Source organism: Rhopalosiphum padi, chromosome 2, assembly GCF_020882245.1.
Source record: "Rhopalosiphum padi isolate XX-2018 chromosome 2, ASM2088224v1, whole genome shotgun sequence".
NCBI lineage: Eukaryota > Metazoa > Arthropoda > Insecta > Hemiptera > Aphididae > Rhopalosiphum > Rhopalosiphum padi.
Genome location: NC_083598.1, coordinates 55,381,549 through 55,508,930, shown reverse-complemented (window position 1 = coordinate 55,508,930; position 127,382 = coordinate 55,381,549). Strand labels below are relative to the sequence as shown.

The 127,382-nt window shown below is 30.9% G+C and overlaps 1 protein-coding gene and 1 long non-coding RNA gene across 2 annotated transcripts; one reads left to right on the top strand and one right to left on the bottom strand.

The window, feature by feature from the left end:
• Nucleotides 1–7,030: 7,030 nt before the first annotated feature.
• On the bottom strand, nt 7,031–42,049 carry LOC132919061 (Krueppel homolog 1). Its single transcript, XM_060980412.1, is given in 11 exon segments — nt 7,031–8,805; nt 8,978–9,353; nt 9,441–9,822; nt 9,824–9,921; nt 10,593–10,790; nt 10,892–11,084; nt 18,283–18,467; nt 30,423–30,690; nt 37,182–37,259; nt 40,295–41,278; nt 41,495–42,049. Coding segments are annotated over 10 exon segments (3,021 nt in total). The 5' UTR covers nt 40,979–41,278; nt 41,495–42,049; the 3' UTR covers nt 7,031–8,246.
• Nucleotides 42,050–53,371: 11,322 nt separating this feature from the next.
• On the top strand, nt 53,372–72,030 carry LOC132919062 (uncharacterized). The gene is made up of 2 exons (XR_009660589.1): nt 53,372–53,556; nt 71,869–72,030. It is a non-coding gene; the product is annotated as an uncharacterized LOC132919062 (long non-coding RNA).
• Nucleotides 72,031–127,382: the final 55,352 nt, after the last annotated feature.

The window sequence follows — 127,382 nt, the reverse complement described above, 5'->3', positions numbered from 1 at the left end:
CGGTGGAAATCTTTCACCGCGGCGACCAAGTGATTTCGGCAGCCTCAATGTTATGTTATGTGTGTTTTCAATTCTCGTCGGACCGCGACCAATCGTTCTATTTTATCTGATCGTCCGACGATAACAACATACATATTATATATATATATTATATTTATACACATTTAAGCGTGTGTGTGTGTGTGTGTGTGTATATATACATATACATATCTGACGCAGTATCACGTGTATAAAATATAATAATAATAATATATACTATATATATAATATGCCGAACTGCCGACGAGACGAATAACTTCTGTATAGTCTGTCACCACGACAATACAACTCTCGATGACACGTAGGCGAACATCCTTCAAATCTATCGGATTTTATTTGTTTGTTAATTTTGTATCAAGGTTTATTATGTAACATTTAGTCTAGTATACAGCATAATATAATACGAGTATACTCGGGAAACGCATTATAAGATTTACGGATTTCTCTACACGTTAAATAATAATAAAATGTATACATTTGATTGTGTGACGTACATGCAGTACATATAGACTACAAATGATAATACAGGATAACTATATAACTATTATGAGTTATAATGCTCAGTTATAAATATCACTGTTTTGTGTATCACATGGATATTTATACTCGCAAGTTTTAATCAAAGAAGTAAAAAATATTTAGTTTTTCTACCGTACTTAATATCGTAACTCGTAAGTATACATTGGACCACTAGAATGTTGGAACTATATAGTTTTAAATGATTGATTTATAAAAAAAATAAAGAAATAAACTGTATAAATGCATTTTTTCCCATAAAGTACAGTTATCTGTACCGCATTTCGAATGATCGATTGTTTGAATTTCTGTTAATTCTATTGTCTGATTGGCCTACCTAGCTGTATCACTGATATTGCTATTTGTGTCTATATTCAAAGAAGTTTGAACCAAATTAAGACCGACTTATAATAAACACGTGTCGTTTTTTAAGAGTTAAATATTTATTGCAATGAGAAAATACAAATCAAAATAACTACAATACTTCTAAAAGTATGCAAATAATTAGGTATTTAGGTTTAAGGTATAATAATAAACTTTAAATAATATTTTATAACAGCGTAGTAGTCTGACGTGAAGGTTTTTATATTTCATCAATATATTTCCAATAATTATATTAGATGTTATAGCAATAGTTTTGCTGGTATTTTACGTATATTTAATAAATATTCTCCCTCATAAGATTGGCCAATTATACTTATATTATATCCTAATATCTTACAAGTTACAATGTAATTTAATAGTTTAATTAAGTGCTTTTAAAAAAACATATTACATCTATCAAAAATCATACTATATTTCAGTGATTATAGAATAACCATGTTTTGATCCAGCTGAAATCATTATATAATTGTTATATTTTTAATGCACCGAAGCGTGACTTAGCACGGAGACAAAAATACTGCCGTACGGCGTACGACGATTTTTTAAATGGGAATTTTTCATTATGATAGACAATTGATTTCGGAAGCTTCGTATTTTTGTTTAGTTAAACATTTTTTTTTATTCAATTTTGTTTGTTTTAATGTCTCTATTAATTATATTTTTATATAGATCAAATATAAAATAATTTTTAAAATATATTTTTAATCAGTTATCACTATAATATGGTGTGATATTTTGAAATAAAAACATTGTGTAATATCAATTTTTTATCTAATTAATATAGATAGAAGCTTCATTTATTCTTAAGAAGCTTAAAATCATTCTTAACATTACCATGGTGTAAAAATATTTTAATTGCCAATAGGGTTTCCCACTTAGGCCTGTAGCTCACTATAATAATTGTGTATAATAATAATGATTTTATGTAACATGTAAACGTAAAATGTAGTAGGTTATTTCATTATTTGTTATGGAATATCAATTCTACGTTTTATGATATTTTTTTATTATTATTTTTGTTTTGTTATTGATAACGAAACTCATATAATATACATATATATATATACACACCAAACACTTTTTTTTATTACCTCAATACCTCAGTTTTATTTGTCATATTTCACATGTAATTTATCGCTGTATGTAAGAATTTCGTTTTATTTTTTTTTCTCTTTTAATACTATTTATTATTATCTATTTATATACCAGAGAGCTTATACATATACTGTTTACTCTTATTATAATTATGTTCTATAACTTGTTTATATTACGTAGTTTTGTAATTGCTGTCTGCCGTTAATTAATTAAATAAATAGATATAGTGCTATAGACTATAATAGTAAGTAAATTCGTAATATTGTTAACGTTAAGTATCTACTATAATTGCCACCATAGCTGATGTCATAAACAGATTTACAGTCTTCGGAATGTCATTTTATGTCGTAGTAACAACTCAGCAATGAATATTACACGAGGTGTTTAAGTATGTATCTATATATATTATTATAATAACTAAATATAAATTCATATTAAACTTAAAATAATGAAACTGCTCTATTCATGCTGTTGCTGTAGAACTATAGGAAATCGACTAGTTTTTCAGGTAATAATACGTTTTCCGCCTTCGATTTTATTAAAAAAAAAAACTAAACAACAACATAAACACGTTGTGAGTACAATAATATTCAAACATTTACAAATTATGTACAGAGTCACCTATTTATATACCATTTTTATAATATATATTGTATTATATAGTTGGTGCGCAAGTAGTCGTATCGGTCTAGTTTTGCTCGTTTTTTGATATATATTACATGTACGCCATATATACGAGGTAAAACTCACTTGCGGATACAAATAATAATCGATGAATCTATACACTATAATGACGAATTGACCTGATTTAGTTCGGCGATTTCCTGAAACGGTCAAGGCCGTGACCGACTAGTGTGAGTGTGTTTACGTTTTTTCCGATTTAACCAAGATAATCGAATAGGTTTTCACGGTCCATCTAAGTCCGTGAAATATGCGAAAAATCGTGTAAAACTGCACTGTATACGTAGCCTGAACAAAAAAACAATCAGGAATAAGTGTGTTGGAGCCGATAAATATAAGTGCAGGTTCAGAATACGTCGGAGATCATCAATTAATATTTTTGGAGGGCCACATTAGGGGCTTGGATCATTTTCGCGAACCATAAAGACGCAATGTAACGTATAAAGAATATTAAGGGAAGATCTAAAAATATAATGAAACATAAAAATAAACATTAAATAAAAGTATTACATTTTTGTAATAATAAATTGAATAAATATTATTAAAAAAAAAAAAAAATTTATAGACAATTCTTCAATAAGAAAAATGACAGGTTTTTGTCTCAACCAGCAGCGTTAAAATTAGGATTTAATTAGTGCACCCTAATTTCATAAGCAAATTAAGATGATCCAGGATCTTGATTTTTTCTTGATATAATAAATTCATCTTTGAAAAATCAGATTCACAGACTATCAATAATTTTAGTGTCAGCTTTTTTTTTCAAATATATTATATTATCTTAGCTAAAATTCTTTGTAGGTACAATCACTCTTAGATTTTAAATAATTTTCATTACCAATATTTTTTAAGATATAATTTGATATAAATTTCTATTTGAAAATGTACTTTCCTTCAATTTGAAAATCTTACTTCTTTTCTTGTTCACTTACCACCAGACTGAAAAGTATTCTGTTCAAAAGTTGTACAACGCTTTTTTTTCAAATCTACAAAGTGCCTTTAAATTTAGTATTCAAACTAACCATATGATTGTTAAAATCGCTAATAAAAATTAATAAGTAGATACGTCTTTTCATAAAAAAAAACTTTTTCTAAGTTAAAAAAATATGTACATACTATGTATTAATGTATTATAATAATATTATAATATCATAGGCTAAATATAACTATATATAACCTGCAGCTAGTATCAATTATAAATGTGGAAAAAGAATAACACAAAAGGTTCAAGACTTTAATGACTTTAACGTATATTTTATATTAACTAAATTTTTAATACAATATATAATATAAATATCGTTTTACTACACAAACATCATTTTTTTATTTTCACTTATATTTTTATTTTTGTTCAATATATCGAACCGAAACGTATAATATATAATATAGTCGTGTTTCAAAACTTCAGGACAATAATTTTCATGACAAAATATAATAATATTAAGGAACCGAAAATAATAATATAGTAATAAAAATAATAATAATAATAATAATAATAAAAAAAATCATAATGTAATAATATAATATTAACATCGAATATCTAGACAATTTTTTCCCAAAATTTTTTACAATGGTTATAATAATATATAATATATTTTTTAAATACATTTTTGTTCCAATTTATTAAAAAATTTTTTTTTTTTTTTTTGAGCAACTTAATACAAATAATAAAAATAAGTTTTTGGGGGAGGACCGTATAATTTAGCATTACAATTGTAGCTTATATTATATTAAAAAAAAAATCATACCACACGAAAAAAACTGAACAGATATATGCGTATAACATAAACTTAACACCAAAAGGAACACAATAGAAAAAAAAAATCAATTGTTTAATTTTAAAACTATAATTGATTTTTGTAACAATAGAAACATTTAAACATTCTGTCTGTATGAGTGTGTGTGTGTAAAACTGAAAACCGTACTATTATATGTATGTTGACTATTATTATTCTTATTTAAATACTGTAAGACTAAATATTCCAAACTACGTTTATAGTGTATATTTCATTCATTCATAAAAAAAAAACACTGTCTAAATCCAGTAACTATTATGTAATGTAATTAATGTAATATTATTGAAACTGTAATAATGTATTATTGTTATAGTAATAATAATAATAATGAAAAAACTCGTAGTGTACTGTAACTATTGTAACATAAACATAGTCAGCAAAAAACGGAAAACTAAATTATAACGATAAAACTACTTTTATAAATTGTTAATTGCAATATTATTAAAAAGCTGATAAAATAAAACGGCAAAATGAAAACTCAACTAGGCATGAAAAAAAAAAAAATGTTAACGTATAATAAGGTAGGTACGTGTATAAATAGTGGGTGAAAAATAAACAATAATAATGATAAAACTAGGTACTCATTGGAAATTAGGTCGAAATAGTTTTACAAATTTAAAGTATTATTTTGTAAAAAAAAAAACCAACAGACAAAATAATATAATAATAAAGGTAATCACTTAGCAAGTGAACAAGTTACATTCGTCATAAATCAAACAAAAATATAAATAGGTATAACATAGTGAATTCGACTATCAATATTAAAATATTGAAAAACATATTCAAGATGAAAGAAAACTTAATAAAAAAAAAAACTAAAAAATAACCATTGAACCGTTTTATTTATCTCAAACTGTATTTATTATCATTATTGTTATCGTTATGTGATTATTTATATGGTATTATTTATTTGTATTTAAAACGGCACTAAAAGTATCCTACGAACTATGTATTTGTATTACACCTATTAGCTAAATAATATCCAACGGATTATAACTGATTATCAGTTTTAAAATAAATAAACAATTAAAAGAAAAAAATACAGATTCGACGAATCTGCGTCTGGGTATATATTATGATGTTGGTCCATTGCACATTCGGGTCCCGCGCCGGACGTCCCCGAAAACGATAAGTGTTTGCAGTACTTATACGGTATTAATAAATTGTAGTATGAAAGTACAAGTAATTGGTATTTAATTGGAGTTGCGACCTGCGATAACGTTCGGATACGCGTACATAAAAATTACCGTAGCGGCGAATAACGGTTGTTGTGGACGGTCGGGGGACGGATATAATATAATATCATGGAGAAAGTGAAACCAAAAATTCGATAACGTTTCAGTATCATTCGACCCGAAATTTTGAACTACTAGCAATGGCTTGATGTGTGTGTGTGTGTGTGTGTGTGGCCGGAAACTTTCCGGTTTGGGCTATTGTATAATAATACGCACAACAAATAATATAATATAATATTATATATTAAATTAAGTGCGTACATTATTATTGTATTCGGAACTATCCGCTAAATGAATATATTATTATATATTGAAATCTGCGAGAAAATCTTGCATAATGTGTGTGTTTGTGTCTGTTGATACACAGCGATAGCGTGTATTTGGGCTATTGTATATTTATTTTATATTGTATGTGTGTGTGTGTGAAATACGCGATTTACACGGACTCTAGTACGCCGGAAAATCTCGGTTGCTGAGGTTCTCCGCCGTACGCCGATAGATATTATACGAGACGTGATCGCGTATTTTTTGTCTATTGATCGGTTTGATTATTGTTTGAATTTCGTATCTGTGTCATCCGTCAAATGGTACTGAGATTATAATATAGTAACATGTGTGGTTTGCATAATCACAATATATCATGTACGCTCGATCATATGTTATAAAGTGGTATGATAGTTGTGTGTGGTGTATGATGTGTTTATGTGTACATATCATTATATACCGCAGCTCGTTCGTCTCAGAGGATTAAACGAAAACGAATTTGTATTTTTCCTTTATTTTATTGCACGAGATTGTTTTGATTGGCATGTTGACGGGTAAAAAAAAACAAACAATAATATTAATAATAAATATAAACAAATAAAAATCACATATAATATTATTGTCCTCCTGCTCCCTACTCTCGAGGTAAGAATTAAGCGCACGTATTATACTTGGACGAGGAAAAATAATAAAATCAAAGGAATTACAAACGAATGGTCGGCAAAACGATATATTCCGGAAAAATGACTAAGAGAACACGACAGCCGCTTTTTTCATTGGTTTCGAGCGGACTACATAAACACGGTGAGCTTATCGTTTTTATGTATAACACGATATTCGTCTTGTTACGCACGTGATATGAACGAATGGCGGAGGTATAACCCGGACGGGTTGTTGACACCGCACGCGGGGGGGGGAGAACAAGAGTTAGACATTTTGTAAAACATCGTTACCATTTTATCATTTAATTATTATATTATTATGTACAGGGTTGGTTATCCAGAAAATATTTTGTTTTTTCAATTGCTTTCATTGTATTTACAAGTAAACAAATAAAATAAAACGTCTGTTTTATACTGTTATCACTATCATATTATTATGTACAAGATTGCGCGCTCTGTCGTGTTGTCATAAGAAATTCAATGTCAAGGGAGGAAAATGCAGTGTATTTGTGAGAGTATGTTTTTCATTTTATTTACATGCTAATTATTATTATTACACGGTGTTTATTTCTTAAGCTTAAGTCTCCGAAAATATTCTTTCGTACAAGATGCTTTTGATGGGGTAATTTGCATATACGTGATCTACCTACGACACATCTGGGAGTCATGTGTTATTTCGTGAGAAGTTCCTCATCGAAGAAATTATAGTACATGATAATAATCGTATAAAATGAAGTAAACTAAGTGAGTAATGAGTTAATTTTAACTAAAAAAAAAAAAAACTATTTAAACCGAATAAAATTGCAAAATCCCCTTGGATGAAAATTAAAACTAAAATAAATATAAATTAACAGTAAAAATTATTTGAATGTTTACAAGTAAATAATAATATTTTCGGAACCTAAATGTTGCTTTATATTATACGTTATTCGGATCTCTCGTAGAGCGATCCGTATAAATTGGATTTATCGATTTAAATGTATTTTGTTTTTACACAACTCACGTAAAAAACCACAAATATTATACATGACTGTACAATAAAAATTTGCTAAACGACGTTTTTTAAAAATCAGTTAATCTTTAAAATCGCAATTACATAGTTTTAATTAGTATGTACAATTATTTACAAAGTTCACACAAGTCGTCGTCGAAGTAGGCACACGTGACACAGTCGACGACGACGACGTGTCTTTCAGTGGGACAGTTATTATTGTTTTGGTAAAAATAAAATTATTATTCTTATGATAATAATTATAATAATAATAATAATAATATTGAGTAAAGTAATACGCCTAGTAATTAATATAATAATAGTATGGTTATAATAATAAATAAATATCGTAAATACAATAATAATAAATAATCATGTGCGCGCGCTGCAGCAGGTCCGCCGTTGAGCTTTGGGAGATGGATGTGGTAGTGGTGACGGTGTTTGTGGATGAGACAACAGTATAATAGCATAATAATAACGTAATATAGTGGCCAGTGGCCAGTGGCGATGGCGGAGGGTGGGTTTGGTGGACTAGGCGAGGGAGGTGGGTTTTTAGGTCCTCTCGTCGTCAATAGTAACTGAACTCTCATGGGTTAATGTGACCTTGTTGGGTGTTACCGAAAGTGAAGCCCAGAGCCCGTGGGTCACCGCCGTGTAGCCTGAGCGCCTGTTCGAGCCGCTGTTCCTGGAGCCTGAGCGCCTCCGACAGGTCGGGCGAGACTTGCCCCTGGTGGTGGTAAGGGTTCTGTCCGTTCATTAGCTGCCCCTGCGCCATGGCGTTGTAGTTGATCGCCACGTTTTGTTGCGGCTGATGCGCGTTCTGCTGTTGCACCGACGACTGCCGGTTCTGCAGTTCGGGCGCCTGCTGTTGGCCGGACGACGCGGCCACGGCTTGCGAGACGGCCAACCTGAGCGCCGCCTCCGCCTGAGACCTGAGTATGGCTTCCTGCATGCGCAACGTTGGCGAACTCTGTTCGTGGTTGGACTGTTGGTGGTGGTGGAGCATGGACTGATGTCCGGACTGTTGGTGGTGTCCGCCGCCGAGGCCGTCCACCATGGACGACATGGAAGCCCGGACGGCCGCGTTCATGGCCATCTGGACGGCCGATTGCATCGAGTTTACTGACGAGTTCGAGCCCGAACCACTGCGGAACAAAAAAAGAGCACATCCGTATTAATATACTGTACATATCATGGTATTCGTCACGTCAAGTCTTTCTATCACTTCAGCTGGACAAAATATTATGTCTACACTACTACCCCCCCTAACGGGGCCGCAGAACTTAGAATTTTAAATATATTGGCGCATATATATACCTGGAAGTCGTGACCAACGGGTTTTGGTGCATAGCATTCGACTGGGTGATGCGCATGGCCGCCGCGGCGAGATTGGCCGCGGCCGCTTGCACTACAGACGCCGGGGTTGGAGGTGCGGATCGCGGCGAGTGTGACGGTGACGGTGGGTTCTGCTGAAGCTGCTGCTGTTGCTGTTGCTGCTGCTGTTGTTGCTGCTGTTGTTGCTGTTGCTGCTGTTGTTGTTGCTGCTGTTGCTGCTGCTGCTGTTGCTGTTGAACCTGCGAAACGGCTGCGTGGGCCTGCTGTTGGCTCATGAACAGTGCAGCAGCCCGCTGTAGGTCGTTGGCGTTGTATTGGGGTTGCTGGTTCATGTATTGGTGACCACCGTTACCACTAACTGTACGTTAAACAAAAACGGTAAAATATAGTTTTAATCGAAGACGATAAACGTTAACGCGTTTGGCCCAACGGGCGATATACTTACTCATGCCTCCAGTCCTTGCTGCCATCAACTCGGCCAACTTGATCGCCGTAGGATTGTTGTTGTTGTTATTGTTGTTATTTGTCGTCGTGTTGTTGTTGTTGTGATGCAACACCAACGGGATTTGATTGTCGGCTGGTGAGACAGATAGCCGGCCACCCGTAGGAACGACGACGTTACCGCCTGCCGCAGCCGCCGCTGCGGCCGCGGCCACCGCGGCGACCACGGAGTTATTGGTGCCAGTGCCCACCGAACCCGTGGAACCAGCTCCACTGGGACCATCCATTTCGCCGTTGTTCGACGAAGACGAATCCGAGTGAACAGAATGAGGCGAGGCGGGGCCACCCATGCTGTTGGTGGCCGTCACGGCGGCCAGGAAGTTCTCCCCGTTCTCTGCGCTCAGCAGCAGCTCTGCTCAGCACGTACTGCGCAGCGAACTGATGTTTGGGATCCATGCGCATGTGTTCCATGTGTGTCAACAGGCCTGTATAAAACGAAAACGCGAGTTAATATTACTTCGACCGGCGGTGATGCTGCGCATAAATCTATGTGGTTAATAATAAATTGCAGTACATAAAAAAAATTGATTTGTTTCGTATATTATACGCATGTGATTATTTTTTTTTCTCGGTCGGCAACATATGACGGGATTTATGCGACGTGCGCGCCGTAAATCAGTTATCATCGCGATGTTGGAGCGCTAACACGGCGCTGCAATATGTTTTAGTGATGGTCATTATTTTCTTCGGACAAACCGGAATTCGAATTAAAGATTTATAATCCTAAACTCGGATTCGATCCATTGAGATCCAGGTGTACATATTATGTGTTGATTATAAGTATACGCGCATTATAAAATGTGTATGACTATATCGTGTACAGATCTGGATATTATGATATAGTGCATACGTTTAATGTAATGTATATATATGAAGTATGAATTTGAAAAAATATTTTAATTTAACAATAAATAACTATGATATATATTTGTAATTCGGCAAACTTTACGTTTCAACAACTCCATGGAATATAACATAAGAGGTATGCGCATATTATCACGTAAATCCTGAAAAACTGAACATCACCGACATGAATCGGTCAGGGTTTGCAGATGGCTATCATTAGCGGTGTTATCGCTACAACGCATTGACTCACCTGATTCGTGGGTGAATACGGCTTGGCAAACAGAACACGGCCACATCCTGAGTTGGGCGTACTGTGCTGTTTCCGGGTGGCAAGCTAAATGTTTACGCAGACTTCCCTCGTTCACGTAGTGTTTACCACACACCGGGCATGGATGATTGGCCGTTCGGCGTTTGGCCATGTACGGACCAGTACCGATATCAGAGTAACCTGCAAAAGAAGACCAATGTGAAAAATGTTCACAAATTTTTCGAATATTTTGAGGATTTTTTTCTTCGAGTCTATTACAATAATAATATTATGTCACTCACTTTGTACGACGGCTTGCGACACAGTGGTCGGATCATTGTGGTGGACTTTCATGTGTTCGACCAGTGACTCGCTACCTAGGAACAATTTATGGCAGAGCGGACAAGACGTAGTGCTCGCACCGCCCATCAAGGCGGCGTGTTGTTGGAGCACATCCATGCGAAGTTCAGCTTCCTGAAAATAAAAAAAATGTTCCTGAAAATAACAATAAAACATACGTCAGGTAACCAGTAATCAGCGAGCCCGGAAGTACGCGCGTGTTCGGGACTTGTTGGCGGGAGAGACACTTTATATAATAATATATACACAGCCGCCGCCATTGCACAGCGTGTTTCCTTTCCGCTTCGCGTGAAGAAACACAATACCGACCGTAGTCCCTTTGGACACACGTATTAATCTACCATCTAGATATACAAAATACATGTATTACACACACTCTTTCTCTCTCACACACACACGCGCGCGCATATTTATATTTGTAAATAAATATATTGTCTGCTGCGAATTCAAATGGCCATTTTGAAAATAAAAAAATAACTGTTTCCGTTTCGTTTTACGTGCCATTTTGCCCATACTATACGTTCGTCGTACACGCATAAACCTGACCACCGCCGCCGACGCCGCAAAATATACGCTCGGAAAGATCAAATTTATGGCTCGCTGCTGTTTAGGCGACGGTGTGCTCAAATTTATCGTTATATGCGTTCATGTATATTGTATGCTCTAAAATTTACCGACCGGAGTTTATTGTCGCACAACAATAATATTTTAATCGTTATTATTTTTTTCCACCCCGTTCCGATATTATGCGCGACTAAAAATCATGCGACAACGATACTGGTTATATAATACGTGTATCATGTCGTATATCATATTCGTATAATATAAATACACAGTTTCTACATTTATACACCACGATATTTATATTATGTATTTGTGTATGAGTGTTGGCAATGGTGCGCCACCGGCTATGGAGAATGTAACGATATCGGCGCCTTGGGAGATGTGTCCGAGCAAAAAGTACTCTGCCGGGGAGGAGAAGTAGACGACGAGTAAAGGGGGATGGCAATAAAACAAACGTAATTTTAATTTTTAAAAGCCCTTCCAACTACTTGCAGCCCGGTGACTTTTATTAAAAGTCCGTCTGCGGCGTCGTCCAAGGAGCGGAGATTTACATTTTTATTAAATATTTTATAAACAAAGTATAATTTATCGGTCTGAGTGTTCTCGAAAGTCGAAAGAATAGGCGCCCGCCTGGACTCGGGACACCGTTAATAATTACTAGCGGTTTTTGCACGTGATTTGTATACGGCTTTCGTCAAATTATACATATAGTTGCTATCCAGTCATTGTATGCAGAATGTACGGCCTGGTAATCTAATAGCGTTTTCTTAAATTAGCATTTTTTTTTCTTTTCGCAAATGCGTATTATACAATATTAAACCCGGTAAGTGTTACGGAATTAAAAAAATAAAAATAAATTGAAACATCGTAATTGACCAATAATGGGTTTTCAATAGTTCGATTCAGTTCTGTGCCAAATACTTAAACATATTAACAGAGATAAATAAATAACGTAATTTTTTTTTACCCGTATTCATTATATTTTTCGTTAATACCTAGTTTAAAAGTTTACTAACCCAACCGCTGACGAGTCATTTGAATATTTAATGTTGTGTATTTTTTTATACGAGAAACTATAATCGCGTAAGTACACATTTACCAAAAGCGAACGAAAAATGTCATTATTAAACATTAAATTCACCGTGACCATTACCATTTCCAATATAAACTTTATATTAATGCCAAATACTTTTACTTTGCGTACCTAAATGATTTATGCACCTTTATTGCATAAAACTAATATTTTCTTCATGAATTTTATCGTTTTGAACAACGACAAACTGAATTAAATTATTTATAATAAATGTCATACGGAATGCTTCGCTGAAATATGATTTACCTACGCATTTTCTTATCACGCAACTTAAAGATGACCAGTTTTTAAATTATCTAGGTTTTGCGATTTTGACTGAATTGAAAATAGATTTAATTATATGTTTCCAAAAAAAAAAAAACAAGCGAAAAACAAAAATACAGTGAGAAAGAGTGAGCGAGATGGAGAAAAATATGCGATTATCAACCCTTGTTCCGCGAAAAAGTACTTAAAAAATGATTATGTACGAAAATAACGTTTGCAAAAGAAAGGATTATTATATAATAATAATATGACGGGGGAGACGACTGGCGATGAAATTGGAAAAATTAATGGAATTCCAGTGCGCAGATCCACTCGGTATACATAATCATAAGCGTTATCGGCTGCTCGAAATGAAAAACGGGTTGGCATATTATTATAATAAAAATCGTAATAATTAGACGTAGTGTAGTCGTGCGGCGCGTTATGATATTATATTATTGAAGCGAGTCCACGTACGTTATACAAATAATATTAATAACTATTATAACTGACGTCAATATTATATTTTGTTTTATTGGCATGCGGCTAAAAAACAGTACGCGAGTCGGCGAACGCCTCAATATACACGTAGAAATAATAGTATTATACCTATCGCGTTATAAAATGTACCTATACGACATTTTTTTTTTTTTTTATTGTAATTTTATCCCGTGCCACGGCCATCTTCTATTATACGATATTATATTATATTATTATACCATAATAATATTGTGTTCAGCTGTTGTACAGTTGTACGACTCTAGCGAAACGTACACGGCGCACGCACGCACGCGCGTACGCGAATACGCGAATACGCGAACTGTAGAGAAAAATGCGGTTAAACTTTCCACGGTTTTTCGTGTACACGCCGCCGTTTCCCCGTCATCGTTGTCGTCGTCGTTCCATTTACGGAAAGTGGTCTACGGCGACACGAGCGTCCGCGCGGTGTATTGCTCGCCGCAAAATTTATGGCCTCTTATTAGAATATCATGTGCGCGCGGCTTTGCTATAATATACAATATAATAATATATAGGTAGGTACACACACACACACACAAACACATAAACGTATATAAATAAGTGTATATAAGCACATGCACACACATATACACATATTGTATGCCGCGCGCGGTCGGTCGCGTCACCTATCTATACTACACGCTCCGCTCTCCACCACCACCATTCCACCACCACCGCTGCCGCCGACGTTCACGGTCCGAAGATCGGTCCCGCTTTTTACGTCCGGATGAGAAAATAATGAGCTGCTGCCATTAAAAATATAAGAAAGAAATAAATAAATAAAATATTATAACGTGCGCGCTTGCACGGGTATATGTATATATATATATATATATCGTATGGGTACGAGTGAGTAAAAAGCGAAAACGCGCTTGCTGGATATCGATCTTTAATATATATCATATTATATTTTATGTTATACACTGCTCCGCGGAGAGACTATTAAACGGTTATTATTATTATTATGTATGAATGGATTACTCGTATACAATATTATACTATTATATAATATATTATGTGCGTGCAGCGATAAACGCGCGTTATAATATTTTAAAAATTAAATACGTTGTTTGTCGATGAAATTTTGTACGGTAATGTAGTAAAACACATTCGGAACGCGAAAAATATATACAAGTAAATTTATTATTCCGTTAACGTTTAGGTACGTAATAGGTACATCATGTTAAAAAGTCGATATGAAACTTAAAAAAGATCATAAGAAAAATTAAATGTTGATTAAATACGATGGCGTTAGTTTTATTGTAGTGGTATCTATACTTGAAATGATAAAATTTGAGATATTAAAAACAAATAATAGAAAAAAAGGACCGAAACGCCGAACATTCATGTTATTTATTTAGAGCGACATGCATGTATGCACAATGCGTTGGTATTTTATTTTTTTTGGTATTGTTAATAACGATTATTATAATATGTACATTGTACAGCAATTTGAATGCGAGTGCATTCAATCAAACGACAAGACAACGTGCAATTACTGCCGACACTTGCATTATTATTCAATATCGTGTGCATGTATATACGAACTACAAACTGTTTCAACACCTGCTACGCGGGATGCATCGCGCGAGCATATCGCATATAATTGTATATGCACCAGGATAAAACTTGAACGTCGGGTAGGATGCATAAGAAATTAAAATAATTGTTTGGTGGCCGAAAAAAAAATGTAACTGTACATAAAGAATTGTTTTTTTTTTTTTTAAATGTGCCTGGAAAAATAAATAACACGCCCACGCCGGATAAAAGAAAGAAACCGAACAAACCACCTGTATGCTCAGAAATCAACGGTCCCTAATTTATTTTTTTAGTTTCGATAGAAATCAACAGAAACATTCTTTCGTTTTGTTTTCGACAAGTGTTAATTTATTCTATTTCTGAAAAATTAATCGTTTTATGCGTAGTATGTAAATCGGTTCACCTGCTCGCGCACTATACCTACATAAATAAGTGCCTCAGGATCCGTCGCGTGGCCTATAAGATTTACGAAAAGTCCATGCGTATAATATATACGTTACGTCGTAAAAAATTGTAATTTATATATATATCTGTGTTATCTAGTTCCCATGTTATTTTGTATTTTTTTTTTATACACAAGGGTCATAATGCGCATAGAAGTATGTTAATAAAAGGCTGAACACAAGAAGGGTCAATAACGAATACTCTTAATACCCTTTTCACATTTTTAATGAATATCGTCGAATAGTGGTGTTTTTTTTTATTACGTCATATTTTGCACAACCCTTTTCATTCTAATTTACATTCGTGTTACACTTCACCGGATTTTCGCCCTATTAAACATTTGAAAATACGACGATAAAAGAACATACAAATATATATAAATTTGAAATGAAAAAAAAAATTCTGTAAATCAAGTGCGGTCTGGCCGAACCACACAAATTTTGAGGAACGGCATAATCGCAGTTATACGTTTTATTAGTTAGAATTGTTTGCATAGATATATTGAAGTATCTTTTGTGGTAAATCAAAATAATTGCACAAAAACACATTGGAATGGCAACGCCAAGTTTAACGACCCGAGAATGTGTTTATGGTTGTTTCTATTTTTATGGATCGGTCACTTGGCGAATATTATGCAGAAATTCAATTTATATATATACTCTCAAAAAGCATTTCACATCACTGACACAATATTATTGAATAGACACAATCAAGGACACGTATTCATACAAAAGTAATTATTTATATATTAAAATAATAATATAATATTGGTATGACTTTTTATAGTATCAAAAAAAGCATAAGGCAATAAACACTTTGGTTAATTCAACAAAATAAAAAAATAAAACGGAAAAAAAGAAGTGAAACGTTGTTTTGAAACAAGAAAAACTTTTACCCTACTACTTTAAATGTTTCACCCTTTCGTTAGACTATACAAACTTTGAGGCATAAATTAACAATAAATAATAATCAACGATCGTAAATGAAAGGTGTCCCATCTAAAGTAGAAAAAAAAACATTAAATGTCATTTTAATCGTATAAGTACCTACTAAAAATTATGGCCAGATCATTTTTCAAAACTTATTTTATTTTATAAATAATAACATTTTCATTTGTTTTATGATTTTCGGGAGTTTGGGTTACGGAATTGTTATAACAAAACGTGTTCTTATTAAAACAAAGTCATAATGTCTAATGTTTTCAAACGACTTTTAGTAGTAGTAATAACCACACTATTGAAATAATTATTATTGCAACTTGGCACACGTACGAGTGTACGACAAATAATACCGCATAAACTTTTTTTCTTTTACACTACATATTATAATTTTGGATTTCCTACAAAAGTATATATACGAATTTATAAAAATAACGTCGAAAAAAATATGATTACTGCACGCATTTACACGTTGGCTCATATATTATAAGTTTCGTTTTAGTAATAATAAAAATACCTACCTATGTGTATTTTTATCGATATGAAAAATGTATATTTAACAGAAATTAGAATTAAGAAAATGTTTGATTATATTTATAGTTTCACGTATTTGGTGGTCTTACTGCTTTTGACGAGAGCGAAAGGAAAAAAGAACGGTTTTGTTGCTTAGCTTGTTCACCGAGCGTTGTTACTCGTGACGACGTTCGGCGGCAACGGCAGTGTCGGTGGAATAGTGAGGCCGAAAGGGGAAATAAAGTCCATTTTTCGCAGTTTTAATTACAGCAGTGAAAATCGTAACGTGGCAGATTTGAAGAAATAACAAAATTAACTAAAAATATAAGATGTCCGTAAGAATTAAAAACCCTTTTCGCCAGCTTTTTCCCATTAACTTTTCAAATAAGCCACCGAGTTGTCACTATATTTCATTGGCCGTGGCGCTATCCGCTACTCCACACACCCTCATCACCCGTTCAACTACATATTATAATATAATAATAATGATAATAATACGGTGTACGCTTGCGTGTAATGCAATCTCGGCGACCACGACGAAGACAGCATAATATATACATATTACACGTAAATAATAATATAATATAATTCCATAACGAGGAAAATATTATTGCGGTCGTTATCGTGACAAAACGATTAAAAATCTGTACGTCTAGTCAGCAACTGCGTATATTTTATGTACATTATACGTGCATAATATATATATATATATGTGCAGGAGAAAGAGTTATTACGAGTATATGAATTGCAAAATTATATGTGCGGTAAAAAAAGAAAACTTTCCTCTAACCTATTTTAATCTATCGAATTTATAAGACATCTGTGTAATAAATATTTAGTTATTTAATTTGTATACAATATCATAATTTAATTTTCTATCATTCGCTGTTTTTTCTCAAGAACGCAAACACACAAAGCTATTATTATGCTGCACACCGTCGTTGGCGATGACGTCGTAACTCATAGGTTATGACGACAACGACGACTATACATAATATGTACCGTCGTCATCGCAGACACATGAGGACCGAGGGATAAAACCTACCCATCGCCCTGGAGAAAATCCTCATTACCTCAAAAACTGGGTCAAAGTCGTCTACCTTTACACCACTGCCAATTTATACCACCGTGACTTCGTCGTTCTGTTATTCGACTACCGCAGCATTTGGTAAGCGGAAATTCGATTAAAACTAACAAAATATTTTGTCCGTAAATAATAACGTCATTTCTTAACGACGCGAGAAACACGCGTATGTGTTCTCGTATGTACACATTATACACACACACACACACAGAGCACACAATCGATGTATATAATATTATTTTTTTATTAATAAGCGTTGGACACCTGCTATACAATATATGTAAGCAACGTATAATGTATATATTAATATATTATTACACACTGGCCAGGCACCGTGCACGTGCCTTACTATCGAACGGAATAATAAATAATGATATCGAAACAACGTCTCCTCACCTTAGCCGTGTGGGTGCGCAGACTGGACTCGGTGGCGAAACCTTTGCCACAGATGGTGCAGTGGAACGGCCGGTTTTTGGCCCTCTCCACTTGGGCGTCGTGGTTGCGGAGATGTTGCTGCAGGTTGGACAGCTGTATGAAAGCTCGTCCGCACTCGGCCAAATGGCATCTGTAAGGTCGTTCTCCTGTAAAACGAAAACAAAATAATGTACATGAACAACGAAAATATATATAATACGCGTTTTAACCGTCTCTGTACAACAGTAATCACAATAATAATAATAGCGTGTCGGAAGAAAACAAAAACTTAAAAGTATAGTAAAAAAAAAAAAAAAAATGCCATCATAACCGGTTATACTGCAGTCGCATACGCGCAGCCGTTTCATATGCAAATACTGACAAACATTATACAGCGCTGTACTCGATGTACTATGTAGCGTGTGTATAGGTACGTGAGCACTGCAACGATATATAATAATATTATATAAATGTGGTCCTTTGCGGAAGGAAGAGCCGCTATTGTTTTAACACGTTAGTACGATGCCATCTGATTTTTTTTTCGTAGTCGTCGTTATAAGTATTATATTATTCTATTTTATTTTTTTCATATTTTTTTACCCTTTTTGTTTTTAACAGTGCGTATTATATTATATTATTATATAATATGCGTGGACCTATACCTATATTATAGTACGCACTGCACTGCCGTCTCCCGTGTATGTCCCGCCGCGAGTGATACACACTGCAGCGGCACCTTGAGAACCGCGCGTATCCAATTAGATATTCTTTTGTTACATTTTTACCGACACGTTATGGTAATTTTACCCGGATATGTGCGTTTTTTGCACCAACAAATATAATAATTCCCCTTTCGTCTTAACCCCTTTTCGCAGCCTGCAACGCGATCCCCGCGGACGCCTTTGTTTTAGCGCGAGTATTTCATTTGATTCACTAATTTATTTATTTTATTTTTTTTTTATTATTATTATTTTATTTGTTCACTACGCTTCTTAGCGCGTCTTCCGTGAGAGAGTATTCATGGAAATTCTAACGTGCGGACCACGTATAACTATAGTACTAGCTGAATAGTGAACCCATGCGCGCACACAAAGGCGGGTTGCAAAGGCCCGTGGTAGACTTAAAACGAACGCTATTAATACTCTTCTGCTATAGCAGTGAGTGTACTTAATAAAATATTGTAGTGTGTACAAACAACCGACGATTATCCTTGTATCTATAATATTATAAATGTGCGTGAAAGCAGAATGCGCCTAGTGCCTACATACCTAAATGTAATACATTTTTATTTATCGTACAGTTTTATATTCCGAACTGTTTTTTGTTTGTTTGTTTGATTGGGGGAGGCTACGTATGCGATATGGTATATAATATATATACCGACATACCGTTATTACCTATATATATTATACATAAACTTGATGTGTATTATATAATCACGTTAAAATGACGTATACGGCTGCCAAAACAAACGTGATTGAGGGCAGTGTAATAAAAAACACGCGGGTGGCAGACCGGGTGGATTTTTCCCTGAATGATTTTCGGAAAAACGGCACAAAAAACTCTGTATATATATGCACATGTATGCGTATAATACATCTATACAATGTCACGAGATTTATGTACCGAAACGGGTGGACACATAAATCGCATCGTTCATATTTTTCGCTGCGGCGGTGTTATTTTTTGTCCAATTCCCATCGGTTTTTTGCGTGTTTTCATTATTATAATATTATTTACAGTCCCTGGCACCGCGTTGTTTTTTGGTCAAAAAAACAATTCGGCTCTGCTAGAATGATTTAAAACACTGGGGTCCACAAAAATATAAAATAATAAAATATATTATGCGTACAATATCGAAATTCATATACGTCATCCTGTCGATTGCCCGCACGCACAACAGCGGCTAATGACAATAGTATTTTTCGTTTATTGTCCGGTCCTGTCTCTCTCTACACACACACACGCGCGCGCGCTTGTATATAATATTTTACATTATTATATGTATAAGTTTACACACAGCAATAGTATTGTTACGATTATTACATTTACGCGTATCGCGTGTATGTGTGGAGTTTAAAAATTACGTTTTACATAAAACATCTCGTATATAGGTAATTGTATAGTCCGTGTGTGTCTAATCGAACAAAGTGAAATAATAATAATATTCAATGATAATAATAACACGGTAAAACGGTTTGGCGATAGGTATAAGTGGCAATATAACTGGGGCGATGGCTATTTTGTTTTTCCAATAAAAAGTTCTGCGAAGAGGAAAAAAAAAAGTCCAGTAATTGTTTGCAGAAAGCGACTACAATATAAATAATTGAATTTAGTCCCTTTTCAACCCTTTGACGGGATTAAAACGGAGAAAAAAGACCTTTTATTATTATTGTTGGTGGTCGCGTGGTAGATAGTGTTTTGGCTTTTGCCGACCTTTTTTTTCGTGTGGTTTTCAATCGTTTAAATCACACGGTATTTATACGAATAATGATGTAAAATCTCAGTGGTCAGACCTTAATAATATCGGTTTATATATTATTATTACACAAGTTACCACAATATTATATTAGCGCATTACAGCTCTTAACGTATACATTTACAATAGTTATTTTTCTTATAAACTACTGCAGAGTATTAACGAATGTGATATTTTTCAATAACAGTTAAAATATTATATTAAAAAATACGTTATGAATATTAATTATGTAAATGTATAATAATTAATAACGATTACGATTAATATTTATAGGTGTATTACACTTTGATAATATAATGATTTGATTGAAATCGAAAAATGCTGAGTTGTGGCTGGGAATTAATAACTGATTATAGAATATTGTTAGTGCATTAGTCCGTATATACTAGCTTGACCTTTCAACTACAGCATTATAACATTATATAGTTGCGATCACCTTGAAAACCACACTAACAGCATCATATAACTTTATAATATCCGAACTTATCCCGTGTTTTTTATATTATATTATTACCTATATTTACCTTTGTCAATAATATATATTATAATGACGTGTTTCTACATGTCTACATAATAATATAATAATGTAACATATACCTTTTCCCTAGACCCGTCGTTATATAATATTATGATAAATTGTATTATACGGTCGTATTTGTGTACACATAAATTGGACGGATAAAAAGAGGAAAAATCTGTTAAGATAAGCGGTATACGTTTGTGAGCGGGTTGGGTGGATTATTATAATCTTTTTTCTTTTTACCGATGCGTGCCTACGTCCAATAAATGTCGTTCGTGCCCATAAACGGCTTGTTTTCCGTTAACATTCTCTACGTGTACGCGTCCTATAACCGCTACAGTGCGCGTACACAAGTCTCTCTCTCTCTCTTTCTCTCTCTATATATATATATATATATATAAATATATACATATATATACACACGCACACTATATATACATATAACGAACGCTAGATTGGAAAAATAAGAAAAAAATAAGAAAAAAAATATATCGAGTAAGCAAAGAAGTAATCCCGTCAATATGTAAAAAAAAAAGAAATATAGGTATAATAAGTCGATTTAATCCATTCGGAACGTGACCGATAATTTATTGCCTCGAAGTGTTCAACTGAATCTACATACTTAATGAACTTTGTCCACTTTTTCATTAACCCAACGTGTATAATGTCGATAAATTCTGCCGTAAATCATCGTACACCGCGAGCTAGACCTAAAGTGACCCTGTTCGGAGACACTTTCTACACACACACTCAATATTCGCATACTCACTTGCACCTTATAAACACAAACATACACACAATGTACGCCGTGCAACGAGCGGGACATCGGCCGTCGTCGGACTTGGAACATTGCCCGATCACACTCTTGTAGTCTTGTATATTAGATATTATAATATATATTTCACACAACACGTACATATTATATATATATATACAATATACATGCATGTACCTTTATATAGTGATAAAATATGAGGGTCGAGTGCATATATATTATAGATGCAATACAACGCGCGTACCTACATATATACGTATATAGGCACATATTTTATATATTATATACACACAAACGTAAGTTTCTTCAACGACGTTTAGATGGTATCTGTATATACCTGATGACGTGTGTACGGATATTTATCGGATAAATTGTTTTGGAGCGACAAAGAAAAAAATGGAAAGATGTGCGTGCGCATGCACGCTAAATGTTATATACATATATAGATTAAATATTATTGTAATTTTATTATAGGTAGTTGTTTCACATTTGGGTGTAACTAACAATTATTTTCCGATACTGTCATCGTTACATCTAGGTATACACAAAATAAAAATATTTGAAACGATCGATTTGTACAGAGGCAACTTAAGTAGCATAATTTTTAACAACCACTTTTTCTCACCTCGCAAAATACGTGACCGGAATACGATTACAAAGTACTTGTCGTTTGCCCAAAGAAATATTGTTATTATTATACGGAAAAAAGGCTCTGCCGTTTTTCCGGACACTTAATAATAATAATATTGTATCGCCTTTGCTTCGTTTATATGCTAATGACCGTGCGGTTGATGACAACGATGGGCGTGGACAAGGGCTACACAATTAACTGTGTTATGCGAAACGTAAAAAAAAACAAAAAAAAACAAAAAAAAAATGTAAGAAACTTAAACACTCACTACCACCTTATATTATTATCGTGACCCTTTTACGGAAATTAAGTGCGTACGTTTTGCGTGAGTTTTAACTTATACATTTTTTCAACCCTTTTTCCGTGAACACAGCAGGTATCGTCCACTAATGTCTTCGGGTTTCCTGGATTAAATTGGTCTTACCAAAATATATGATATGAAAAAATAATAATAATACCGTTCTATTTCTCGGTTATACTTATTTAATTTCTGCCTATGCACCTACTAATGAACGTTGTATTTCGGTGTGGTAAAGACAAAAACGAGTTCAAGAGTTCAGACAATAATGTAAACCGAAAATCGCAATTTGATGACGTCATCGTAGTGATGTACTATTATAATAATAGTACACGCAGAATACACGACCGCCACTGCCGCCACGTGACACAGTGTGTGAATGCGAAGCGCATAGACAAACGTGTTGACCAATAGTGAAATCGCTAGCCACGGCTAGACCAAACCCATTTTCGCGCGGCCATCGATGCAGCAATTTAACCCCCACCGCAACCAACGCCGACGCCGCCACCGCATCCGACGTTGACGACCATCAAAAAGGGTGTCCGCCGCCACTTCCATTTCATTTCCCGCTGCCCTTTCCTTCGTCTAAAAAGCGTCCCGGTTAGGGTCCAGAGAGCGAGAGAAACCGTACGAGAAAGATAGAACTGTGTACACACATACACATGATGGAAATCAATAATTCCTATTTATTTTAGACGAAATAATACCGACGATGTATGTAACATGCGAAATACATACCTACTCGTCGTTTAAAAGTTTACAAGTATACCAATGACGTTGAATTTTAAAATTTAAATTAAAAAAATGATGGGTGGGGGTAATATATAGGTTTATTGTTATTATATAATATATCACTATAAAATATGTAATGAGTATAATAACTAATTTAATGTATAGGTAAATCAACTCGTTAATAGTTAATACGTGTTATCATTAACCATTGAGCGTGCGTAAGGAATACATATTATATTATATTATTATAATGATATATCAATATATCATCGTAATATGTGATCCCCACCACATTTTATGTGTACAAAGTTGAAGGTACAACGTTTTAGACACACTTTTAATACACTATATTACTATAATATGTAATACATTATATTTTTATAATAATACAATATAGTGTATTTGTATTTGTAAATCGGTGATATTGAAGTATGTATATATATACTAAACTTATCAAACACAAACGTTATAATATAAAAAAAAATCTTTAAAAATTAAATTTTGAAAAAAATAATAACAATTGAAAGTTATATGTACTTCATTAGTTATGAACAACCGAGAAGTATTATTTCGTTTACGTGAAAAAATAAAACGTTGTAATCGTTTGAACAAACGAGTTGTGTCAGTAGGTATAACGTTTAAAGATAAATCATTATGCACGACCCCGAGGGGGCGTATAATTATATACATTTTTAGCCCATGAGTTTTTATCGAAAAATCTCGTTTTGTTTATTCTAGATTTAATTTTTATAAATAATATGGGTACCTATCTTCCTATCTATCTAATGTTTTTCTTTATTTTGTTATTATATACCAGGACGTTTCACCAACTAAATAATGGCATTAAATTAGACCTTCCGTAGTTCTCTCAAGTCGTAACTATCATTATGAATAGCGTATTTAGATTTTAAAATAACTTAGCTTATACATGTATAAGAAAATGTATTAAATTTGTTGAAACCAAGAATATTTTTCTATGTATACACTAGTAATTTATTTTTATTAAAATAGTTATTACTCGATCTATAATATTATAATTATAAAAAAAATTATGTTTAAAATTATTATTCAAGACGTCAGTAATTTAAGTAAGAAGATTAAAGGTTCAGATTAATGTTGGTACACTGAACTGCTGAACTGACTTTTGTGGCTGCATTTGATTTGGATCGGAAATAATTACAGTAAATTTTAGTTCAATTTAATATCAAATAATAATACTTTTGAAAAAAAAGCACGCAAAGATGATAAAATAAAACATTTTCCTAACCTAATAATATTTGAAACTATACTAGATAATAAATATCACACAGTCCAAAGTCTGTTGAAATGAAAAGGAAAATTAATTGTTTTCCTGAGACTCAGCTATAGTACTGTATGATTTACAACTCGGACCCGGATTACTATGCGCCGGATTTTCTACGACCGTCTTTCATGGGGTACAGCGATAAAGACATATAGATAGACCTAGTATAGATTTTGGACCTATGTTCTAAAAAAAGATATGTCAAAAAAAAATGATCAATTATTGTAAGCATTTAAGTATTAGGTATTAATAAATGTTAACTCCGTAATAATAACAAAAATATATTTTATAATATGCAAATTTTCAGTTAAACTCCCGCCGTGCGCCAGTTATTGCCGATTTGCCGCCAATCAGTCGGCCGCCGCCGCACGGGACGTGTCCGGCGGACGTCTTTATATTAATATATTATACAAATAGGTATAGGTAGTGTATTACTGTGTTCTATAATAATATTTTATTTCTCGGCCGTCCGCGCGTGCCGTTTCAACGTTTGTTCCGTACCTTTACGAAGACAGTTGTTCTTCCCACCGCCGCTGGTCATTACGCGGTCGTACATAATATACACAGCGCATCGCTACAGAACTGGTGCCGGTACTTCCGGTGAATATATTATTATTTCTATTATTTGGAAATTATTGCGAATAATTCGAATTAATTCCTATAGGTACGTTCAGGGTGTTTCTTTTTATATACGCGTGTAACGTATACACGAACGCCTACGTCGTCGATGTCGCTGACCGGTGCTACTGTTGTCCATATCGTAATATATAATAATTCCATATAGGTATAATATTATAATATTTTATAATATGACCTCTACTGTGTGTATGCCTACGAAGTTGTAATTCGCTGATAATAACGTTCGCGCACATATCCTAATAGACAATCATAATATATTATATTATGTTGTAGTGTACATCACACATAGTACTTGTGTTATAGTAGCGTTTTACCTACATAATATGGTACCGCTTTTGTTTATATTAGAAAATACACCAAATACCTTTTACACGGTTTGATCGCCTCTGTGGTTTACAGTTTATACATGTCATATCTATTAAAGTTCTCTACTGCTCATACTTCTCTCTCGGCTGGCGACGAAGCACAACTGCACAAACCCCCATAGTGATTGGTGATTTTAAAAATGTCCGCGTGTAGTGACTGCATTCGTTTACACGCGTAGTAGGTACAAATATCACACTTGAGTATTAAACGCATTATAATATTGTATTAAAATAAAATATAAGTATGATAATAATAATGTGACAACCACGGATAATGAGTTTTACTGCCACGTGTCAATAATAATAATTATTTTTTACGGTGATATTTTTTTTTGTCGGCGACAATATTTTTCACCGGAGATTGGCGTACACGCGGAAATTGGTTTCGGTAATTCGATTCGTTCCCGCCGGAGCCCAACCAAAATCATATTTTCGCACCGCCGCCGTTGCTAAAATTTTATTTATTTTTAAATTTTTGGATGTGCATATTTTTTCTCTCATTCGATGCCGATTTTATTTAGTTTCACATAATTAATTGACCATTCGCGGGAATTTAAAAGCTCAGAAATTCTGAGGGATATTAATAGAAATGAATTTATACACGTGGACAAGGTAGGCTTTTCTAAAAAAAGAGAACGGACATATTTTATGATTTTATATGTAATTTAATTTATAATTAAATATTTGTAGATTCTGTGAATTGCAATTGAAAAATAATCATGTTATAGATATTTAAATACATGTATAAAAACAATTAAAAGTTCGCTGTAATGTTTGATCTGTAATTTGATTTATTCCGAACAACAATATCGGGGAATTTTTGGAAAAACAAACAATATTATATTTACTATGTAAAAAAATAAATAATATTTTCTGTTGATAATTCAATTAATGTGGGGCGTTCGCTTATAATTTTCATCGTATAGTTAACGGTTTACTCTTATACTCCGAAACTAAGCTATAACCTCACCATAAATGTACTCCGATGAAAATTAATAGGTTATTATCATAACATTATTATCATTTTTAACATATTCACCGATTCGTAGTATAATAATTAATAATACATATTTTAATAATAATCGTCGTAACTGTGATAAGACACAATTCAGCCGTATAGTTTAGTCTAATTCGGTGGCGTTAGCGCTCTATGTACAGTGCACTAAATAATATATAATATTTATATATTAATATATTATACTATTATACATATACGGAGTATAATAACAATGTCATAATATTGACCGCAACGCAAGAATGACATTTCATCTACATTTGTTTTATACCACAACATGTTATGTTATCATCGAAGTATTAAAACATATAATAGGTATTATACTGCAGTATATAAAGCTAATCGAAGTCGACGGGTACATCTAAACATTATAACTACATCATCCGGATGCTACGGGATAGGTACATCATATCATCGCATTAAGTATACTCTATCAATGTAAGTATATATGGCTATATTATAGGGGTATATTATAATAATCAGCGTTTTTCTAGGATTATTCTTATATCGATAACCTTCGTTTTACCCTTGCATATTTCGCGTACACGGTGCTGGACATCAGCCATGTTTGATTTCGCACACGCCCACATGTGCGTGCCAAACCCCACCCAGAGGGGGTGAGAATTGAGAATGTGAGATATTACCTATTATTATTATTATTATTATTATATACACATACGATGTCGACGTGTGGCGTGTGAGAGCCAATTCTGACGCAGCTGCAGTTTTAATCGCACGCGTATGAATCGTATACATATAATAATAATAATAATAATAATAATAATTTAGTATAGTGGTGTGTGCGTGCGTGTGTGTAAGTGGAAAGACCAATATTTGTTTGGCTATTAATTAAAAACAGTCTCTCCGATGATGCTCGATTAAAACACTATAATATACCTATGATTATAATTTATACAGAGAGAGCAAAGTGAGCACAACGGGAAAAATAATGTGTGTTTCAATTAAAATCGTAATATTTTTTGTAAATTTTTAAAAATATTTATGTATAAGTGTATATTGCATAATATACAATATACATATTTACTTTTTAATAAACGTCAGGATTAAATGGAGCAAAAATGTGATGCCAGGCTACTTGTTGATGATATTGAATTTATCAGAGAATAATTGGAAACTTTTTAGATGGTTTTTTTTTTATATTATTTTATTATGCGACAGTGCGGGAGTACTTGCGAAACGCCCTTTTTTTTTCCAATATCTGTTAAAAGTAAATAACAATAAAACGACCAATGAGTTGACAAGGGTCCGTGCACGCAGCCACCGTGGTCGTCGCTGTAGGGAAAAATCAAGAAGGTTTTTTTTCGTATTTCGTCGCTCTTTTTATATTCATAAAAGGGGGACACTTTTCTCCGAGAATATTGAAGGGAAGAAAATTAACGGGAATGAATAGCTGTTAATGATGGACCATTTTTCGAAACGTGATTTATTCGGGAAATGCGAAAAAATGATTATATTTTTTTCGTGTTAATTTCATTCCATTTATTTATTTAGTTTTTTTTTCCAGTTATAAAATTGTTGATGCTCACTGCCATCTTTTTTTATGGACTGTTGAGAGATATATTTACATTTCAATTTTCAAAGCTCAAACGCATTATTTAAATAAATTTCATCAGGCGGATCGCGTATTATATTGTACCGCAGCTCAATACGCCTACTATGTACGATGGTTACTGTTATTATTCACACATTATTATATGTGTTCGTGGAATAATTATTATTAATATTTCGTGAATTACGATTGACCTAGATTTTATTTTAATAATAATAATAATAATTAATAATTGTTGTTCGCTTATCGATGAGTTTGGTTTTTAATGAATTATCCGTACTTGACGCATTTGGCCATAAAATAGAAAAATAACAATAAAACGTTGCACACATTATTGGCAAATAAATCAATTCATATCGTCTAAACAACGAGAGATATACATGGCTTTGCGGTGGTCGGGGAGATCACGCCTCTCGTCCACCGCTTATAAAGTTGCACATCGGTTCACTGACACGGCCCGCGACTGTGTTCGAAGTTAAGCTGAGGCCTTTATCTCGTTCAATTAAATAAAGACTATAATAATATGTTTGTATTAACTTTGTATTGTACATATTACATGTATATAATAATATAATATATTATCGATACGGAATGAGACGGCTATTATATACGTGATGTAAACAGTTTTGTAAAGTGCACGTCGTCACCGTTGCACTAGAGCATAGAATTAATACCTACTGCAGTACTTATCTATATAATTGCAGCATATTATATAATTCGTAATATCATAGTGGAGTATCGGGCGTCATATGATTATTATGTATGAACATTTTTCCGCTAATAACAAAAAAAATGTACAAAAAACGTAAAAAAATCGAGAGATTAGATACTCCATTTTTATTTTTTATTCGATCGTAAAAAAGACAAAGCCGGATGGTAATTCGATAAGCAAATACGTCGGCGTGACTATTTTGTAAAACTTATCGGTTGAAATGTATAATTAAAACTCCGTCACCGTTTCGGCTTTTAGGAAGATATATATTTTTTTCACCAATCTCGAAACAGAACACAACGGTAAATTTTTACGGGTAGCGGGTGAAAAGACTTTTCAAAAAGTTTGAATACATAATAATATAAGTGAATGGGCCCGAGAAAACGTCGAACTGCAGAAAAAACGTCAACGACGGACGATGGGCACGGGGTGATGATAGGGTGAGTTCCATGCGACGATGGAGAGTTGTTTAACTGGGAGAGAGGGTACAAATTGGTTGGATATGATTGGAAATTCGCAGGCTCGTAAGAATTAAAAACAATATAACAACTTTACTCGACTTTCTTATTGTGTTTTACTTCGTCGTCAGAGCAAAATCAGTATATATGTATATAGGTACTGCTGCAAGACATTCTGTAAAGAATTTTTTTTTTTATTTATTTTCCTCTGCAATCACGTCATCCCTTTATTTTTTGTTGCTTTCAAAAATCCATTTCCTATAATTACAGTTGGAAGAGCAACTGTAAAATTCTGGAAACTTACCTACACCCCACACCCAGTTATAAGTGTTATGGCTGTTATGTATATCTATATATTTATAATTTTTAGGCATACACAATTTTTTGCTAGTATAGTTTATTGTATAGTGATAGAATTTTTAAAGACCCGGTGGACTTACAACTTTCATATCAAACGCGAACCGAATCGCACTTATTGCCTATTATTATGTAACATTACAACCTACGTTATCTACGGTTGTTTAAAATTTAAAATCATAATAGGTATATTATACGAAAGTGCTGAATATTCGATATTCGCGTATACTACAGATATTATATTTAGTAATGAAATTGTATTCAGTACCTGTGTGCAGTCTGGTATGCTGTTGGACATGGCTAAGTTGTTTGAACCGGCGCTCGCAGTAGGAACACTTGTACGGCTTCTCACCGGTATGGACGCGAATGTGCTGGACCAGTTGATGGTTGGAGCTGAACGACTTGAGACACTGTTGGCACTGATGTGGTTTGCTCACTTCTAGGCCGCTGCCACTAAGCGAACTACCACCGATGCTGCCGGGTCGGCCGAAGTCGCGAGCTTGCATCTGCATGGCCGCCGACTTTTGCATGAATATCTGTGGCACAAACGAAACGCTCGTGAGTAGGTACGCGGCGGAGTTGCGGACGATTGCCGCGGAGGTGGCGGCGGCGGAAGCGACGGATTTACGCTCATGGTGTCGGCGATTGCGATGAAAATAATAACGTAATAATAATCGAAATAATGAACAAATTCTGAGCGCGAGACGAAAATGCCAGTAGCAGCAGCAGCACTACTGAATGCGGTCGCTGTGCGAGGACGGAGCCGGTTCGGGACCGGTATACGACGGGGCGCGTGACGAAAAGGGGTACAACACATTATGTGTGTCAGCAGCCACCGCGGTAAAAGGATTGCCGGTGTGGAGGGGGAAGGAACCGAAAAAAAATTGAAATACTCGTATACGGGGTAAAATAAACACGCCGCACATATTATTAGGTCCCGTGAGGGTTGGCACACCTGACGTTTTAAAACCGTATGCGCGAGATCATATATGTATTATAACGCGTTGAAACGAGGGATTAATTAAAAAAATAAACCCCAAGTATATAGGGTTGAATTACTAGGTTACAGACTTTTTTTTTTTATTATTTCGCTCTAAAATATTAATTGAAATGCTGCTTTTTTAACCCACCCGTGCGGTTAATTAAACCGGAGCAATTAAAAAATTATACTTCGTTGCCGCCTCCGCGTTGCTGCCGTGTCATCGTCACCGGCCAGTGTAACACACTATTATATATACTAAATTATAGATAAAACACAAACACATACATACATAAATACACACTACACACATATTTATAAACAATTGCTCATATTATAGTATAATACAATAAGGGACATACTACATAATGTATATACTATTGCACGGACACAGGCATCATGCGAGTGCTTTGGTCGCGTACACGTAAAATAAAATGAAATTGGCAAAAAAAAAAAATGAGAAAAAAACACGAGACGATACTACAACAACTACGGTTAAAAACAATAAACCACTTAACATTGATTGCATTTTCTCGGCAACAATGATGGCCGTAATATATATACATATATTTTTTTTTTACTACCGACTGAAAGTATAGTGGTAAAAAGGGGTAAATCCATTACAAACACTTAACGGAGCCGATGTGATTTTTATGGATTCCGACGATGATTAAAAACTATTTTTTATTCTCGCGCGCCCGAACGCCGTTTGACTGATATCCGAACATTTACACGACGACGACGACGACGGTCGACGTGGATTGCAAATAAGACAAAGAACAGAAGAAAAAAAATTAAAAAATAACGGATGGAAATTAATTTTAATATTATTAATTTTGATTTACGCTGTACTCAGTGACGTCTTCCGTAGAACACAAACACATACCCCGCGTGACTATATGATCACCTGCAAAATAACACCACCACCACCGCCCAATACCATTACTACAGTAGTCGACATAAGGTCAACATAAGATAATGTCTACGGTGGTTCAAAACACCAGGTGATGGTCGTAACGGGAAAAAAATTTAAACAAACAACCCTTTCGGAAACCCGTCAAACACGACTAATGAACACTAATGAACTATACAGACAGACACAATCCATCAACCCCTTCGGCGATGCGTATCAGTACTGAAATAATAATGATTATTATGACGGGAAAAAATATAAAGAAATCTTCTGATTGATTAATATCGAACGCAATAACTGCAATACTATAAAAACAAACACGGGCGTTCAGATTCACGGAATGTATAGGTAATAGGCCGAGGAGGTTAAATTATAGTCATGACTCGCACTGTCACGTCGTCATTCATCGACGACGTAAATACTATATTATGTATTTATGTCTATTATGTAGCTGACCATCACTCGGGTCAACGCACCGCTCGATGATAACGCTTATCGTGTTGAGGTTGGTCAGTGTAAATATTCTCACAGAGGACGAACATATAAGTATAGGTGCGCGGTATATATACAGTAATAAAAGATGACGAATCGAAAAATAAACATAAAAAAATACTGTTCGAACGTCTTGGTAGGGGGTCCTGTGTGTTTTTTGGGTTTCCGAGAGAGTCGGGATGGTGAGCGAGCGAGTGGAGGGATTCGGGTTCACGATTGGCCGAACGTATTATAATTAGAAATCGTCTAAAAATAGCGGACAAGGACGCGGAAGGAATCTGGGCGAATTGTGACGCGTCGCGGAAGACAAGTAGACTACCGTCTCAGTCTCGCACCCGATTGATTTCTACCGGTGGTCGGTACAACGACTATATAATACACAGAAATCTCAAAATATTGGACGCTCGAGGTCATTGAAATTTTTTCCATTATTCAGAGGTGTCCGTTATTTAGAGGAGTCCGTGGTGGGAGGCTCAAACGTATCATTATCATGAAAGTCGAATTCTATTGATAAACTGTGAACGGTTTGAGCGTAATCCGTTTTAGAAATTTAACGGGACGATCGTGCACCCGACGGAAACGCGAGTAGGACGTGCGCTACGCCGCCGTCAGCCACATGTCGACGCGCGAGACCGACGCAACTGTTGTGTGTGCACTGTGAAGTGTGTGTAGGCGTGTGTGTGTGTGGAAGACGTTGTTGGTACTCGGTCGTAAGAGTAAATAATAATAACGACTATAATAATAATAATAATAAATAAAAGTAAAAATTATAAAAAAATCGAGAGAAAAAATGTATAGAACAAACATACCCCGTCGGCGGCTGGTTGACCCAGTTAAATCGGTGCGGTAAGCGCGTCTCCGGCGGCAAAAATATAAAAATATGTGCACGCTAGTCGTAACTATAATTGCAGTATTATTACTACTCACTTTGATCTGCAAGTCTAAACAGTTGTATTTCATGATAATTGCAACGGACCATCAAAACGACTTTTTTTTTTTTTAATTCGAACGGCTTTAATATAATAGCAATAAGTCAATACGATATTGTAGTGAAACTAGCTTATCTCGCAAGCCACGGCGACGATAACATCATCACGGCGCGGAATTCGCGGTTAGACGCCGCCCGCGGTTGTTGGACGAACGAAGACGCAGACAGTACTGTACGCCGCGCCGGCACCGCCGACGTCGATATTAGCCTAACCCAACGTTGACTTAGGTCGGGAACTTTACATATGTGCCGTGTGTGTGTGTGTATGTGTATGTGTGTGTGTGTGTATGTGTGTGTGTGTGTGTGTGAGTGCGTGAGTGTGTGTACACATGTGTTTTAGAGTGTGTATATTATAACTGGTGTTCTTTCTTTATCGCATCGCGTATACGTCACCAGACGTTTAACGACCTCGCGGCGAATCCGAACGACGACGATCGCAAACCATTCGAGATTATCATAATAATAATGTTTAATTATTATTTATTAATAATATACGTAGTGATGTCGTTATACGCCGTACTAATAAAACACTAAATTATTATATTATATTGCGTACCTATGTGATATTATATCGAGTGGGTGATGCTCGTTATCGTACTTTTTTTCTTTTTGTTTTAACGCGAACGACGCGCGCCTCGCGGCTTTTTCAATTTACGTTTTTTAGTTTTAGAATTTGTTTTTCTCCGTCGTACGAGTATATAGTAGTATTCGATCGAAAAAACGCTAACACACGCGGGACAGAGTAAAACACGATAAATTTAATTTTGATCGGTTTTGTGTAAGCCAACGGTGTTCGTGCACGTGGCGTTTTTGGCCCACGAAATCAGATTACAAAATCGTATATAATAACAATAATTTTTTTTCTTACTTTCGAGGGTTGGGCGGCGCCGTCCGCCCCGGGGCCGCTCGACAATACTATAGTTGTACCTATTTATATACTATTATAAAATATGCGCGCGCGCGGGATTTTCTTAGCAGAAAAATAAACGCGGTGCCGGCGTTTTATTTATGGCCACATTCGTATTTCTCGCGTGCCGCGTTCGAATTTATTTCTTTCGGAAGCCTCGACGACGTTTTTCGTTTTGTTTTACTACTTGCATTATAATATTATTATCATTATTATTGTTGTTGTTATTATTATAACTATTAAGTATTTGCGTATGAAATTGCCGGGTCCGAACTGCCGCCATTGTGGTGCACCCCCCTATCCACCATTAGTATCGCTAGGTGTTGTTTCCTCGGTCCGGCGATTTTAAGGCATTGTGTTCTGAGTAGTTTTTTAATTATTTTCGATTATTTTATTTTATTTTTTTTGTTCGATACAATTTTTCATTGTTTTACAATAATAGGTTTACGCGTACCGCTGCCGCCATCAGGCCTTCGGATTTCGGACCGCTTCACGGGTCGGCTTCCGCCAGCCGACGTGATTCGAATGCACGTTTACTACTGTCGGTACAATAATTTAATACTAAAAAAATGTATTACTCGTATCATTGTTTTCACGATGGGAGCAAAAGGCATAGTAAATAAATGGCTAAATAATATTTTATCAGGCTATTACACGGACGGGAGTTAATTAAAATTGCGATATTATTCCATAACGTTTGCCTTCAAATATAATATAATATAAACCTGACCGGTGTAGGCGATCCACGACCGGCCGAAATGGACCGGTAAAATGAAAGCCGAAAATTATAGTTGGCATCTTTCAATATAATTACATAGATCATAATAGATTAGCAATATCATTATATAATCTAAAATAATACTACGACCAGTAACTTTATACTATAAATAACTTGATTGTTACATATTTTTTTTTAAAGATTTAACATTAACGATTAATTAATTTAAAATCCATAACGATTAACAGCGGGAATCATAAATATTATTTATTACCCTAATTGCCTTAGTAATTTAAATAAGTTTTGAGCATTTGATGTTTATTGTGAGAACAATATGAGTCAACAATTGCTGAAGTACATATTTTAATGTATACCTACTAGTAAATATAGTTCCTATTCTTTTACTGGTTAAACTGATAACATATTTTGAATCGAATGAATTTAATGTAATTAATAATTATTAATATTCGTAATTTATCTATTTGATTTTGATATTCGTTACATGTCGTATTTACACGAAGCCAATTCGATTAATTTAATTCATATATACATAAAAAAATTAAGATAAGATAAAATTTAAACGAAAAAAAAAGAAACATTTTAATACCGTTTTAGTGGTGTTTTTTTTTTTATTTTAACCGTTGTAATACCGTATGTAAGAGATATAATTTTTTATAATCCTCTTGTTAATGAAAAAAAAATAAACCGGATTGTCCCTGTATGCAAGATAACAAACTGGGGTTTTTGTTTTATAAAACAAAAGGACCGGGTAAAAAAAATAAAATAATTTTTTAACAGCTGCTAACGGTACTTTCTCACGGTTTTAAAGATGAACCACCGTGGATGGACTTTCAATGACTTTTATACAGATACACCAGTGCGCTCGTATATCGCTCTAATTAACCTTGTTCGTGGCACATGTCAGCGTCATGTCTTCTCGGAGGAAACCGTGACGTAGTGAAGTGGTTATATGGGGGAGGGGAAGAGGTAAAAAAAAAGGAGAATTCATTAATTGAGTTTGGACGGCAGAATCAAGATAGCGGATGGATGTATATTTACATACAAAAACACAATCGGACTTCATACGACTATTGGAGCTATAAGGACGAGATGACGACGCGGCGGTAGTAGTGGTGGCGACGGCGGCGGCCGCAGTTACCAAACAGAAGGAGTATCTATCCTTTGTTACGACAAAATGGTTTTAATTGACGTTATGCAAAACTTATAGAGGGTCATCGATCCTATATACGTAACAGTAGAAAAATGGAATATTTTATCCCGAAGATCTTTATCTCAGGTAGTATATTATTGACGAACGATTTTGTATTGTTCGGTGAGCGGTTTTTTTTTTATTTTCACTGAAAATCGTCTAATTGTTAAATTCAAAAGAAATTTAAAAAAAGTATAATAATAATATTAAAATACAATATAATATGGGCGTGCTACGATACACACATATTATATGTGTATATGTGTATATAATATATCGTTTGTAGGTAAATAATATGTTTTCTCGTGATATAGTCAAATGAGCAGTTTGATTTTTTCCACACGATTGCCTGCAAAGGGTATTTGTGTGTGAGTGTGTATTGACAGGAGACGTCCGTAGGTAGAACGGTCGCGTGACCCGGAGACTTTTGTAATACGGTATTTTTCTTGGTATATTTTTAGTGTTCTCACTCCACCCCCTCTTGACTGGTATAGGTTATATACAAATAAACAATACCTATATGATGTGTTGTATGGCACACAAAAATAATATCGAAAGGAACGTGCAGTAAACAAATTTCAGTCGTATTACAATAAAAAGCTATTTTGACTTTTCAGGAGGGTAATAAAAACATGCAGGCGAAAAGTGAGCAAAATAATAATGATATAATAATAATAACCAAACAAAAATTCCACACATACACACGCATAAAACACACGCTATTCGTTCGAAATAAAACCATAAACAAAATTAAAGTTCAAAATAATACTATGTAGAATACTATGATTATAAAATTGTTATATGTAAAAATATAGCGTACTGAACGAAAGACGTTCCAGCTGACTCGCTGAAGAGTGGACCAGCATTCTTCAAGAGTGCGGTCTGATATCGATCGGTTCTGCACATGGTGAATCCACAATAAGCAGCATTAAAAAAATAATAATACACAAATGTATCTTTTTTCTTTGGTTAGAGTCAAACGAAAACACATTATATTATTAGTAACAACATATTTGTATGTATAGGATCAACCACATAGTACAGCTTACAGAGTACTAAAGTTATTGGATAATCACGACTCGGTTATTATTTGGTATTTTAATCGATAATAATAATATCCTAAATTAATACAATTTTTCTTATTTTATGAACTTGAATTTTTTTTTTTTTTGGATATTGTTATATTATTTTATATTAATATATTATTAGTATTATTTTATACTGATTTGACGTGGTAAGTACATAATTTTATTCTGGCTATTGAAAATTGTTGTTGGCAGTTAATATTACTGCTCTATAATATTATGAATTTTTTATATTTATAATAATTATCCATATATTTTATTATTATTTTTTTTTTAATACGTTTTTCAGACACATGTTATTTGGCTTCAAATCGGCCAAAGGGGTTGTGATTCGTGTTGTGTTCACGTGGTCACTACGGTTCGGTGTCGGTATCAGCGGCAAAAAGCTTGGAGCGAAGAGCGCGCCACCGCACACAGTAGTTCACCGGCAGTAACGCGCAGGTCCTTTCCGTTTCCTTTTGCTCCTTCGTCCTTAAACCGAGTTTCCTTATGTCCTCCTCCTCTATATTGTCCATACACTCACCCACCCACATTTTTTACCGCGCGAGTTACTCCTATTTTTTCGTAGGCAAACTTTCGGCCTTTGGCGGTTTCCTCCCCTTCCATTCAAAATTTAAAACTACAATTATTCTCAATATTATATTATTCTTTCTATAGCATAAAGATTGTAATTATTATTATTATTTACGATAATATGAGTTTTTCTTGCAGACTTTAAATATTGTGACGAAACCGAAAGAACGACAGCAGCTCAAATGGCCAGTCGGCACCCCAAAAATACAAAAAATAAACTACTAAGGGCTACCCCATTTCGAAATACCCTACATGTTAATAGGGGTCGCGCGTGTTGCGCAACACCTCCTGGCGACCATCCGGTTGTGTAGCCCGTGCTCAAGCCGGTCGACCGGTTTTTATAAGGTTAGACATTCGAGAAAAAAACTACCCCCGCGGCAGTTTGGGCAACAATGACCACGGCACATTCGTGTACCGTGTCCAGTCGTGAACTTCAATTTCACAATTAAACATACTAATTTTTCTCATTAAACATGGTCATTTATTTTTGTATTTATTCGTTTTTAATTATTATTTTTAACTTTATTCTGTAATTTGGTCAACAGTGCATTTTACTTGTAAGTTTATAGTTATGTTTTAAAATATACTTTTAATGCTTAATTAGTTTATTTGCTATTTTTCGTTACTGTACCTACTGTACAATTAGAAAAAAAATTATCTCGGTATGCTTTAATTTTTTAATTTGAAACTTTTCAAGAGGAATGAAGCCAACAATCTATGTTTGGCACGCCATTTAATGTATATACATATTAGTTATTAGCTAAGAGTAGACAATTATTAATTCATACAATTTCGATTCAATGAAATAGAAAACTTTAAAATTTTACCTTCTGATCGAACATAAAAATATTTTTAGATGATAAAAAAACATAAAAATAAATTTAACTTACATAAAATAACAATGTTTATAAGAATAATAACATTAACTGTCAATATTTTAGTATAATTTTAAAGATTTAATTTTTTAAATTTTAATAGTACATATTTTATATATTGTAACTTTATTTAAATAGTTTACTATAGATTGATGTCATTCTCAGCGAAACATATTGAACCTATTTGAATATCTATACATTTATACCAATAAAATAAATATTTTATTCATAAAGAATTATAATTAATTTTAATTTAGAAGAAATATTGTATATTAATATAATTGAGAAAATTATAGGATATTTATATTTTATATTGTGTGCATTTAACTCATTTAAGTATTAATTATTTTGAATAATTTCGGTTAAGCAACAAAATTAAATATAATATCTTCGGCTTTCGCCTATCATTATTTTTACACCTATATGTCGCTTTTAATTACGTTTTTTTTATTGGCCGTCATCAACTCTTTCTATTTGATATTATGCCAACAATCTGTTTTGTATTAATATTATTTCAGTGCATTTATTTTTTTACCTCGGTATAATTTAATTTTAAAAATAAATATGTGTTTTTTCTACTTATTGCAACCCAAGTACACGTGCAGGCTTTTTTTACTTAAAAATAATATTTTTTTTGAAACTAATTTTTATCTGATATATTTTAAAATAAATATTATATGTAATATTATCAACAATAAATACAAATTTTACTTTGAAATAAAACGGGAAATTTAGTTTAACATTTTATTCATTGAAGTTTTTATAGAAAATATTTTTTTTCAAAGTTTAAAATAAAATTCAATAGCATACATTATAATAATAATATTTTGATTGTTACTTTTAAAAATATTTTGAAAACTACAAAAAAACTATTATTTTAACTATGAAAAAATATTTTTCATCAATATATTTTTTTAGTGATATTATTTTATTTCATTCGTTTAATTTCATTTTGTCGGGCATGATAATTTTGTTCTACTTATAATTTATTTTAATTGAAACGTATTAGCGTATTATCCTACAAATATGAATCTACCTAACGATTTTTAGTTAGAAAAATTGAATTTGTAGTTTGTAAATTTTTATTTTTTAAATCATATTATTTTTGAAATAAAGGGAGTATTATATATCATTAAAAAAATGTATATAGTTTTACGGCGGAAAATATATTCCCTGTCAGAAAAAGTAAAACCTCGCACGTTATTTTTTTTATATCACTTTGTTTATTTTATTTATTTTGAAATCCAATTTCGCATTAGAATATAAAAAAAAAACTGGATAAAAACACTTGTGGATAAATAAATTGTTATTGTAATGGGAAAACGAGTTATTTATTAATTTTTTTATATTAATAATTGTTAAAGTGGAATAGATTAAGCGTGGAAATAAAATCGACTCACCTGTAGTTCGCTGACCAATTTTTCGGTCATCATTTTCGGGTCGCTCAGTACGAGCGAATTGTTCTGGTTGATGACGACCGATACGGACGGGTCGCCGGGGACCGCCGGTTGTCCGGCCAGTCCGACGGCTGACGTCGAGTCCTGCTGCTGCTGTTGCTGGACGGCCGCGCGGATTGCCGCCGGCGACGGTTGTCCGACGATTACGTCTGTGTCGTCGGTCATCTCGGCGTTCTGCGTCTGTTGTTGTTGCTGTCGTTGTTGGTGTTGTGCGACTTGTTGAGCGACCATGGCGATCGCCTCGTCGGCAGTCACCTGTACGTTGTTCGGCGTCTGCTGCTGTTGTTGTTGTCCGACAACGACGAGAGACGACGGCACTTGCTGCTGGTCATGGTTGACTTGCAGCGTGGGCGGCGGTGGCGCCGCCTGAGGTTGCGGCGACGGCGAAGCGTCAACCGCCTGCTGCTGCTGCTGTTGCTGCTGCTGCTGCTGCTGCTGCTGTTGCTGTTGCTGTTGCTGTTGCTGCTGCTGCTGCTGTTGCTGCTGTTGCTGTTGTTGCTGCTGGAGTTGTTGCTGCTGCTGGTACTGTTGCCGTTGTTGCTGCCAGAAATCCGCAGCCGGGTTCATCTTGAACACCGGCCTTTGCAACAACACGGACTGCTGTTGTTGCTGTATGTCCGCCGACATTTCGTCGTCGTCGTCGCCCTGCAGGTGTTCGTGGCCGGGCGAGGCGCGAAGATCCAGCGGGACCGAAGAGATCGTCTTGACTGATGTAAAACAATTCGATGATATATTCGTACTCTCTGTTCGCTCGCGTGTCCAAACGATGATGGTCAGACGCAGTAGTGGCAGCGGTAGTGGTAGCCGTAGTAGTGACTGCAGTAGTAGTTGCACATGACGCGCGTAAAATCCGTCCGGAAGCAATTCACTCGATTTGTACGACTACGCGATTGCAAAAATAGAAAACGTAATTTTTTTCTTTCGAATCTGTAAAACAAAAAAATAAAAAAAAAATTGAAAACTCGAGAATAAAAATTAAAAAAAAAAAAAAAAAAAAAAAACGTGTCTTAAAACTCCGTAATATATTTTCGTTTGGAAATAAAAACTACGAACGCCGGACGAATTCGAAAATTTATCGTAAAATAAATTATTAGGTAATATAAACCATATTATTATTATGTTATAATATTATTGTCGACGAACCGTGCGTAAAATATTGAGAAATATTGCGGGCTGCGTTCGCGACACTTGCGGTATCGCCGAGTGTCGCTGAGATGTATGTGCGTGCGCGTACGCCTGTGTCGGTAGTCGGGCACCTAAGGTGTTCGCGACGCCGGAGTAGTCTTGAGACTGAGCGACGTCTCAAGACGCCGGGCCGGAAAAACGTCGGCTGTACGAGCGCGGCGAACTGAGCGCGCGCGTGTGTATGTGTGTGTGTGTGTGTGTGCACTCGCGTCGGCGGCGGCGGCGGCGGCGGTGGTAAGAGCGACGGCGGCGGCGGTGGCGGCGTCTTGTGTCGGCGTCGCGGCGCGACTGAGGAGATACGCGGCCAAGATGTCTTGGAGTCGCGGACATATCGCCGTCCCTGTCGGTAGCGTGTGCCGGCCGCCGCGCGCCGTCCTTTTCTACGGCCGGTGCGCGCCGCGGCGCTATAGGGGTCGGGTTTTCCCTCTTAGGAAGAGCGCGCGGTACACCGCCAGACGTTTTCCTTACGTGCGTATTTCTGCGCCGGCGTCCGCCCCTAGCGCTCTCTCTTCTCTCGGTCGCTCGTCCCACCCCCGCCGACGACGACGACGACGATGACTGCGGCGAAGAAGCGACGGGAGGGTGTACGGTTTTCCCTCCATTCTACCCTTGTTCTTATTTTTTCGTTTTTCGTTTTCCCGCCCCAGCCGCAGCCGACCCAGTGCCTTTTTTCCGCTCCCCACGCCGCCCGCCCACAACGCGCTGCACGGTTTTTCCGTTTCCTTTCACACCGTCTTCGCGCCCGACGCGACACGCTACTATTATAATATAATAATAACAATAATATAAATAATAAAAAAAAAAAAAACGTGCACCGTATAAGTGTATAATAATATATTATAGGTATATGTGTGCACGTCGCCACGCGAACGTCCGAAAATTATTTCTACGATTTATTTCGTTACAATAAGTTGTACTCTAAAATAATTTACTATAACGTAAAAAAATATACGAACGGGATTTATACTACGCGGTTTTGCGTACAAATTATATATTTTGTGTAATAATAATATTTTGGTCGTTCGGTTGTATCGAGGCTTACGTTTGAACACGTTTCGACTAGTGGGACGGAAGAATAATAATAATTTCGTAATAAAATAATCTTATATTACATTATAAAATAATATTAGGTGTATATTATATATATAAAACTTCATACACCCCGACGTGACTTAGTATGCACGTACGATCGTTTTTCGTAAGTTTGTAACTTAATGTTCGCTAAAATCGTTTTGTTCAATTTTTTTTGGTTTAGATTTTAGTAAACTTTCCCAGCGTCAAAACTCGTTTTCGTTTGTTCTGAACGTTTTGTCGCCGTCCGGTGGCGCCGCCTTACGGACACCCTTCCCGAATTTAACCCTTCCGCACCGAAAGGGTTGATGCGTTTCGTATTTAGCCCGGAAGATATCGTTGTGACTGCCGTTTTGATACAAAAACTATACAATTAAATTACGCGTGGAAACTTTCGATATTATATAAATTATAATGTTACGATGTTACCTATAAAAGCAGGCAACGCAATAATAAGATAAATACAAGATTGTGCGAGTAAAAAAACTAAATAATATGTAGATGTATACAAACATTAACACAAACTCATCGAATTCACATTTTATATTGTCTTATACTTATTGTTATGCACTTATGAACGGGTAATCGTGCCGGGGACAAAACTCACTCGATTGAACCATAACGATAATATTCACGTTTGGTTTTTACTTGTTAGTTATGTTTGAAACGAAAATAAAAAGCTAATTATAATTGTATTGTATGTCGAGTAAAAACTTTATGCAAAAAATCATCTTTATATAAACGTCGATTGGTTGATCACCTAAACTAATATAGCTGCGTGGCACACGTCCACGAATGAAATTGAATAACAAATATCGTTAAAAAGAAAATATAAATACAAATACTTGCTAATAACATAATAACATAAAAATACAGTAATAACATGTTAATTTTTATTTTTATACCTGACCTAAAAACAAGCTAAGTGCCTTGAAGCAGTTTCCGGGTTTTTGAAATATATAATTATAAAATATGTAGGAATAAAATATAATAAATATTATTAATTATGCATTTGTGTAGTGTGCATTGTAATGCATTTCTGATAAAATTACTGCAACGTTTGTTATCCAACTATCGGGTTCAAAGATTTTTTCCTGAAATGCTTGTTGATATAACTTTTCGAATAAAAATGTGTAATATAATTATCACTTCAAATAAAAATATATGGTAATTATTCATTTTACGTTTATAATGTATTATATTATGTATATATATGTTTATAAAATAACTATACCGTAATTCCACATAATAATAAGCTCAAGCTCAGTATAGTTTTATTTTATTCATAATGTTATTTAAAAATTCATCTAACCTATTAGTCATTTTTATTTTTTTTATTCTAGTATACGCCTATTGACAAAAATAAATAGAATAATATATCTTAATATTCTTTTCATCATACGGTTTATTAAATTGTCATAGCATACAATTCTATTATAATAACTATTTTGAGTATTTAAATCCACAGACAAGTTGAATTAAAAATGAAAACCCCAAACATTCAATAGATTATATGTATATTCTATATACATATAATTTTCCCGCAAATATTACTGAATCGCTTGCTTTTAACATTCCTTTTAGGGTAAACAATGCAAATGATAACGGTGGGTATAAGTACTTGATATTTGATACACATTATAATTAAGTCATTTTAAATTTTCAACCCAAATATTTAAAAATCGTTGAGTGTAAACACACGAATTCCGGTTGTTTGAACTTAACATAAGTGGTTAAACGGTTAAACAGATAAATAAATGAATAGGTAATTTTTATAAAATATGACGTACAATTATTGCAGTATGCATCATAATTTAAATTTTTGATTTACAGAGTAAGAATATATAAATAGAAAAATTGTATTATTTTTTTTTTAAGGTTAAATAATAGCCAACAAGTGAACTTTGCTTTGAAGATTACTAGTACGTATCAGATTATTTATCTCTAGTAAAAGTAAAAAAACAAATAATATCTACAGGAAACTATTGTTCCTTTATCGCTGAATAAAAATTGTTATCGTAAGAACATATATTGCTAGTTTATTTAACCTCTAAAACGGTTTAAGAAATCATTAATTGCACCGTTGGCGCGTTAAATAGAGCACTCCACGACATTTGTGTGTCTCAGGACTCAGACTGCAGGAAACAAATTGTGTTTAAAAATGTTAGTACTTAAACTGTTTTTATTTTTTATATATACATAAATCAGTTCAATGAACATCACTTGTAAGTAATAATAAAGTAATAAACTATAAAAAATGTATCTGTTTGTTAAAAAATATTAAAATGATCGCAATTATAAATATACTTAATATATATAAGTAGGTATATATAACTATATATAACTATGTATAATATATGAAATGTTATGTTATTTATTGTAAAATATTAGCCAATCAGTAAGTCGTACTCGTGTTCATAAACATAAATCGTAATACTTTCATCGCGTAACTCGCGTACAACAATATATTATGTTATAGACGCGCGTATAAAACGGGAAAAGTCCGTCGCCAGGTGCGTGGCAAACATGCGACGTCTAATCCGACGGAAAAAAGGGATGACCATCAATGGCCATTAATAATAACAACAACGAGTATTTCTATACGCCGTGCGATGGAACGAGCGCGTGCCTATTTATACGCACGTAAATAATAATAATAAAAAACCGACCGAGTACTTATTATATTATTATTATTGTTTTCGGGCGACTGCCGCGAAGAGGGATTCGCTCGCGGGATACACGAACGGTATAGGTTAGGCGTAGGTATTATATACTTATATACGATGTATTGCCGTGCCGTGTCCCGTTTTCGGTCAAAGGGTCAACCGGCGGCTGGTCGCCCCTTGAGGGGGGGTGCCGGGAGACCGTTGCCGGGTGCAGCTGGCCCGCGGACATTTATGAATAAATTCGCGGGCATCGCGAGCGCAGCTGATGTGCAAGCGCATAATAATATAATATGTGATATTGTACAAGTCGTCGCGGGTCGGCCGCGATGATGACCCGCGATCTTTTGTTGTCCGCGGACGTAAATGAAAAAAAAAAAAATAGTATATATAACGAAAACATTTACAGCATTGTTTAACGAGAGAGACATTGTGCGAGAGTGGCGAAGAGGAGAGAAAAAAGGTCGTCGCGCCGTTATAGCCCGGCATTATGTATAATATCATACAATAATTATGACCTCGGGGCAACAATCCCTTCGCGGCTTTTTGTTTTCTTGTCGCGGACACTACGGCGACGCGTGCTACTCACCCCGTCAAACCCGTCGGTGGAATATCGCGATTTATTATAATATTATATTATATTATGATATTATTATCCCTCGCGGACCAGGTGCGTCAGGTATTATAGGTATACCTACGCGTATAATATTACAAGGCAACGTTCGCGAGCGCGTAAGCACGCACGCACACGGACGTCCAGCTGCACGTCAGTTACGCCTGACCCACCCCTTAAAAAACGTTTGCCCCTATCCGCGAGGCAACCCTATTTATTCTTTTTAATTTCGACGACGGCGCTAATTAAACACACCGGCCGGTCACGACCGTCGAGCGCGCGAGTCCCGACACAACGTCGCACAATCAATTTTTCGCGCGTACAAACTCGTATATTTATACACCTATCGCAGTGTTTTATGTCGTGGCGACGATGACGTGGTCATATATTTCGGTCCACTTTATATGGAGTCGCCGTATAATTATGATAGATTTTAACGTCGTTTAATGTATAATTTTTATAACGAAAGGTAAAATGAAAAGGGTGTCATTGTTATTTAATTATCGCGATAATATTAATATGTTTACGTTGTTGTTTTTTGTTTTAACGGTAAAAGTTTAATTATTTAAAATCTGTAAAGGAAATTTATGACGTTATGAGTTGAGGTAGGTATATCGTACATTATGTTTATGTAATTATATTATACTAGAGACTTAATATACAACTTTTATATTATAAAAACGTTTAGTCAATGCATTAAACACAATCGCACGCAAACGATCTCATCCAAACATAATACGACAAGTATTTTTACATGATAATAATTAACATTTATGTTTTAACAATTTTAAGTTTGTAATTCGTTGCGTTTTTAAAACAATATATACTTATAGTCTAGTAGACAAAAATGTATTGTAATTACGACTTTTAATGAAACACATAACTATCATAATAGTCTTGGAAGATTGATTCAACCACGTCATGACAAGAACCAAATTCCAAACGAAACAATTTAATTATTAAAATATATTTTAAAAATCAATTTATTTATTTTTAACAAGATTTAAAAATATTATATTTTAACCGAATGTTATTTTTTAATAATTCATACTTTACATGACCTATCTCTATCAATTAAACAGTAAATAATACAATGTAATAATTAACTAATGGTTGTGTTGACATATTTATAACTTGATTAAGTTATAAATAATTAATAATAATAAAAAAAAATTATTAATATCAAAATAACTATACACAGTCTATATTTAAAAAAATAGATGATATGTAAATTTATGTCACTAAAATTAATTTTTCACGATATTATGTTTTTGATAAACATTCTGAGATTGCGGGTTGTTGCACTATTTTTTATTTTTAATTCTTATTTTTCTCGTCAATGTTTAATTGAATTGCAATAATACTGATATACTCATATTATTATTATAAGATAAGAAATATTTTTTTTTATAAAAACTGGTTATTGATCTCTTTTTTTCGCATTACTTATTTTTATCGAAACTATTAAAAGTTATTACGGAACAATAAAATATTAATAATATTGAATATACAATTTACAATTTGCATGCTACCTATATACATAGGTTTTCCGTGCCTGTACTATTATTATTATTTATTTTTAATTGGACGTTAGAACAAACTTCTAAAGTTTTCTTAGTATAAAAAGTAGGCAGGTAGGTAGGTATTATAATGGCTGATAGTAAAAGTAACGCGCTATAAACGTATAACATGACGGTTCATTTATACAATTTTTTCGCGTGTTATCTTTGGAGCGCAATAAATATTTACGCTTTATAACCGTTATATATAGCGGCGAGGACGAAGAGAAATGTACGACGTCGGGTGCCTTATTCGGTATGCATACTTTGTGTTTTTTGACGGCATAAAAAATATAATAATAATATTATAATAGACCGCTTTTGGATTTTACACGCGATCACTTAAATTATTATTATCATTACCATTACGATAATTGTTGTTTGAATGCATAAAACATAATAATATGTATCATAATGCGCGTGTGTGCCACAGCACGACACTGCGGGGCGGAGGGGCAGACAATATCCAGAGAAAATACTACGGTGCAACACTATCGTTGCGACGGCGGCGTGCGCCTCGATGACGGGCCGGAGGTGTGTATATTATAATATGACGTATAGTGCACTTTCGCGACGAGCCCTGCTGTGCCGGCCGATATAATACCATTTTAAACGTATACCTATAGAGTGTGTATATATATATATATATATATATATATATAATATACAGTGCATATACCTACATAATATATAACATCGAAGTCGGTAATCCGAGCTCAGTGGCGGCAGTATACGTTCGTTCTCGTATTATTGTTTCGATTCCCACGCGCGTGGCGGCTGTGGTTACGGCTGTGTGCAACCTATATAATATATTTCTATATAATAATATTATATGTATATAGCGTATATGCCCACAACACATGATAACATATATACCTGTACCCCTATATTATATATATTATATATTAATATTGTACGCGCCGCGTGTCCGTCCGTTTCTCCGCCGCAACAGCAACAATAATATAACGTAATAAATCGGGCGCGGATATTATTGTATACGTAAGAAATGTACAAACAAGCGGAAAAAGGCAGAGAGACATAATAATATATTATAACGGGCGCAAAGAAGAAATTATGACCACCGGCGGGTACGTGTAGTGCTCGCTGAAAGCTCAGTGTTTTTGGTATATATACGCTGCAGCATATTATAATATTAAATAAAACCGATAAACAATTTCGATATATTATATTATACTCGTGCGTCTGCAGACCGCGCTCCTGTAGGTACCGACGAGACGACAAGACGACGACGACGACGGCGCTGATACCTATTATATTATAAAATTATCATACTATGTGGCATATATATAGAAAGAGATGCGTCGTTAATCGTTATTTGTACAAGCACGCGAAATATAAAAAAAAACAGTATAATATACAAAACACAATGATAAATATTATTTATACATGCGTATAGATGTGTATACATTTGCGTATATAATATCTATCCCAATAAGCGTACCTACCTATTGCATAATATTATACGAGAAAAATATCAAAATGCATCGCGAGCACTGAAAAATTACGCCGGACCGCAGCTGCCGCTCGTGTCTCATTTCTCTGCTGCATGTGCAGAGTGTACACCTATACCTACATTATTATTATATAGGTGTACGTACGATTGCGATATTTATGATTTCCTGGCCGAGCGCGAGCATATTCAATAATAATAAAAATACGAGTTTTGTTTTTTTATGTATACTATTAAAGGTATGTATAATATTTCTGTATTCGAGTCGTACGCATTAGAAAACGACTTTTGCGGGCGAGAAACAAAAAAAAAACCGTACGAAAAAAAGCGAACAATTAATATTATACGTTATTCGCGGGGCCCCGTTGATTTATGTCTCGCATTCCGACGACTTATGCACGAGTTACCTGCTGCAGTTTACCACCGATGCAATGCCAATACGAGAACTGCGTCCGAAATAACAAAAAACAAAAAACAAAATGCAAATCGCTACAACAGGTGTATCGTGTCGAAATTAACGCGCACGCGAGAAGAACGGACAAAATAATACTTATATATTATCTGATAATAATAATGCATTATTATAGGACGTAAGAACATTTGCAGACTTACCCCGTAATATTCGCATTGGTAGGATTTTTGGCGTACGGCTATAATAATATCATAATATAATAACCGTGTGTAATGTATAGGTATGTGTGTATTTATACGAACCGTCCGAGTATTTGCACAACACCACTCACGGTCGCGCAAACGTACGATAAAATGTATTTTAAACATCATTGCGGCGAAATATACATATTATATTTTCTAGTAACGCCCTAGTGGCGCTGCCCGACAAAATTCCCTCCCCTAAAAAATGGATAGGATCGTGGCGGGAGTAGGGGGGATTGAGAGGATGTCCGCTATCACAATAATATCATAATAATGATATGTATACGCAACGGCTGTATAAAATGTATGTATATGTATGGGGACGGTGTTTTTCTTGTTGATTTATCTGTCGGAATTCCTAAACCATTACCGTTTGTTGGTATTATATTTTCAAAAGGGATTACAACAAACCACTCGCGGTCATCATAACAGATAAATTTTTATCTATCCCGTTCGCCCGCCATCCGGCAACGGACCGTCCGGCGTCCACTGTCCAGCAATAAATATTTAAATTTCCGCCAAAATGGATTCGGCCATTTACAATATAAATATAACAGCCCCCGCAACAGCCGGTATGCTTATAATAATATGTATATGTATGGTATTTAGATGTTAAACGGACACGGGACAGAAGAGCCCGCGATGGGTGGTGGTGAGGGCCATGTATTGATAATAATTATTCACCATAACGATAATAATATTATATATATATATATATATATATATTTACAGCGGACTACGGAGTGCGAGTTTATACACGCATATATTATAATAATAATACAGTCGGGGAAACTCGTTCGGATACATATTATAATACGTTATACACATTGTGTTTTTGGACGTCAAGTACAGCGGAGACGTGGTGGTGCGGTGAGGAAACATACATCATACATAATATATATTTATTATATTATGGAGATTGTGAGAGAGTGCAGTATACGATGATATAATATAATACCATATAGGATTAGTCAATTAGAAAATAACAATATTATTTTATAAAATACAACCGAAAACGTATATTTGTAACATATTATGAAATAATGTGTACCTATATCATATGCATACGTAGATTAAATAGGTACTTCTAATATAATATTCAGTTTAGTGTACTTCTATAATATATTAAATTATAAATAACCACATTTAATAATGTTCCTATACATACTATTTATTTAGTTGGGGGAAAAAAAAACTATAGACCTTCGGAAATTTCGAATTGGAATGGTGGACGTACATTATATTAGAATAATTATTAGGAAGACCTATAATACTAGACCAGCGATAGAGCTGTCGTACTTGTGTGCGCGTGTGCGTGTGTGCATGTGTACGCGCGTGTAGGCGGAGCTAGACCAACCCAATATACACGTGGGGATGGCCACGGGCGCCGCCCTACCCCGACTCTTCTTCCTCTGTATAATATATATATATATATATATATCTGGCACTGCCGCCACTACGAACGTATAATAATATAATAATAATATATTATATTATTATATGTACACGTGAACATTACTGCCTCGTCGCAATCGATTTACCCTTCGGATCCATTTTGGAAAACACGCGATGACCGTAGTATTTGGCTTACAGTATTTTGTCAAAGCCGAACTATATAAAATATGTACTCCCGTACACCTAACCTAGTGTGTGACTAGTGCGAGGCAATTATATATTGGCCGAGAGCAGGTTGAATTTATAGCGTCCTGCAAGTGGATTTTCGATGTATACGGTTAAACGGTGGATAAAACTGTTATATGTATATGACGATAATACGTAATTTGGTCGGGTAACGCCTATTGTTATAAAATATATTTTCAATAGAAATAAATGTGTTTTATTTTTTCACCATTTCGTTTACGAACGTTTAAGTCTCCCAAATAATTACCCATAACTCTAAATTAATTAAATTATAATTAAATTGACATATGGAAATAATATCTCGAGAATAATTGATCTCAATCATCCATATAAATATATTACAATAAATAAAATTGGATTTATAAATTTTTAACTTAAACAAATTCAAATAGTTATTATCAATACATAATAATTCAAAATTAATAAATATGAAAATAAAATTAAATGATGATATTATATTTTTGTTTAAAATAATAAACACTAATACTGTAGTAATTATATAATTATAGTTAAAATTCGTAATTAATGATAATTCAAAAAAACATATTTTTAGTATAGTAGATAGTCAGTAAAATAGTTTTAGGGTATTATTATTTTTTTTTTATGACAAGAGCGAATCCAACAAAATATATACACGGTCAATAATAAATTAGCTGGAATTTCACTTAAGCTTGATTTCAAAGTACCTATACCTATGCACTTAAAATATTTAGATATCTAATATAAAACATTAACTACATATAAAAATTGGATGTAACCATGTTGATACTATAGATGCTGATTATATTTTCTGATATTTAATTTTTCAGTAGCTTAGCAGAACACTTATCGTTAAATTTAAAAGCATACCTATGTTATAATCTATTCTATTGTGTAACGACATATTATTATATTCTTATAGCGTGGTCGAGTAATTTCGATTTGGTATTATATCTCATATAATAGGTATATTTCATGTATCATATTATATAGATAGATATAGATGCACTTTCGTCAATTTCATACAGTATGCAATCAAATGTTAACACAAATAATATAATGCATATTGTAGGTGTATTCTCGAGAGGAAGTGGATACAATGATGCTTTATTGATGTTGTCCATAAATATCTACTAGATTATAGTCTACACTGTATAATACAAATAATGGGTACCTATTTAATTTTTATATTATTTTAAAGTTAAAGTTGCGAAAAATGATGTATAATATTGTTGCTACTGATGTACAAAATATTAAATTAAATTATCTAATATAAATGTTATTCAAATTTAAGTTATAGAAATAACAATAATTAAAACGCAAGTTAAAATAACTCGTACAAATATTTTTGTCAGCAATATAGTATAGTTAACATTTACATGATCATATAAGTAAAAATAAATATGTAACGCAATAGGTAATAACTAATAAGTAATGATGTATATATTTTTAATTTAATAAAATAAGTATTTCTGATAATGATACTATGGTACTAGTTACAAGGTTAGGTAAGGTAATTTACTAACATGTTATACCTGTCAAATATCTAATATTGACTCAATACTATATTTACTTACAGTGATTGATTTAGTTTAACTGAAATGTATTATCAATTAATAATACATTATAACGTATTTTATAAGAAAAATAATTTTTATAAATTATGAGGTACTTTCATTTAGACATTTTATTGGTATGTTAAAAAAAAAATTTTGATTTAATTTACAAAATGTTATTCACATCAACAATATTATGTAAAAAGTAATATTTCATATTATACACTTACCGGTAAAATTAAGTATTGTTTGGAATTGAGTGGTTTCCTTGGTTGTTGGTTTAATATAAGGACATATAACTTATAGGAGAAGGATATAATAAGGAACTAGGTACCAAGTATATTATAATATTTATCTCTCTACTGAACTGTTTGTCACGACACAATGCGTATAAAAATAATATCACATCAATTTTATATAAATACTTCTTTCTTATATCACACAATATTCAGGAACATTCGAAAGGGTTATATTAATAAAGTTAAAAATTTATAAAATTTTGTATAACGAATTTCTGATAATTTTCTTATTGTATAAAAGTTCCAAAATAGTTATTCATGTAATTGAACAATAATAAAATATTTTTTTTTATTTTATTTGTTTACTTATAGTTATTATTTTTCGTAAATTAAATTTAGAATTTCAATGTTTAATTTGTTTATATTTTGTTTTCAAAATATATTTTCAACTTAATTTTGTGCCAAAAATATATACTTAAGCAATAATTTGTTTGATAGGGAAATGCACGTTATAAAGTGATTTATGGTATTAATGTTTGGAAGAATAAGATTGAATGAATTTGGAGATATTGAGGTGAGTATTTATATATTACGTATATAAGATTATGTTTATTTATGTGTAGTGGTACTATTAGGGATGGGATGGAGCCTGTATAGGGAACGTTGTACTACGTGTTAAATTCTAAACCATTTGTCCCCTGTCGTGGTCACTCCGGAAAACGATCCAAACAGCAGCGGTTAAGCGGCACAATATTTCCGTTTCGTATGATATTGTTCCTATTGCCCGGGTCCGGTCATACCGTCCGGTGATGTGGTGACAACGATGATGATGTCCGTGTGCTGTGTTGCCGGATCGCTTGTCCGTGGATCGTACCGTCGCCTCATTTATACCGCTCAAATCTCCTGCAAACCCAAAGTCAAAATTTTACTAATTATGTATACATGATGTATGGTGTTTTTACAAAACAAATCAAACGGTACGCCCGATTTAATGCGATTTATATGTTTTATATAATATATATAAACTCCATAAGCCTAGCTAAAATATTTTTTTCATTTTACAAAAACCAATTTTGTTTATTTTTAATAATCCATATACGGGACGAAAATAATAACTATAATTATAAAAAAATACTATCCCATCATTTCAAAGTGTAAAATGATTATTACTAACTGATGGGAAATTTACTGTAATAAAGTTAACATCGTCTTTTGTCTTCTCCCCCTTGATACATTGGAGGACATTATGTTACACGATGCAAATCTTAGGGTTGTTATTCATGTTAATTAATACATTATATTTTGTATTAGAGTAAAATTTATTATATTAAATATATTTTAAAGGAAGATTGTCTATTAAAATATATTAATCTGAATATAGAGCAAAAGTTTCTTACAAATAAAATATTATAGCTATACTACTATAATATTATATTATTGTATAATTTTCAGTCGAAACAAAATAATATTTTTTTTTATAAATACTTTTTATCGTTATAATTTTTTAAGTTAGTTTTTACTTTTTTGATGGAGTACATAGGTACATTTTTAATTTCATAGTCCAAAGCTGAATATTTTCCAAAATATTTTGATATAAGTAGTATAAAAATCGAAATTCGAACTAGTAGTTAGGTAATAAATTATAAATGTTTAATTTTAGTCGGTAATAACATTTTAAGTTTTTTCAATAATTGAATCACTCTGTATATTCAATAAATTATATGGTTCTATTTTCACTTTTGATATTATTTAACTTAACGATTAAATGAAATTACACATTGTACAATACATAATTGATAATAAATAGTAAATAAGTATAAAAAATAAAAAAATAAAAAAATCAAAAAAAATCTACAAAGAGTAAATTATTTTTCATGTAATAGGTACCTATAAAACACAATTTATAAAATAAGCAATTTATCCATAAATACACAATACATTTTTATCTATAAAAGAATATAATATTAGCCTTTTTTATGATTATAACCACATAGCATGGATATACTTATTAGAAGTATATCTATTAAATTAAAATGTAGGTTAACATACAATGATTAAATATGAACTTATTTTAGATTAATGTACTGTTTCAATATTGGTATCTATATAATATATTAAGGATTAAACTTCAACATGAACTAATTATAATGACTAATCAATCTGTTTGAATAACTACAAGTGTACAATATTTTTAAATTATTGTTGTTAATTTTAACATTTGAAATAGTTGTATCATACTACGAGTATAACTATTTTCAAATTAAAATTATTAAAAAATCTAACAATATAATATATGCATAATAATATTATATTATATTCTATTGTAAGGTATATAATATAATTTATATGTACATAAAATATAATAATATATTTTCAATTTCTCTTTTAAATCTTTGACTCATCATTCCGGACAATGTTATAACGGTTAATAATATTTTATAATTATTGTTCATAAGTGTGTTGTAGGTACTGATATAATATGTATCATATATATATATAGCGTGTTATATATGTATATAATATTATATAAATACATATATGTCGAATCATAAATTAATCATTGTGGTCACGTCCTACTGATGCAATCATTTGGCACATTCGATGGACACACGTTTTTTCGATAATACGGTAGTATTAGTGGCCAAAAGTGTTTATTGATTGGCTTTAAAATTAACTACTCTGATTACCTATTAGACCGAACGTTTCAAATGCAGCGAAAAAAAATTGATTTCACGTTAAAAAAAAGTATTGTTTGTTCACACAGTGAGGCTGACGGCGCTAGTTCCACCTACCATTATTATTATACGCGTATATTCGGGGACGGATTTCAAGCGCCAAAAAATCGACCCTAGCGTATTATTTTATTTTTTTTTTTACCAGGGGTGGGTGGAAAAAGTTCCCATTAATCACGTGTCGCCATAAAACAAAACAAAAAAAAAAGATGGTTTCTCCCCGTTCCCAAAACAGTGACGTTTGTTTTTTTCCACACATTTTGATTCGACCGAAATTCCCTATAACGGATGTACGCCTATATTATTCATAATGGAATCCACGCTAGTGTTGTAAAAAAAAAAAAAAAAAACACAAAACAATAATAAAAATGTATATATATATATCCGCGTTTGCGATAGTATTGATTAAACATTATATCCCAGGGGAATCCGTGTTGGCAATCAGCATTTAGGGAGAAAAAAGTGGAAATAATATTATTATGACGCAAAGCCCAGTTGCTTGGGGTATGAGAATTTTAAACTAGATTTTAAACAAATTAATCATTATGTATACGAAAATGACTTCTAACTGATGTATTATTATAATGTATGTCTTAAGTTTCTAACTAATTATATATCAATAAAAGTATAAATGTAATACTCAAAAGTGCATAAAAATATGACCAAATTATAAAACAACTGCATGTGTATTCAATAAAACATAATGGAAAGATACTTTATTTTCTATGCATAATATATATAAACCTAAAATATATTATACCTAAATAAATGATAATAGAAAACATTTTTAGTTTCATTCGAACAAATTTCACTGGAATAAATTTAGTGGTATAAATTAACTTTGAATTGGTTTGTAATTAATGTATTACATAATTAATAATCTATATATGTATATTTTTAAAAATACTCGATAATAAAATATTGTAATGTAATTGAGTTACATAGGTATTACGGAATAGATTTTCCGTAATATTTAATATGATTAAATTATTAATACCTGCAGTACCTATTATATATATATATATATATATATATATATATATAATACACAGTTTTACCATATATATTTTTAAAATTTATTAATTTTACAAATAATTGATATGACTATAAAAGAAATTGAATGTATTATTTGGTAGTAACTATATATATATTATATCAATGTGTAGCTTATATAACTACGAGTTAATATCATTTTTTATGGTACTAAAGCTAGAAGTTTTTTAATGGAAATTTTTTTTTATTCGAATTAGGTAATTTATTTAGATTTGATGTCTGAAAGATGGACTGAAAAAGTTAATAGGTACAACACTAGAATTTATGATTGGATATATCGTATTCTAAAAATCTCAAAAAAACATTAAATTGAATGCTATCGTTTGCAGTAGTTAGTATAAACAATTAATAAAAAATATTTCTTCAAAATAAAATGCAACATAATCCTATGGACATGACATTTTCTGAATTATTTGATTTAATTTGAATAAATTAATTTAAAAATATTTTGATTGAATGTTTTTGAATGGTTTTTACTACTAATTAACTAATGTTTTATTTTATATTGAAATTATATTTCATTATAAATATCATCAAAACAATGATTCTTAAGATCGTATTAGGTTCTATGATAGATCAATAATATTTTTATACTCTTTTTTACAATATTATAAGTTATAATAAGGAACGGATTTAAATGCAAATTGCATTTTCTCCAAAAACATTGCCTTCTAGCACAAAGTTCATTGAGAAATTAAAAAATGCAACTTTTATTTTGCATTTTTTGACATTTTTAGTGATTTTTTTTTATGTTTTAAAATTATTTTTATATAAGAATTGATAAAATTTGTTAAAAATTAAGCAGCACCAGATTATACAGTGATATTGTGAAAGAAAAGGTAAAAGTATAACGAATCTAAGTATCTGAACTGTATATTCATTTTTTGGAAACAATTTTCAGTGTAAAAATAACATAGGAGAATTAGAAGATAATGAAAATTATACAAATAATTAATACCTAAGAATAAAAATTTAAAAATTAAACAAATTTTTTTAGTGTTAAAAATAATTTTAAGAGCATTTTTTTTTTTACAAAATTTAAATCCGTTCCCTAATTATAATTATTAATTATTATCAATTATATTATTATATACTTAAGTTTCATGCAGAACCTTTAAACACGTAAATAGCAAAAATTATCTACCTAACTATTAATATTATTTATTGATACTATGTAAAAGTAATTTTTCAATTTTCTAAGTAATATCTCCACAAACAAAAAAGAAATTATAAAGGACAAATTGCTTAATTTTTTTTAGATTTATTCTAAACCTAAAGCAGGTAGTCATAAAACTGTATCTTTGTTGAGATAAATGTAGTTAGTTATTTAAATGCTTAACACGAGGCCTGTGTACACAAATTTAGTGATTTAAGTTAATTGTATTTATGGTAGGTACCTATTTACAGTTTTTGAATAAAGGGTTAAGTTATAATGTTTAAAAAAACCTTTGCTTATTAATAATTTTTTATTCGAGTATCTGTTATTTAAAAAGTCTTATAAACCCACTGATTTAGTAATAACGCGAAATAAATTAAATTAATTTCTAAAAAAATACATTTTTTTAGTATAACAATTATAATTTTTATACTAATTTAAACAATTTTAAGCATAACAATTAAAAGTATTTTATACAAGGATATATTTGTAACTTGTAATACCAACCACGATTATTAAGTTTTATAGTTTTAAAACAATGGTATATTCTTACTTAAGGTTAAGAATATCATAAAATATAATTTTAAATATAAAAAATAAAATATTTTTTGAAAATATTAATTTATGCCATTGGACTATTTGATTCTTAAATAATATATTGATGTTATTTTTTTTCTAAAATTCTAAACTTTCATATCAAAAGTTGCATACATATTTTATACAAATTTTCTGTTTAAAATTTAAAATAATTTATTTTTGAAAAATTACAATGTTTAGTAAAAGTAATGAAAAAAAAGTAATTTATTTACAATGAAAAGTATCAAAGTAATGAAAATCAAGAAAACACATAAAAGGAAGTCACACAAATGAAACATCTAATGGTTTCAAATAATAAAAATGTTTAAGTTACGGCACCAGTTCAATTTCGGTGATCTGGGCGAGATATGAAGCTGGGGGAATATTAATTGATAAGGTAAAGTTGAAATTAGATTAAAGTTTTCTATGGTAAAATTTAAAAAAAAGTGAGTGGGTGGATTTTAGAGATTTATCCAAGACAAATCAGGGCGCTCTGGTAATTAAACTAAGCAGGCTATGTATTTATATGTACTTACGACCTACCTATAAAATTAAATATCCTACGTAGTGTGCTTACACGGTGATATAGTTTTTAAATCGCTTAATATATTAAAATGTGTATCAAATTACATATTATTAAAAATTTATAAATCAGGTGTCGAATTAAAGCCATCTAAAAATTAATTGTTTGTTTGGGTAGTTTAATGTATAAAGTGGGATTCATTTTAATAAAGAATTATCTTAATAACTGAGAATTAATTCCCCAATAAATGTTATACTTCAAGATAAAAATAAAATAAGTAAATTTAAATTGCGATATTAATTTATTTTGAGTTTTTAACTTAATAAAAAAATAATTGAAACACAGCTTAAGACATTTATGAATTAGTAATAAATTTAAGTAATGGTGAAGAGACTAATATTCTACATCTAAACAATTAATCAAAAACAAATAATATCTAAGTTTGAAACAAATGCATGTAAAATTTGTAATTTAAAAAATAGCATAACAAATTCATACTATTATAACTATAATATATTATACTTTATATTGAATTAGTTTTAAATTTAATCGTAGGAAACTACGAGAACTAATAAATAAATTCGTTCTTATAATACTATTGTTTGAAATCATGCAAAGCATAAAAATTTAATATTCTGTAAAGAATACATATGTATTATAAATAAAAAATAATAAATGTTATACCTAATAATAATAATATTATACAAATTGTATTACTAACTTTATAGGCTGGTATAAAATCCGGATGGCACTTTTTGGTGACACTTTTCAACGTAAGAAACAAATAAAAACAAAAAAAAAATAAAAGTATAAAAGAAAACTTAAAAAAATAATAATAATAATAATAATATAAATAATAAAATAAAAATAAAAATAAAAACCACCGTAGTAGTGAAAACTCGCCGATGCGTTCAACTGGTGTAAGTTCCGCGTAGTGCGATCGTTGAGTAAGTGCCTACTATAGCTAACGCCGAACTAAAAATAAAGTAAAATAACAACAAAAAAACACATTTAAAAAGCACATCGGTCGACCTGATCTAGTGCGTCCCGAATGTAGTTTAAACCGGTGAACGGTCGGCGTGAGACATATAGGCTGTGGCGACTCGTCGGCTATTACACCTAGAGCGAACCGCCACCGCCCCCGCCGACAACACCACCGACCCCCCCGTAACCACCGCACTCGCCCCCCGTCGTTCAAAAACACCACTCACCCTATCCCACCACCACTGCCACCAACACCTACTCCTTCATCCCCTCAGCCCTCCACCCGGTCGTCATACAGCATTTCACCACCCCCGCACCAGCACCCCTGTCCATCGGTTGCAAAACATTTTGCAAAACCGTGCGACCACCCACGCCACCTCCACCGTCCCCCGCGCCTTGATCCACTATCCCTTCATTCCCTGTCCATCGCAAAACACACTCGCACACTACTTCAACCCCACTGCACGCGTCCGAATGGAACCCCTATATTATTTTGGTATACGCAGACATAGCGCGACGGGAGAGATACAGAGCGAGAGAGAGAGAGATAGAAATTATAATAAAAAAAAACCTCACGCACAGTTCGAAAACGGGGAGAAATTTAAAAAGTAATAATAAAAAAAAAAAAAAAAAACGGCCAAATACCGATATGCTGACGTTACGCGCAGGTTCGTCAACGAAATATTGCCCATTATTTTATATTATTATAACGTTACGTATAAATATGTAGATATATATATATATATATACCTCTCTGTACACGGGGTTGGTCGAGTTCGGTATATTATACGACTAACGGTTTATCGTGCAGTTCGATCGTTAGATTATGCGCATATCGCTGTTATTATTGCAAATTATCATTAAGTCGTTAATATCTCTGTGGATATAAAGTGACTAATGTGTTATAATGACGAAAACGTACACGCATTGGTGCACTATATTATAGGTAATGCATTGCTATAAAAATATCGTATGTCACGCGGACGGAGTTGACATCGAAGACGGCTATACAGTTCGGCGTACATCATCGTACGGTAAAATAATATAAATCATCGGTACATCGGTATCATTCGGTACCCGCCGTGCATAACACTGTATAGTTATGCCGCTGCAGTAGCTGCAGTAATGTCGTCGTGTTACGGTGGTGTGGTTTCGACGTTACAAGATACAATGCAACTGTACAATGTATTCGTACGATACGTATATTGTATGGGCGCAGAGAGAAAAAAAACTCGCAAGCCGCGTATAGTGTCGGTTATTATTTCTGTCGAGAGGCATTACGTTTTTAATATTCCATTAAATTAAATGAGGATGTCGGCGGTGGCGGCGGCGGGGCGGCGGCGGCGGTCCTGTTATCGCGTGAACATCGGATGAATACGTATATTGTAATGTGCAGGTATACCTATAATACGGCCACACTACAACAGCTATATTAATATAATAATATACATATTATTATTATTATTATTATACGAAGGAAACGCACGCGTCGCACCCAGCGAAATGCTAATCGAACCGCCGCCGCGCCGGTCCGTCCGCCGAGCACTGTCGTGCGATTCTCCGGTGTCACGATATTGCGACCGATCGTAATCGCGAGAGCAGTCGGCCCGACAACGGTGGCGGCGACAGCGGCGCGTACGACTTCATTAAGTAGGTATATAGGTACGTTTGTGTATATTGTAAAGAAAACGAAAAACAAGCCTTTTCATTGACGTGCGCGGTGCGAACATCGGCGAAATCTCGTTTGCCATCGATTACAATATTATTTCATACAACGCATGCCTTCAACTGGAAAACGTATACACACGCGTCGTGTTCGTAATCGAGATAAACACAAGAATAAATGAAAAAAAAAAATTTAGTCCCACTGTAATATACATATACACACACAGTCAGTGCACACGTATTATATATGTATATAATCAGAATCTCGCGTGGGAAATAAAATAATCACGTCTACCTACGAGTTTTTATTTTTCTATAAAATCGTATCAATATAATGTTCTGTAGCGATGTTACAATTCCCGGCATACCTATGATATTATGTAATACATATATGCAGGACGATTCACAAAGTACGGTAAATCTCAATTTTTTATTTTGAAAACGAATTTTTTCAATTTCCGATTTCGTGAAGTTTCTGAATAATAATTAGGTACTCTTATATCACATTTTTAAATGTTTGGTTTTTTTTTTTTTTTAGTTATGTATATGCAATATCATGTAGTGATAAAAACTCCATTTTTATTGTAAAATAGATAATTCGAACCAGTAATTTTTCAGTTAAAATGCTTAAAATAGTTATTAAAATGGTTTTACAAAAAAAAAAAAAAATAGATGTAAAATTGGAACTAGTATTCATTTCACTTTTACCATTTTCACAGATTAATATATAATATTGATTTCTAATACTTTCGAATCGCTACAACTCTCATATTTTCCAAATCTTTTATCAGTTCACAAAACTAATAATCTCAAAACCGACTTGGTTCAAGTATGTTACGTCAAAATTTTAAGAAAAATTATTCACTAAATAATTTATAGTGGAAAAGGGTGTTTCTCGATTGTATCTCCACTAACCTCTTCTTAAATAGTACAAAAAATCTAAATAACTTTAAAATATGGTCTATATAAGTATGTTAAAATTTTCTTAAAACGACATTTTGACTAGGCGTATAACTTAAAAATGAAGGAGTGGCATGCTCAGTTAATCACTGCGTTTACAGAAAGTTCTTATATACTGGCATTTCACAATCCTGTAGTCGTGTTGAAATGTTCGATCGATCGCATAAGCAATAATCACATATCAACACACAAACGAATAAAATATTAAAAATAAGTAATAGCCGGTATTCTATGTGTATAAATTAGGCGTACACGTACCGTTATAGTACCACAACACTGTGCGGGGGTAGTTCTTCTCGGGTGTCAATGTCAACAATAATTCGAATTCGCACAACTGTTGAAATCTCTACTCTCGCATCTAGTCTGTCCGAAGACTATGTCGTTATTGCGACACTGTCATACCCGGTGATTTATAAATCGCTGCGTGCACCACACAGCATCGCGTGCCTCGGCCGTCCGCCGAATAAACCGGTTACAGCGGCGCTACCTCATTACATAATAATATAACGCGGCATAGGCACGCGGACGATGCTGCTGCACCGACTCCGCCGCAGACACGACGCGCCACACCTGGGCCGGCAGTGGCAGCAGCCTCGGGGAGGGTGACCCGTGCCGGGGGTCTTATGAATGGTCCCGGGACACGCGGCCCCGTGACCCGTGAACCTTATTGTATTGCAATACGGTGTGTGTGCGTGTTATACATTGTGTGCCGTAGACGCGTATAAGTGACCCAGTGTCCTAGTGACGCGAAAGGGGTGGTCGTCGTCGCCGTCGGCTTGGGGTGTCTTATACTATTATATTATCCGTCCCCGCGTATCACGCGCCACTGCGACGGTGGTACACACGCGGACAGGACGGACTCTTCGTCGACCATATATATAATAATATATAATAACGATGTTGCCCCGTCCGCGTACAATGCGCGTACACGTCGGCGGAACGCGACTATTGTGTAACGGGAAAGGGGTACACGCGTGTGGCCGATTGCGACCCTCTCCGACTACGCAGGTAGCCCAGTCGCAAATCGAATTTCCCGCCGAATGTCGTCGACTCGTTTACATCGAAATACGCGTATAGCGCGTTGACACGGTTATTGCGGGACATCCGTTTGGTTTTTCCGACCGCCGAAAACGATCGAAATAATATAACGTCTCAACTATAATAGCACACCGCGAAATCGGGATTTGAAAACGAAATGTAGAAAGGTTGCCGATGCTGTTCGGACCGTATCCGAGTGACGCCCACTCGTTCGATTACATTCGGACCGCACTGCGATATTGTGCGTAACTCTCGCAATAATATCATTATTCAGCGCTCTCGGGCCGCTTACGCGTTCGGTATATTGTTATAATAATGTAGGCATACGAGTCGTTTACTTGACCCACGAACGGACCCCAACCCGAACGCGTATAATTACACGTATAAGCCCTGTCCCTTATATATATTATAATATAATATTTTACTAGGAATTAATAATACGCGTGGCGAGGTAATATAATAATAATAGTAATAATAATAATGTATAGGACTATGATGCGCTCGTTGTATCCCGTAGTTTTACCGCGGAATAGAGCTCATTTGCCGGCTGCGATGTGGGCAGCGGTGAGGGGATGGAAGTGCATGATGATCGGCCATTTTTGGAATAGACGATGACTATACTAGACCATTCGACTTCCGCGCGGCTAATGCACACGCAAACACAAACACACACATGACAGGGTCTATACGCGGGATTTATCGTCCTAGGCAAAAGCGTTGTATATATATATATGTGTGTGTGTGTGTATATATAGGGTGTACAAGAGAGCTTTAAATGTACACACACACACACACACACTATTACTGGCCATCACGTCAATCCACTGCCGGACTAATCGATTTCGGACGAACTGATGGCGAGGCGGCGGCGGTGTTAGCAGCGCGATATATATATGCACGGAGGCCGCGGTCGGCGGGTCGGGCGCGGGGGTCGCGAATCCAACGTTGGGGTGTCACCCCCGAAAAAAATTATTTTTTTCCCCTCATCGTCCGCCCCCGCCGCCGACCCGGCACAACAGCCATTATTGTTGTTGCTGGGTCGGCCATATACCGCGAGCGGATTCCCTATGGGTGCTTATAATATATTATATAGGTATATATATATATATATAGAATAATGTGCATATATCACGCACACGAACACGCGGAAAGAGGATCGCTGCCGTCCGCGCTTAATAAAATATAACAATACTTACATATACCTATGTGCGCATTTCGAATTTCGTCGGATTAAAAAAAAAAATTATTTGAAAAATCGTACTGATAAACCGTCAGACGAGAAAGGGTTTTTCGGCCGCGTGGGCGGAAGACATTAGCATAAATCTTGAACGACGAGGCCGTCGCCGTATGCAAAACAAAGGCGCCCGGTAACTCTCCCACGCTCTCGGGCTGCAGCCTCTCAAACCGGTATGTGCACCTATACCTTAGCCGCCGCCGCTTGCAAGTGCCGTCCGTTATGACCGTTTTTTAGGTATGTGCCAGTGACAACAACAAAAAATCAAAATAACGTTACACATATAGAACCATAAACAGTAACACCCTTTTCAAGTCTCAACGTAGTATAATAATGTTAGAAGCAACCCAGAAGAAATGTGGGCACATATTATATATGAATATAGGCTTACCTATACGGTTTTATAATATGGTTGTTACATGTACGATATGCCTACTTGCAAAATATAATTGGACCATGCAATTCAACGATTTGTTGTTAGATTTAAACAAGAGTTACACAAAATATAGGTATGTTGTATATATATATATATATATGCATATATAAGTATGTATGTATGTAATGAAATAATAGCTTTTTAAGTATTTTATTAAAAAATAAAAAAATAAACGGGAATAATATATTAATTATAAAACAATTATACAGGTACATGTATAATTATTATTATTAAAACTTTCTATACCTACCTCAAATCAATAGATTTATTTGTACGTAATACTACATTATAATAATAACAATAAGACATAAAAATATTATCGAGTTAATCTCAATTAGTTTATTAGTTCTTAAGTAAGCAAAACGTTCAAACCAGAGTTCAAAAAATAAATCTTAAAATACAAAATAAACGTACAACCTATATAGTACGCATTAGGTTATTAACACAATATTAATATATTAATAGTACTCGTATTATAATTTATCATAGCAAAAAAAGAAAATATTTAACATATACTTATGTTGAAATAATAATAATTTTTTTTTTTAGAAATTGTGTTTAAATAAAATTATTTGACACAATATCTCTATTGTATCAATATACTGTTTAGTTGTGTTTAATGTGTATACTAAATGTTACATAATTTGTAGACACGTTTCAATTTTATATAAACGTATAGTTTGAACAACCACGTTAATCGATTAAACATTTTATAATAAAATATATCCACTGCTTTGTTTTTACGAACTATTTTTTTTAATTAAAAAAAAAATTTAATTTATTTTATGTCAAAAACCAACTCCATAATTGTATTTAAAATGTCCTAAACAAATATTTAAAATTTATGTATAACAATAAAAAAATTTTACAATTTAATAATAACATATAATTCGCAAAAGATTACTAGGTATTAAAAAAGGATCAATTAATCATCCTGCGAATATAACTTTTGAGCTATGCTATACGTTGTAAATATAATTTATTAGACTAAAAAAGGTTAAATAATAATAAAAATAAAATAAATGAATTGCGGTCGTTTCATGGCTGATATCAATATATCGATCGGGTCATTAGACGCATAATTAAACCCTTTGTCAGTATACACCAGATCGTACCAATTTTTCCCGTATATTTATTAATAATACTTATGCAGCATAATTGAATATATTGCATATTATAATACGCATTGCACCTTGTACAATGGCAATATCGCAGAGCACACAACAAGTGTGTGGGCATGTGCCCCTTGTGCGGGACACGAGCTGATGGTTACAGGACCACAGCACTGCAGTGAGTCCCGCGTGCGGCCCGACATCGGTCGACCCAAGGACCTATTTAACCTCTCATCACACGAGCCAAATGTGTGTGGTGATCCCGTGTATGAATTCGGGCGTATTATACTTGGTGATTATAATGATAATAATAGTAATAATAATAATAATAATAATAGTAACAAAAATAATGCAACACAATGCGGAACAGTGCGCGGTGACGTCGTATCGAATAATAATAATGTACGACGGTGACTTTCTCACGGTCCATACCTACCCAGTACCCTGCAAACTGCACTATATGCGCAGCTCATACCCATTACTATACTACACACGGAGTACATAAGAACCGGATTTCCTGTTTACATCGCTACCTCTTCCTCGCCGTGGCGTAGGTATCCCTAACGAAATGGTTTGTTCCTGTGTATGCATTTGTGTGTGCGGGGGTGGACCCATTGTTAATCTTCATTTGCACGGTCAGTGTAACGTCTTGGCGCGCGGTGGTGGTAAATTACCGTACGCGGTTTTCGCACAACGCCGCACACGAAATTCATAGGAGGGAGGGTCACCTGGATAATATTATCGTCGTCGTTGTGTCGGCGATTATTCACTTACCCCGTTATTTCCGCTCGTGGCGATTTACGACCTGCACTTCAGAAATTGCCGTCTGTTTTGTGTATTATACTCGGCGAAATTTAAATACTACGACGTGCTCTAACACACCGTCGTCGCCGACGACGACGATACGTTAATTCCGATGGGCATGATATATATTTTATATGTATATAAAATGTGTATAAATATGTCACTGTACCTATATATCATTATAAAAAATGTCTGAATTAATCACCCAACGGCGACCACCTACTTCTGTACCGAACATTTGCGGTTTTAGTGTAGTACGTAATACGTATGAATAAAATAACTGGTAAAGACTAAAAAATTAGGCTATAAACATTATTTATATACTCAATACTTATATAATACGTAATATGTAAAATGGTCTTGTATCGAATTGATAATTTTAAGTATTACCTACCCGTGTAAACGATTTTTGCTTTTTAATTGTTTAGATAAAATTCAAATATATGTGAAACATTTAATTTTAATTTTTTTATTTAGAAGTATTTGAGATAAAAAAAAAATAAAAGCATAAAATCGCTTATTATTTTAAATCAATACATTTAGTAAATGAAACATCATATGATCACATATTTAATGAATATTTTCATACTACATATTATTCATTCATTTACACAGTATTATCATATTAAAATAAAGAATTTGACCGTTGTAAGTACGTGGAAAAAGGAGATGTATAAAAAAAAAAATAAATATGTTATACTTATAATATATACCTGCAGTATACTCGATCAAAGTAAAGGCTTTAAGGAATGTGTGATTCTTAAATAAACCACGGTTTTGGTTGATTTTATGACTATTTTTAATGTAACATTTGTTTTACGCTTCGAACAAACCGGTAAAGTTTGTTAAGATAAAAGACCAAAGGGAAAACAAAAAATATAAAACAATAAAAATTTCCAGAGACAAGAAAAACGCAGCCTTCTAAAAGCTGCAATAAATTTCGGTTAAACTTTTTTATTTTTATTTTCTCTTATTATTTCGTTGGCGTTTTAAATAAAAACTTTCGACTGTGAAACTTTTCCGGTCGTTTTTCTTCTCAGTTTTTCTTCCCTTTTTTCTCCGATCCTCGCCACACCTACTCTACTTCCAACACTATAAATTTTCTGGTCTCGTCGTTGCTGTTATTTTATTATTATTATTATTATTATTATTATATATACAGAAATAATTTACCGACTACATCATAACCTTAAAAAACTTTGTATTGTATGGTATAAAAAACAACTTTTTTCGGTCTTTGGTCGTGTTTAACAAGGTGGTATAAAATATCTACTGTTATTTTTTCGAGCGGAACCCCTTTTGTTTTAACCAACTCATTTATACAAAAGTTATGAGTTTTTAACCTTCGTAAAAATAAACGACATAATATTGTATAAAATAATATTACGCGAAAACAAATTAGTTTTTAAAAATCAAATACCTCTAATAAAACATTTCAAAGCAGTTGACTATCTGTATATTTAAAAAATTGTATAAGAATTAAGGGCCAAAATAATAATTTTCGTATTCTTTTATTGAACAACACTCATTATTATGAAATCTATAAACATTTTTTGGAGTATTTTATTGCATAAAAACGAAATTCGAATGAGTAGTTTAAAAGTTAAAATTGTGACCAATAATATTTTATAGGGTATCCTACATCACTACTCCGATTACCTAATTTTTAAATACTTTTAACTCTTACACTACTCATCTAAATTTCGATTTTTATGCAATAAAACACATTGATTTTGGTTGAAAAAATAATATTATCTTAAAATTATAGATACCTAAATGTCTATTAAAAATAATAACGCTAACATTCATCGATTTGTTACACATTTGAACTTATACAAGCGATATAATAATATACAATATACATAATATAATATTATAAATTTCTAACATGTTGTAGTTGTAAGAATAAATTAATATCAATGTGTCATCGTATTTTTCAGAAATAGGTATTTTATACATTACGTAAATGAATAAATACGATAGCGAACAATATGAAACGTATTTTTTTCAGACAATTGATATCACCTAACTTAATTTAAAAATTAAAAACTAAATACTTTTTATACTATGGATATTTATAGTGTATTTGTTATTGAATTTTCCATTAATGATACGTGGTAATTGATGAGTAATTAATTATTTTAAAGTACCTATCTTTTTTATTTATTTTTTTAAATAATATATAAGAGCAATTAATAAAATTACAAATTTATAACTATTTAATATATTTACATAACAATAATATATTGTTGCGATTATAATTTATAATTTTTTTTTTCATATATTTGTTAATTTTCTTACCGTGAATAGAAATCGAAAGAAAACGAATATTACAAATTATTACTAATCGATGAATAATATAATATAGATGATGTAAAAAAAATTTTCTTGTAAATAACAATCATAATATTATTATCATATCGTATACAGCATTTGACGGTCAAATTTTATTACCGTTTCTAACTGTGGTGAAAAACAATATTTTCGGTTGCCTGCCCAAGTTTTTAAAATTTTTCCATAGATCTAATAGAATATCAATTACTGGGCTATTAGATAAAGTTATGATTATAATATATATTATACATTCAATTTTTGATTAATTTCTTTACTTTGAGCTTTGAGGTCAAAGTAAATTATTATAACATAATAATTAATAACATAGCATGATTTCACGGGTCTCAATGACGCGGGGTAAATGACAGTCTGTGGTTGACCGCCAATGGTATAACTCTGATACATTTTGAATAAAGAGCACATATACAACGAATTATATAGAATACAACAAATAATAATATCCAATAATATTACTATTATATCAAACTTTATAGGTAAACACCTACGTTATAGAAAAATAGTACTTACATAAATTCTTATTCTTTATTATAAAACATAATAAAGATTCGGTTACATGAGCTAATATATTCATGTTAGTAGGTATTCACATTTTGAATACTTTAATATGCATATAATTTATAATCGAATATGTTTGTGGGATATCAACAAAAGTTCATAAAATATTTATGGTAGAATAATGATGTGTTTTTATTTTATAATTTTTTTTTGTTTCTCCTGAAAGACTACTTTTTTTTTTTAATTAATTGATCTTTAACTTCGAGATGGGTTTCTTTTATTGCAAATTTAATCTAATTTTAGTGCTTTTAATTGATCTTAATAATCAGAAAAAGCAAAACTAAAGTGATTGAAAAACGAGAATACTTATTATGTAACAACAATTTTTACAAAATGTATTTTTTTTTATTGTTCAAAAAAGAATAACTGTAGATACTTGAATTTATCATAAAATATTTAAACTAACATTTGCGGTATAATTTTCTAAAGTAGTTAAGCTTTTTTAATTAAATGTTTTACACTCGCATAAAAAACTTGAAGATTTATTTCATTAAAAACGTTTCTCATAACTTTTTTTTACTAGAATAATAAAAAAAAAACATAAAATACATTATTTTTTTTTATAAATACTCTAAGTTATAAATTATTATGACACTAAAATCTAGTGTATAATTACAAATAAGTTTAATTTTTTATTATTATGAAACAAAAAAATGAATTGAGAAACTTATGACATTATACCTTTACTTAAATCACAAATCTTTTCTTATATACGAATACAATTACATTTTTCAAATATTTAGACTTTTTCTAAGTTAATTTTAGTTATTTGATATTTTCTATAGCTTTTTGTTTATATAAATAGTCAAGGTTGGTCATAACGTTTAGAACTAAGTACAAGGTTTCTCATAAGTTGTGATTTTAACGATTTTAAAGTATCGAAAATACCATTTATATCATTATTTTTACAGGCGTTTGATGTTTAAATGTTGATACATTTCTTAAAAATCATGAGAATTTTCATATTATTTTGTCATTAAAAATGTAATATATGTTCCTTATAAGTTGATTTTGCAAAAATATATAGTTCTTGTAATTATATAAGTATTACTTTTTTTATTGAAATTTCAAGTTTTAATTCTGAAGAAATTGTATATTTAAAAAATAAATAATGATTTTAGACATTTTGTTGTAATTTATAAAATATTATTTTCAACGACCCTAAATTGTTTACCATTATGTATATTATTATATACAATATGCATGCAAGCAATATTTAGATTAATTTTAAGTTATTTTTACTTAGTACTTACCTACCTGTTAACCTATTCATACCGTTGACCATTTCACGGTTCATCAGCTATTGACTAATAACTTATTCACAATAACTAACATTACTAGTAATATTAAATTATTTAATAATAATAATAATAATAAATTCGATTAGTTTTTGGAAATCTACTGTTCAATCTACCGTATTGTTAATAGGAAAATGAATATCATTTAAATTTGACAAATTCATTGAAATAACCTATTCACTATTCAATGTATAAAGTATATATTTTTGTTGGTTTTAATTTGGCTATATTAATTATTTTTAGTACTTAATTATCAGAAACCATAATATATTGTACGTTTTAAATTTTTTAAATGTTACATCGAGGGTCGAATAATGTTTAAAAAGCTTTTTTGTTCTTACGCAATATGATATCGTTACTATAATAAATAATAAATATATAATAAATAATATTATTTATTTTCAGATGACGAAGAAATCAGAAGAAGAATAATATGAGATATTACGAAGAAATGTTGATAGTAAAAAATCGTGGATATAATAATAAATGTTGGGAAAAAATGTTATTGTGTAAAACTATAAAAATAAAAGAGCTAAAGAGCTTCATACCTATTGTAGAAACTCATAATCTATTGACGTATGATTATAAATATAATGTCATAAAACCAAATGAGTACATAACGAGTAATGAAGTATTTCATAGTGATTTACAGCTACACAGGTTCCAATAAAATCACATACATTTAATATCTTAATATCACCGAGCATTGGAAAAATGCCATTTGTAGCTGCTCGCGCGTACTACAGCATGAACAATATTGACTTACGGGGTGATTTTAGTACCATATCTAACAAAAATATTATCCAACAATACGGAAGAACATTAAGATGAAACATTATTTAATTGTTCTAATTACAATTTAAATATGTATTGCTCTTCGAATATCGACGTTGTAAGCAAAATTGGTAATAGTTTCTGATATGAAGCATTAATGCATTCCACATCATACATTTGATTATAATATGAGATGGAAGCGTCGTTAATTAAATTTGTTTTTAGCGGTTTTCCATTACGCCGATTGAATTGTGATAAGACTAAAAAATGACCGTTTATCAGTAAAATAATATATTTATAAGTGTCGTAATGTAAGTATATAATCACTGGTAAGAAGTGCACACAGTTTCTTACACGGCACGGTCGGCACGCATGAAGTAATATCGTATTTACATCACTTATAAATTATAATATATATATATATATATATTAATTATAATATCATGTTTTAACGCTAAAATCATTAAAGACATAATATTATAGTTATAGGGTGTATTGGTATTGTTATTATATTCGCCATAGATCATTAAAATATTATAACGATATAATAATATTATCGGTGCGTTTGTCAATCTTTAACTCGATAGTTCTTCGGATTGATTTTCAAACACGATTATTCGAAATTCTGTTCTAATATGAGACGTGCATACGTGATAGTAAGCAGCGTAACTCGCGTTTAATCTAATAAAACAAACCGAACATTATTCGAATAAAATGACGTATTATCGTACTTAGACAACTACGTTCCGTTCGGATATATGTATGTACCTAATCAATATATAACGCTCTACTCTGCCGACTGCGCCGCGAAGACAAGCGGCGAGATTGTCGGCGGCGCGGTAGTACACATATTATAATAATACAATACGTATATTATAATATTATATAGATCGTCCGTGTCTCCTCGGGCACGTCGCACACAATATCATACGTATAGCATATACAATATCATATACCTATAACACTACGATATACCTACATATTATTATTATTATTATTATTATATATTATACCTATACACTATATAATTTACTGTGCGCAATTAAATGTACGCGCATACAGGCAAATCTGCGGTTGCACAATATATTACATGGTATACCTATCCACGCGGCACAGTCGCGGTGTAGGTATAGGTATGCTGCTGCAACGGGGCGAAATATAAGAACGCCCGCGCCCAGCGCCTCCGCCGAGGTCGGCAACGATCGAGTTTGCGTGCGCGAACGTGTGTGTGTGCGTATTATAACAATATACGCGGCACACGATATTATAATAATATTAATAATATTGTAATGTGTAATCACGTACGATGTGCTCCGGAACCGTCAGACACGGTTAACCCATTTGGCCAGACCCTCAAGACCCGACCGACAGGTTCGCGGGCGCGCCGACAATGTACGCGGCTGCAACGGGCGGTGGTCGTTCTACTCTTCCGCCGCCACCGCCGACCGGCAAACGCAATACGAACGATTATGCGAATGATCGATGGAGGCGATACCCACTGCCATATTACTATTATTATTATCATCATCGTATAGGTGTCGAACATCTCGGCCGTCGTTAGAAACCGCCATCGCGATCGTCTCCACGAATAATTCGCCCCGAAGTGTTGTATCGCATTTCCTAATAATTACGGCGCCACGACATTATAATATTATCCCATCCGTGTGAAGTGCGGAGATGCGATTTCGACGACGAAATGGCGTGCTGAAGCCACTCGTTTTTTCAGTTATAGTCCTACGCGAGTGTCCTGATCGTGTATGTACACTGTGATCGAATTCGCCGCCCGTCGCTCCGTATCGGTCCATATTTTTTGTACATTTTGCTATTACACTCTTAACCATTTTTTTTTTTAGCATACCTACAGTACCTATCTTTTAGCATCATCTTTTAAGGGTTGTAACTAGTAAACATAAGCTTTCTTTTGTCTACTCGTCATTTTCTACACGAAAATAGCGGCTGGTCCGTATTTTAATAATAATAACGTATATTATTCTCAATAATGTTTTATTGGTACTACGATATTATACTTCGTATAATATTAATTTATTAATATAAAATGTGACATAATACGCCATACCTAAGCCATTCTCTCATCTCGACCCACTACAAATTGCGATTAAAATGCCAACAATTTAGGACTATCGACTCGAGTCGTCTCCCGGAATAAAATCGTATGTAACTATAGTACAATATCGCTTAATAGAATACAAAAATAATTCAACATATAAAACAAATGATGACATTCCAGGCTTCTATTTTCCAGTAAAAAATTAGAATATTTATAATAGCTACTAAAATAAATTGTTTTCAAAAATAACAACGCAATTATATATCATTTTAAAAGTCGAGTTTATAAATAATTTTGCCGTGGACAGGTTACCCGCGTTTATTGTTTATAAAATAATCCAATCGTTTTATAGTGTATTAAATAATTCAATTATTAGATTTCACCGAAATTACCTTTCAGTCCTTTGGTTTATAGCGCAGAGAGTTCAAAACTATTACGGCCGTCTAGCTGCAAAAGTTGACCTATTTTGTTCACGTGACATACGTATAATAATATACTACCCATAATAATTAATAGCACATGAGCTGAAAATCGGGACTCGTCTAAAATCAAAATAACAACTGTACACGAATTCGCGCGTGCCCTACATGGGCCGAAGGGAGTGGGCATTGTTCACCAACCCTAGTACGAGCAAAGGGGTGAGGAGTAAATGCTCTGCTGTCGCGTCCACCTGGACGGCCAGCGGGTTAGTCCCGAAGAAGAAGGGTTGTCGTCAACAACTTTCACGGAACCCACTATTGTGTATTTTCAAGGATTACGAATGGATTAAATAGAAGGGGAAAAGACACAAGGACTTATTATTCTTTTTCCTTTCAGTATTTTTTTTTCTGCGAGTTTAAGGCGAAAGACGTAAAAAACACATTAACGGCAATTGCGAAGGGGAAGACGCCTTGTCATGCGCTGAAATTAACAAAAACTTCCAAACGTTTTCTCATCTTCGTTAATCGCCTTTTTGCAAACACATTTATGTGTATTATATATTTTTTTCTTTTCGCGAAACCAGACAGTGATGGAAAACGCCGAGGAACGGAGAGTAATACATTTAGTTAATATCAAAAATAAAATAAGTATTCGCTTCTTTCTTTTTTTCTTCTTTACTCGTGTCCAATTTATTGTTTATATATAATAATATATTATATTGCCGTTGCCGTCTAGCTCTGCGGGTTGGCAAGGGTCAACTACTCGCGCGTGTGATTTATGTCGCATCTTATAATATGTATGTGCCCTCTCCTATACACCGCACAAACATATTATATTAAAGTGTGTGTACGGCGCGAACGCTCCGTGTGTGCGTCGTAAGTCTCATCGGTGGTTCGCGAGGTAAGAACGAGGTGGCGGAGAAGCGGAAAAACCGGAGAAGAAGATTATCGGATATCGCAGGATTAATTGCGCATCCGGCCTGATATACATGTCTGGTGCGCGCGCGATATACATAACACAGAGTATCCATTATCCTCGTGTATCGGCGGCCGACGTTATTTATTTTTATTTTATTTCCAACGTGACGTTATATTATAGGTACGCTTCATAAACCCGTAATACAATATAAATATATGATATTATATACGCGTATTGTAGACGGATATGCGGTGTAGGTATGGTACTATAGGACCAAAAAAGAAACTGCAGACGGATAGACGACAACGTAATTATTTAGAAATCAATTTGTTCGATTTTAAAATATTGAAACGAAACGATGGATTTACTCTACAAACTTTAAGTGTATTTAAATCGACGCCCTACCATAAAAATCAAATATTTTTTTGTCAATATCTCTATGTATTATACACTCTTGAAACTATTACGATCAGTAGTGGTTGAAGTTTTACTAGTTATGATGTTTGTTTCACAGGTCTGTCTGAAAAACTTTGTGTGACGACGTAATACTGTTAAAAAATAAAGTTTTCATTTTTGGTCAAAACGAACATTCCACGTTTAATATGATATAGTTTTCAGGCTACAACTACTAAGGGCCACTCGTTTTTCGACCAATTATGCAATTTTAATCAAAGCGTCCTATGTTTTGTTCAATTTTAGAACCTTTGCTCCTCAGTCACTATTAACAACTTGTGTGACTGTACATGGTGATTGTTTAGATTCTGAGCGGAGTGATAAAATATATATTTTACTTTAGGAATATTTATATTGCTATTATAAGTTATTAAAATAATAAAAACAATTACGGACCATTTTTTGTTTTTAAATTATTTTGTTGTATTCGAAGTACAGCGACTACGGAGATTTTAAATTTTTTCCCATTTCACATAATATACTATTTTGTATACACGATGGTATTTAAAAAAATATTTAAACAACTAAGCTATTTATACCATTAATTAAACCTATTATTAAGTCTATACGACGAATAAAATAAATACCTACAACCAATGATAATTAATCACTAGACTTTTATTAAAGCGATAAAACAGAGACATTAGGTTTATGTGATTTAGAGAGATTGTACTGGGAAAACGGATCGCTGTAACTCATATTTATCAAAAAAAATATAAAGTACCTATGTTGATATCATAATTTTAATAATGAATAAAATATAAAAATGCGATATTTTTTGTATAAATTAGTTCGAAATATTATGGTTCTATTGTAGTAGTAATAAACTATGCATTAGTTTCCTTAGAAATAGTCAAATAGCGACCGATTTCACACAGTGAGTCACAGACGATGTTTATATTCAACGACGATTTATCATTTAATAAAAATTTAACATAGTTACAACTGCCGTCTGCCAGTGGCCAGTTATGCACATTGCACAATGAGGGAATACACTCAGAACGTACTATGTATACACCACAGTAGAGTGAATTTCGCGAATGGTTTTTTATAATAATATATTTAAGAACGAATTAAGTGTGAGAATACGATTTGAGTGCACGTATAAAGTGACGGAGAAAATATCATGGAAAATATGAAAAATCTTGAATAGCCATCATCCATACAAACTGCGTAAAACCCCATATTTTGTTATAATATTTTTAATACTCTTATCTGGCGCCGATCGAATTAAAAGCGAAACCACAACGAGGTTTTTCCAGCAAGGTCATTTATGTTAAATCGCATGATAACAACAGCGGGATGCCTCTATTGCGCTTTTCTTCGTGTGCTGGACGAAGTGAAACAGGCGATAACGCCTTACGCTCTGTGGATAAAACACGGCGAGGCGAAGGGAACCGAAGGGAGAGACAAACAACAAAAGAACAATTTTACGTTAAAACCCGTCTTTTTTGGCGGAAAACTACCTATTGTCCTTTGAATATAAACACAAACGTTAAAAAGTTAAGTCCATAACATCTTTGTTCTCAAAATCGTTATTTTTCACGCAATTTGTCTTGCTACCCCACACCCACTCACGTCCTGTTGCCAACTCCACGACAAAATTCGCGTACCTTCTACGCGTTTCTTGTTTTTATTATTCATTTTTTTGTTTTCTGGAAGGCAATCAAAAAAACCTTTGATTATTATATAATATACTCTAGCTATTGTAATGTTCATTGTAGCGTAGTGAATTATTATTCAATAATTGCAACGGAAAGTAATGTGCTTTTGATGAGAATTTATTTTTCTTCTTTAATTCCATTATCAACTGGCACCAGTTTATGCAATTAAATATTAAATAAATATTATGAACCAAGCTGACAAAACGTGTATTTTTATTTTTTGTCATATTTGTATTTTTTTAACAAACAATTTCATATTAAAACGTTTATTCAACTCGTATTTATATCTTTTGGTGGACATTTTCAATTACCACAGACATTTAATCTGAGTTGAATCAAAAGTTTTTGATCCCTCGTGAAAACGGACGCGACCGCCGAAATCGAATAGATAACGCGGGTTGGGCTTTGATTCGAGTTTCATGGTAGAGTACTTTTAGTAGACGGAAAAATAAACAGTAGAAAATCTTCAAAAGTTTTTATATAGAAATGTTAATGGGGCATAAATCACTCTAATCCTTCAAATTATACTTTAGTTTTATTAGTTTTCACTTAGCTGCCACAAATCATTATATTTTCATATAACAATTATTATTATAACATTTATAACTGTATACAATATTATAATATTGTTTTAAACTTTTTATTTGAATTGTTAACTTTATTTAAAATGTAGTTTAATAATTGAAATTTTTCTAATAAGTACTGTGATTGTCATGATGTTATGTTCTTTATAGTTTAGTTTTTATTGGTTTATGCTTTCAAAGGTCCTTTTGAATAATGCACGTTATGTTGCCTATTCCCAATCTACCGGGCATAAAAGCCTACATTCAAGTAACCCTTAACTATTATATTATTCTTTTTCATGCTCAACAATAACATCTATTTACCCAAAAGCCAATTCATATTTTGCCTTATAATACAAACTAAATATCTAATTATGCATATTTTTTATAAATCACATTTTTCAATTAATAAAACAAAATAAATACACATTTTCTTTATTTTCATTTTTTTAAACAAATTTTACGTTTTACATGTTAAATGTTATATTTCTGTAATGTGTATGCATTACAATTCATTAAACATAGTATACAATTCTTTAACAGCAATTATTTTAAAACTATTTTATTAAATTCATAATAAATTCTTACATTAATTTAAATTAACTCTATTTATATTTAAAAACATTACGGTAACTTAAAACAGTAAACAGAAGTGAAGAATTGTTGATGCAATAAACAAGTTATAGTAAATGTAATTCGCTATGTATGGTTTAGAGTCTATTATAGATGACCAGGCAAAATTCGAATCGATTATGGGCGTATTATACGCAAAAAAAAATTTAAATAATTAAAAATTAAGCTATTTATAAAATTGTGATCATGAGAAACAAGTTAAATACATTTTAAAAATTATAATTAGAAAAAAATGTATACTTAATTATACAATTATATAATAAATATTAACTCTATTTTTATCCTTAGAAAATATAATTTCTTTTCAAAATCTTGATTAGAAAAATTTGGCACTTGATCCAAAAAAAAAAGGATCGCCACTCCGGGCGTAACACGTTTCCTGCACCAAATGAGATCCACTTAACTTAACAACGTTTTTACCAAAACAATTTGTATACCTTTACTACGCTTATATCAAAACCTTTAATACAGTAATAAGAACATAAGTTGACATATTAATGCTGGGTTAAGTAAAGATATATTATGGTATAGATACTTCAGCTCTTATGTATTTAGTAGGTACTCATATACACACACACACACACATATATATGTATATATATAATTGAATGATATATTTTTTTTAATTGTAGAATATGCTTTTCGTGAGTTTTTCGGATTAACGTTATATATATATAATAAATGTACCTATATTGTGTGTTGTACGTTTATCGTATTTGATTGTACCTATGTTAAACCGTTGCTGTACTTATTACCTTTTTATGTTGATTAACCAAGATAATATAGAACGGGACAATATTTTATGAACAAGTGAAAAAGTTGAACAGTTTAAATTGTGCATTTTACAACTGCATGTGTTAAAATAAAATGTGTTATAGCTTTTAATATAAGCGTAGTATACAATTGTTTTGGTGAAAACGTGGTCAATTATCTTATTTGGCGGAAACGGGTATCGCCCGCCACTCCTGCTATAGACTATAGACCAAATTATTAATTTAATTATAATATTTGGATTATATGAAAATAGATCAATAACTTTTTATATATTTTGAGCTTAGCGACGATAAATGGCTTTACAGTTATATGCATTTTTCTTATATTTATATAAATATATATATATATATATATACATTTTGTTTTGTATATTATCATGACACTATATTTGAAACAGAAGAAATACTACAATATTTAAGCTAATATTTTCGTCTGTGTTTGGTAAAAAGAAGAATATTTTAAACCTTAGAATTTTGATACTTAAGGTAAATTATTAAAATAAATACTAAGAACTGTTCTTAATATTTAGAAAAAACTTTAAAAAAAAGCAAGACTTATTAATACTTTACTATAATAAATAGTTCATGTACATAGTTTTGATTTTATTTTTAAAATATACATTTCATGTTTATTTTTTACAGAAGTTAAATATTTAAATGATAATAACAATTTTTCTTTAAATGTTTTTGTTATTATTGGTTTTAGTTCAAAAATAATTAAACATGAATATTTATTTTATCATTGTATACACAATGGAATTTTCTGAGTATATTTTTAAGCTATTTATACAACAAAATTATCCACACAATTTTACAGTATATCGGTATTAATTTATTTAAAACATATGGAATTAGAAAAACACTATAATAATATGATATAATTAAAATTCAACTGTAATTTTAATTTAATACTATCACTCGTCTCCTTCACACAGGTATGTTTTTTTGCACACAATGATTTATTATCGAATTCAAATTGAATCTATACACCATTTACCGTGAAGCTAAGCCTATAATGGGTACCTACTTATTGACAAAGTACATTCGATACCGAATAAATGGCAGTGAAAGCGATTTTAAGTTTTTTCCGAATTGTTTGCAATGTCCATTATTAGTTTTGTAAGTTCTATGAAATACGTTCATGATTTGTGTTCCTCCTTCTCCTGTATGTCATAATATGTTTCTATGTAAATTCTATATTTACGTATGCCATAATATTGAGTTTAAAAAATATATTTTATTATTCTATACAACAATTTAATGCAATAGCGTACATTAATTGGGTAATCCTTGGATATTCAGTATTATACACAGTTTAAACTGTTATAATGTAGGTAGGAGGCGCATACGGCTTATTAAATGATACTGATACGTAACTCATTTTTTTCCCCATTAATTGAGTAAATCGAAAGCCGAAAGGTTTATAGAAGAGTATCACGAACGAATTGCAATGATCATTCAAACACAGACTGTGGCACCGGCGTTTTTCTTGTGTTTTTGTGGAGGGAAGAAAGCTCATTTGAATTCGCCGTCTCTGATGAGATAAGGGATAATTAAATCCATTAATTTTTCGGACAGAGACTATATTAAACAGGAACAAACGCGCGGGGATACGACTGAATAAAAGGTTTTTAATTATATTTTTAGTTTTGAAAGACGGCGCTTCTAGTGACAGATGTGTTCGTCGAATAGCTGTGGGAGGGAAGAGAAAAAAATATTAAAACCCCGACGGGAAATCCAATCGTTTCACGGATACCCTATTAGGGATGATAAAAAATAAAATTCACGGAGATTCACTGTAAAAGAAATATTTAAATAATACATTGAAATATCCATAAGCTTATTTAATTTAAATCGGCGAAAAATTTTTGCATACCATTTATTTAAATTTTAAATTATTTTTTATTAAGAATAAACATTATTAATTATTAATATTTCTTTACATCTTATAAGTTTAATATCATTTTAATCGACTTAATATAAGTTTTTAACTTGAAATTTGTTAATTTATAATTATTAATTACAATAAAAATATTTATATTTATTTCTTTTATTAGTTAAAAAAAATAAATGTGTAAAATAAAAGAGTGATTTTTTTTTTTATAGAATATTTTAAATAAAGCTTATACCTAAATCCGAAAATAACTTTTGTTGTGATTTATAAATATTATTTTTTAGAGTTGTATATACTTTGAAATTAGTATACGATTGGTACCAAGACATTTTTAATGAATAAAAGTACCTTAACTATAGACAAATAAGTAAATGAAAAAAATTATTTAATATACTATTACTCCATTTCAAACACATTGTAAATATATATTTTCTAATAAAAAAAAAAAACATTAGTAAATGGTAATTTATTATATTGTTTTAAAAAATTATTATTTTATTACCTATGCCATTGAATAATTTATCTTCTTTAGATTACAATAAAAAAAACATTTAAATAAAATGTAATTTAATTTTGAATGTATAATGCATATATAAATTTTTTAATTTAACAAACTATTATAGTTATAATATTATAAGTCATGTATATTAATCACTTTGTAAAATACATTCAAAACCAACTTTATTTTAGATCAAGCCTAGTTTTAAATAGTTATTTTGCTAATACGTAATTCTATGACTATTCGCTTTGATCCGATAATAGTAAATTGGTAACTAATCCTGTTTTCCAATTGCAATTCTAAATCACATCGAAATGTAATTCAATTGAATAGTTATCTGGATACCAATATTTAACAGGAATAAATATTTTTTTATTCCCCTCTAATGTAATATATATATATTATATATATTTTATTTGAGTTTAAAAAGAAAAAAAGATGTACAATAGGGTATGCATTTATTAATAATTTATTGTATACGAAAAAAAAGGTTCCGAGTGAAGGTATGTCAACTTATAATACTTATATTACTAAGTTTATTTTATGATATATTTAAATTGTTATAATAGTAATTTATTTTGTTAAAATTAGTAATACAATCGATTGAACTCATTAAAAATATATTAATAATAAATAAAACTATTCCTAGTAGTTTAATATTTAAATTTGTCCCTAAGTTTATTCATTGTTAATAGATATATAAATACATAATTTAATAGTCTATGATTGGTGTTATTTTATTGATTATCAGGTATTATATGAAAAGACCAACAGTTATACCCATTTAGGTATAATGAGAAAAAAATTGTATTTATTATTTTATCTAAAGCTGAAGAAAGGTAGGCTTTCCGTTTTGGTATTAGGCTACTACCATATCTCAAATTTTCTCATTTTATTTTTTCATAGATATTATTATATATAATCGTGAAGTAATATTATGCTTGGGCATATTATTCATTACTTAATATTATATTATGTTCCATTAAATGCATTAAATATTTATGTAGCTAATTGTACACGATAAAAACTATTATTTTTTTCTCATTATTAGTTACATCCTACTATTTAATTTTGAACTATTTCAGTACTACAATTTAAAATTATGTTCAAAATTAAGCCATTTTTTAGTGTTATTTTCATTAATTGTTTCAACCTTATTATTAAAAATTAAATTATTGTTATTTGTTAAGTGCTTCAAAACAATAATAGAGATACTATGTTTACAAAAATAATGGTGCATGAAGTAATGCGTGACATAATTCGGTGCCAAATATTATATAAAAAAGAAAAGAATCTTTATGAAGTGCTTTATAATATTTTCTCATATAAATATCAAAATATGTGTTACACGTACACATATGGTGCGACGCGACGTCATAATTCAAAAACAGAACGTTAATAATTATTATTTTAATAATTGATACTGACGGTTTTATATACTAATGTATGTATGAGAGATAACTGACCGTCGTCAACATTATTATTCTTACGGCATGGTCTATTACGAAAAGACCGTCTGGCTGGTTTTAAAAATAAAATTGTCGTGTATGAGCCAAAAAATCGAACGAAAAAAGTAAAACAAAATAAATATAAGACGAAAAAATCAAAGAAAATAAATTGCGTCTGACCACAGAATCCGGCGGGACCTATATAATAGCTACAATGGCATGTGTTTTTGAACATTCATAATATTATGTTTTACATACATGTTGTGTAATAATCATAAATTATGGACTGTCTGGTCTGTCAATTTCTCGGAGATAATTATAATCTTATACTATTATTACTATTTTATTTTTAATAATTAAAAAAGAAGATGGTTTTCTTCTATTCCGACATGCTGAATGTACCTTTATGAAAATTTGTCTTTTTCTACCCATCTATAAACACTATTATATTAATTTTAGCACGCATCGTTTTAGATGATTTTAAAGCTTCTTCAAATTTATGACTACAAGCTTGTTATGTATATACTTATGCACAATCATAAATACTATACAGGTGCTTGTCGCTTGAGAGTGATTTTATTTGTTTATATAAATAAATTTAAGTTGTGAAAGGTTCTAGGAAAAGTACGTGCAAAAATAATCCTGAGTTTTAGACCAATATAATTATTTTATGTTATAAATAAACTATTTTTACTGCTAACGGTCTGAAGATCGTTGTGTCAATTATTTATCATAAACATTACGTTTTATAAAAAACTTTTTCATCCATTAAATATTATTTGTTGTTGTTATATTAAAATTCCTAAAATATATTGAATCGTTAAAAATTATATGTGAGCATTGAATAATCACATTTTTCTTTTCAAATCTATATTAATACCTATTTGTATTTTTTTAAAGCATTTATAAGTATGTACGGTGATATTACAAACTTAAAACGGTTATAAGCCAAATTAATATAATAATATTTTAAATTTTACACAAATTCTAACATTACAGTTAAGTATTTGCAGAAATTTTATTTTTAAGTTATGAAATACTGACGTGTATCTGTCTCAGTGTCTCGGGTATATGTAAATCTAGTTATCGTATCACCATTACTACAGTGTTATTAAATTTTAGTATGTTTTACTATTTTTTGTATTTTATATAATTATTTTGTGTATTATAGATTAATTTCGTATATTATATACTCTAATTCAAAGTGACAAAATAAAAAAAAAATATTTTACAACATTTCTAATAAAAAATATTTCGATACAGAATGATTGTATTTTGCATAGATATCGGTATTTTAGGGATAATGAATTTAGTATTCATCTATTTTCTTGTAAATTAACTGTTTGTAATTAGATGATATCATAGTAATCTAAAATACCTAATTATAACAAGTTAAGCGTGTAAATAATTTGTTTGCAATACACTGCAATTTTATTCATATTTTTAAATAATTTAAATCTGTATACGATAATAAAACTAAATATATTATATAAAAATATAATAATATGTACAGCTTATATATATATTTCAAAGGGCATTACATTATATGCATTATTATATAATGTTATAATATATAACTAGTCTAGATATCTGAACATGTAGTGTAGATGCTACATGATTACCCATCCAAGATCTGCCCACATTTCAGCTTAATAGCACAAAATGCATTTTATTAACCTGTTGTAGTAACGTCAGCGGGTTAGCTGCAGGTACATATTATTATTATTTTTATTAGCTTTGAGTTTTCAATATATTATTTTCATAACCATTATATAATATACGACATAAACAAATTAAATTAAAGTACCAATAGGTTAAGTCTTAAAGAATATTTTTGATATTATGGAAAAAAAACATTTCAACTGTAAATAATATTACGCATACTAATACGACATACAACATTGAATTAAATCAATAAATCGTAAAAATAAATAAAAATGTGTAAGATGTTGGAATTTGAAAGTAGTATGTAACTAGTATTTTATAATATTCAAGTAGGTACTAGAATAAACATGCAACGCACCATTCAATGTATTGTTGCATAATAGATAAATAAAAGCTACTATTGCTAATAGACATTAGTGGACCCAAGTTAGCAGAATCAGATAAACGCAAATCAATAATAGAAACAGTCAATACATAATATAACAATTAACAAATAATCGTGTAAGTATTTAATAATTTATAATAATGTTTATTTTAACATTTTAATCTCTGGTTTTAGACCAAAAGTGGATCACTCGATCAGCTAATAAACTCCACACAATGGTTTGTTTTACTGCTTTGTGATAAATGTTTATTATATTAATATCTGTATGAAGTTTTGGATAAGTTTTAATATTCAAATGAGTACAGTTTCAATAAGATACGAGTTACGAGCAATTGTTTATTGTCTATTGACTATTCACACGAATGGTAATAATAATTTCTAGAAAAACATTATATAGACACATGATATTATAATATAGTTTTTCTTTGTATACCCTCGTATTTGTATCAAAATAATATGCTATTTACATAATATACATATTACAATAATGCATAAATGATAATTAATATACAAATCATAAAAGAAAAATACCTCTTTGAGTTTATCATGAAAACATTAAAACCATAGTTTGTGTTTCCGAGGGGGGTAAAAGACATAGTGTTCAATTGATCTTTTCATTACGGTAATAGTAAAAATATATTCTATACGAATATGCAGCATAGGGTGAAATTCTATTGATTCTCATTTTTCCTCGAATGAATACTACTTGGGTACTATAAAAATTAAAATTTTAAATCAGAAATCATTTTAAACATGATAGACACTGATGTTATAGTTGAGCAAAACTAGGAAGTTATTTGTATATAAATTTTCAAATGTACTTGTTTATTTTATCTTTATGATGAACACATTTTACTGCTGTCAAAAGCTTAATACTTTGTAATAAGTGTTTTTATGAATTTAAAATAAAATTTTGAATGTACTTAAATATATATATAGATATATTATATAAGAAGAAACTAACAAGTACATCCATATTACACAAGATCTGACCAATTTTTGGTAAAATAAGTAACGTTTAGAATTTATATGTGTTCTGTACCTATTTGTCTAAATAAGTATTTAAAGTTTAATACATTTATATTAATGTTAATTGTTATTATACTTGGTTCATATGATTTACAATATTAATTTTATGTATTTTACGTTTACTTTAATATTGTTATATAATACAAGTAAACATTCAGATAATAGTTTTTAAAAATATAATATTATTTCTTTAATTTTAAACAAATAAAATATAAACAGTCATGACTTGGATATATTTTAGTTTTTTACCTAACATTTATAACATTTTGAAATGTTATAAAAATATATGAAAAAATTATTGAAAAAATATTTTTAATATATGAAACTACCTTAAGTAATTGAATTCATTGTAACATTTTTCAAATATCGTGGCCATCGTTTAAAGAAGTTATAGGAATGTTAAATTGTTAATTTCATAGCTTTTTTGATAAACTTTTAATAAACATCACTTTATAACTTATAAACTTGTGAGTTATAGTTAGTAATAAAACTAAACTTCAAATACAATATAGCCAGTAATACATAAGTCTTACGAATTAATAAAATAAACAATTACAATTATTTAGCTTGAGATTCATTGAATAATTTAGTTAAATAAATAAATTATAAATTTTTTTTTACAAATAATTAGAGCTTTAATTATCTCTCTTTTAGTTTGTTTTGAATGACAAATTCATGTATTTACTAAAGCAAAAGTAATTTAAAAATATTCAAATGTTATTGTTAAGCTTAAATATAAATATTGCGTTGTATTGATAACCTATATTTCAATAAAGTAATAAACATCTTTAAAAAGCTCTTTAAATTAATTATCTTTTGTAATGTTATTTTTTTATAAATAACCACAATAGCCATGCGAGTAGTTTAATGCTGTTTTTTTTAAAAAAAAAAAACATTATAGAAAATATTGTGAATTTAAATTTAAAATACAGAATTGAACAAATATTGTGTATATAAATCTTGTAAATAATTATATACATGATTTTGCAAAATGCCATAAGAAAAATTTCTAGACTCACTATTTATAATCAGGGTTCTATTATTCTCATAAATAAATCTCCGTCTTTAATTTGTGATTTATTGAATAAAAATTATATTGTATTTATTGTATATTTTTTTTATATACCTAATATAACTGAAACATGTTGTTCTTGTTCAAAAAGTAAATAAAAACTAAAAACACTATAAAAACACTTTTAGTTAAATGTTAATAGTTTGAATACTTAACAAAAAATATAAAGATCTTTTTGTATTCATATTGTATTTTTCATAAATATTAGTATTAATATAATTGGATCAATTTCAGGTCAATCAATCCCGGGTCTCTTTGTAAACACTTCACCTGAAGACAAGAAACAATAATTAATTTACTGTTTCAACACTCACACATTGGTACATTATGTCAAGGGAGAATCTATCGTCAGCACAATCTGAGGAGTACAACAAATATTTATTAACCGAATACCGTATTTTTCAACCAGAATCGAAACTGTTTCCTTTGCCCCTCCGAGTAATCCAGTTAATCAAATATCTCAAACTTTCTAATCTATATACTATAAAATATAAAACTAAATTTTAATATTGATTTTTTTTTATCTCTAATGGACATGGACTTTAGCCTAACCCGTGGATGTATTTGAAAAAATGAAAAGGTTATGGTGACGGGTGAAAACGACTTAATTAAAACAATTTATGGAATAATTTACTAATATTTAAACCGTATATTTAAATAATTTTGCGGATTCCGCGTAATTTAATCAGCAAGTTATTATATCATTAGTAATATTATATTTTAATAACGCATAATTATGTATAATAATAATATATTATTGGGCTATCAAAAACCTAAAACAGTTTGTTTGTCTATTTGGTTAATTTCTACTTTCAGTACTCACTTTAAATATATTACTAGTTATGATTACAATGATAAATAACTCGAGTTATTTGTAACTGTAAGTGATGAACGGCAAGAGAGATGCAATGAAATTCGATATTCTATCGATATAATATTATTAAGTTTCTATAACTATTATAATACAAATATCAAATATCATTGGTCCCATAATTTAAGATAATTGAAAAGAAAACAACATAATGTAGACGTTATATATGTTTGTAGTCTGTGTGTGGCATATATTTTGTAACCGTGGTTCTCGCCGGAATAAAAAAATGAGTGTATTTTTGTTTACACGATACGAAACAATAGTAGAAAAATCCGTCGTAAGCCGTTTCTCGATAACTCCCACGAACAATTTTTCGCCTATACACGTTGTTTTTGTTATTTGTGGACGCTATACTGTTGGAGACAATGCCTGTTGAATTTGAACGGATAGTAACCAAATAAAAATAAAAAAACTTAGAAAAAATATAATTTTTTTTTTTTTTAATTACACAATTACACAATATATAGGTAAATAAAATACAGTAACGTTAAATATGAAAAATTATTTGAATTCTACCTATTATTTTTAGCATTATTGTAGAATATTAAATTACAATTTATTGTTTTATTTTTGCATCAAACACTAATATTTATACTTTGCAAAGCCATTATTGTTTTAACTATTTACTTATTATTTTTATTATGTATAAGTTACTTTACATAACTAAATAAAATCTCTAAAATTCCTTCAAAAAATAACACATAGATAAAATTATTACTATTATAAATAATTTAAATGTTATTGCTTCAAATAATTATTAACTTACAAATTAACTTGACAAATGAGTAAGATATTATCTTTTTATTAACATTTTATTCTGAAAATTGTATTACGTACTCGTAATTATAAATTAGTATTGAATATTAATAATTAATATGATTTTGAATTTATTTTAAATTAAAGTATTTGACATTTGTGTTTAAATTTTCCAATATAAATGTATTTTTTGCATAAAAACATAGTTCTTAGAAATAATAATTTCATCTTGCAGGATCAGTGTAATCAAATATATTTCTTTAACTGATTGCGAACATTGTACAGATCATAATATATGTTTTGCTATTTAAAAATTTCAAACTTATTTAAATATTATTAGGTATACAATTAAAAACATTATTTAGTATAAAATTATTACACTACAACACAACCGAATAAATATAGATTAGTAGCCCTTTAAAAATTACTTTATAAAACTATGTAGGTCACGATACATTTTTTAAGGACAATTTATCTATTAATATGATGGGAATTAATATGCAATTAACAACAATTAAGTTGTATTTTTTCAAGACGTCTCATCACATACAGGTTATACAAATTATTATGAGCTACTATAACATCAATACAATTAGAATATTTAATATACTATAGAGTTCTAAAATAAAACTCAAAATATATAGTTATAAATTCAGCTAAAATGTATTTGACCTGAGATTTTGTAAATTGGATAAAATATGTTTAAATATGTAACTATTTAGAAAGAAAATGATTATTTTATTGTTTATAGTTATTAAATATATTAGATACATTTTAAAGGTACCACAACCGTATGTTTTCTTCGTCTTATAAACGTACAACATAACAAATGTATGTTCAGTAGAACCAATCTTATGTTGTTTGAATTTACCTATCATTTAATTTAAATGTTAGAGCACTGTTCGTGTTCCCTCGTTGGTTTTTTTATTTAGTTATTTTACATTATATCAATTTTAAACGAGTTATAAATATACAAAATATTACAGTATAAAAATATCCATATTTTATTTAAAAATTACATTATCTTAAAAAACAACGAGATTGCACAAATAATGTTCTTGCTTTCAAGTTTTATTGAAGTTTGTTTCACTTTAGTATTAAATTTATAACTGTATATTGATTTTAATCAATTAAAATTCGATATATTTTACGGCTATAAGACGGAGAAAACACACGTGAGTGAGGCGTATCCTGTACATTATTTTCTTTTAACAGAATGATAAATTAATGACTTTATAATATCAACTGTTATATAAATAGTAAGTAGTTATATTCACACATCAGTCAGCGGGCATAGCATTTTTCTAGTAAGTCGAGCAAAACTTAATCGTACTATGGTTTATAATATGGTGTTTATAATTTATATCTAAACTTTATTTTAAGATACTTTACCTACATGATAATTGTTTACTAATCCCGCGTACACATTATATCATTCAAGTATAAAATATATCATTACTATGATTATTAAATGTAATTGGGTAGTGAATTCATTGTTATAGGAATGTTAAGGTATGATTTAAAGGCTTCTATACAAACACTTATTTCATTATTTTATGACACTGTGGGAAGGGGAAGACATATATGACGTGTACATCGTACGCCGCCTGCCAGCTATGTTTTATTAAAGAAAACATTTATTTATTTTTTTCATTAAAACGTATTTGCGAGGTTCTTATGACCTATATTATTTACTAACAACACTATCCGACGGCTAAAATGTAATAATTTATAAATAAATAACGATTGTCGACACGGCACGCTGACAGACGTTAGGTCATAAAATCTAAATCTTAATTTCAATCAGTCACTTTTGATTTCATAATAAAATAATACGTAGTTTATCTTATAATTATTATACGCCTAAAAAACTTAACCACTAACTACTGTCACTTACATAAAATATAAACAGATGTATTATTAGTTATTAGTACTAGATAAGATAGAGAATTTTGAAAATAATTTTATTATAGATGAGTATATTTTACCGTGTTTTATTAAATTACAAATTCGATTTAAGTTGTCATTGCGCGTTTTCCATAGATATACTAAAATAACTATGAGTGCAATTATTGTAATATAGTATTTGATTAATTATATTGCAATGATTATAATTTTTCGTTCGATTATTTTTGTTATTATTATAATTCTCAACAATTATTAAAAGTGTTTCATTGATGATTGTAATCAGTTTTATTATTTAACATTTTGTACTTTGTAGTGCGTTTTATATTTACGTATATAAACAATAATTATATTATATTGTAATATTAGGTAATAAATACTTTTGTATTTGCATATAAAGTCAGTCTTACGTTATTTAAGAGTTAAGACAACTAAACAAAGTACTTGAAAAACTTATTACATTTTAAGTACTATTATATATTAGGTATTTTAAACCAATAATTGCTATTAAACAAAAATAGTGCAATATAAATGGATATTATACTCGTATTATACTTTAGTATTACCTTTTTTTATGGTGTATATTTTCAATAATTCAATAATAAAATATAATATGTTACTGTTCATAATATGGTTAAGAATTATTATTATTAATAATTGTGCTTAATGTATAATTCTTATTTCTTAATGAATTTATTTATTTGTATTTGTTTAATTAGAACTGAACTCAAAATTACAAATTCCTTGAAAGACAACATTTTTCAACAATTTATTAACCTGGATTGCCAAAATAATCTACATCCGTATTTTTGTGTTTCCTAGATAAATACCTAAATAAGGTAAGGTGAAATATGACGAATATAGGTCAAATGTCTGAAAATAAAATGGTATCCTTTCAAGTCTTGAACAGTCTTAAATAATTAAATTATGTTATACAAATAATGTATTCGTAAAAGTCATGTGTTATACAAATTTAGTTGACTAATCTTATCAGAAATACATAAAAATAGATAAAATCATAAAACTATAAATTAATACAAAACTTTTTGTTTAAATACAGATAATTTTAAAACAAGTTATTATTATTTATTTGTTGAATTAAAATAAAATAAGCTTAAGAAATATTTAATTTATATCATTTATAAAATATAGGTACTAGGTAGATACTGCGTGTGTAGTATTTTATAGTTAATTTAAAAAACTATTTTAAGCATTAGATTTAAACAGTTAGCTACAAATAAAAGTTAATTTTTACTTATCTATTACATTCATTTGATTATTTATTTACAGTTGTATAATCATTCATCCTTATAGATTTTTTTATTAAATACACCACTAATATAATACCCATAAAACGCTATTTAAAACTTTTATTTTCATTAGCTGTTTTTATATTTAACGAATGAATTTGATATTATACCTTTAGTAAAATAATTTTTAATTTTTATAACAAACAGTGGTGTGTCTATAAATTTATAACGGTTGGCTGGAGAAATTTAGCAGCTGATGCTATAAATCTTTGTTAAAAGCAAGTGATACCATTTATTTAAAAAAAAATTACATATATTACATTATATTTTGTGCACTATTATTAGGTTTATCATTTGTTAATAATATTAACAAAGCGCGGTGTAGTACACTATTATAATTTATTTATTAATATTAATATATTATCATACGCAATTTAGAATTATAGTGTACAATATTATACAAATAGTTTATCAATTATATATATATATATATATATATATCTATATATGTATAAAAAATGATTCAAACATTAGCTACTCACTCATTCAAATAGCTATGACAAATGACTTCCGTACCTAACCTTCATATATAGTTCCGAATGAGACATGTTTACATGACATATCATTTAAGCTGTAAGCTGTTCGAAATATATTTATGATAATAATTTTAATTAATCTTTACATAAAAAAACATCATAAGGTAGAAAAAGGTAAGTCTTATTGCCTCAAAATTTGAAGTTTTGAATTCTTTAGTAATATCATTGATTAAATATTTAATTTAATATTTAATAAACGGTAATATTCTTTAAACTACTATTTTCCAAACTCCGTTTGTATTACAGTACTTTAGATAAAAATAATTTAATCAAGTTATTCGATATTACCTTACATTCCCTGTAGGTTGTTATTCTTAATTGCTAAAGCATTGAATTATTGAACTGATAATCATCATCATTAATAATGCACAATCCTTATATATATATATATATATTAAAGAACAGTACTTTTCTTTGTATTAAGTTTCTAACTACACTATTGAACTTTTTTACGATTATTTTTCACAGAGTTGTTCCAAACACTTCCCTGAGTGTCTCCACTTCGCCCATTTTTTCATTTTCTATCTTCGGGGAGAAAGAGAGAGGATGTATTGTATTTAAATTTTTCAATTTTTTAGCGAGTCATTTGAGAATAATTTTATGTTTTTATTCACAGAGTTGTTGCAAAAAAATTCCTGAGTGATGTATTCAAAATTGTATCGTTACTTAAGACAATGCAAAACTTGTTGCTTATAATGTTTAAGAAACTACATTTTATTCGATATTTATGCCTGTATTATATAGGTATCTAGTTATATAAATAATTAAATTTTAATTAATAATTGCGCACAGGCAAAACCGTGTAATTCAGCTAATATAATAAAATATACTAGCCTGCTAGATTATATATATTAGTATAATATGAAATATAGGTTATTATTATAATATACATATGTAATAATAATAATTTAAAAAAATAACACTAATTTAACTTTGTGGTGATTTTCATAAATAATTACACTAATAAATATAGTGAGAATTATAAATACTTCTCAAAAATAATAAATAAAAGATGCATCTGAGTAACGGGTTAAATTAATTTACTGTAACATTAAAGTTAAATAAGTAGTATTAATAAATCGTAAATGTTTCTAAAATACTGTCATATGTCATATTAATAAGTGTTTAGTAATATTTAAATGTAACACAAAATAAGTTTAAATTAAACCCTTTGTTTATTATAAATAATAACTTAGTAAGTATACCTAATTATTTACATTGGCTATATTTGTATAATTTTGAATATTCATTTCATAATAATGAACCAATGAATAGTAATGACTGATAACCCAATTTATGTATAAAAAAACGACAAAAATATATACTGCATTAGTCATTGGCTATAATTTACAATTTGTATTTAATTCTTAACTATTAAAATACATATATATATATATATAAATGTTATAGACAATTTAGGCCAAAGCATACTTATCTCAAAGTAAATTGAGAATCATACTTAAATTGTAAAAAAATAAATTAAGAAATTGTTATTTGATTAAATTACAAACCATAATAAGGTAAAAATGTACAATACAAGTTATACTTTATATTGTACATCAATATCGATATGTGTTTTTCATTAAATTATATTGAAAAGTGTTGTCATGCTATCTGCCAACATTGAACATTTAATACACGGATCCTTATTTCAAGTTGACGTTTCGATAAAATTGTTAGTACATTTAAAATAAAATAATTTAGTTTGTTGATTTGATTTTGACAAAAATTAGTTTAACCTACCGGCTATCGTATAACTAGTAGCTAAGTAAATTACGAATAGCAATATAAATATTTTGAAATAAAATATTCTTAATAATATAATATGTCTACCATTCATCCATCTTTGCCCAGAATCGTTTTTAATTGTAATAATGTGTACAATGATTTATCATTTCATTCAAATTTAACACATCTATACAGTCACCGACTTAATTACAAAGGTTCTATTTAAAATATTCTTGCCAACCATTATACAGAAGAGTGACTTTTTTTTTTTACCTACGATACTTAAAAGTCTAGAAATATGTTTACACATCATATTTCTCTACATCAATTTAGAGGTACTATTTTAGTACATTTTAGATATTTTAAACTAATGATATGTATAATTATAATACATAAATAGTACGATTATAATCTATATTTTTCTAATATTTATCTAACCTAACCGAAAAAATTTAGCAGAAGATTCTTAGTAGGTAAGTTCACGAAATAACGTTAAATTTATCAGATATAGAAGAGAAAACACAGGAGAAGAAGTCGGAAAGAAATGAGATATTATGTTTGTAAACGCATGTCGAGGACTGGAGCATAATCACGAGAGCACATGGATTTTAAAATATAGCTTTTAAAATTACAGAATCATATATTATATTATTTCCTATATATTTATAATAAAGCTATTATAGAATGTTAGGGTATAAAAATGGTAAAAGTATCTACTGATTTGACAAGTTGTTTAAGAAGAAGAATTAGTTATACATTTATAATATTATCTATCAAAGAACTTTTTAAAAATTATGTTCAAGACGTTTAATTTTAATTTTGATTGCTTGTTTAATTTAATTTTTGGTTATTGAACATAGTCAGAACAAATCTTAATAATAATAAATTAATTCAAGTTTAATAATACAATTAATTTGACTCGTACAGTTAATACATTTTTAGCATATTTTACAAGAGAATTTATTCTCAAAGTTGAAATCAATTAAACATTAAAACATCATAAACTCAAATTCAACTTTCAAATTTTGCAAATCTTTAAACATCAATATCAATTAGATATATACTTTTATGAGTAATACTAAATGTTATGTGCTTATTGGAAATTAAAAAAATGGGTTGAGAATACAATTAAAAACCAATGATTATATTGGTGCACGTCATGTTAACATTAAATACTGCTATTATTCAGGACACGATAAATTGAGATCAACTAGATAATCTCATATTTTTTTTATTAAAAATAATCCTTTGAAACTTGGTCATTGGCTGACAATAATAATATTGTTATAAGTTTTTCTTTACAAGATATATTTTTCTTATAATAATAAATCGTCTATATTATTACGTACCGACCTGGTCGATTCATGTATTTACGTAGAATGAATACGCATATATATATAGAATTTAGTAAAATCTTTATTTTAAAATTTACTTAATAAAAAAATACAATATTATTTGTAAATATAAGGTATCGGGTAAGCGGTGCAACGACCTGATTCCAAAATACTGATTAATGAGACCGTGAGTTGTGTTACGACCAGCCTTCGAGTGTCTTGAATATCCCTAACCGTCTTCTAACCTCTTGTACCGGACTCGCTTATATTATACGATCTATTCATAAAAGTGGTGGTCATGATGGTGGTGGAAATACCGTCGACACGACGGGCCTCACATTAAGCTTTAGTATTCTTGTCGATTCGTATCCATATCCGTGGACTACCAGTTTCGACTTTTCTAAGAAGTGAGTGATATATGTGAACATACCTAAATGATTAAATTAAATAATACAACGTTCACGATATTCGTCCTGACCTCCACACGTTTGAGTTATTAATTATACGGAAAACGTGTCACCACACCGTATAATATTTTTTATAGGAATTGTATACATATTCGTCATAGCAGGGCTCGTAACAATATCGATAACTTCAATTAATTTTAAATGTGTTTGTTGGCTATCTAATTTCGGCTTTAAGATTGGTGTAAAAACTCAGTAAAAAGTTTGACTCTAGCAGTTTCCGTTTGTCTATAATATACTAGAAAGTGTTATATAGACAGCTTGTTGAATTCCATAGATTATGCATTTGATTTGATCTTCTATGACATCTATTATAGACTCTATACTTATAAGATTACTTATCTTCTTTTCTATTTAAACTTTTTTTTTCAATATTCGTTGTCGGTTTTATTTCTTTATTTTGGTTTTGTTTTTCTATTTATTTTCTTTTTTTTTTCAATTGTTACATTCATACATTTCAGAATATCTTCATAAGTACAGTGTTTTAAGTTTATTTCCCTTTGTTCATCCTCTCTTTTATCAAATTGTCCATTTTATCGTTCCCTTCAATTTTACTGAACCTCGGTATCTAAGAAATACTATAATTTCATTTTCGTATATATTCAATGTTATATATTTTGGGTTTAGACTGTTTTATTTTCAGAGTTAACTAAACTTTTTACAGAATTTAATAATATCGAGTATTCGGGTTTTAGATTTTAAACGGAGCAACGGATGTATATTTGTCTTACCATAATTTGTTGATGGTTTGGTTAAAATTATTGAATACGTTTTAAAGTAGCGAAAATTCCTTGATATTAAACTTCAAGAGTCGTTTTTGGTAGACAATTTCAATTTAGTGGTTGAAATATTTTGAGTAAAAAGGGAAGGTACTTGTTATTTCTCATAATAATTGGATGTCAGAAAAAAAAAATAATAATTGTTGATTTAAAAATTCTAACTAAAAATAAATAACTTAATGATTTTTATTTTTATTCAAATATTTATATAAGCATTTACTTTAACAAAATATAACTAAAATAATATTCTGATTATTTTTTTGTTATTTATAGATATTTGAAAAATTCTACTTTTTAGTTTATTTCCAATGTATGTATAACAATAAATGTATGTCAGTAAAAAGTTTAAAATTAAGTAAAAGGCTTCTCTTATTATTATTTTTTTATCATAATTATATAAAATTCAATATTTCAAAGCAAATTTTTTTTCAATGTTTTGTATTTTAAAGTTTTAAGAAAATTGTAAAATTCACGAGAATAAGTATTTAAAATATATTGTAGTTTCATATAATTTTTAATTTTGATTTAATCAACTTGAAAATGTAATAAACGCTTTATTTACTATCAATTATAAATACATAATTATTGACTAGACTGTTAAATCGCATAACTTTTTACAAGCGTTTAAAGTTAAAATCTTTACAGTTAACTACTTAAATAATAATAAGGAATTTATAATCAAATGACTTTTGTTAATTTGTCATTAGGTATAAAAAAAATATTAACCATAACAAGTATATTTCATTATAACCTTGTTATATAACAATCGTTAAACGGTATGTCTGTGTACCTAAGTCTGATTCGTTAGACTGTATAGATATTTTTATAGAAATAAAAACCATTTCTGCTCAGAATCGTTTTTTAATGATTAATCATTGAATTCGAATGTAAAGGATTTATTGCAGTTATCTACACAATAAAAAGGTACCTGCTATTTTATTCAGCAGATAGACTTTATAAGTTTTTTTTCTACTGTCATCAATTTGGAGTAAAAATAACAATTTAATCTTAAATTTTGATGGTGGTTTTTAGTAAAAAATGTGTTCTAGATGATACTCAAACAGGGGATTAAAATTGTATAAATTCCAATTTATTTATTTTTTGTTGTTTGAAAAATATTAATTGCTAGGACTTGTAACTTTTCGCCATTTGATTATTTTCTATAAACAATCAAATTCTTAAAATATTTATCGAAATTTTAAGTAATTTATGTCACGAATTTATTTACACCGTCCCATTATCCATTATACTATATTGACTTATAAGTTAATAATAGTAGTATAATATTATATAATATTATCAACATAATATCGTATGTACATAATATATACCTCTACCTTACACCTATATGTATTCATCATATACTCGTATAATTATATTATACATATATATATATATAATTTATAATATAATATAATATAAATGAAACAATTAATTACAATTATAGCAACATGCATCCATATCTGCTTAGACTCGTTGTTTATATACAGTTATTTATCATTGAACTCAAATATTCAACTAATCCATTACAGTGAATTATTTAATTAAGAGGTGTGAACACTTGAAACCTTCTATACATCAGAGCGAGTTCGCCGGTTTTTTTTTATTTTTGTAATCATATCTACAGAGAAGATGTACATATCGACACAATAATACATTTATAGTGAGTGTTTTATGTAATGTATGTATATATATTTTATTATAAAATCTATCATAGGTAGACATTATCGCTAGCAAAATAGTTGTATATAATACAATCAAATATGAATAAATTATTTCGAGAAATATTATAATTTCACAATATTTTGTGTAAAAATCTGTTTATCAATAATCTGTTGCGGGAAATCAAATTTATGGCGAACGTGTATTGCGAAACACACAGCTCCTATTTTTTGTAAACTTTGCTGCTACACACATTACCTTTTTTTAGCATATCTAGATAAACATATTTTAAGGGGTTTAACTAGTAAACATAAACTTTTTTTTGTCTATTTGTCATTTGCTACTGCACACAAAAATAGGGACTGAAATCACATATACGATATACGTTTTTCGATGTAGGTATAGCATATAACACTGTAACGTATTCGTTAAGTAAATACGTTTCTACGTATAAAACATTTATAATGGATATATAAAATATATACTTTACACATTTATATTTCAGATACCTATTAATTTTTTAAATGAGTTAAAAATTTAATCTGCGAGGGCCATATTATTATATTTTAATATAACATATTATGAGAATGCAATTCTCGACATTGGCTTGTACTTGCGCATGGTGTATTTACATTCAAACATTCGTAATTGACTAGTATACATGAAGTAATTAAAAAAATGAACCAGGGAAACTTAACTGCTGTATATTAGGATAAAAGTGTACATTTTCATGGAATATATATATAGCATTGCAATGGATGTACTAAATTGAGTTCAACGATAAATCATCGTGTACGAGAAAACAATTCTGAACGAGAGATGCGTGCATCAACGTGCGTTTCTTAAGATAAGTTTATGTCATATTATATCTATACCATTATCAGAATTTATGGTAGATTAAACTAAGTTTTATCAAAAATATCGCACATTTTTGAGAAAAAAAAATGGTAAACATGTATTTTTCTGAATATTATTGTAATAATATTTCAAATATCTATAAAAAGCTCGGAAAAGGTAATAATATTTTTAAAACTATACTAGGTATAGAAAATGGTGATTTATAAATGATATAACCATCAGGTGAACAACTTGAAAGCGGTCATTTATTCAGAATTACAAAAAAAAAACTTAATCGGTTATGTTAAAAACTCGTGTTGTGAAAACGTTCATGTTTTTCCAATTACATATTATTCTAATTATTGGGAATAGTAGTACGAATTTCCTAAATTTATCCCTACAGAGTAATAAATTTTCTGTCGAAAACCACCCTGTACGATGAATATTGAAGCATATTTTCCGATCTAAAATTATCGATGATTTATTTATTTATTTATTTATACATTTGCAGGTTGTTAATCGATACAAAATATATTATAGAGTGCACAATTATGTACGAGGCAACGCATAGTCGCTGCCACTATAATATATGGTCGTCCAAGTCGTTCAGCCTTGGTCAGCGGAGCATTACGTCGCATGTCACTGAAAGTAATTATAAGTTATTATTTTAGTGACTTCCGTTTGTTATAGCCATACATATTATAATAGTATAATAATATAACAAAGCGGGAAGATACACGATTGCGAGTTCGCGCGCACAGGTAAACGAGCGCTGTGTATATGAAATACACGAAATACGTACGTACACCTACGTTGCGCATACCTATACGAACGTATACGCGATCGTTAATCGGCGACGTCGCACGCACCGGCCGATGCGTATACGACTGCGACGGGGCGGGGGCGATATATTTAAAAAAAATAAAAAAATCCAACGCGTAAACTCGCGCGTCGTTGGCGGCGACGATGGGGTGAAAATATATAAAAGATAAACGTAAAATAATAATAACGCAAACCGCCACCCCCGTCGGACGCATATATATATATTATATGTATATACTTTGCTTGTATATAACATAATATGCGTGCGCGCGCAACGGCCGTGCTGCGGTAGGCGGGGCGGACGTTGTGCGCACTCTCCGGGTCTGGACAAAAGGGCACGCTGCCTCTGCCCGGCGGTACGTGCGCAAAAATCAGCTACCCTAATCCGTGCGACCGACCGACCGCCCTCACCCGCGTACATATTATACATTATATATACACACGCTCGAAGAGTGTGTGTGTGTGCGCGCGCGTAAATGTACGCCCCCGCCCCGATGACCATACACAGTACACGTACGTATATAATATATATTATATATATATATATGCGCCGAGGCGGTGGCTCGATCGCAGCGCGCACGGAGAAGGGTTTTATCAACAACCAAAATGGCACTACAATACATAATGGCTAATGCCAAACTTTACACCCCGCACGAGCACCCCCCCCCACCTCACAAAGTATATATATATATATCGTATATATGTGACCTCTCGTCTGTACACACATACACACGCACACACATAATATATATATATACGTATATATCGCTGGCACGCGGTGTGTGTGTGTGTGTGTAGGGAAAACGCGCGTGGAGATCGAAAAAGGGAGGAAATTATATGTACGGGGTAAACGAAATGCGCGTCGCACAAAGTACCTCCGCCGTTATTCGCGTATATATATACATACGCATACACAAACACGAGCACACGCGCACACACATTCATGTATGGAATTGCAGCTACCCATATCTGAATAATTTGATTGAATGATGAGTTTCGGGTCCTCTGGGTGTTGTTTATTGTGAAGGGCCCCGGCCGGACCCGGTCGTTAGAAATATGTGTTCGTGGCGGACACGACGAGAGTGAGGGGAAATTGGCTTCGGCGAAAAATATCGCCAAAACTATATTAATATACGCGCGCGTGTATGTATAGGCACAAGCACGCTGTTCTAATAATAATTAATAATATTTCGCGCCCCTCCCCTCCCCCCCACCAAAAAACCATTAGAATTTCTCGATAATATAATATTGTAGTTTTCCCTACGTCGCCCGCACGCACACGCGATACGCGTATATATTATGTACGTAATGAGCAAAAATACGCTATAAAACGCACGGGCGTCGGCCGATATTTGCAACTGCTGCGTGTTTTGTTATCTTTATATTAATCGTGATCACAGGGCACCACGGGCTATGTAGATGGGCCATGGGGTGAAGTTGTAGAGGCATCGCGACCAAGTTAAACAATATTATTTCAGTGATATTATATATTATATATTATATTTTATCGGCTGCAGCACGATGCCAGTTGTAGGTAAATAACATATTGAATGTTATATTGTTTTAATAATGATTCCATTTTTTTTTATGCTTTCGACGGTATTTGCAAATGTATTATAACGAACTAATGTGTACTTTAAAGAGTTCACTACACAAGCCTTCAATTTTAACAAAAAAAAAAAAAGTTAAAAATACTTTAAAAAAATAGACGTTGATGACCTTAAAAACATTTAAAAAAATGGCCTAAAAAGAATGCAAAATGACAAAAATTGTCCTTAAAAAATGTAAATCAATAAAAATATATATTTTTTTAAATTGTTCTTTATTTTACTATAAAATTCTATATACATTTATCAAAGCTTATAAATATTACTCAAAATATGACATAAAAATTAAATAAAAATTTTTTGGCATTTCGAAAATATTACAAAAAAACAATAAAATTTAGGTATAATAATATTCAGTACAACACGACAACAACGACTATAATCGGTGAGATAAAATCGGATAGGTACTAATCTTAGTACATGGTAATTTTAAAGTTCTAAGTAAGTTATCCGCATAATGATAAGAAGTGAACTAATATAAAATCAGAAAAAAATGACTAAAAATGTGATGAAATGACCTAAAAATGTCATAAAATGACTTAAAAAGTAATAAATACAAAAAAATAGAAAAAATGCAAAATAAAAAACAGTTGTTCAGATTCGCATGCTATAATAAAACACATTTGTGGTCAGGAGAGCACCGTCTAAAAAGTTCCAAAAAAAAAAAAAAAAATGCATCAACTTCCGAGCCCTAAATATTACTGATAATGTATTAAAATTATAATATACCTGTCCTATACTTTTGGACTTATAACCTGTTTATATTAAATTTAATGCAGCTTAAATTAATTTCAAACGATAGATATTATGCAAATACGATATATTATTTTAATATAATAATATTAAACAAGGGTTAACAATCAATAAAGTTTCGTTGTACCTATGTATATTAGATTCAAATTCCATAATTTCATAATATTAATTTAAAATAATATCAGTTGTGGCCCTTATTTATTTACGAGATAAAATTATGCAACTAACATAATTAAGTATTTATAATGCTATTTTAACTTGCGAGTGATGAATTAATTAATTAATTATACTTTCATAATAGGTACCTACTTTTTTTTGCTAAGCCTGTAAGCATATTAAAATATTCTAATTTAAAATGTTTTTCAATTTATTCGTGAAACTAAACTTTTTTACATTAAAAAACGTGAAATACAATTAACAAAGGTGCCTATAATAAATTAATATTATCGGTAATGGACATGTCAAAAGCAACTGGCTAAATTATTATATAATACAGAAAATACATCACAATCAATACATTTTAAAACCAAGACAAATATGTATTTTGTTCGTTAATAATTATAATATATCAATTATTGTTTCTAATTTATATATTATATGTATCGAACGCAAACATATTATATGATATGTATAAATAACTATAATTTATTTTGAAAATTCCCTTGTCAAACGTGAAATAATAATAATATAAATGTATGTTGCTGTGCATGACACTTTTCATACAGTCTGAATAACAAACATTCACTATAATACTAGAAGTACCTAAAATTACACATTTACGATAAATTAATAAAATATAACGCTACAATACTCAGTTTGTCATGACGTGTCGAAAACGAAATATTATTCCAAATAATCAAATAAATTGCGTATTGGGACGCACATAACACTGTAGAAACTATCGTTTTATTAAGTTTATCGTCGACCATGTAGTTTAGACGAGATAGAATAAAATAGCTTTAATTAAATTAGCACGATGCGCGACGCATTTGCATACGTCTTGCGTCTTGCATATTATTATTCGATGTGTTCTAAAAAACGATAAAACGTTTTTAACCATATTATTTTGTTCTTAATTACTACTTATACTAGGGTCAGTATATAGTCGTTGCGTGTCAGAGTTGTGTAAAACGCCTGCGTCGGAATGTTGCGGTTTTTGTTTTTTACATAGGCTGCAACGCACTTGTTTCCATTTTCGATTGTCTACACCAGCAGTATATGAATAAATTTCATTTATAAATCGAATTATCGTTCCTTTCGCTTTTTTCACAGTAATTTTTTCTTATTGTTCGCAACTATTTTTAACACGAGCATTACGTTTCATACACTTTATAATACTAAACCAAAGTATCTACTGGAAATGTTCAGCTTAGACGGCCATTTTAATATGATATTGTTTTGATAAAAACAGTGAGTGATAATTTGTGTTTCTTACACCGCACAGGAATAAAAATACGGCACTGGAGGTATACGATATTTGGATAATAAAATAAACATAATTTAAATTTAAACCCGAATATATAAAAGATGCAACTTTGTAGTATGTAAGGACACAAAGGTATTTCTGTATTAGTTCACAAATAAATGTGTAAAGAATATGTATTGTGTAATATGCATAAAAATAACATATTAAATAGATATACTGCAAAGGTATAAATCGTATATTTATGAATCGCAATGACATTTTTTGAAACTTTTTTTGTTTGAGTCTTATTGACAATAGCGAATGATAATTGATCAATAATTGACTTATGCTACTGAATTTATTATTGAATAAACAAGCAAAAAATACAAAATTCTAAAGTATATTAGGTTAAAATAACATGATATTTTTATAGTTTTAAAAAATATTTAGAGTGAATTAATTAAATTATTATTTTCAATAAAAGCATATTTTGGGTAACTAATTAATAAAATTTCACATAAGTAATCAAAACGATATTTAAAAAAATCCCTGGAAATATTTTTTTTAAATTATAATATAATATATTATTACGTAAATTCGATAAACTGATATAATATGTCATAAATTATAAATAATTATAAATAATTATAAATATTATCACTATTATCAGTAATAGGTACATAATATTACTTATTATTTATACATATTCTGTACTTTTAAACATAATTATTACACATATATTATCAGTTTAAACGGATATTTTCTTAACGGTGAACTGAATTAAATTAACTAAGCAAAACTTTATTATTGAACAGAAGATGATAGTGAGAAATAGTTTAAGACTTGGGTCTAGGATAAAAGCGTGATTTAATCGACGTTCACAGGTGTTATTCCAAGTGTTGCACGTAGCTGATGCAACAACCGCTGTCCTCGTCGTCTTATAAAAATAAGAGTTGAGTAAGGTTATGGGATCTTATTTCGGTCCATGGCACAGCTTCTTTGGTCCATACCACCATTGAAGTTATGCTTTTTTCGTATAATTTTTTTTCTGCGGTTTAGTCTTCGTGTTAGTCTTGAGAAGTAGCAAACGTAATACCTATTATATAAAACCATGGCTGAATAAAGTCATGGGCGGTGCATTAGGATATTATATATTTTTTTTCCCTCTGACATAGTACTAATATAATTTATTCATAGCCCAAAGGTAATTATCAAATATATATTTCCAAAAGTTATAGTTGTATATTACATTTTTACTAATCTTTAGTAACGGCATTCAAAATACTTCAAATTAGATGGGGCAAATTTAATACTATTGCATAAACAAATATGCAAAAAAAAATGTTTTCATCCTCTCTCTAAAGACTGTCTAAGCATAATTTTTGTTATATTACCCCATTTTATTTGCAATCCTCCCGAAACCACCATATACTCAAATTTAAATAATATATACTTATGTATGTAGTTATATTATATAATATTATAAAGTTCATTGCATTATTTTAAAGCCATGAAATGAAACTGTTTAAGAGTTATATATTCGGAATCATAGAAATCAGGTACTTAATGTATATAACTATATAAGTAATATAAGTCATCCACTTTTTCTGACTCTAGAAAATTACACTACAGCGCTTTATTAACAATGTAAAGTACATCAATTATTTGAACGCATCTATAACTGCCATACCAAAATTGATGCACAAAATAATAACACAAGAGGACTGGTTAGTTATTTTGAATAATTTTATAAATTAAATTAGGAAAAACATTCTATTTCCTCATTATAAAAGTTTAACACAATAAGTTTTATGCGTTTCCAAAATTTTCCAGAAGATATTCATTAAATTCCTATTTGTTCAATTCTACTAAACTTGAGTTGAACCACATTTGGACTGTTGCCAAACAATAAAACGACAACGAAAATTATGGACTTGACACTAATATCGATAGTTTTTAATTATTTTTAAATGTAACCTTCTTCTAACCTCCACCCATAAAGTTGTTCCACTAGCCATGGTTTTTTTTTCAAATCGTAAATCATCATACATTATGTAGAAATAATATATATGTATATATTAGATGTGTAATATAATTTTTTGGATGTAATTTATTCTAAGCTTCCCAGAGTTATACTAATATAATATGGTTAAAAATTTATATAATATGTCATACAAAATTAGGTATAAATAAAAGGCGTTGAACCCAAATGTACATATTCTCTTCATCTTACAAAGTAGAAAATAGCAAATTAACTAATTTTGTGTTGTTAGCTTTAATGTTAGAGTGAATTAACCTAGGTTAGGTAAAAGTAAAAGTTTATATTTTACATCAAATTTTAAAGTAAAAATATCTATACATAAGCTTTTATTGATATTTACATTTCAAAATGAGTTAAATTATTTGAAAATTGTAATACATTATTTGGTTTATAGCGACTTCTTAACGTTTAGAAACAATTTTTGCATTTGATTTGAAGTCATTATAAAGTATTATCGAAAAAATAAATGATAAATTTTACTTAATTTTTATGTTATTATATATATTTTTTTAAGTTTCTTACTTTTTTAAATTATGATTCATCCTAATCTACCATAGGTAGTAAAATAAATATTTTTCTGAGTCTTGACATCTTATAAAAATCGAATTTTGAACTATAGTAGCTAATTTGTTATAAGTATTTAAAGTTAATATGAGTGGAATAGATTTTTTCCGCCTGTGATACCTCTTCATTACAATACATTTTGGTCCACTATAATTTAAATACCTGCTTTAAGTTAATATATAAAATATGAAATTAAAAAAAAAGTGAATAACTTAAAAATATATAACGATAAAAAATCAAAATTGGTGTCTTAGTACTACATTGTAATTTGAACAAGTTGATACTATTCGAGATAAAAATAATATTATTAATATTTATAGGTAGTTAAAACAATATCTATGGTATATAAAGATATATAAATTAGTATCCGTAAACAGGAGAATGAGTCATTACTTATTAGTTATTCGAGTACCTATATAGGATCAAAGAGTTGTACTAACAACAAGCTAATTTAATAATAACTGTTATTATATACGAACAGTTGTTAGAATCCTAAATACTGTGCATATACACATAATCATATTATAATATGCGTGTGCACATCAATAATGTGTGGGGTCGTTGTATGTAAAATGAAAATGTGACGTATCTACAAATTATAATTTTTGAAATTAATATACCTAAGCATTAAGAATCTGTAGTAAAGAATGAATTTAAGAATTCATTTTTGGATAAAACTAATAAAAATTTTTTGTTATACTTGCAGCGAAAGTTAAATTTTTGATGCAATTTGAAGCGTTAGAAAATGACTTTTATGTTCAATGAACACTAAGCACTTCTTTCTACTCAGTGAGCGGAAAATGTACATACAGTCATGACACCAAAAGCGGCATAACATGTGGTTTATTATATAGATTACTTTGCCAAACACTAACAATCTATACCGTGGTTCTATCAAAACATAATAATCGTTTCCGCGTTAAAATCGATTAGAGGCAGCGGTGTAACTAAAAATTGGAATGAGTGACTTGTGCGGGAAAGCAATGATTTTAATCTTGGGTGAAATTGGGCATATAGCACCCATCACTGACGACTAAAATAGTTCACTCCCCGCCTTTGCTACACAATATACAATTTGGCATTTTATCTTGAGCGAAAAAAAATAATTTATTGGATCTTATGATATAAACAATATATATATGTCTACACCTTCACATTTATATAATTATATTTTCAAACAAACAATAGTTTGCCAAATCATATTAACTAAACAAGGTAATTAGAGAAGTATATCATTATATAATAATAATTTAAACATTTTTAATTTTTGTTTATAAATATACGAAGATGCGAAAGCGTAATACGGTAAAACATGTCGGAATTCATGTATTCAAGCATATTAAATATAACAAGTTTCCTGAGGTCCTATCCTAAACGTTATACTGTTATACATGAACATGATTAATACATTTTTATTTTACTTACAATAATGTACAACAATACTATAGACATACTATAGTATAGAGCTTAACCGAAATAACTGACAAATATAACTAACATCGAACTAACATACTAACATTATAAAAATATAATATTATAAATACAATTATAAGTTTAGAGACTACTTTTAATATTATATAATACTATTATCAATTACAAAACGCACTCAAAATCGTTTTTATTTAGTATTATAAGTTATAACATAATAATTTAATAATTGACTATATTTTTGTAAAGACTATTGTCAATTGTGATGTTATCTTGATGTTAAGTTATTATGTTATAGTGATGATATACACTCTACCTTTATGGGTCAATACTTTACGTATTTAATAATACATAATTGTTTTTCAAAACATCATAAACTCATAAAAACAGTTTAGCATTTAATATTTATTTTTATCCAACTATTAATTCTTAATTGTAGTATAGTTATAATCATATAATATCTAAGCAGCCTATTAAAAAGAAAATTCGACCAATAAAGCGCAATCGATCAATTATTTAAACAGCAAAATCCAAAATATAGGTATATAGATTTTAATTTTAAGTGCATTATTATGACTTATTATTATTATAGTTTGATTCATATATTGTAACTGTTTAATTAAATTATAATTTAAAAGCAATCTGTTTTGGAAAGTATATTGAAATTTTAGTGTAAAATGTAGAGAAATACATAACAGAAACAATTTACAATGTTATAACCAAATTTGACGGCATACCTTCATCAATGTAATTTCCAAGAATAACTCAATTTAATTTTTAATCCAATAATTTTAGTTTGATGAATTATAATTTTGTGCATAAAACTAAATCGAAGCTTTATGATAATAATATCATAATTATTTCCTACAAAACAATTTTGTACAAATTGGTTTTGATATTGAATGTCTTCCACTCAGAAATCACCGCACAATTTTTTTAAGGACTTAAGTTTAAACTAAAGATCATTATATCATTTTGACTTAAATGCACTAATAATCTACTATATAAGTATGCTGTATAACTGTACTATACAAATATAATTGAAAACACACTGGCTCGAACAAAACATGAAATTAAGAAAAAATTTAACACTCCATCTTCGGTGTGTCAAACCCCCTCTGCATGAAAAGAAGAGAACAAGTAATAATAAACAAATTCTACATCAGACATACTCAACTAACACATGGATATCTTATAGAAAAGGAAGAAAAACTAATGTGCACTACCTGCGGTACCGAATTATCAGTCAACTATATTTTTACAGAGTGCCTCCAGTACATAGATTAACTCAACTACCTCAACATCCCCAACACCCTAGACGCAACACTCGGACCGAAAGAAACATCACCTACCTAGATTTTACATTTTTAAGAAAATGTAAATTGTACGACTTAAAGGACCATACAACACAAAAATCATATTTATTTTTATTGTCTATTATTATTATTACGAAATTGCATAAACCAAAAATGTAAATAAGAATTGTCTACGATGATTCGTTCTAAAGTTACAGGCGTTTTAAAAATTACGCGTGACATCATAAGATCCAACTCGACGGCGCACCGCGGCGGCCGTGTATTATTATTCGGCAAAAATAGATGCATTATCGGTTATCAAGCGGCTGTTATTATTATTTTATTTATGAAAACAATTTTATTTATGCCTACACGGAATAATAAAAACTATTTGTATAATTATCTTAGTCCATACTCCGGGATATCTATCTACTTATGTCTTATAATTTATAAACCTAAACTGATATTAGTGATTCTGTCGAGTACTCGAGTGTCGATTTACTATCGGTTTTGATGAACATACGTATTACGTAGCTCATGGACATTTTTTCAATTTCAATATCTCATTATTTTGTTTTATTACCAGATATATACTCGTAATCGTGGTAAGTACCAACCGATATTAAAACAATATTGTGTAGAATTATATTTTATTTTATTCCTACTATTTTTTAGTCCTACTGTTAGTAAATTGTTAAATATAACATTTATTGTAATTTATATAAACTAATGGCTGCTGCTGCCGATATTAATTTAAGATCATAAATATATATATATATATATATATATATATAATTAAATAATATTTTAGATTTATAAACAATATGCTTTTTTTTTTATACTTTCTTTAAACTATACTAGTTGATAAATAAGTACTAAATTATGAAATAAGTGACCAGCACAAAAGACAGTATCTCAGACGTTACAATTTAAAATAAAATTTAAAAAAAATAATAATTAGATGTATATTACTTGTTTATAATAATTCAAAACCGCACGAATTTAATTGGGAGTTAAAAATTAAACATTTATTGTTAATTGTTATTAAACAAAACACCGTAAAAATAATTCAATATATGAGATCTCATAATTTTAATATTAACTAAAAACATACATTATATGTAACAAGATAAAATAAAGTATGTATAGTAGATAATAACGCTTATATTGAAATAAATTTGCATGCTAGTGTTAACAAATATTTTATTAAATTAATTGCAATGCTTATGATTCTGAGATTTTGATTAAATATAATTAATATAATAATAATATGACTAGTGGGCGTTTTTAAACGGTTATATGATTTTAAATAAATGTGTTTTTTAATGATACATATAAGCGTGTGCACTGTGCAGTACTTATTAAACGGTTTGTTTTCGGAAAACTGTACGGAATTGATTTTTAAAAGTGAACGAATTTGAACAAATAAGATATATTTTTTTTTTAATGTGCGGCTATGGTGAAGCACAGTATATTACGGTCAAATAAGGTATTTAGGGCATTGTTCACAATATTATGTTACTATACGCAATGTTTGATCAATGTGGGAAATGTGAAACAGATCATTTTAAAAACAACATAAATAATTCCTAAAAATCTAACAATATTGGATATATACTTTTTTCAGTTCAGGACAATGAGAATTAGATTAAATTAATATTATAAAAAAAACAGACATATAATCCGTACGTTGGGATCGTTGGGTAGTGTTATATTATTATAATATTATAATATTATTGTGTTTATTTTCCAATTTGGGTAGCCTCAAATATAACAGCTGTACATAATATAATGCTTTATGTATATTTTTTAATTCCTTAATAATATTTTATAGAACATATTTTATCAAGTTTGGTTTAACACAGTTTATTTTTTATGTTTAAAGTTTATTGACAATTCTATTAGCTACTACTACTGCAGTAGCTCATATAAAATATAATATATTTTGATATGCTTCTAATTATATTATTTATAATTTGTTTATTTAATTAATACTAAAAATAAATAACAGACTTCCAACTTTGCCCATAACATAAATACCGGTTTACATTTTTATTATTAAGCCTAATTCATTATATTATTATAAGCAAAAATACTTTACAAATAAAATAAATCTTAAGTTTTTTTGGAATATATTTTTTTTATTTTAACATTTTAGTGTGAAGTTATAGAATATATTTATAGATCGGTTTCAAGTAATTTTGATAAAGGTCTGTGTTAAAAGCTTAATAAACTTTACACGATTCAGAATATTGTATATACTAGTTAAGTAACTATTTTTTTTCTTCATGGAAACCATATACCACAACTTTTATTGATCACTTAAATTATTTGTGCAATATAATAATTTTACCAATCCTGAAAATAACTATTTTAAACTTTTGAGTAGGTAAAGCTGTATTTAATAATACAGTTTACATATTTTCTGAAAATCGCAAAACAAATTAATTTTGAAGTTTCTTTAAAAAAACTGGTGATTCTAACTTAAAATCGGGAGACTAACTTCTTTGCTCCAGCATATTTAAAATTTAGAGATAAATTACTATGATATAAGATTTTTAAATATTTTTGTAAATACATTTTAAACGGCTATGATAACCATCTACACTATATTATAATACTTTATGTTATATATAGGTGCTTAAATCATATGGCATACATTTGCCGGAAAATGGAGACAATTGAATTTGACTACATTATTTAAATCCATTGAATAAAATTGCAATAAAGACAAAACGAGTATTTGAATATATTCAGTTTAAAGTATAATAATTACATGTACATAAACAAGAAGCTTGTTTAAACTTCACTGGTGTACTTATTATTGTTATTGTTATTTTTATTTAATATAATGGTAGATTGCGTTGTCAAAAATATTCATTAGTTATTATTATAATAATATAATATAAATACTTTGTTTGGTAAATAAAACAATGATGGAATTAAATATGTGTAAATGATTTGTAAGTTATATTATACACTTATAATTAAGTAGGTACACATATAAAAAATCGAATGTGCCGAAATAAAATAATAAATAAATTCCTAAGATTATTTTAAAATATTTAAATAATTTTATGTATAATATTTATTCATTAGATCGCTAATAGAAACTAATTATTTAAAGATCTATTACACTTATTGTGTGCCATCAATAACATACATTTAAGCGTGGCGTAAGTTATGAATTATATCGCCAACCATACATATAATATTACCGATGAAAATGTATTCATTATTCGAATGGGGTTTTATGAATTCGTGAGAAACCTCCCCTCGAGCTTTAATCAATATTCGTAGGGACTGTGCAGCGTCAGAAGCAACGTATAGGGGGTTATTAGTTTCACTGTTATTTACTGCCATCCAAAATGGCCGGGCGACCATAGAATACTGATCAAAAATAATTTATATGGTATACGATAAATCGGCTCTATAACAGCAAAAAATGGAAAAAAATATTTTAATCGAATATAATACCGCTCTTTGTTTTAATGCGAACCCACCGATAATTATAGTAATAAAAACAAAGTTGTAAATATAAAACAAAAACTTTTTAAACTATAGAATAGATATAGGTACGCTATACAATAGAGGAACAAATAATTGTTTAACTAATTTTTGTTTCAATCACATTTTAGCACATAAAATATTGTACGTCTCACTATTTCAGTCCGATGTATAAGAAAATAAGGGAAACAGTATTACATTAATTATAATGGTTTTTTTTCTCGTGCGTTTATTTAAATATCTCGTTTATAAAAATCATCCCGAAGTCACTGTTGAAATATATTTTCGTGTGTGTAATTTTATCGTAACGGACTGGATACAATTTTTTTTAAAATAAATCACGGATCAACAAATATAAAATGCTGGTGGTGACGGCCAACTCAACGTAGTCGGTTTTAATGAAAAATAAAAAAATAAAAACCCTCTCGTTGATGGACATTTTGTGGTAAACGTTGATGGTGATATTACATTAAAACGGCTGCCAGACACGAGGGTCGTGATATATTATTATCATTATCATCGTCGGCGTACACTGCGGATTTCGGATTTTCCGGGAAAGGGTTCGTCGGTTTAATTAATGCGTGTTCGCAGTACGTATGATATAAAGTACAGTGAGTTTTATAAAGTATTCCGACTATACATAAATTTAAAACATATATGAAAAATAAAGGGTGGAAAATGACATACCTCGTGCGGGAAAACCACGGGCGACGTTGCAGCGCAAGCGCGCGGATGGATCAGCAGAGCAGCACACTGGACGGGACCGACTGCGGTGACAACGATAAAAGTATATGATATCAAAATATATTATATTCGACGAACTCGGTGCATCAACCCTCTCGACGTATAATATTATTACATATATCGCATTGACGCGTATAACAATATTATTATAATACCGCGAAACGCAACGCGGCGGCAGCGGCGATCATCATCATCATCATCGTCATCATCATATTATTATTATTCTGACGTGTCGGGGGGACGCACTCTCGGCGGATTCACGTCATCGGCGGGTGGAAAAATCGCGCGCGAGACGGTTCAGCGACGTCGGAAATTGCGACTCGGACGGTGCGCGCAAGGTACGACACACGGCACTGGAGCAGCGTACAGTCGTACACACGCGGCGCGGGAGATCGCGGCCGGTTTGCATGCGGTTCTGCAGTCGACGGTGGTGGCGGAGACGGTGGCGGCGGCGGTGGCGACGGGGCCGGTTGTCGGACGGCGCGGTGAGACGTCGTCGGTCGGCCGAGGTCGGTGTGTGTGCACAAGACGAAGAGACGGGGCCCGGTGCACAGTGCTATCGGCGAGAAACGCGGGCGAGAGTGGTCGCAGCCGAGTCGCGATCGTATATATCTGCGATAGGTATATGTGCGCGTGTTGTGTTTTATTATAAATTGGAGAGAGAACGAAATAAGCGAAACACAACAACGGCACGCACGCACGCCACAACGGGGCACAGTGGTGTGTGTGTGTGTGTGTGTTGCTGTTTGCGCGTAAGTTTGCGTGCGTCTTGCGCGTATGTAAGAATAGAATTGCACCGCATTTGAATAATAATTTTATTATTCGATGCGTGCCGACGCCGCGGTGGAAGGGGTCACCGGGTGTTCCCCCCCCGCGTGGTAGCCGTCGTCGCGGTCTCCGCCGCTGCCACCGCCGCCGCCGTAGTCTTCGTCTTCACTCGGACCCCCGTTCCCATGTCACCTCCTCTCGACCGCCACCCCCGCACGACGATAAATTTTTATTTCTTATTACACCTGGGGCGTCGGCCTATATGGTTACCGCGAGGCGATGAACCGGTTGTGCGAAAGTTTTTTTTTTTTGAAAACGTTCGTTTCGAAAATTTCACCACCTCTGCACCGTCTGCCCGGGGGATGCGTGAGAAAATCCGTGCCGGTGGGTGTCGATCGAGCGCGAAAATAAAAAGTTCGAAGTGCCGACCGGTTTTACGAAAAAAAGCGCACCCCCTCGGCCGCGCCGTTCTTTCGAGGGTTGCGCGTGGGCGTACGGGAGGGTGCAGCGGGGTTTGTTTACTGCTGAGCGAGTGTGAAACCTGTTTATCACGGGCATATCGGCGTTATCGCGGTTCATTTTTTCGTTAAAGTGATTTTTATTAGTCATTGTCTGCTTAACATATATCAATGTCATTACGTAGAGTGAATGATGATAATATGAACATACTGTGAGGCAAGCGTGGTAAATTGTATTGAAATATAATTATATTATTATACACACAACACAGAATATGTTAAGACGGTTGTGAAATTCGTACCGTGATCCGAGTGACATATAACTTGGACAATATTACTACAAGACACCAGTATACCATCCCAAATAAACCATTACAATAAATTTTTAATGCCAAGAAAATCAATTTTCAGTTCATTTTTGATCTGAATAATGTACATTTTTCAGATATAATGAAGCTGGTATTATTCATCCATCTAGATCGGAATACAAGTTCAAAATATTAATAGATTATACTATTTTATTTTGTATACTGCTGCAGTTTTCTGCCTATATTATACTTGAATAAATTAATAATTTTATTATTAACATGCGAGTCTTATAATAATATAACAAATGTTTTCAAACCGTCCTCTAGGAAGTTTTTTTACCTTCCGCCCACGCATCATGCGCATTGGTATATCTTGCCCGTGAGAAACCATAAAAGGGGGACTCGGAAAAAAAAGTTCGACGCTCCGACCGGTTTAGGCGCGCGAAAAAATGCGCTACCTATTCATTCGTCGAGGGTTCACCCCTGTTTGTAGGACACAATTTTTTCGGAATTCCATGGGAAAGGCCACTGCGCATAGGGAATATATGGGAATTCGCATTGAGTTGAAATACATTTTTTTTAAATTCGCACAAAGGCTTAAAACTTTTGTCAGACTGGTTACCCGAGACGAAATAATAATACTGAAAATTTTTATCGGCAACAATTTTTTTCCTTGTTACTTACAGGTTTATGGTCTCAGGGTTTCCACATAGCATAATATATAATACATACCATTACACATTATATTACACGGATAAAACTTTTTTTCAGCTCTGCAACAAGTCGTTAAAAACGAATGCGATTGTCCTGTTGAGGGTAGATTTCTAGCTCTATCGTTGGTCAAATTATTATAACTTTTTTTTTGTAAATTGTTTATTTGCATAACCAAAAAAAGTTAATCTTTTATTATACATTATCTACAGAACTCTTCAAAAATTTCCGTTATACACTTATTATGTACGTATACGTTAACCGTTATCCGTAATAATACTCGTAATCGATATATTATATAACAATAATTGTTTTGTCTATTCAGTTAGTATATTAGTATAGAATATTAAATTTAATTATATATTTTAATATTTTATTTTTTTTTTTTAGAACAAAAATAAGAAAAAAATATGTTAAAAAAATAAGTTGTATTATTTTGTAAATTGAAAAAAAATTTAGTTCTAGGTACAAGCTAAATAAACTTACAAAACTAAAAACAAAATAAACAACAATTGTTCATAAGACTTTACCTACTATACATATTGTTGACGTTATGATGGCTATAGGAAATATTATAATAAACATATGTGTGTAAAGGGAGGATGGAAAGCGCAGTCCATTTATTATCAGGTCTATGAAACAATTTAATTACATTTCCCTTAGCCACGAATTATATTGCACAATGATTCCTATATATTTCAATATACGAGTATATTGTGTCTTATAGAATAAAATCCATTGACAATTAAATCAATCGTAATAGAACTTATCAAATATTTGACAGGTCTCTTTGTTAAAATATTCGATATAAACTATAGACAGGAAAGCCATTGATAAAACTATATATCTACTGAATGCAATGATGTAGATATTAAATGAAGCCATCAGATAATACGAATTAGGCATCTATACAAAATGTAATATTGTTGGACTACATCGAATACTGTAGTCTGTAGGGGTATGTTTAATTAATAATTCTGTACTCGTGTACCATAAATAAAATTGAATAAATAATCCTTCATAAAATAAATAAAATAAATTTTATTGATATTTTCCATCGTAGGATTTTAATTACTTTATCTTAATCATAGTTAAACGAAATTTTAAATTTTTAAATGGTCTTTGAATTGCATATTATCTTTATAAAGTTATTTATTTCATTGATACTGGAAATATTAAAAAAATATCGCAAAATATTGTTTTTTTTTTTTTGTTAATAAATTATTTTTAAACATTAAATAAGGTAATTTCCAACTATCTTCTTATTAAATATGTTAATATAATTATAATATCAGTGTTTCTATACAAAAATGTCTGTATATTCAATGAAAGTTTTACCTCGCGATAATAGTATTATCACCAAACACTAATTGCAAATTAGATACCTACAGTATACTAAATTATAACATGACTTTTCACCTCCCCCTTCCCACTCACTATACTAATTATAAAAATTATTTAAAATACAGATATTTCAATTGTGTTATGTATGATTTAAAATAACTAAACTACCTACCAACCTACCTGTCTTACCTATACTTATCATAATAACAAGATATTTCATAAATTTTCTTAATTCTTTTTATATTGTATTTGATTATTTTATTGCCATATAGGTTATATTGTTAAGTTTAAGTTGTTTTGGGGATTGGGCACTAGCACTGTGCGTCTAAGGTGTTGAATAATTTGCATTTTTCGAAATTTTATGACAATTCGTTAGTAGATGTTTGGCTATTATTCCGCAGATTTCGGTGTTTAACGTATCTATAGGTGAATCTTCCTTTGAAATCAGAAAACAATGTGTTATTCTCATGTATTTGATTCTTGGTCTATTGAGCATTGTTTTTTTTTTGTTTTCTTGATAGTTTTGTAAATATTAGTTACCCAAATCTCTCAGTAACAAGAAATATTGTATTATTTGTAATTTTATTTATTGTATATACGTGTGCGTGTGGGTCCGTGTTTAATATTTATTTTACGCATAGTCGTATGAGCTGAAACTATTATCTGTAACATAAACAATTTCTTAGAAAGCTGATTGAAAATAATTTAAAAAGCAAATAAAAATATGTTTTAATATTCGCCTAGACCATTTTTTTTATAAATCATTTATACATATAATAGTTATGTTTAAAATATATTACAGAGAGATGCAACATTTTACATAATGAAATCGACATTATAACCTATTTTCACATCAGACTATACTGCAAAAATACCACCCACAAAGAAAAAAAATTGTCAGCAATTCACGTTATATAATGCGCATTGAGGTGGTCTTATCAATCGAAATATTATTTGCTACGTTAACAATAACGTTATAGCTGGTTGGTTGAATATACTGTTACCTCACATTTATTATATTATATACTTACTACCTGCCTGCGAAAAATTAAGAGTAAAATATCATAATTATAATTAGTTGAACATTTTAATTGATCTATACGTATATTGGAATCATATTATAATTTGCCATGTTTAAACTTTTTCATAGTTCAATCAGAACAATAATTAACTATTGAAATTATAATTGAGTTTGAACGCAGATGGACTTAACATTTTTATGTACGTTTTTAAATTGTCATTGTTTAGCATTAACAGTAATTATTATTGGACAATACGCCATCACGTAGAATGTATCGAACCCCGTGGACGATATTATGTCGTGTGTAAAAAGTTAACTTTGGTAACAGTATATCGGTCTGAAGTCTGATATAATGTGTTTGAATAAATAAGCTCTAATTGTAGTATTTTAATTTTTGTACAATTTGTTTAAGAATACGTCGTACTTCCATTTGATTTCTAGACACTTGTCTCCGTATTACATGATGCAAATTTACGTTCAGCAGTTTCAATTTTATGTTGTTAGCTTAAGGTATGAATATTATCCAAGTTTCTTAGCTAGATTTTTAAGGGTATTTGAATTTTCAATCAAGCTGTAATGAGAATGCAAATTATTTATATTTTAAAGTGCTCATAAATCACTAAATTAAAATATATCGTATAAAACGTGAGAAACAGATGACGTTACCAGGTATAATAGGTTTATATTCCTCAAAGTATGATAAATTATCATACTTTTTTAAATTATCATTGATAATATAACAGGTCGATATTCACACCACTAATCTAACTAGTATTACAGTGATGTATAGTTCTTGCTCACACGACACGGTTTTCAATAAAAAAATCATGAACGTTCTTTTATGTTAGAATATAGTAAATCGTAGTATATATGAGATAGATAATATATATTTACAACTATACAAGTACACAAGGTATTATGCTCTCATTCGCACATAGCTTTATAGGTACCTATATTACATGGTTCCTATTATATTATTATATAATACGTATAAATCTCGTTGTGTCCAGGTGAGGAGAGTTTGTCGGTGGCGAGAGGATAAGTCTATAACGGCATTTTTGCGACGTGGGGCTATCGCGAGTTTTCCATCTCTTATCACACACGCACACAAGTACACGCCATGCACAATAATAGCTTTTATGTATTATTATTATTGTCTTCGTCCCTCTTGCGCATATGTTTTATTGTTCAACATTATGGACCATCGTGGTCGTTTAGAGTTATGTATCGACGGTATAGCGTAATGGCCGGCTGGGCGCTTTTTTGTGCGCACGCGCACACGACTATTAGTGCCGGCGCAAGTTTGTGTGTATGTGCCGCTGCCGTCGCAAAGTGGAAAATGCACACCGACCGGCCGGCTGTGTCATCGCTATACCCCCCTTCATGGTTCACCAATTGCATACACACATGCAAAATACAACCGATCCTTTTACCTCGACGACCGCCGCTGATTCGCGCCAAATTGCATTTTCTTTTCTCTCTAGCCGCGCCGCTGCCACAGTTTATAGAGTGATTATCCAACATGTTTTCCTTTAAAATTGAATTTATTCAAATTCTGATTTTTGAAACTTTTAAATAGTTACACTCAAAGATCATATTTTTACATTATTATATATATATTTTTAATCCCAAAAATCATACATTTTATAACTGCATTTTTGAATAAAAAGAGAAAAGAGCATGTTTGGTGAATGACCTCTTGTAGGTAGCCTAGCTCATTATAAATACTATTAAATATTCTATATTAATAAATGTCAAAGTATGTGTGTGTGTGTGTGTGTGTGTAAACGATCCAAATCTAAATTTATCGTACTCATAATTCTAAAATTTGGTATATATGTAATCCTATACCTGAAGATGTGCACTTCGAAAACGATTTTTTTAATTTCGTATTTTAAAGAATTTTTGACATTATGGGAAATTTTCGGCTGTTAAACGAATAACTGTTTTGTTTGTATAGAGTTGCCATTGGTTACAGAAAATAAAATAACTATTAAAATTCGACAACATTTTAGTCCGGTGTTTTATATTTGGTAAAAACCGACCAAATTAATGTTTTATAAATATATATAGTTAATATTTAATGGAGTTTAAGACAGATAAATCTACTGGAATTATTTAATTAGTTACGGTCAACGCCTAACAGAATCAACTAGCTTATATTATGGCTATAATTAATAAACAATTTAATATGTATTATATAAAATCAAAAGCCTAAAACCAATGATCTTTTTGCAAATCCACAGCTTGTATACAATTTTGGCCAACAAATTTATCAAGGTCCGTAATTCCATAGTCATAAACTACTTTTTATTTCCTACTCTTTACTTTTCAACACATAAATGTTGAATATAGTTGACTCACAACAAATTATCATTTTTTTATTTGCGAGTATAGATGTGTTACCACTGTTGCTATTTGGTTACACAAAATAAAGTATTTATTATGATCGGATATGATTTTAGACCTGTATTTTATACTTAGTAAAAAAAGCCAAATAACCGTATTAAAAATCTGTGCAGTTTACATGTCATAACAGAGTTTAAGACAGGCTAAATTCACTGACAGTATTTGATTTGTTATCGGAAACGGTGTGCATGATCAGCTTGTATTATTTAAGACACACATTATTGCGAGCATTATTGTTTTTACCAGACCGTTTTCTATACAACGAGCGCCAAAACTTTAATTATTATTAAAACGATTATACGAGTTGTGGTACCTATTGAATTCACTGGACGATTGGATCACATTTATGAATATTTAGAAATTAATCAAACGCTTTATAATATAATAACGGATGTACAGCGGTTATAATATCCGCTCGTACGGTTTATCTATACTATATGAATTCCTGTACTTTGCGTTTTATGTGATGAGTTTTCATTTTCCTCTCATTGCGTTCACGTTATTATACAGGCCGTATACAATAATAAATAGCTTCGTACAATATTATAATATTATTTATTATTATGTATTTGACGTTAATCTACATAATATTATAATATCGTATTGTTGTTTTATTATATATTATTAAAGTTTGATTTAGTGGCACTCGGCGACTACTGGTGCACGTGGTTTTACACAATGCGTACAATCCATAACATATATATATATATATTATATACCTAACATCGCAACTACATATTATACCTATATCAGGTATTATAATATATTATCCGCACCGCCTTCTATTATTGCGCACGTACAACAGCAGTAGGTACGCTCACACAGCATTATATGATATACGCGTGGACTACACGTCGATCAGCAGATTTGCCCAAATCGTGTATAATATGTAACATTATTATTATTCGCCGCCGCCGTCGTCGTCGTCGCGCGGTCGCGTTTCAACACGTCCTGAATGCACGCGCGTAATTATTTCCATTTAACCAAACCCGAGCGCGCGACCATAGACTTTTGAAGGAATTAAATTTTAGGGCGGCGTCGGTTGCACTGCATAATAACGCCGTATTAATATAATATATTATTATTTGTAGATCGATGGCGTTGAGCGAGACAGACACGCGGTCAAGCAGTGTGGGAGACGGGACGGTAGACCGGCCGGCGAGAGCGAATATTTGCCGACAGACGATGGTGTACGATATCGTCGCTATTTTAGTGAAATATATTAATGCCATATGTAATACACAATCACCTTTTGTACACGAACTCATCAGCAACGGTTCCGATGTACTGCCACTATTCCGTATTAGTATAGAACGGTGAGGGGTGCTGACTATTATATATATATAGTATATACCTGCCCTACTATACTATATATTATACATAAACTGTACTCGTATATACGTTCTCAGTATTAAACGAATGCAGTAGCCCAGTGGTAGCCAAACTACGGCCCGCCATCATTTAATATCTGGCCCGCGGGAGAACTATAATATTTTATATTTACGTAAAAATAAAATTTAAAAAAAAAAAGACCCGTGGTAAAAAAAGTTTGGCCACCACTACAGTAGCCGTCCATTTTATTTTACTTTACGGATCTGTATATTATTAATATAGGTTTAAAAATGTTGCTGTGACATTAATGATAAGACGTCTGCGACCGGCATGCACTGCCTATCGTACTCAGTACTCACATATAATAATTATAATTACATCGTAACATTAAAAGGTCATCAAATTAAAAATATTTTTATCATATTTTGTTTTAAACTTTGAGATTATGCTGATTTTAGATCGCTATACGTCAGCAAGATGTGGCTTTGGTGAACACGAAAAAATCAGAATCAAAATATTATAAGTAAGTTTTTCAAATTAAAACATCCCTCTTAATGTAAATAATTAAGTGTTTAATTTTTTTAAAGATGTTGATATACCTAATTCAAAATTTGAACGATTAATTTCCTAGTTATCAAAATGTTAATTCTACGGATAATACTATAAATAGTCATTAAACATGATTTTACAAAAATATAAAATATATGTAATAATGAATCTAGTATTTATTATATTTGGGCTATTTTTAAAAATGATAAAATATATATATCGGTTACTTAGGTAATATTAATTACTACAGAACTTTCAAATAGCAATAGTCTTCATATTTTTCTAACGAATTATACACCATGAACTTATTATCTTTATTAGACGCAGTTAAATATCTCAAGAACTACTCATTCAAATTTTGATTATGATACGATAGAGAAGTAAATAAAATCTCAATTAGTATTAAAATAGATCCGAGAAGGCTTATAATATTCCCAATTTGGCCAGCATTGTCAACTATAGTAAAGTGCCATGATCTACGTATGGTTTAAAATTGTACATCCTTTACGTCCTTTTAAGACCTTAACAATGCTTATTATTAAGTATCAAACGATTTTAAGGAAAATCATAATATGATAATAATGTTTTATGATTGTAAACACTTTTATTACCTTAAAACAGACATATTTTACTTCACTAAGGTCTGTGTTATAGCCTTTTTCTTTTTAGATAAAGTTTAAAACTATTATTTCAACTCTTTGATTAAACCTACGAGTACATTACAAAAATATTTACTTTAATATTAGGTAGCAATCGAACGCTTATTTTCAATTTTAAAAGTTATAAATACATTTGTTGAATAGTGATAAGTTAGAATAGGATATATTTGTATGGCTTATTAACATATTTACCTATATGAATTTTGATAAAATTATCGAACAATTAAAAATTAATAGTCAGTTACTTCACAGGAAGCATATACCTATTAAGTAAGTGCCAGATATTTTAAAAGTAAAATATTTGAAATAAACATTCATTTGTTAAACCTTATGCTTGAGTAGATAACTATATTTAACTATATGAAATTATAAGTTGTAAATTATTGTATGATTTATACATTTGTGCTGCATTTGTTACTTTATTATTGAAGGTCTTAGTTCAAATTACACGTAATAAAATTATTGGTATTATGTACCTGCCTACTGGAGAAATTTTTTTTTAATAATAAAAAAAAAATAGTAGGTTACCATTCTGCTATTCAGTATTTGTCGAATACATGTTGTCATTGAGTAATATTGAATATTATAAAATACGTACATGTCTTAAAATGCATTGCATATAAAAAACGATTTTGGATGAAGACAGTCGTCAGATTAGATTACCAAGTTATTTCATGATATAGCTTTTTTATATCGTTATTAAAATAATTCATGCTTTTTATAAAATGTTTAAATGATCGACCATTCGAGTCCTGAAATTACGTAAAAATAGTCTATACAACAAGTATGTGTAGGTATTAAAAAAATACCAAAATTTAATTAATGTTTAATTTATAAACATACAGAAATAGTTGAGATTGTTTAAAATAAACCCCTACGGCCTACAGCACCTATAGGTATTAATGGTACCTATTACGCAATATGCACGAGGAGCAGATATATCCAGGGGTGATAATATTTTTACAATATTTATTATAAATATTGTAATCTTGATGGAAAAAGTTTTTTATTAATTTATTTCATTATTATTTGCGGACGTATGGTACAATGAACAGAAAATCACTGTTTCTAAAGTACAGTGATTGTATTAACTGTGGATATAAAAATATAACATTTACACGTATAAATATATAATATATATGAGAAGGCTGAAAATTAAATACCACCTAAATAAGGTCGTTCCAAATATGTATCTCTACAAATTTTTTTAAGTTAAATTTATTCAAGTATATGTTTACATTTTTTTTGTCGATATTGCCGTGCTTATGTTATATACATTATGCATTTACAAAATTATTACCTATGATTATATTGCCCCTGATTAAGCGGCCGTATATTCAGTGGTCATTTGAGTAGCCTTCAGTAGAAACAATAAGCAACTTCGTTAGTTGCCTGTAGTAAGCGATGTGTGGCTTATCGTATACACTTGGATGGTTATTGCACCGTTTGTTATAACGACGTTTACAGTATATCTACCTACCGAAACACGACATTGAATTATAAGGATTTACTAACGGTCACTTGAAGTATAATCAACCCATCGTTTGAAATTTTCTGTTTTTATGTGATATAAAAAAATTGGCTAGCCACACCTACCAGTAAGTGAATACTATGAGCACACATTCATTGCGAGACATATTATAATATAATATGTATGATATATAGAATATATTTTCCTACATATACTACATCACAGTTAAATTACAGCAAAGTTATAATATATTTGAATAACTTGCTAATCTGCAAATCGATACATAAACTATGTATACGTATTTATGGTCCCAATAATGCTTTTAAGTATTTAAGTGTTTTGTAGATACAGTCACTTTAATTGGGTTTTCCGACCCCTCAAGGTGACGGGTGGCTTATGAAAAATACAAAGTACCTATATAGGCTATAGAGTTTTGGTTGAAGGAAGATAGCTGGTTTGATTCTAATCAGTAATCACTATAAAAATCTAATGATTATTTTTTTTTTTAATTATTTTTTTTTATATATTTATTTAGAATTATCAGTTACTAATGCTATTTATTAAATCAGTTTAAGAGATTATAATATTTGATAAATATTTATTTATTATTAACAATTCTTAACACAATTTATTTATGTATTTTATATCATTGTATAACAAATTTCAACTGATGAAATCAATAAACTGTTGATTTTACTTGTAGGTATACTTATTTGAAAGTTGAATTATTAAGTAATGTGTAAAGCCAATATTATATAGTATGTTTAATTTTGTGATTGAGTGGCAGTTGCAAAATCATCGTTTTATTATTAACGCTGGTATACTGCGGTATAGGTCGTAGCCCATCGCACTGTATAGATAGGTATGTGACAAATGGATAATATAACAGTAAAGTTATTCATTACACCAAATGTAATTCGACATAACGTAACTGTTGGTCGATTATTTTCCCTAATCACTGATAATGATTTAGATATACGCACATTGTTGTGTTTCACAAAACAGCCTTTGGTGGATGGGTACTTGTATAATAGCTGGATTGCGAGCTTTTCCTACAGGCTACATAGTCTACCTTCGTGTTATTATATTATACCTAATAATATTATACATTTCGACGTTGTAGAGATTATTCGTACACCACATATTTCATAGCGACAATGTCAAATTTAACATAATTTAGGAGTAAGAATACAATTCACAATAGTATAATATTGTATACTATAATATACATTTTATAGTGTGCGACGTTGTATATGCAATCCAGTTACTCTATGTCTCTATGTACTAACCTAATACATAAATATAATGTGTTTCCGCGTTGCCAAAAGAACAGAAACATAAAATCTTTATCGTTTATTTAATTAATACATATTAATAAGTACTTCTTAGTAGTTTGAATTTTAAATTTGTTTGCGTCCTTACAGAGTAGTTATTTAATCGTAAATACATATTTAATTTAAAATTATAAATAATGTTACCGATTTACAAAAATAAATTACGACACTATGCATAGACAAATAGGTGGATTAGTTATTTTTTTTAAACGCTAACCGCCCTCTGGCATGTACGGAAAATGCGTCTACGAATAAATTACGAAGTACGAACGCAGCTGCTGATGGAACTGGAGGGTATATTCGATTTTTCAGAATACATATACAGCGTGTTAGGTCTCTCCGGTCGGAAAGAACTCGCGGCCGGCGTAGGTATAAAAAAATAGTAGGGAAAAATATGTACCACGACCGCAATGATTGCACTGAATCTCGCGAGTCACGGGTGCGTGTAAAAAAACAATAACTAATAAGAGACGGCTGGCGGCGAGAAGAGACAAAACAATTGAAGCCGGCTAGGATAGGTTATAAAAAAAAAAACGGATTTAAAAAAACTTAAAGTAAGAAGGAGAAGAAAAAAGCAATCAAATAGTGTTCAGTGCGCGCGCCGCGAGATAGAAGATTGACTGCATTCTCTGTGCAGCGTATTATACGACGACACGACATACATTATATTATTATTATGGGTACTACGTAACACATCCGCACGTTTTGCGCCGCCGCCGACCCATATGCAAATTTATCGACAGGCTGCCGGCCTGCCTTTCGGACACCTCTGACAACGGTCGCCGCCTCCGTTTGCCAGTTTGCCCGTTTTATCTGCTTTTTTTTATATTTGTGTGTGAGTTAGCTACACTTACCAATGTAATAATAATAATAAATGATTAAAATTGAAATATTCACAGGTGGAGCGTTCCCCGAAGTTGTGTAAGGGGGGGGAGAGTGTATTCAAATG